Source organism: Haemaphysalis longicornis, unplaced genomic scaffold (assembly GCF_048455015.1).
Source record: "Haemaphysalis longicornis isolate Haplotype H1 unplaced genomic scaffold, Haemaphysalis longicornis Haplotype H1 scaffold_10, whole genome shotgun sequence".
Classification (NCBI taxonomy): domain Eukaryota; kingdom Metazoa; phylum Arthropoda; class Arachnida; order Ixodida; family Ixodidae; genus Haemaphysalis; species Haemaphysalis longicornis.
Genome location: NW_027526204.1, coordinates 99,832,522 through 99,976,700, shown reverse-complemented (window position 1 = coordinate 99,976,700; position 144,179 = coordinate 99,832,522). Strand labels below are relative to the sequence as shown.

The window sequence follows — 144,179 nt, the reverse complement described above, 5'->3', positions numbered from 1 at the left end:
TTCCAGGTTCACTTCACTTCACTTTATTTCCTTAAAGACCCCCGAGGGGGTATTACATAAGGGGTGGGTTAACAAATGAAGTTTTTTTATTGACACAGGTTTTCATTGCGAAAGATGTGCAGACAGTAGGTCGGAAAAAGCTATCTTTCCATTTGAAAAATTTAAATTCTTGGTCTACCCACAGTTATATTTTTGTAAGTACCCACGCTCGAGGCTAGCTTATCAGTTTGGGCGTTGCTCCTGAGCATTGTTTTCACTCTTCTACAACCCTGTAATTGCACTCCTTCACTATCCCACTGGCGGATTTAAAACTTTAATGTACACAGACTGTCGTTCTCTAGCCAATATTCTTGATCAAGCCTCTAAGTTGACGTAACGAACTTCCTGATTTCACACAATAAAAGACCGATGGTGGAAAATTGGAATTCGCTACTTGAACAGGTTTATCAATGGATCTTCAGGTACTCTGAAATTAAACTCAACGCATCTTTTATGCACGAAGCGTGAAAATAAGGAATGAGAAACCTATGCACCGAGTTCCATTGCTTTCCTGCGAGAAATATTGCTGTGATATGTACTCTCCTGGATATGCACGTGTATGGCTCACTGTGGACGCGTTCAATAGTAAGTTGGTTGTTAAAATTCTGGGGTTATTAGCAATTACAAAGACAAGTCTGAAGTGCCGGGCTACAAATACAAATGGACGTCTGTGCAGTATTATTCGGTGTCGTAGGCTTTTCCGGGTTGTAGTCAAGCAGCTAAGGTATTCATGTCTGCCCAGAGTCCACAGGTACTATTCTGATGGTCTTTTTTTTGCTTAAGTGGCGTTGTGACGTCTGATATTGGATAATTCAAAAAAGAGCAGAAACAGAAGTAGGAAAACTGTGCAAACATCCAGTAGGTCAAGATATGGTTGCCAGGCAGCTGAAGCGTTGCGTCACTGGTCACATGGAAAGAAAAGTTTTTGTGGGGTTGAAGATGACGTCACGCTAGTTGTGCTGCCGACTGACACTATGGCATGGTCACTTGAGGTTTCCTAGTTTCGAAGTCGTCTCCCTAATTGTAGAAGTAACGAATTGTAAAATTATTTTGCATTTATGTTCTTAAATAAATGGAGGGTCAAGCAGATAAAATTGCAAAAGGCCATTTTGTTAGAGGCCCATTTTCTCAAAGAGGTGAAATGTAGAGTAAAAGCTATGGAACCGGTTTATTTCTTAGCAATCTTACTAAACTCCTTTCCCGCGAAAGGCATTGCCACCATGCCATGCCTTTTAGAGCAAGTGCAGTTCAAGAGCACCGTCCCAAGGCCTGAAGGGAGTCCTAGCAGGATGGTTTCCACTTAATTTGGTGAAAACGTTCTTCTTCTGCAGATTTTCTATGTTTATGGCGAAGTGGAATGGCAGAAAGAAGGAAGGGGCCACATCAGAATCACCATATTAGAATGTTTAACGAGGCATGTCAAATGTGCGTATACATTTGTATTGAGTTGATCTTGATTGTATGAGCTTGGGTGTGTAACTCAATTTTTTGATTTTCAGCTGCCTACCTGTTCGAAGATAGTCTCCATATTTGATATTTCATAATAATATATTCAAAGTTAAAACAAATTTGTTTTGTGTAATATTTTAGGCACCCCAGCACACACGTCTAAACCCCAATAAAATGCTTGATAAATTTTCAGAGCATTGGGGCAGGATAGCAGAAAAATTATCACGACATAAATAGACAGAGCAAAACCAAGTCACCCAAGCTTACTTATTTTCTGCAAATCTTGTTTTATAAATTTATTGGCAAGAAATGAAATCAGGTTTTAATTAGCATTGCTTAGCAACTTTGCTTTTTATGTCGTCATCATTTTTGTGCAATTTCTCGTATACCTGCCGTCATACCGTCACCCAACCTGCCAGCATCGACGCTATCACTATCAGCATGCCGTCAGCTACCGACGCGCCGACGTCTACCAGCATGCCGACATCCATCACCTTGCCATCGTGCCAGCGTGCTGTCACCACTACCACAATCCACCATATTGGTGTTTGATGGATTCCATCAACTCCACATTTTAAATAGGGTATCTGCCTCCTTTAAACTACTGCGCTCAAGGCCCAAGATTGTAATGTCAATCTTGGCATAATAACGCCTTCTTTTCTGGAACCAAAATCTCACTAGGTCGTCGAAGGATCAAGAAGTGAAGCCGCCTCTCCAGCCGTTGGCAGGATCGTAGAGACTCACCCCCGGAAACTCCGCAAAGTCTACCATTCCTTTCTAAACAAAGTTTAGAGGAGTGCGACAGCTTTCTGGCATCAAAACTGCGTCAAAAGGGCATCAGAACCTTCTAGAAACGTGCGTCCAACCTTAGCTAGAACTGCGTCCAGGCAATCGTCATACATTAAAAGACCCAAACAGTAAACGAAGAGCGAACCCACGCGATGATTTTTCGTGCACTAAGTAAACGCATCTACGGTCGATCTAAACGTATACCGATACGTGGTTTAAGAGAGAAATGTATACCATTGTACTCCTTCTGCGTTATCGATGCGTATATTGTCTGATTTAAACCATCTTCGTTTTTAGCAACTTTCAAGTAGCGGTTTCGACACAATAGAAACAAGGTTTCAGGCTCGCGCCGTGTATTCTGAATTATTATCAGAGCTTTTCTCTCGGTAAACTGGTCTACGGGGAAATGCATCAGTTTATCAGAGCTCTTTATTAAGCGCCTTAAGCAATGCCCTAAATCACTCAGCGCCGGCTGGACTGGTTGTGCGCGCCCTTTCGCGAAAGCGAAGGGGTGAATAGATTTATGCAGCCGATATACTAGATGGCAGGCTCTGAAATCTCGATTGATTGATTGATTGATTGATTGATTGATTGATTGATTGATTGATTGATTGATTGATTGATTGATTGATTGATTGTGAGGTTGCACGCGCCAACACTACACATGCGATGAGGCGCGCCGTAGTGGAGGGCTCCGGAATAATTTCGACCACCTGGGGATCTTAAGTGTGCCAAAGTCTCAAACACGCGGGAGTTTTCGCTTTTCGCCTCCATCAGAAAAGCAGCCACCACGGCCGGGGATGCAGCCCATGTCCTTGGGCTCAGCTGCGCAGCGCCTTAGCCACTGATCCACTGGAGCGGGTGGCTGAAATCGCAAGCAAAGGCAAACTTTCACGAAACACTCAGTCCGTAATCTTTTATTTCGCTGGTGACAACTTGGTTGAGTGAATTTGAGCCATTTTTCCTTTACAAAAGCCACCTGTGTGGATGCACATTACAGGTATGTCGTTTTTTTTTTTCAACAGAATGTTCTATAAAACGTCAATTGCGAAATTGAGGATGTTCATAAGCAAACAACAAAACGCTGTAGAAGAGTCAGGTCGTTCCCACAGGTGGCCGGGCTGAGCGTGTACTTATCACTTCACAGCGTAGGTATGAAAGCCCGTAATGGGACGGAGAGGGGCGGAAACAAGTGCGCTTTGTAGGGCCGTGCGGACTCTGTACGCTACTCTGAACGGGGAACGAGGCCTCACAACCACCGCTCCGAGCACATGGAGAATTCAGGGTACAAGCAGCGACAAACACGGAAACGGTTCGAGTTATATCCTTTAACTGTTCATTTATAGCCTTGTCTGTGTGCGGTGATACGTAATACCAAAGAGACAAATTGCGTCGTACCTCGGACACCCCTAACACTAACTTCTTTACAATGACCGTTACTACAACAAAATTGCAGTCTCTTTTGCTTGTATTTTGTTTCCTAATAATATTCAGTCCACCAAAAAAAATATTTATTTTTGGTATGCATAAATTGTTTACGTATAGTTGTTTCTATAAAAACCTTGTACATACCGCTTCCGTTCCAATTTACAATACATTAACCGGCAAGCCCTTATATGCAGATAAATACTGCGTTTCTGTCCCCTTCGGCTTTATACTTTACGGGTGCGATCATCGAGGCCGTGCCAAAATATCGAATAGATGAAGCTCTCAACAAAATCCCGAAAACATTTCGTCTGGAGTTTCTCTTGTACTTTAAGAGAATACTGCTTACTATCAATACTCAATCGAAGCATGCAATTCTAAGAAGGTACGGTCCCTGCCTTCGCCTTAAGCAATAAGTCCGTGAAAGAGCTTCTTGTGAGTTAACGCAAAGGTTTAATTTGTGTGTTCAGATCGATGTTTACTTCCACCAGCCAAAATTGACATCAACCTTAATCGTAACGTTAAAATCTTTATGAAGTCAACATGATGATCGGTGTTCAATACGAATTGAAATGTAATTTCTATTCCTCTTGCTATAAACAATATTTTGATGAACTGTTTCTAAAAAAACATTAATTTTACAGGCACAATTGAGCTGGAAACCTCGTAGAAGTAGATTGACGAACTCATCATGCACGAAATCAGCTCACTCATTGGCCCACCTCGAAGGTATCACTTCATCGTCTGGTCTCTTGTCTTCGTGCGTGCATTTCCTTCTGCCTGGAACACGTTCGCGGCGCTCTTCATTGCGTCAGATGTGCAACACTGGTGTTCCGAACCTAATCACTCATTGGTCACCAACTGGACGGTAAACCAGCGGAAGACTGAATCCCTTGCTGCTGCGAACGTCTCGAAGCTTGTAACGACGTTCGAGCACAATTCCTGCCTGATGTACCCTATCCAATCTGTGCTCGTAAACAGTTCCGATGTGTCCTTCAACAACTTCGCACCAGTGCTGTGCAAGGCGTGGATCTACAACGAATCCGCACCAGGATCGTCGGTTGTTCCAGAGGTACTAATGTCATTATCTTTATATTTGTACTGATAACGAGTTAGAAACAGTTAACTTAAGTGTTCAGCAATGAGGAATTACCGTGGCTGGCGAAAAAACAACGTGGATGTCATCCATGTACCAAAGAGGATAACCTTAGCGACTTCGTTTGTGCCGTTACAGCGAAGCATGCCTTTAAGCGAACCACGTATGGCCCATATAGTCATGTAAAACCGCTCACAGCACATCAGATCAACGCATGCCGAAGGGAATTTGTGTAATGTATGGCCCCATATATTGTCGATCTGTATTTTTTTTCTATCGCAATTTCTTTTCAACAGAAAGGCATTGAGGGGTGCCCCCTTGCTTTTTATATTTTCTGTTTGCGCGGAAGTGCACTTTTGCCGCTGTGGGCTGCAACGGCCGTCACGCGACGCCGTTCCGACCTGGTACACCTGGGCCCCATATGGTGCCTCTCTTGATACCTATTGTAGTGTGTGAAGCAAGTGTAACCGAGCAACTGTGAACTTTGGGTAGCCTGATGTGCCTATCGGTGTCAAGGCCAAGCACATATGAATATAGCACACGGTGTGAGAGCCGGCTTGCTGCTCCTTTTATTCTTTTCTTATTTCATTGTTGATCGCATTTAAATCGTTTCCTGTGTAGGCGTCATTAGAGGGAAGCAAGTTAGACGGACTCCTAGTCAGTACTTATCTTCGTGTTTCCTATGAGTTTGTTCTGAACGCCAAACCTGCATGAGCACCATTATTTCGATCTTTCTACGGAATTGTCTACAGCCCATCAGCGAAGGCGCTCAATTTTAGGTGCTCAAACTTTTATTTTGCAGAAAATACAACTAATTTGCACCAGAAATTCGGTTGCACGGGAGCGAAAACCGACAGTTTAACAGCGACGAGGCCATCTAACTTTTAAAAGAACCATGGTCAAGTTGAGTAGGGTTTCAGCTTAGGGATTCGACCTATTTTAATGCAATACGTTTTATAACTATAAGCTTTCCATTACCGCCCGACATAAAAAAATAGAAACACACATTAAACAATTACTGTGCTCGCGAAAATGTGTTTCGAGTTGAAAGTCGCGCGTTCAGAGCGCTGTTAAACGCCTGACGCAGATGAGCCACTCACAGTCGTCATTTCACGAATTTTTATGCGACAACGGAAGTCTCAACTAAATAATGATTTAGCACTCTCACGCCTTTGTTGTTGGTACTGCTCAGTGCTAAGCGGCAGCGAGAGACTACCGTGTGAAATACGTTATTGTATCCCTAATCTAGACCAGCCAACAACTCCAGAAATCGGGTAATGTACGAAAGAAGCTGCAGTGATGGTTTAGCATCCTTGTATTTCGCTCACTTAGCCAAATTTGCCACTTTATGACGTCTAGCTTATGGTCAGATGCATTATTCCACCCTGCTGTCTTAAAAAAACTCAAAGAAATTTTGTTACCCGATAGCTGGTACCAACTACTCAGTCAAAATGACGAATTTCTGTTCTATTCACCTTACAATATTCCCCTTTTTAACATTCACGGCTGAACCCTGCCCTCTTCCACGGCGCTACTTCAAATGCCGTTTGGCCACTCGATTTCCATGCCCTCCATTTTTCCGCAGTGAAACAAGAAAAAGAGCTTGTTCTTTACGCTTCAACGGAATGAGTAAGAGCCTATTTTTATCCTGAATTTACAAGCTATCCAGAAATTCGTCCCTTAAATGCCTTAATGTTTGTCTATTAACTGACGATTGGGAAATTCCCAAAGTAGTTTCATTCGTCAAATCCGGTGATGCACATAACCCTTTAATTATCGTCCCATTTCACTGACTAGCATCCTTGCAAGCTGTTTGAACATATCCCTTACTCAAGCTTGGTTACATTCCTCGAAAATAACTCCATTTTTTTACCATGCCAACACGAATTTAGAAGATCATTTACCTGCGAAACTCGATTAATTTCTTTCACAAATGACCTTTTCTGCGCTCCTAATGCTGGACATTTTATTGTTTGTATCTTTTTTCCAAAGAGTTTCATTCTTCACCACGGCTTTCATTCTTGATAGCGTTTCGTTCTTGACAGCGTTTCATTGTTGACCGCGGCTCAAGCGCAGATTGCCTTTCCTTGATTTCTGGAAAGCTTTCGATACATTAGGTCCTAAATACCTTCTCTTTAAACTTAGCCAACTTAACACAGACCGTAAGACGTTTTTCTGGATAGAGCAATTTCTTCTGAGCTGCTCGCAGTATGTAACATGTAATTACCAAGAATCGTCTCCTAGCCCTGTTCACTCTGGAGTGCTGCAAAGCTCGCCCCGTCTCTTTGTGGTTTGTAAAAATTATCTTCCTGATTGTGTTTCTTCTAGTATTAACCTGTTTGCTGATGATTGCCCTATTTTCGCAAATTAATTGACGATAAGTACACTAGCATGCTTCAGAATGATATTGACGCAGTATACGGATGCTGTAGGAAGTAGCACATGGAACAAAACGCTACTAAATGTAAAGCTATGCGTATCTCACGGTTATCATCTTCTCCCGCCCTTTATTATACCAAAAATGTAAGGCTCGAAGCCGTAACGTCGCACCGCTACGTAGAGGTTCACATAACTTCGTCATTTTCATGGTCACTGCAAATTGAACAAATGCTTAACAACGCCAACCGCATGCTTGGATATCTTCGTCGTAACTTTTCCTCTACTTCTACTCCTATTTCCCTGAAGACACTTTTGTAGACAACTTTGGTAAGGTCTACATCAGAGTACCCTGCATCAGTATGGAACCCAGGCACTGAAATTTTAATCAAATCTCTCGAACTCGTTCAAAACAACGTTGCACGATGTATTACGGGCAGAACAGTAGAGAACCCAGCGTAACATCCATAAAAAATACTCATCCATCGTCGTCAGTATTTTGTACTTTGTTTGTATCCTGGAATATATTATCACAATCTCTACTTGCATTCCATCTTGATTTTTGCGACCTCAAATGCTTCTTCCCGCATTGATTATCGACATTAAGTTTCAATCATCTCCCGTCGAACAGTCTTGTTTTCAGTCTTTAGTTCATCGCCCAACATATGTCTGGAACCACCGTCCCGGGCCATTCGCCGCCATTGAACCACATAGACCTGTTATGCACTACCTTTTTGCTGAAACGCATCTTCTGTTTTTTTTTTGTAACCCACTTCCCTCTGTTACTTTGTTAGCCTTGAGGGTAAAATAAATGAAATGAAATGATGTGAAATGAAATAGCGTTTCCCATCACCTGCCTTGTCAGAACTATGTTACTTAGACATGAACCCCGCATTCTACCCTGAACTGAAAACTCTTTAAAGGACAGATCACAGGGGCTCTTCGATTAACACTCTCGGACTCACCGCGGACTCCCGAGAAGCAGTCCGGTATTTGATTTTCCCATGTATCCCTATGGCTCTGTGGAATCCTCGGACTACCCGCGGACTATCCGTGATGAGTCGGAGACTGTATATCAAGGAGCCCCAGAGTTTGTCATAACTTCCGGCGTACCCCAAGATTCTGTGCTGGGCTCGCTTCTGTTTTTCACTTACATCAATGACCTGCCCAACACCATTACATCTTGTATAAGGTTATTTGCACACTACTGCGTCTTGTACCGAGTGACCCGTTCTACGGCGGATTCATCTGCACTCTAGTCTGGGGTTAATAAATTATCAAATTGGTGTTGCATTATCAAATGTGCTTAAATACTAATAAATGTAAAATGACAGGAATTTCGCCATGGAATAATCTCGCCGAAACGTTACCGCCGTTATACACTATTCAGGACCAACAACAAGAAATAACAGCTACTTACAAAAATTTAAGAGTACAGATGACTAACAATTCATTTTGGGAGACATGTTATTTCTATTATTACAAAACACTACGATATCTCCGATGTAATTTCCTTTTGGCTCCTTCTAACCCAAAACTTTTCGTTTGCAAGACACTAACCTGTTTTAAACTCCTGTGCGCGTTCTGTGTGGGAACAACCGCAGGACTACCTTTTCAACGCATTAAAATCTGTACGAAACAACACCGCAATGCTTATTTTATCCTATCTACCTACGCTCACAAGTCCACTACAACTACTTTCAAACGAACGCTCAATCGGGCTCGTTTTGCCCTTCACAGAAAACTGTCACTGCTTAACCACTCCAGAAAAACTACGACTTTACAATCAGCTAAAAAATAATTTTTTTAGGCCCGTATAACGTCCCGCATAGATCACCCTTTTGAAGTAAATGTCCCTCATGGGCGCACTAATCTCCTTTATCATTCCTTCCTACCTAAAATATCAGATGATTGGAATCGCTTGCCAGCCTCGATAGCCACCATTACCGATGCGCACGCATTTCGCTCAACAGCTGAGCTGCATTAATTCGCGATATAGATAGTGTGCTTTCGTCTGTATACTGCTTTGTGCGCTTTTTTATATTCAGAGCACTTCTTTAACTCACGATGTCACCCGCTCTAGTTGTCCGTAGTAGTCCGCACCCCTCACCCTACACTATATAAAAAAATAATACCTACCGGCGCCTGGTTTCGAACCCACGACCCTGCGGGCGTAACGCAAGGTATATGGTGCTCTACCCACTGCGCCACAAAGCCGACACAAAATGGAGGGCTACGAACGCGACTTATATCCTTGACTCATTCAAACTACGTCAAGAAGCTGCTGATACGACGCATTCACTACCTGTGGGCGGAACGCGAGGTACATGGTGCTCTTCCCACTGCGCCACAAAGCCGACACAGAATGGGAGGCTACGAACGCGCCTTATATCCTTGACTCATTCAAACTACGTCAAGAAGCTGCTGATACGACGCATTCACTACCACCAACTCCCCAAACACTAAACGTTAACGCAATACACCCACCCCCTATGCGACGCATTTACTCGAGTCCCTCTCGCGGGGAGATGGGCCCAACTTTTTTATTTTTCCTGGCAATGAATATTTAATTTGCTATTTTGCACAAGTGTCGTCCTGCGTTGTCCCCTTGCTTGGGGCATTTTCCCAATTGCATTTCAGTGCTAATTTTTTAGTGCCCAGCAATTGGGCATCTGCTTCTGTGGTTTGGCGGCTTTGTCGGCCTCGGAACCAAGCGAAAGAAGGAAACACCGGAGACAGAAGGAAAACGTAGAACGAAAGTGTGGAGAAAGTTTGTGGGGGAGGTCGGTAAGCCGAGGCGGCGCTACAAAGCCCAGAACGCGTTGCGTGATGCACGTGCATAGGCCCTTCGGCGTCGTCTTCGTTGCTCTTTTTACTGTCAATAAAGCAACTCTCTCTCTTTCTCTCCTCGTAGCATGGCTCACCCGAACAACGTGACATTTGCGCGGGTGGTTGAAACACTATTTACGACGTGCTGCGAGAAAACGGCGCAGTAGTGCGTGCCGCCGTGCATTCGCTGATCACGTGATTACTTCCTGAGGCGCCGCAGCTATGCGCAGTGACCGAGAAGACTGCAGTTCGTGCTACACAAAGAGTGTATAGTAATCGTCAGACATTTTTATGCCAACAAAATCAAACTAGTCCACCAAACACTTTCTATTCTGAAAGCCAAGCCGATGTTGTGTCGCAGCCCGGTGTATTTACCCTGTTAACGCATTTAAAAACCAATGCCACACCGGGTCCTGATAACATATCAGTCAATTTCTTGCACCGCTATGCTGAGATGCTTTCTCACTTCCTTCTTGCCATTTTTCGTTCTTCAATAAATTCAGGCGTTCTACCATTTGAATGAGAAATAGGGCGCGTAGTACCGGTCTTGAAGAAAGGTGATGTTGCGTAATCCAGTAATCATCGTCTCACATTACTAACTTCATCGGGCTGCGAGATGCTAGAGCACGTTATAGCTAGTTGCATAACCGCGTTCCTGAATGTTGAGGCTATACTTTTTTCTTCAAGCGTGTAGTTAGCAAAGGGGTTTCTACGGTCACTCAGCTAACATCATTCTTTCAGGTGTTCTTGAGCGCAGGTTCTTGATAAGTCAGATCATTGACGTCATTTTTGTCAATGTTCGTAAAGTATTCGATCTCTTCCCATAGTACCGACGTCTGTATGTGCTCGAATCTATTGGCCGTTCATCTTTGCTTATTAAATGAGTTTTGCGAATTTATCTAACCGCGTTCAATTTGTTAGCATTGAGGGGCATACTTCTGATAAACTCTCCATCACCTCCACCGTTTCTTGTGGAAACGTTTTAGGTCTCCTACTTTTTTTAGTTTAATGAGATCAATGATCTTCGTAAGGTTATTACGAACTCTGGACAAATTACGATATTTGCTAATGACATCGTTTTGTTTAAAGAAATTACTAACCATGATGACCAACCACTGCTTAACTCCTCCCTGCATAAAATTATTGTATGCTCTAAGGGGTCATCAATGCAGCTTAATCCAGATAAAACTTATTTTGTTCTTCAAAACACTAACATAAGAAATAGCCTATCCTTCCAATACCACCTTCCTTCCCGTCCACTTTCTTAACTTCCTGAATAGAAATACCTAGGTGTAACTTCACCTAATAACCTCAGTTGAAAAAAACGCGTTAAAAATATTTGCTTGTACGCCTTCTGTAAATTCTGTTTTTGAAACATAAACTGCGCCGTGCTCCTGTTAACGTTAGGTTTCTTACTTATACTTCAATAATAAGGCCAGAATTAGAATAGGCGTGTTCGGTATGGGACCCTTACGCAAACATTAATGTCGATGCCCTTGAGATGATCCAAAGAAAAGATATCCCGTTATACGTATATAAAATAAGTATCGTGAAAGTGACTCTCCTATCCCCCAGATGAACAACATTGAATTCCTACGGTGCAGATTTGAAGAAAAATGTTAAATTTAAATATCCTCATATTTCTTAAAAACAACAAACAATCCCTGCAACATGACCTAAATCTCAAGCCATCCACCTTGACGCCGATGAACAAATTGTTTGTTAATATGTGTTTTATGTACACCTTGATGCTATGCCCCTCCTGGCCATGCCCTTAAAATGAGCTTGCAGTACATAATCAAACAAATCAAATAAAAACTATTCAAATGCACTTAAGCACCTTTGTACGTAAACGTACACAAATTGGGCTTGTCGTTATCCAAAAGTGGCAGCGCTAACCATTCGATATTTGAGTTTTAACGCACCAACAGACGCATAGGTCCCGAGATGAGAAGCCAAGGAGAGACTTCCAAACTGGTTATAACGGAGTGAAAACCTTTGAGCCCAGCAGCAGGCATCGTTTATAGGCTCACCGCGGAAAAATTTCTCATAAAGTTTCAAACTGCTTACGTGCATTGAAGGCGAAGGCCTAACGCACTGACGGGTATTTTATATACTTGTGCAACGTCAACCCTGCAGCCATTCTCTTTTTTACCATCCTTACGCAATCTTAATCCATCCTAATCCACCATAATCCACATTAGTTTCACCTTAGTCCATCCTAATTCATCCTAGTCTACCCTGATCCCACCTGTATCAATCTTAATTCACTGTAATCTCACCTTAAACATTCTTTTTACAACCTTAATAATCATTACAATCAACTACAAATTAATAATTACCCTATTTTAATTCATCTTATTTCACCTCAATTTGTCTTAATTCATGGTAAATCACCCCAATACATCTTAATTCATATTTCCAACGAATCATTAAATTTGGTATCAACACAACTGGCATGCTTAAACACGACTTGCTTAAACACGATTGGCATGCTTTGGTTCACTTCTGGCCTTCCTATAGTTTTCGTAGCGATCGTGTCAACGCCGTGGTCTTCGATATAAATCTTCTAATCAGACACATATGCCGAAAGGGAGATGTGTCAGAGGCGACGCTTTCCTTGTCAGTTACTTCCCAACCGATACTACCCTCTGTAGGCTATCGACGCCAAGTTTCAGAGATGTTCTTTCAGTTACCGTTTTTGAGTTCCATTTTATTTTCTACATGGGCGTTGCATGTACTTCACGCGAATAGGGGCCCAAACAAACATGGTGCATGTTTTCAGCCATACTAACGGTACAGTGATTAAATGTAACAAGTTAGAGCTCTTAATTAACGTATAGGACATTGAGACACAACAGAGACAAAAGTTGTGCAAAACTTTTTGTGTGCACGTTCGCTTGTCACCGCTCTATAACTCGAGAATTAAAATTATGGACTTGGTGGAGGCATAACAGTCGTAGTTAACATGAATAAGTGAGAAAATTAAGCAGAGCCTCGGTTGCAAACCCCCTTCAAATGTATGTCAAAAGATTTCAAGCTTACTTAACTTACTCAAGGCATGGCTTTGCATATTGGAATAATTCATTTCATTTCGGTAAAGAGTACAACATCTAAGATAAACTTTCATTGTATTAGCAATAGGCCCGCCGTACAGAATTTCATGGGAGAAATCTTTTCCGGATGTATATGACGGCGCCCAAGTGTCAAGAGTCCGCTCTAACAGCAGCCACAACAGAAACTAGAGCAAGAAAGATGCCGGCTGCTGCGGGAAAAATAGACGTTGCCTTTTCGGTGCTACTTTCTTTTTTTTTCGTTTCAATCCCACCAAATTAGAAATAGGCGAGCCGAGATAAGCGTCGTCAGGGAGCTACGCTGCATGAGTTGCGCCCTAACAACGACGAACTGTTTTGGTCTGTTTTAAATAGCAGAATAATATTAACAAACAGAAGCTCAAGTTGAGGACTTGGACACTTTGCTGATCAAGGCATGAAACATAAAAATACCCGACATAGGGTCGATCACACGTTGATATGTGGTAGGATATAAACTATATCCCTCCAATGGCGCGCGCTTTACAACCGACAGCATTGTCAGGCAAACCCCCAAATTTGAATTTTGCGATGACAAGCGCACATGAAAGATCGCGGATATAAAGAATGAAAGCAACGAAGCGGCATCCTCGTCATGCAATTAAAAGTGACCATTAGGAGTAAAGGAGGAAAAAACATGGAAGCTTACTTCCGGAAAAATTCGTCATCAACAGGCGCTGATATGTCGAGCATCGAATGCTTCGGACCAAACAACATTCCTTTACTGAAGCCAATCAAACGAAACCCGCCAAGAGAAACGCTTAAAACCTGCTCGTGTAAGAGCAGAAGAACAGCAACTGAAAACGGAAGCAACTGAGCACACGAAATGATAAGGAAGTATTGGAGCACTTGGACAAAGTGCAATGTCCCTAAGCTAAGTGGGGTCAGCTGTACATGTGTAGGAGAATAATAACTCGTGAAGGTAGATTCTTATGTTCGAATGCAATGCGGTTTTTTCTGACAACCGTATCCTTTCAACTCGAAATACCAAGCTTATTTCTGTCTTGTGTATTTGAATACACTTTCCGTGAAAGTGCATTTGCTTTTGCCTTTATGGCTTCGCATTTATGTCTTGGTTCTTGCATTTTTATTTTTCTGTAATTTCTTTTTTCGGCTGATTTGTTCAGAAAACTCACACTTTTTTTAACGCCCCCTAGACATTGAAAGAAACTGCAAAAATATAAAAAAGTCGCCGTTGTCACCGCATCTAAAGATTACTAAACGTACGCACCCGTATGCCATGCATTCCGTATTTTTGCCAAAAAAGTGTGTTGAGAGACAGAAAAGAGCTGATCTTTGTGGTATAAATAAGCATCATCTGTCCTGCGGGCACCGAAGCTTATGCCTCATTAGAGCACGTTCTAATGTTGACCCAGACACCAACAACGTACCAGCACATCCGACACCGAATTCGACAATTACAGGCGTAGCATTTTATAGGCAGATATTCCGCAGTTTTTCGTCCCATTTCCCTTATTTTGTCTGTCTAAATTGCGTTTGGATGTTCCCCTCATTTAACGTAAATCCGTAAATTTATGTCACCAGAATTATACCATAAAAATACGCACCCCATCAATCCGCCGCTGACATCCGCCGCTGGCTTCTTGTAGCAGCTGATGTCTCACGTACGCAGTGATATACAAGCATCACTCGAAAAAAATTCTTTGATTGAGTTCTACAAGAAAACAGGGACTTTTTATGCGCAGACCACGGTCTAATAAGTTCCACCTTTGTACATATTCGCGAAAAATTTTGGCTCCATGAAGGCCACTGCGAGATCCAATCTTTCAGCTCTGCTCACTCACGCGTCTGCACTTCCGTAAAGACTGCGCGGGCCTCAGCAGGACGCAGCGTTCGTGCGGTGTGTGGATAAAGAGACCACCCTTGATGAAGTGCACTGTGACACGTGTTCGGCTGCTCTTACAATACGTCATGCTCGGTGCACTGAAAGCCGGTCGTGGCTCGCTGCTGTCTCTATTAGTTGTTCTCACCAAAAATAGAGCATTTCAACGACCAAGGTGAGCGCATTGTGTCCATGCTAGTTCGAGCCCGGGCCCTTTTCGTTCATTGAAATATAGGTTATATACTGTGTCGGCAGTGCACGCTGTGCTGTCCGCTTCCGTGTATTTCATCGCCAGCAGCCGCTGCCTCTATTTCACCTATATTTTGGGTCCACAGCAAGGTCTGACGTTTTTGAACTGTTCTGCGAGCTACTGAAAAAAAGAAGTCATTTCACTCTGTCAAAGTGGATGACTAGAGAACTTTTTCAGCACACAACATAGAGGTGGGACAGAATTCCGTGCAAGCTTTGATTAAATTTTATTTCTGTTTTTCTCGGCTGTCATTTCTCTGAAGGACACGTGCATACACGTACACATTTTTCCTTTGATTCTACTGGTCTTAAAAATGGCGCCTTATTAGCAACTAATCTACGCGAACTGCATACCCAAGTGATGAGACGAGATTGATTAGCTTGAGAGGTAACTCATGTTTTGATCACGAAAAGGAGGACATTTAAATCTAACCTACAGGAGATTCTGTTACAAGGGATGACACCTGTAAGCTTCAGGTCCAAGTAATGGTTTGGACATGTGCTGCTTTCGTGGTGACGGCATACACAGTCACCAGGCCAATTCTTTTTCAGCGCATCGTGCTTCAAAGCCACGTGAAGTATCTCAAGTGTTTGTTGAAGGACATAAAAGATTTGCTTAAAACGAGGTCTGCAAGCACCCAGCAAATACCACGCGACATTTACGCACGAGGTCGCTGGCTGTAAGAACGGTCGTTTTAGCATTGTCATTCAGTTGCCCGCTTTGTGTTTTTTGCACCTGAATGCTACATAGTTCAAGTTGGATGCTGCATCTTCAGGGACGGCAGGATAAGATACCGCGGCGCCTACTAGAAAAGCCAATTTTTTGTATATTTAAGGAAAGCGTCATGCGTGGGTGAACCCATGTGACGCTTTGTATTACTATTGTACGGAAGACTATAGCCTCTGTTCTCTTGCTGACTTCGTAGAAAAGAGCACTCCAGGAATCGCGCGCAACTACCTCGACAACTACCGATAGAACAATAAGTCATTTAACATTAACAAGTAAAAGAGTTACTTAAAAGTAACTTGTCATTGTGGCCCTATAATGAGTGTTTTGACCTTGTCTTGTTTGATCCGGGGCGTTTTCTCCTGTTTAATTGGACACGTTCTGGAGCTACGTCCCTAATGTGCCTTACATTTATTTCAGTGGAACCTGGTGTGCCAGCACGAGTGGCAACGTTCAATGATGACGAGCGTGGCCTTCGCGGGCTTCCTCCTGGGAGCGTTGGTTATGGGCCACGTGTCCGACAGGTAGGCATCGCCCGGATGTGCATCTGGTAGACGTCTGACGGGTGAGCAATGCACGTTCACCTCTCCGACCGTGAGACCCAAGGTTATGTCTCAAACGCCCAGGCAAACTAAGCAACGCGAATACTAATGAACTCCGTCTCATTTCCCCGCCCATTTTTTTCCGTTTCGGGGGTGTGTTCGGTTAGTGGTGTACATGAAGACCGTCTTCTCAGTTCATGAACGATGGAGCGTTACACTCAAATTAGCTAGTCACCGTTGTTTTACAGTAAAGCTGTATACCTCTACCACCCATCCACCAGTTTCGTCGCCGTGAGCAAAAATTATGTCCGTGGGCTAAAACGCCAAGGCGCCAAAGCCTAAGGCGCAGAGTAGATGCGTCAGGTTAATGAGGCATACAGCCTAGAGCCCAGAATTCGTATAAGAAAACTACAAAAAGGCGTCAAAACCGTATTATGGATGATAAGGCGCTGGTGAACAATGGGACCCTCCTACCATGTGTTCCTGGTAACGGTTGTTTGCAGATTACCTTTGAACGCTAGGTAGGACTAGTGTCGCTAAATAGAAAGTTAATAGACTTCTTGCCCAAAACGCCGAGGGCGTAGGTCAGGCTAGGCAGGACCACGCATTTGCCGCCAGATAAGTTGAGCGTAGTGTCAGTAGATAAGGTATTAGGCCGGGTTCAGACTGTTGCCGCAACCGTCGTAATAATTTTAAAGAATGACGTCATTTTACGTCTCAGTCAACCGAACTGCGTGACAGGCCGTTTGTTTACGTCCATAGATGACGATATGGCTTTTGCGTCAATGGTCCGAACATAGCCTGAGAGTACCGCCACTGAGGCATGCAAGTCAGCAACGGCGGCCATTTTGGTGTTTATCAGTGGTGCGACGAGATTGCCGCATCTACGGCCTGGCCGTTAACTTCGACCGGGTCGTTTGTTAACAACACCACAAAATATGTAGCAAAATGGCATCTTTGAACAGGCTTCTGGTGCTGCAATCCTGTACCACGCGTCATCTTTGATACGCATTGGGGACGACGTCAGTCGCGCGCAGCCGCAGAGCTAGGAGGACAATCTAAGTCTACCAGAGTTCGAGTGCATATATTCACAGTGAATTCGGTATGTTTCTTTTTTTCGTAAGCGAAACGTAGACAGTCACGGAGGACGTGATGCACGACATGCAGTGTAATTTGACGCTTCACTCATGAAGGCCAAGACCAAGGTATCAGATATTGCCCATAAAAGATATAAAAACACTTGGCGTGTATTCCTGTATGTTCCCGACAACTATTTAAATTACGTCACGTCTTCTCAGCTAATCACAGATAGCGTGTGCCATACAAGCCGTATTGTTGTTGAACAGCAAAGTCAGGCGTACGTTGTCATGTCCGCTGCATTTCGTCTAGTTTTCCATTTCCCGTCAATAACTATGCGCGTTCAGTAGACAGAAAGAAGAAAAACTTTAAATCTGGGGCTAGTAAACGCCATGAAACGTGAAAATGACGAAGGCACACGCAACCAATTTGTCAACCGGAAGCATGTAACCGAAGTTGAAAGCCAGTCAGAAAGTACTTCCCACGAATCCACAGTTAACTGTGAATTTAGCGCGCTGAGAATGGGGCGCTAAAACTCATAAACAACGAAATAGCAGCGCCCATGAATCGTCGCAGTGTCAACAAATGTCACGTAATGCGAACTGACCAACGATAATGGCGGCGGCACGAAACAATACCAGAAAAAAGTGCGGATACTCCGTACCCTTATTTAGTCACACTAGCCGAGCACAACCACTTGGCCCGCCGAGACAAAAATAAACTTCCCATACCCTAATACATCACCATTTGTAGTGATTTACAATAGCTTTGCTGGACATATACTTTTTCAGGGAGGAATGGCGACTAATTTTTAATTGAAGATCAATGGCGAAATTTTGCACTTGGTGAGCATCGGTCGTAAGTGGGCTGAAAATTTCAGAACAGCCGATGGCTTGGGGCATTCGTTATATTTTTGTTCGTTAATGTTTGAACGCGTTGGTACGGCTGCAACCAAACGAGCCGACATTTAAACGGCGCCCGTGAAAGACACAGCGTGTGTCAGGATTTTGTCTAACAACGTCAATGACTCTCACCACCAGGTTTGGTCGTCGAACCGCATTCTTTGGCTCAGTCCTAGGAGCCGCACTCTTCGGAGCTTCGAGCGCTGCATCGCCGACCGTGATGTGGTACAATGCTCTGCGGTTCTTCACTTGCGTCGCCATTGCTGGAATTCAGACGAGCTCGGCAGCTCTGCGTGAGTAATAGCTCGCCAAGTTTATCTGAGAATATGATGCCAGAACGAAAATGTTTCCATACGTAGGTGCATGCGTACATTCATGAACAAATGGAACGCGATCACATAAATTTACACCATAGCACACAAATAGGGCGATTTCTTTCCACGCAGGTCGACCTGACGCGTGGGTTAATTACATTAACGAACTTGAGAAGTTTGGTTTTCAAAATAAACTCATCCCGCTCCCTTATCTGACCTCGCCGATCACTACGTTTCAATTTTGCGTGTTCTGGTTCACATTCTCGCGTTTGTATTTCATTTGTCCATGACTGTACATGAGCTTGTCAAAGCACGAGCATTGTGTGGCGGCTGCTCAAGCTGAAGACGTTGGGGAAGGTGGTGCAGCCGACATTGCCCAAGCAACCTGGTCATCAACAACAGCATTGTCCTAGAAAAAAGCCCAAGGGAGTCTTCCTGCAGTCAACATTTGACAGGGAAGGTTCCTGCATTTGCACCCTTTTTGCACTGCCCCTTGGTCGGGTTTACAGTTCGATGCTCCATAGCTATATACGAGCAGGGTTGGGGCTTTGTAGACCCGCAAGAGGGCACTACTGAATAGCACCGTAGCGGTGAGACCTATGTGGGGAACGGAGATAAGATGCCCCGATCTTCTCGTCATCCTTGTCCTACTGCATGTTGAAGCCCGTTCTCATGGACGTCCGCGAGATAGATAGGGAGAGAGAGATAAAGAGAGAGAGAGAAATATTAAATGAAACTGGCAATGTCATCTGAGCTAAGTTCCTTTGGTTGCTACGCCAAATCAATGCGATTACGATGAGGATTATAATAATGATGAGGTGCACATGTGCTTTCCGACTGTTCCCATTAGACTTTATCTGAATAAATACTTTTTGTCTTATGTAGTCATTGATTTGTGGGCCTGCTATTATTATTATTAGGTTGTAGCCATTCTTGCACTGGAAAACATCGCGACAGTAGTGCTTGGAAGTCTCTGTCAGGGACCTTCATTCTGGAGAGGGCGCGAATGGCCTGTTGATGATGATGGTGATGGCGGTGGTGGTGGTGCTAATTATAACGATAATATTGATGATAATGATGACGTTGCTTTTCGACACAAGGATGGTTCACCGGTTTCTACCCTTCCACATTACATTCCTGCCCATCCCACTCTTTCCCTCAATTTGAGCTAAGGCGTCTCCTACCCGACAATCATCCCTTATAAGTAAGGCTCGCTTACTAATCCTGATCGTAACCCTTACACCCTTAATTATTTTCGTTTTTGGTTGGATTGGCCAAATTTTTCTTTCGAGGTTTTTGGCGGATCGTTGAGTTTCTGCGCCGAAGTCATCACCGGAATTACGTATTGGTAGTATGTTACCTGTGTAAAACAGTCCGACACCTACAAAGTATACGTGTGATGTGTTTCTTGTGCGATGATGTTTTTTCGCGTTAGAGCGTGCCTGTCTTGTTCTATGGGCCCTGGAATAATTTTGATAATTCCACCTTAACTGAACAACTACTGTACAGCTAAATTACATTGTGCATGCTTGAAGGACACATACACACGGCCCTTCAATTTTATGCTTAAACAGGTCGCTCGCTATTTTGCAGAATTTGGAACGCGCGCGAAAATTTCGCGCACCTCATTTCTGAATAGGCGACGCATGCAGCGCCAACGATATACCTCAGGGGCAATTTGGGCCATCCAACTTATCTAAGACTAAAACTGCCGGATCTATCAAGTTCCTGGGCCTTCCCTTGGCATATATCCTCTACTGCGAAAGCTCTGCTCACGTGACAACAAATCACGGTACCTGGCCAAAGTTACTGAACTATTTTATGCGCGCGAGTCTATCATCATCATTACACAGCGGCTACCACCTCCCTGCCTGCCTGCTATGTCTGTCTGTCTGTCTGTCTGTCTGTCTGTCTGTCTGTCTGTCTGTCTGTCTGTCTGTCTGTCTGTCTGTCTGTCTGTCTGTCTGGCTGGCTGGCTAGCTGGCTGGCTGGCTGGCTGGCTGGCTGGCTGGCTGGCTGTCCTCTGCTACCTGTATATGAGGCTTTTCATCTCCCCAAGATTTATATAATTCGCGCAAGCGGTAAAAAAAAGGAGCCGAGTGGTTTGCGACAGGAAAGCGCGTCCGAGCGCTACCACCAAGTTAAATAGCATGGGGACAAAAACAATTCCGTCATGCCGACTGTTCTTCGCCAAGTCGGTGTGACCCACTGTTGAGACTTCAATTTTAAGTTCGCGGTTCTTGAAATGCGTTCAGATAAATGCCTGCCTCAAGGTGCCCAGAATGAAAATCTGTTTTTCGTATCCATGCTACAAGGCTGCAAGAAAATTTTGAAGAAGTTACTCCATGAAATTCTCCCTTAGCAAGATGAGTCTGTTCTGGGATCAAGTTTCCCCTTTGTACATTTTCCTGAAACTTTCTGTCCAAAGAGCTGCGGACATACGATGAGTTTGGCTAAGAAAAAGGTCAGATTCAAACTGCCGTAAATGCTGCCTGGCTGTGCAGTAAACGACCAGAAAACCGACTTTTGTGGATTGCATGCCCTCTAGATCATATGAAAGCCAGCGTGTTATACCTTAGGCTAACCGCCAGGAATTTTTAATTAAGCAGGTGGAAACGATTTCAATTTGGCAATAAACTTTGTGTCATCTGTAGGAAGGCGTCATGTATCGTCTAAACGGGACACTACCGTACGTATACAAACAGCCACGTAGGTTTTAATGAGTGATTCAAAAACTGCGAAAAGTAATAGGAAAGACTGTACTTCATTATTGTTTCAACTGCGGACAAGTTTTTAAATACGTTTTTTAACTAACGTAAAATTAAAAGTATGCTGCCACGTTGCTGGAAGATCTAAAACTCCCGCTTTCAAGCGGACTAGGGCCCTATCAGGAAAATAGTTTCGGTTAAGGGTGCTTTATTTGATGCTCTGTCATTTCAGATAGACACCGCATGCTACACAAAAATCAGTTGTCTGTCCCTTTGTGTGGCTAGAGCCAGCATGCTTACCAAATTATCTGGGAGAAACGATTAGCCTTGCTCAAGTGTAGTATCAAATGTGCAGCTGTTTTGACTCCATGCCACGCCGTGCGCTGTAACCAGAATCAAAACCGACAGTATGTTTTAGCGAAAATGAAGTTATAAAGAAGATGCGAGAGCAGTATAAATAATGAGTTCAGACATTGTTTATGAAGCTAAAAACGAGAGGGTACGCTACGAGGGGAGTACAGCTGTATCCACGTTTTGAATCGACCGATGCCGGTGCAGCTGTTTCCACCTAGCTCCAGTGTTGACAGGAAGTTTGGAGTTGTTCTAAATCGGTCTGCAGTGCACTACGTGAAAAACAACTGAATTGCAAACTCTCAGCGAATATAACGCCCCACCACCACCCACCAGTAAGACTTGGCCCCTGGGATTGTTCTTTGTACAGTTCTCGGGATAGCCAAGAAATACTCGGTTTCAGGGTCATGCTTCGTGCCTGGGCAGCCAATTCTGGGGGTAGTTCGACTCTTATGTCCCTAGTTAAGGACCTACACTTATTACAAATTCAGAAAAAATGGCACAGAAAGGGTAGTTCGTGCAATTATCCCTATGCAAATATCACTATTTCGCACTACGCAGGATGCAGGGAGCCATGACGGCGAATTCGTACAGTTTATTTCCAGTGACGTCATATCGCAATAGGCTTCCCATTTGTGCAACCCGTAAAAGCCGAGCTGTAGAAGTAGGTGGAAAAAGAATAAATGTTAGGAGCAGTGGCTAAGCAGGATTTAACGTTATTTTATATGGGGGAGACGAAACAGGAAATTTCTCCACATTAACAATGTTTCGGGGTGATGCCAGAATTGAATAACTTTCCGCCTGTTACTCATTTTCTTGCCCGCGAAATTTCAAAATTGCTGATCGTCATGGTAAGAGCATACATCGAAGCCGCACATGACTGATTTGTGGCGAGCGCCATAAAAATATTTATCTGTAGTCATAATTTGATATAAAGCAACGTTAGTGGCCCCATTCATTTTCTCTTCGACTGCCCCCCGCCCGAGGGGAGAAAAATTTCGGGGGTGGAGGCCGTGGGGTCTCCGCCCCTTCGTCACGTCCATAAGTCGTAGGGAGAACTACAAAACGGATTACGGGCAGGTCGGCACTTTGAATATTTAGTGTTAAAGTAATGTACCGAAATTTCGGCAGTCAGAAGAGAACAATATGGGTGACAATTATGGACATAAATATGAAGCTTGTGACAACTTTGACACAGACTTGCTGTGACAGATTTTGGAGGAAGAGTGCATTGAACCATAATTGGCAGGGCTGCTCAAGACAAAGTATGAATATAGTAATGTGCATATTGCACTGAACGAAGCAGAGGCACGGAGCCTCTTTACATTATTCAAGGATAAGTTACTAATTACAAAGGATGCCCCCTTTCACCACTGTTCTTTCACTGTTACGTTAAACATAGAAAGACGGTAGCCACAGAGTAATATGGGGTTTGACATTATTCCGAAACAATGGAACGCTGGTGGCGAAACACATCCCGGGAATACTGTAAATAGACGACATGGTGTAATTAGCACATAATGCCCAAGACTTACGGGACCTGAATGACATTTGTAGGCAGGAAGAAACGAGCCTCTGCCTAATTTTAGGTTAAAAAAAGTATGGCTCAATTTGTTCAACGATAAAGCGAATAACGAGCCAGGAAGGTGTTAAAAAAAAGTCATGCCACTAGCAAAGCACCATAAATATTTGCGGATCTGGCAAAGCGAAGACAAGTACAGGCTAAATACTAATGAAGAACACCCCAGGGGAAAGGCAGGTTAAACGCGGCTCATAATGAAGGTATAGATACTTGATTGATTGATTGACTTATTGATTGATTGTCGGGTTTAACGCGCCGACGCAACGGAGGCAATGAGGCGCGCCGTAGTGGAGGGCTCCGGTTTAATTTCGACCACCTCGAGATCTTTAACGTGCTCCCAAATCTCGTACACAGAGGCGTTTTTGCTTTTCGCCTTCATCAGAAAGCGGCCGCCGCGGCCGGGAATCGAACCCGCGACCTCGCGCTCAGCAGCACAACGCCTTAGCCACTGAGCCACCGCGGCGGGAAAAGTATAAGATACTACGAGGAATATGGAAAGGACGGAGGGTGCCAACGGTAGCATTTTCGGATGCCATATTATGCTTCAAGTCGGACATGCTGTCGGGATTGGAAATAAAGAAGAAGGCAGTCGGCCGATTGCAAAAGGGACACTATCGGACCTCGTGACAAAGAACGATGCAGTATGGCGCTATATTAGCTGCACCTGAGTTAACCAGGGAAGCACGAAGTAAAAGACGTTTTCTGAAGATACTTAGAAACTTGGATGAAAAGGTATTAAGCAAAGAGAGTGCACAGGTACCTGCGCCTGTCCAAGTGCGGAAGAGGACGATAAATCTGACTACAAAATACAAGATTAACTAGGCAAGCAGACAATCAGGGTACTTGAAAATAATTAAGCCGAGTTCCGCCCAGTGTGAAATCTACTGAAACAGCGGATCTGTGGTTCTCTTGGTGTGGCTCGAACGTAAACCGGTCCTCGCCCAAAAAACGGCAGTGCCATTGCCGCGCAAACTCTAGGGTTAGCGCAAAAGTATCGGTTGTTAAACGACAGCGACGGGAGGCTCGCTCCCCTCTATATTCCCAAGGGGAAGGGAGGGAAACCCGCCCCTGCGATACCATAGCGCCCTCTAACGGTGGGTCTGAGGACCGGCTTCTGCACGGCAGCCGGCGGGATGCACGGCCGGAAGTAGACTTACAGAAAGGCGCTACGTACGACAGCTGCGCTATTAAAAAGAAAGTAACTAAGCAGATATAGGTAGGTGGGCGTAAAGGATGCAAACCTAGAAAAAATCAGTGCCCTTTCCCTCAGTGAAGAAGGACGATTAATGAAGCTGGGCGCAGTGCAAGGACTGCCCGAAAAAAAAAAACTCTTCCTTGTAATTTGCGACTAAGCGTATTTTGTAGAAAATTGGTTGAATGGAACCTGGAAGGAGTAGAGTTTTATAATAGCGGACAAACATAGCGCTATCCAATTCCCTTCTATAGAGGCCCATGTATTGACAGAACACTGGAATGTTCATTCCACTCTTAATTCTAGGCAATTACGAAAAGTAAATGAAAGGGGTGCACCGTTAAAGTCGACTTGGGGGGCAACGGTCACATGGTTTGTTTCGGGATAGTTTCGATAAAACAAGACTTACAGCTGTTTTCTGTGCCCACACCTCCTCCGTAGACGGCTATGTGTTCACAGCAGACGGGAATTCTGTAACGTTTACAACTTCACTGTGAACTTACGGCGTATTCGGTTGAGCGTTTTGCGAGCGCTCTGGAGTGCTCTAAAAAGCGGCCGCGCCATCTGCTGGTAGAATTCGAGCACTCGAACTACCTTCAATTGGTTCTTTTGGAGCGTCAGCCTCCGACTCGGAGCGCCCCCGACCGCTCTAACTTCGAAGTGAGAGCGTAGCGCGATCTGGCCGGGAGGACGGGTCACGTGACACAAAACGCTGCGGACCCGGCGGCTTCCCGCGCTGGCTGCACCGTGGCGCTACAGGCACTACAGGCGCGCTGTTGCATTTGGTTGGTACGCTGCCTCTCTAGGTCTGATTGCGAACCGCCTTGGCATCCGGCGACTCCGAGCCAGAGGACCGGAGCGGCCAACCGAATACGCCATTGCTATGACTGCAGTTTTTCGCGTTAGGTATCAGACAATACACCAGAATTATGCGCGCCTTTTGGGGCGTATTATCAGCTAAATTATACACAAAACATCTTAGACGTGTTCTGTATACAGCGGGGATGTTATAGGCTTTGTTCTGACGGAAAGTTCAGGCGGTGACAGGGTAAGTAGAAAAAAGCCGCGTAAACTATATTTAACCGTGTGGCACAGCCAACTTTTTGGTTGATGCTCTCTAGCTCTCAATCTAATGTCGGTATCTTGAAGAATATCATGCTGAAATTGGCCGCTAGGACGACTCTATCTATGTGTGTAGTTTCATTTATTTGACACAATTATTTAGTTCACAGTGAAGTGGTAAAGGTTACCAAATTCCCGGCTGCTGTCACTGCATGGCAGTCTACGGAAGGACTATGGTTAAAATTTTAACTCTTTTTTACTCAAAACTATCCGGAAACAATTTAGGCGGGCTTTTTTCGAAATGAGCCAGATCTAGAAACCAAAACTCAGTAGGATGAAACTGCAGTGACAAGAAATGCTCGGCCACTTTTTCCTAAAAAAACAGGTTTCAAGAAAATAGTTCAGATGATGCCCTAAACACGCGTACGCAAATCGTAGTTCGTATCGAAAATGAGCCACATCCTGCTGTTTCACGGATCAAAATGAGCCATGTCCATTTGCCCAATGGGCGTTTGCTTTTGGCTTGACTGTGCAAAATGTTTCGTAGGTGTTTTCGGAAGGTTTCCTTTTGCTTTTCGTAGCTGCGTTATATTTTTAGCTGACCGTTTCTGACGGTCCGCTCCGCTCCGATAGCAAGCGGGAGCGCCATTGCGCATGCGTGGCACGCTAGCCCGCTACCGGCGATACCGGAGCGGGGCCCCGCTCCGCTAACCGGGGCCTCTTAGCGGACCGTCGCGGCAGCTTCCGCTACCGTGCGGAATAACAACATGGCTGCCCCCGCGATGCGAGCGCGCTACGGCGAACTTCGTTTCTTCAATTGAAACACGACCGACGAAGCCGCGAAAGCGCTTCCGAATAAGCAATTGTGCCACACACCTCACAGATCTTTAAAACGGAAGCGAAAAACGTCGACCGAAGTGCGGGGCTGCTTCTATGCAGCGCCGTATGGTCCCTAGAAATATGTGCTAGTCTGCCGTCCGCCGGCCGCGAAGGGGGCTCCTCCGTAATGCATGCAGCGGCGGCGCTGCAGTCAATCGGAGCGCGGTGGCCGGCCGGCGCGATGGGCAGCGGCGGACGGCGCTCTGCCGTGCCGCTGCTGCCTTCGTAGTTCTGCCCTATTTCTGGGCGGGTTCAGCCCATTTTAACTGCCCCTTTTCGAACCCTATCCGTTTCTGTCGACAAACCAGATTAGCCAAATAAGTTGGTTCTTACCAGCACGAATAGTTTTAACCGAAGCGGGAAGTGACAAGGAGTACGTTTTTCGCGTATTATGAAGGATCGAGCCTTGTAAAAACCGCGGAATCGTGTCGCTACGCTAGCCCCTGAGTATGTGTCGAACCGACTTCGACACATACTCGGGGGCTTCGGGAACACTGCCGGCACGGCATCGTTTTCCAGCTTGGAAACATCATGCGGGACTTCAGCTACATTACCAAGCAAACAACCGTTCTTTGTGAATACCCCCGCCGTTGTTAACTGATGGATTAGTCAGCGCGTGAAAATGTGTGTGTGGTGTGTCGGCGCTCCTCTTTTTTGTATGGCTCTTTGGAACCATCTTTCTTTGCAAGTTTCCCAAGATGTCCCCTGTACGTGTATGTAAATAAAGCAGCTCGAACCGGTGCCTTCTGACCTTTCGCATCGTTGACCTGGAGGCCCTTAAGCGGACGTCTTCGCGGCCCCCTCAGTTACGTCCAGTCAACTGGGAATCTGTTAAATGTAAATGCCGAATAAAAAAACAAGACGTGTGCACATGCATACGAAATTTTATCACCTTCAGTCATCAGATACAGTGATTTCACCATAACTCGAACTCGGATATCTCGAAATATCGGTTAAGTCGAAACATTTTTTTTGCCGTGCGTATACCTGCCATAGGCGACATTTTCCATCCTTTGTCTCGAAACGTCTTTTCGGGGATCACGGATATCTCGAAATTTTGACAAAGAGGACACAATACAACATCCGGTGCAGGCAGCTGATAAGCTCTCAGATAAAGCTTAGCTCCCATAACGCGCCGAACACCGTCGCGAACGGCAAATTTGCGCGGGGTACGCACTGTGCGCGGCCGATGTCCCGTTAGCGGAGTGCTGTCCGACGCCTACATCGTTGATATAGCTGGGGAAGACGCTTCTGATCATGTGGACGACGACGTGCCTCAAGAAGTGGCAAAAACGGCAGGAACAAGAAAAACATATGCTTTGCCTGCTTCACAGCAATATAGAATATAGCGTTTGCGACCAACAGTTGACGCGGCATTGAGAAGCTCGAGAACACTTTTTTGGGACCAGATGCGAAGGCGAAACAGGCGACCATCACGCAGTTCTTTTTCCGCAATACCTAAAAAAATTGTTTTTTTCTGCAAATTATTTTGCCTGTATTCCGGAAGCGTCCCTGTGCATTGGAGCGTTTGTTACAAGCACTAGCTCTTATTCCAGTGGTCTGGCCATACATTTTTCGCATTTCGCTTAACCCAACACTCCGCTTACCTCAAACTATCAAACCTCTTTTGCGTGCCTGTAATTTTCGTGAATACCACGAATTGAAACATTCGCCAGCATTGGGTACGTGAAACTGATTTTTAATAACACCCGGCTGCAAATCAGTAACTTCGCTTGCATTCCTCAATGCACAGGTTCTTTTTGATCACCCACACACTCGGAGTGAATTGCGAGACGCACGCGGGGAAAGCGAAACGGGAGAATATTTGTGTTATGGCCAATCATTATAATCGCGGCTGTTTGAAACCAAGGAGTAAAAATATTGAGGTTTATTTATACTGTCATGACTATATATACCTTCCTTTATCCCCCCTCCCCCCGCACTCTGACCAAAGTATATAGGAACAAGTTTTTGCTGGCACGACATTTTACTCCAGCTTTCGCTTTTCTTGTCAGCCTACCAACCGGCTGCGTACTTATTGTCATCGTCAATGACGTTCGGGAATGACCCGGTAGTTTCGATGTGGAACAAAAGCAGCTTCTGGTGCCGCAGGGAGCTCTTTTTGAACGGGATCTCACTGTCTGAACATTGATGGTTGATCGCGAAGCTTTCTTGTGAGCGATTCCTTGTCGTCTGAGTTTTGACTTTGACTCATTGAGCTTTAACTTTGACACGCACGCATTTTGGACTTATGATCGCGCCGGATTTGACATCGACCCTTTGCCGTTTGATTTCACGCGAAGAAAGCTTCGTGTTCAACCATCGTTGCGGAGTGGTGGAGTGGATCATTTTTCTGACTTATTGCATGTGCACGTCCATGCACTCCTCTCCAAATCCAAACTGATTTGACCATGTTGGAATTGCGCAATGAGATAGACGTCGGCTTCATAACGCGATGGAGCCAGCTTCGATTCTGACCACGGGAAGCGTTTTTTTCCCTCTCAGTTTACTCACAAACATCACCGTCATCAGAGACAGTTGGCTTTCCTGCAGTGCTTTTTCGAGGCGACATAGGCCATCAGTGAGACGTAGAAAGCTTCACTTTAATAATGGTTCAAGCGGTGGTAGTGAAACGGCTACGCTGGTTGCTGCGGTTTCATCCTTCGGTCTCACTCGCGAAATTCAGCGTCCGCAAAGAGGCTCCGTAGCCCAATACGCGAAAAACTCGGGGCGTGAAACTAAGAGGTCTTATAGTACTATCGTACCTTCAATTGTGAGCTGATGTACCTCGTACCATTCGATTTCACCGCTCTAAGTGGCCGACAAACCCCGATGCGCGCTAGCGCTCCGCGGCAGTAGCGCGCGGCACAGTCCGGCCGGCGGCCGCTCTCGCTCCGGCCGCTCGGGCGCTCCGATTGCTCGCAGCGCCCTCTGCGCAGCGCTGTGCGTGCATCACCGGCGCGGACACGCCTTCCCATAGAGAAAGCGCGCGGACGGCAGACTAGCACTATAGTGCAGGCACTATACTAGCACATATTTCTAGGGACCATAAGCGCCGAGAAAGACAGCCTTGGCTTGGCTATTACAAAATTTATCGGCTAGTTTATTGATATTTAGAAAAATTATACCATGTCAGCGACTACATTATACAAAAAAAAGGTTCAATGAGGCCAAGAAACACGGTATTTTGCTTTGTTTGGGCGACCAAATACAAATTCTTATGTTTCCTTTAGGATGAAGTTTCGGTTTGCACGCGCGCGCGAAACGACCAGTCACGCGAATCATTCCCCGTCGAGGGAGATACGGTTATCGCTTAGCTAAAAGCCTTTCGGCTGCTGACGCTCCGGTTGTACTGAGAGGCACGTCGGGAGCATAGCGGAGCGTCAAAAACGGTAAGCTAAAACTCTCGATTATGAATTCAGACGGCTATTGGGAGATTGGCGAAAGATCCGTCCCCAGACGTCAAAGACGAAGTTAACGGAAGTAGAAGTGAACAAAATGAAACGAGAAACAAAATAATGATTTCAATTTCCTCTCACCCTACCCTACGAAATAACTCTGGTTATATCTCTTTACCCCCATATTTACCATTTTAGTACTTAACTGAATAGCCGCCGCGTACAAGCCGTGACAATTCTCCCCATCCCTCCTTCTGAGCGTACGGACCACTTCATTAGGGTGAAGAAGATATGATCAGCCTTCTTGTGAACTGTCTTAGAAATTCATGACAGAGCAATAAAGACCTTGCTTACATGGTGCCTTCAGGCATGCCAAGAAAATTATCCCAGCGAAGACTTTCAAAAGAGCTGCTAATGGTGCCAAGGGTACTCACGGGCTCTCTGTGTATAGTTCTACTGTTCTTAAGCCCGATCGCATATTTTTAATGCCTTTTCCACCAAACCTCAATCGTCCCTTGCTTGAAAGTCAATTTAAATAAAGTTTTTCATTAGAATGCCTCATCAATTTGAGTCTTTTAATTAAATATTAGCCGTATTCAAACTTATCACCGTAATATTGCTCAGATTCACGACATAATTCTTCATTTATTGTGGCCATAAACGTTCCCTAGCTGACATGTAAAATATATCTAGTAGTAGCTTTTACGGCGTTGCATTCATGTCTGGTAACAAAACTTCCGCTTGACCCGCCGCGGTTGCTCAGTGGCTAAGGCAAGGCGTTGCGCTGCTGAGCATAAGGTCGCGGGTTCGATTTTCGGCCGCGGCGGCCGCTTTTGTGATTGAGGCGATAAGCAAGAACCCCCGTGTGTACGAGATTTCGGCGCACGTTAAAAATCCCCAGGTGGTCAAAATTAATCCGGAGCCCTCCACTACGGTGCGCCTCATCGCCTGCGTTGCGTCGGTGCGTTAAACCCTACAATCACTCAATCAAAAGTTCCGCTTGTTTCTCAGTATCGCGTTAGGTGAATCTGGCACATTTCGAAAAGAAACGCCTTAATTTACAGTACAATTAGCCGCTAATTAAGGCGACACTAGTATTACGCCGGATTTCATCTACTTTTCTTATTAACCTTGCTCATAATGAAGTTGTAGTGTGGAATTTTAGTCTGCAATCAACATATGGGCTTCTCCAGAAGGGAAGCAGGCGGCCGAATGTATGTTTGTTACAATAAAGCTCGAGACCTTCTAAGTTTTGTTAATATAATTGTATTGGGAGTATACTCGGTTGCAAACTACAGACAAATGTGTTCTGTTTCGCGCACTCCTTAAACTGCACTCAACTTCGCTGGTTATCCTTCTTCACTCAGCAGAAGGGCACTGAAGTTCTGTGTTTTGAAACGGCAATGCGTTGCCCCCGTGATAAACGTCACGCGTTCGGTCGCAACTTATTGGTAATGGTACGATGAGTTTTGTTTCTATTTTTGTCACCCTTAGGTGTCACTCTGTGGTATACAGCGCCCAAATAACACCACGAGAGATCCAAAAAACTAAACCCAGTTTCACTCAGTGTGGAAACTGCTGAAACACAGGAGCTGTGGTTTTCTTGTGCCGGCTCGAACGTCGGCGCCGTCGCTGAGCAAATTCTGCGGTTCGCGCAAATAAATCGGCAGCTAAACGACCCCAGCGAGAGGTTCCTTCCAATCTTCCTGCCCTTGCGGGAGGGAGAGAAACTTGCCCTTGCGAGACCACCGCGCCCTCTATTGGCGGGTCTGAGAACCGCCTCGCAGAAAACGGTTCCCAGGTCCACCGATAGAGGCCACCGCTGGGTCTCTGACGCGCGTGACGCGCCACCTTCAGCAGACGGACAAAAAGTCTCGACCTACAACGGCTCCACTGTTGAACAACAGCACTTTAAGAACAGTTGGAAGGACGGTCGCTGAAGGCAACAAGCAAGATCTATATGGGCCCCTGTATGGACGCAAATGTGCAAAATTAAGCACGCCTGAACGCCAGAACTAATCCTGCATCACGTCTTCCCCCAACTTTTGTACCCCTTAAATCACCTCACTTGGGTTGAGTTTGTTTGCTGCCAAGTTGAATCCTGTATATCTGGTTTTGTCCCGAAGCTGTGCTGATGTGTGTCTTGTCCCGTTCTGGAATATGCCTTTGTATGTCACTTGCAAGTCGCAACAGTGCAGCTCTTGATGAAAATCCAAATAGGTAATCGACAATCCTAAGCCATCGCTTTCATTTTGAGCCTCACCCCCTTAAACTTACTATCGCTTTACGCGGAATTGCGGCCTACCAAAAGCAGCGGCGCGATAAGATTTACCTATATTTGTTTTAATGCAAACCATGGCCAAGTAATCAGGGCGCCTCACTTCAATCCAAAATAAAAATTCCGCCCCATCACACTTCCAGATCCCGCAACAGAGTGTGCGTTTGCAAGGAACCGTAATTTTGTGTGCAGATGACGATATGTTCAGGAGCTTATTCCATCCCAAATTACAATCTTTGGTTAATTTTCCCCCTATAAAATTATACGTTATACATTTATTTCAGTCTTTCGTCATTAGTTGGACTATTGTTTTATTGCAAGCATTGTGTGCTGTGTTTCTCTTTCTGTAGTAGGCTTTGCGTGGTAACAATTGCTGCAAGATTTACACTTTTGAATGTAGCGACTGTATGCTTTCATTGAAATTAATGGAAAAAAAATATGCTTTTTTGTTGTGTCACACAGCTTTTAACGTTTTGAATTACGTACGTAAAAGTTTTGTTTCAGTTGTTTTATTCATATGCCGATACGCAGGCTTACGCGCGGCCCCCGGGCACGATACTGAAGTGATTATTAATAAATAAATAATTACACAATTATAGGTAATAATAAGTGATTGATTGATTGATTGATTGATTGATTGATTGATTGATTGATTGATTGATTGATTGATTGATTGATTGATTGATTGATTGATTGATTGATTGATTGAAGTGTAGGTGATGATGCTAATGATCAACGATGGCCGGCATTACTTGAAAAGAATACAGAAAAAATGCAACTCCTTAAAGGTGCCATGAAGACAGCACACATTTTTGTCTTATTTAAATAGTTACTTTGATCATTCGCTTCATTCTACCTGCCCCCGAAGGATGCTCTTATCCCGAAGAAAGAGAGAGAAAATATTTATTTGCGCTGTGATTCTTACTGATGAGTAAAGATGGTAGGGCCCTCTAGTCAGGGGCTTCATTGGCCGACATGTAGCTCTAACTGTACGGTTCACAAGCCATTTCTGGCAATCTTATTGCAAATATTGGCACCTTTTCATATTTACTCATGCCCAGGATGAGTGGGGACGTTCCTGATGACATAGCAGAAACAGATCAATCACTCTTACATTCATGCTAGCACTCAAACGGCGCCATAAAACGTAACCACAGAGGCCCGATTGCCCGAAGCGCTTGTCGCTATAGCCCCAAATCACGGAAACCATTCGTCGCGAAGTCACAGGAGCACTGGGGGACAGGGGCTGGTAAGACGCCCCTCCTGCATTTTTTTTCTTTATTACCTTCCATAACCTCTGATGGTATTATTTACTGTGCATAAAACTTTTAATTCAACACCCTTGCACGTTTCACTCTTACTAGGAATCGGTGTGTGATCATGTCTATCCACGCAGTCGTCGAGATCTTGGACCCCCGTTACCGGACGTTTTTCAACCTGCCGTATACTGCGGGCTTCGCACTACCTTCTCTCTTGCTCCCTGGACTGGCCTACTTGCTTGGAAGCTGGCGGCGTCTTCAGCTCGTCATTGGACTTAGCGCCTTGGCCTGCCTGCCTTACATATTGTGAGCTCATACAGCGCTTCCTGCAAGACAGCTTCTACGTTCTGCGTAAACAGATTTGAAAGCGTCCTAGTTACGCGACTTGACCGCAAAAAAAACTCATTAGACGTGCTTTCTGCGGGACGTTTTCATGCGCGAGCCTCACGATGCCGTCATCTTTCGATGTCTACCTGGAAACCTCTCGCCAGCGAGACTCCTCAATCTTGCCATGGCAGAATTCATAGATTGGTGCAGCTTAAGTGGCTTCATTTCCACAGTTTGACGGAACAGTACGTCTGGTATGGTGCTGTTGGTAGGAATTGTCCAAAGCATTTTGTTTAAATTAGGTCATCAAACTAGTGCAAAGATAATAAATGCACAAGACGCGAATAGGTCCGGGCAATCGTCGTCGCTGAAAACTAACCCAGACTATCCCTTGGATGTTTGTTACCTGTTTTATACCTCCTTATTTGTTTATGATCACTAAATGCAGAAGAAGGTCCATTGATTCCGCTACTTATTACTGAAGAAGTCGCTTATACAGTCAAACCCGGCTATAACGAAACCGGATAGAGCGAATTCTGCAATATATCGAACAAACATATTTCAGTTACGGAAATACATAGGAAACATATTCCTTATAACGAAGTTCACATCCGATATATCGAACTCTGGGCGCCTAGAATGGCCGCCGAAATGCATGATCTCGGAGCGGCGATTGAGATGTGGATTGGCCGCGACCACGGAGCAAGAGCGGCGACTGAGACATTGCGCCTCGCATGGAGCGACGTGACGCCTAATACTTTCCGTAACTGTTTCCGATGCGCGGGACTCGCGACGGAACCCGCCCAGTCAGTGAGTCCGGACCAAGACAGCAGCATCGGTGAACGGTGGGAAGAGCTCGCCAACATTCCCGATGATGTCGCGAGTGAAATCCGTCCGACGCTTATAATGAAGCGCTTTCGGCAGTCGATGTGCTCCGCCAATGCTTCTTAGATTTTTGAGGACGGGGACTCCAACTGGTGCAAACAATGTTTCGTGTAGAGAATGCTACGCTAGTTGAAGCCGCCAAAACGAAAGTGAAAACGCAAATCACCGTTTTTTTTTTTGCAACGTGGGCAGTTAAGGCGGAAAGTAGCTTTGATACTTGCAATAAATGGATTATTTTGGTATGGTAATGGCTACTGTACTGTGTTCGTTTCTGCCTACGCGGATGGCGGAGTTGGGGAGGCGGCGGGGGGCTCCAGCGGATTGCGAACTCGTAACAATAAGCTCGTTATAGGCGGGTTCGGCTATATCGAACTATTGGATATATCGAACTAATCGCGGTGCATATTGAAGTTCGCTATAAACGGGTTTGACTGTAGTAACTCGCAGAACACGCGGCGGTGGCACCCTGTATTTGGACAAACATAGCTAGTTAAGACACGATATTACAAATTCCGCATATTGAACTTAGTTTTTCTGGACACATTTCTCGTACCTTTTCTTCAAATCCGTCTTGCTTCAAGAAGAAGGCACTGTGACCGCATGGTCGCAACTGGAGAGCAGTGATGCTGCCTAGTAGTGGTGAAAGAACCAGAAATGAAGTACAAGATTCGCCTTCCGTAGATAGACGACGAATCAGGGCAGCACAAAAACCCGCCAAAGCCTCATGTTATGCTTCCATTCCTGAAGAGCAAGGTATTGCTCAGAAATATGCGAAGGTTGAGTAAATGTATTTGCATGTTTCCTCGCGAGACATGCAGCATCAACTGTCATGCCCCTACTTGCAGTCAAATTCTGCCACAGCTTGTGTATCATCGCTGAATGTAAAGAAAAATTTGCTAGTACGCTTCTACCTAAGGTCCCTATATTTATATCTTACTAACAACCATTATAACGAAGATCTCAGAAATACGTCATCTGTCAGAGGTCAATTTTCGGAGAATACTATTCCCCGGGGCTCCATACGACACCTGTGTTGCACCTTATCATTTGAAATCCTCAAGCTACCAGCAGGGCTGGGTTCGGTGGAATAGCCGGATAAGAAATATTCCTCACTAGTAGAGCATAAGTCAAATTGTGGCATGAAATAGGATAGATGAATCGTAAGGGAACCTACCCCGTGCCTAAATTTCTTGCGGGGCCCAGCTTGCTTTGCAAAAAAACACACAAGTCACGCATTATCCTGAGGGTTTTTCGGGAGTCTTCGTGAAGCGTTCGTACCGCGATGTGTCGGTGGTAGCCTTGCTTGAATTTCATTTCATTTATTCATCATCGTTTGAAGCTCTAAAGCATTCCTTAAGGGGGAGGTGAGAGGGGGCGCACATCAAAGTTGCAACAGCTTCATAAAAAGGCAACATTGGTGTCACAAATTGCAACAAGCAAGAACAACAAATAAAATAAACACAGAAAGAAATGAACAAAGAAGTGATAGCCGCAAGTCCATGAATTAATTTTGCAGCACTGTAATAATAGGACGAAAAAAGAGCAAGGAAACACCGAAGGCAAGCGTAGAACCCAGTTGGCATCGCTTTGGTTACTGACATCGGTAAGCTTATCACGAAATTTTTTGTGCTAGCTGCATGAAATCAAAATTCATATCTATATTATGGATACGGATTTCAACGGGAAATATAGCGATAGGTGTCTTGATTGCAGTTAATAGCTTGCGCTGCCTCAGCTTCACCCGCACTCTGACAATAAAAAGAGTATTTTCGAGTATTTTCGATATTTTCCATTTGTCATCGATGTAGTGACACCGTTTTAGGCAGACATAGCAAAAATTATGTACTTTACTTTTCACAGCTTTGTCCACGAGTCTCCACGATGGCTCATCACGACAGGAAAGGAAGGACGCGCTGAAGACGTCATTGCCAAGATACTGAGGATGAACCGTATGACCGTCCCCGACTGCAACTCTACCGTGCGGAATCTCGTGAGGAAAATACAAGAGTCTTCAGCCACCGCTATAGGACCTTTAGAGATTCTGAAGCACAGCGCGATCAGGAAGCACACCATCATGCTCTTCCTGCTCTGGTGAGTTATACACCCCGAAAGATGTTTTGTCATTGCCTCAAGATAATATCAAGGTCTAGTTGAATGCGATAAACCTTTCGAATCACGCAGGTTCTGCGACAACCTCCTCATGTACACCTTCGTGATTGGATCGGCGTACATTAAAGGCAGTCACCTGGTCAACTTCGCTGTGTCAACGGCTGCCGAAATGCCTGCTTCTTTTCTGGGCCTCGCCCTGGTCTACTATTGTCGCCGTAGGCCTTCGCAGGTTTCCACCCTCCTGTTGGCGGCAGCAGTTGCTGTGGCAGCGCAGTTAACTCCACCCGGTGCGTAGATTGACAAACTCCATCACTGGCATTTATACAAAGAATAAAGTTCAAAGTGGTATTAATAAGTTGAGCTAAGCTGGAATTTTTTTAGTAAGTTTGGTCGGGTGGCGCTATCATATGGTGGTTTTCCAAGTGGCCTCTTTGTCGACCCATGTCGCTTCATATGCAATGGTATATGAATGGAGAGTTTTTAATGACAGTCATCTTGTTATGAGAGTTTGGATAAACTGTTACGACGAAACTGTCACTAATGATAGTTGGATGATCAGGCATAAAAAGGGACTGGCATACGATGAATGCAAATACACGATCTGCCACGTTTAGCAGCTTTCATGTGTTAGTACAGGTGTGTACTTCCTCTTCGAGGTCACAGTTCCAGTGCCAATATTTTCAAGTATATTTATGGAGGTCACTCGGGGCCGCTAGTTGAACAGATTAAGTGAAGGGGTAGGAAGAGTCTGGACGGATTACCTACGAACAGGCCCAAAACTACGCGAACTGATTCTATATAAGTAAAATGCAACTTGACTGAACGTCATTTAAACAAAGTATTCAGTTGTATGAACTATTTTTAAATCCCCCGGTGAACCTCCATTCAACCTAATGCAAACGCCCTTCAGTTGAACGAAATTCAGCGCAGGGCGCATTTCATTTTACGAGCATATTTCATGACACCAACCTATGTCTCCCACATCATAGTTATTACTTCAACAAGCAGAACCTGCACTTTTTGTAGCACGTTTTTTGTTGAGCACCGCGTTTCATTACCGCGCGACAAACATAGGGCCCCATTTTAACTTTGAACTGGATTGGCTACCTAGATAATCTCTCACCCAGCCGAAGCGATAGCCACAGCCACGGCTACAGCTTTAGCCCTACAACCGCTATAAAAACAAAGAAAAGGCATTGGCGTGCTGAATAATCATAAGCACCAAAAGAAAGCGCCTGTGTGTAAACGAAAAATTGGATGCTTTGCATAGGATGGACTCCGGGCAGGGTGAAGGCGACGTTGTGAAGGTATCTGGGATCCCGCCGTCACCATTGTCTACGATTAAGAGCCAGCGCGAAGCAATCGCAGCCGCATCGGAAAGTTCACAGCTCTGTCCCGTGCGCAAAACACTATGCGCTGGGCATTTTACTAAAGTTGACGAAGCCGTTGCCACATGGCTAGTGGATATACGATCCAGAAACATACTTCCGATGTTTTCTTTAGCTTTCAGTTGAGTGAACTTTCATTGTAACAAACTTTTTCCTGTGGTCCGTTACGTTCGTTCAAGTGAAGTTTCACTGTATATGACATGGAAACATTTAACACGATTGCAAACATTGTACCACTCCCTGGCGACGGCGACTGTAGGCCAGAGACATTCTTTATCTAAATAGGCGAGAAAATGTGCAGAGGCGTAAAAGCTGACGGTTCCTAGCAAAAAAGAACTGAAGCAGATACGGCAACGCTCAGGGTGATAATTGTAGCTCTAGAAACGAACGTCATCAGAAGTCGTTCAGTTTGCAGGTGTGCTTTGAAAAGTCTTGAAAGAATCCGGGAAAATATCGAAATTACCCTTTGAAGATGTGGACTCCTTCGGGCCCTTTCCTATCATTACAGTTGTGGCGGGCGCTGTAATGACCGATATGCTCTCACATAGACGCGTACGGATAACTAGTTTTGAGTCAGGAACATAACATATCGCATAATAAAACTTTCTTCTAAACCCGTAGGCTAGGAGAACGTATCCACACCTCTGCGTTCCTTTACACCTCACCCCTACTGAACAGCTGACACGATGGTCTCAAGTAAAGTATGCTCTCACGCTATACTTGTCAGCCTTCGAAGAAGCGAGCAGACGTCGAGCTCTTCACACTGACGCCCCGCAGACCGCGGCAAAATCATTTTAGGACATTCTCTGGGCTTCCCTACCAGCTGGTTTCGGCCAGGAGCCGATCGGCGAGACTTAGGATGGGTGAGCATCAGGACCAGGATGTCGATCATAGAGCATAATGGGAGCTTACGTTACGTTATCACTCATTACGTTACGTTATCACTCTTACGTTATCACTCATCATCACATTTTCTTCTTACCAAATTCTTAAAAAGAGGAAACTACTCTGTCTAATATAGAATTAGCCGTTATACGAAAACTGTTGTCTTCCTCACTGCCGCAGCAATGACACAATCTAAAGCTGACTGTAAAGGCTCCTCCCCAGTACAACAGTTATGCTGCGGTGAAGGCAGCAAAAGAGGCGTCACATTGCGATGGAAGAAATAACCCATCTTCCCGGAACCAAAGACGCTGGTTCTGCTACTCTGGTTCTGCTACGCTACTCTGCTCCTGCCCCCACTACGCGGGGCCGAGAGCAGAGCTCCAACGAGCGCTCCAGCATCGAGGCCTTCCCAGCGCCGGCATGGAGGACCTTCTGTTCCCGAAGGGGCCTGGGCGGCAACCCAACGGGAAGTCTTCACCCATCTGCCCCATTACCTGGAGACGACCGGCCTCACGAAGCGGCTATAGCCCGGAGTGCAGTAACTTACTGATGTGCCCTGAATGACAGCTTTCTAGGACTGACAAGCCTTCTTATTCCTTTCTCTCTCTTTCTCTGTATAGCTCTGCTTTATCATGTCCACCCCCTCTACTTCTCTTCCCCTGCACAGGGTTGTACGCAGGTGAGCTCCCTGCCGAGAGCAAAAGATCCCCAGTGCATTTCCTTTCCTTTGCCTCTTCCGCAAACCACAACCCCCACCCCCATTGGCTAATGCTCATAAGGCTTTTTATTATTATTGACAAGTTATGATGAATTTCTTGAAGGTGACACAAGCCGCAAGTGAAGCCGATTCTGCGTAATGGCATTATGTCACACGCCAGTTGTTTTCTTTCTGTGTTGTTAGCAAATTCACCGCCTTCTTCGCAGCGTTTTCCTACGTTGGCCTCTCCTTGTCCATGGTCGGTCGCTTCGTCCTCATTCTGTCGGCGTGCGTCAAGTGGGTGTGGACCATGGAGCTGTATCCGACAGCAGCCCGCGGCTTTGGCTTCGCCGCCTGCTTCACAATCGGCCGCATAGGCGGCATTGTGGCACCCTTTATGACTTTGCTGGTGAGTTGCCGTGCAACCACCCTGAAACACTGTTCAGGTTTTCGGCATTTTTCTTCCGCCAAACACAGTTGGCCCTTAATTTAGCCGTGTAAAATGTGCCTATTCGTATATAATTAGGTAGCTACACCTTGCAAACGTGTATGAAAGAACGTATAAAAGTGCTAGGACCGAACGTAAACGCGGAAGTTATAAATGAAACGTAAAAACATCTCGAGCAATAACATATTCATAGAGAAGTACAAGAATTAGAAGCACCGCGACTCGCCGCCGTTGTGCTGCTGAGCCAATGGACCTGGTTCGATCCCAGCCATGCTGATTGCTTTTGAGATGGATGGTAAATACGAAAACGTCCGTAAGCCGACCTTTCGGCGGACTTCAAATATTCCCATGTGCTCAAAATTAAACCGGATCCTTCTACTCTGGTACGCATCATAGCCTAAAATTGGCTTCGGTGCGTAGAAGCCCACGGATTTGAATTTAAACTTTTCAATACACTCTATTTTTGTGCAGTGTCTCGGGGCCTAGCACGCAGAGTATTAATAAGCTGCCCGTTTTTTGCAATCCCAGCATTCCATCGGTGTCTGCAACGTTAGGCTGGTCGAACGCCACTAACTTTGATACTACAGTCCTCCGTTATTTCCTTCCTTACAAAAACGCATGCGATAAGCGGTAAGCCCCACAACGCCCGCCATGTTCCCATGTTTAAACTTCTGTGGTCCATACATTGATTGATTGATTGATTGATTGATTGATTGATTGATTGATTGATTGATTGATTGATTGATTGATTGATTGATTGATTGATTGATTGATTGATTGTTAAGTTTAACGCGCCTACGCTACACAGGAGATGAGGCGCGCTGTAGTGGAGGGCTCCGGATCAGTTTTGAACACCTCGGGATCTGTAACGTGCGCCGAAATCTCGAACACACGTGCGTTTTTTGCTTTTGGCTACCATCAGAAAAGCGGCCACACCTCAGTTAGCAATTAACAAAGTTTCTTGCAGCAACTCTATGCAAGCACTCGTAGTTGTTGAGACAATCAAGTGTCTATGTCCGAATATTGCATCTATATTGTCGCGAACCATACATTGGGTTTGTTTATTTGTGTTTTGCTTTTACCGCCGGCTGCGCCGGTCTGTGTTATCTCTGCGCCAAGGGAAGCGCGTGTTCCATTCTTTCTTTCTGTGCCGCATGTGTTATCTGTTGTGATAGGGAGAGCATTCCGATCTAACGTGAACAGCCCAGAATAATCTTCTTGGATCTACTATGTTCTCGATGCGAATCGACGTTTCGAGAACCACGCGCGCCAAAAGATAAAAAGCCTGCAGTGCGGACGCCGGGGCATTCGATTCTGCGACGCTCTCCGACGCACGTAACGTCACTTTGTTGACCACTGCTTCGCCGCCTCTGTATTCTTTTCAGTTGTTAGGGGAGCACAAGTTCGCTCCAATAAACTTGTTTCTTTTCCAAACAACTGCTTCGTCCTTGGCTACGTGACATCTGGTGGAGGTGCTGGTTACGCACCCTTCATGCCCACTACAACCTCTGGAAGCCGCCAAGCCAGTCCAACAAGAGCCAGCCTCCGCGTGCAAGATTTACCACCCGAGTTCGGTCTACTGCCGGAGAAGACGAAGAAGAAAAACGTCGTAACCAGCACCATGCTCAACCAAGCCAATCCTCCTGTCGTTCTGCAGCAGCCACGGGAACCGCCATCATTCCGAGGAGCCCCCGCAGAAGACCCAGAAGAATGGTTGGAGAAACTGGAGCGCGTCCGGAAGTTCAACAGGTGGGACGACGCAGAAACGTTCCGGCACGTTTTCTTTTACTTGGAAGATTCGGCTCGCACTTGGTTGGAGAACCACGAGAGCTCCTTGACAAACTGGGCTCAGTTCAAAAGCGAGTTCACTAAGACCTTCACTACCGTCGTGCGGAAAGAAAGAGCCGCCCTTTTGTTGGAAACGCGCACGCAACACCCCAATGAAGGCGTCTTGATCTTCGTTGAGGAGATGAAGCAGCTATTTCGCCGCGCGGATCCCGAAATGACGGAAGAAAAGAAGTTGCGCTTCTTAATGCGCGGAGTGAAGGAGGAACTGTTTGCCGGACTTGTCCGAAATCCGCCCAAAACCGTCGCCGAATTCGTGACCGAAGCCAGCACCATTGAGAAAGCCCTCGAAATGCATGCTAAGCAGTATGACCGCAACTTTGTTGGCGCGGCCAATGCGAACGACTTTGGCAGCACGCGGATCCCGGCCGACAGCCTACGCGAGACTATCCGCGCAATAGTGAGAGAGGAGCTGCGGAAACTTCTCCCAACGCCGCCGCAGGCCCAAGTCGCTTCTCTCACCGACGTCATTAGAGAAGAAGTGCAACAAGCGTTGGGAACCTCTACGCCATCCGAGGTACCCCAAGAGCTACAAGCTATGACATACTCCGCGGCTGTTCGTCGACCCCGCCCTGCTCCAACACGCCGTCAAGAGGCCCCGCCGTACCACCGCCCACTGTCACCCGCCCGACCCCCGGTAGCCCGAAACCAGACGCCGAGGAAGACGGACGTATGGCGAACTCCCGATAACCGTCCTCTGTGCTACCACTGCGGAGAGGCCGACCACATTTACCGTCGCTGCCCATACAAGAGGCTCGGTTTGCGAGGGTTCTCCGTCGACGCCCCACGCCCCCGATACGGCCAGCGCCCTGCTGAGATCGAAGAATACCTCTCCAACACCAACCGAGGACCAGCCCGCTTCAACCGTTCACCGTCGCCCTACCCGTATCAGTCACCGAACCGCCGCAGCACTGCTGACTTCTCACGTGGAAGGTCCCCCAGCCCACGCGGGGGAAACTAAAAGCAGCAACTTCGGGAGGTAAAGTTGCACAACGGCGGAAAAATGAAAACCCTCCAACGACGCAAGGACTCGCCGAAGACAGTGATTCACGACATGCCTTCATCCCGACGACCCGACCTAACCCTGACGAGACTCCCGAACACGACGACAGCTATACGCCGCGACGCTTACCCGACCTGACCGAGACGTCCGCTGAGAAGACGTGGACAACGACGACGCACAGTGCACGACCGTCAACACGCACAAGCCGAGATGCGACGCCCCGACGCACCCGGAACTCGAGGAAGGCGGCATCCGACGTCAAGGTGTCCATCGACGGTTTTGATGTAGTCGCCCTCGTAGACACGGGAGCCGACTACTCCGTAATGAGCGGACCATTTGCGTCTAAGCTGAAGAAAGTTATGACCAGATGGGACGGTCCGCACATACGTACAGCAGGAGGCCACCTCGTGACGCCAAGTGGAACGTGCACATCGCGCGTCACCATAGACGGCACAACGTACCCTGCGGCGTTCGTCGTTCTGCCTAACTGCTCCCGCGACGTGATTCTCGGAATGGACTTTTTGACGGACAACGGCGTAATAATTGATCTGCAGACCAAGTCGATAACATTTTCCTCCAATCACTCCACGACGCCGCAGCCGAACCCCGATCACCGTGCTGCTGTCAGGATCGCCGACGATCACATCACCCTGCCACCCCGCGCAAGCTTGATGATCGCCGTCTACTGTGAGGATGCTGCTTCTGACATCGACGCTATCGTAGAGAGTGATCGAAGGTTGCTTCTCGACCGCGGTGTCTCCGTCGCAAGAGGCATTGTGCACTTTAAGCAACGCCAATCTCACGTTTTGGTCACTAATTTCACCGAAGAGTACCAGCATTTAAACAAAAGAGCTGCAATTGCGTTCCTCGAAGAAACGCAAGAAGCAAGTGATGTGATCGCAGTCGCCGACTTTGAACGCACACCCGTAGAAACATTCAAGCTCCCGCAGCCATTCGACGTGAATCCGGCGCTACCGCAAGAACAACGGAAAAAATTATTGGCTTTGCTGCGTCGCTATAGCGAATGTTTTTCGTCGAGCGCAAAACTACGGCAGACCCCTCTAGCGAAGCACCGAATAATAACCGAAGATGGAGCCCGACCTACCCGACAGTCACCGTACCGCGTCTCTTCACACGAACGGGAAGCCATCCGGACTCAAGTCGACGACATGCTCAGCGACGACATTATACAGCCATCGAAAAGCCCCTGGGCTGCGCCCGTCGTACTCGTAAAGAAAAAAGACGGCACATTAAGGTTTTGTGTTGACTACCGGCGACTCAACAAAATCACGAAAAAGGACGTGTACCCCCTCCCCCGAATCGACGACGCCCTCGACCACCTCTGCCACGCGAAGTACTTCTCATCGATGGACCTGAAGACCGGCTACTGGCAAATTGAAGTGGACGAGAGAGACCGAGAGAAGACTGCATTTATAACCCCAGACGGCCTATACGAGTTCAAGGTGATGCCGTTTGGGCTGTGCACAGCACCAGCGACGTTTCAAAGAGTCATGGACACTGTGCTAGCTGGCCTTAAGTGGCACACCTGCCTCGTATACCTCGACGACGTAGTGGTATTCGCCCGGACTTTCGACGAACACCTTGCAAGGTTGGAGTCTGTACTCGAGGCCATTCGTACGTCGGGGTTGACGCTGAAGCCTGAAAAGTGCCGTTTCGCATACGGGGAACTCAAGTTCTTGGGCCACGTCGTCAACGCCGCGGGAGTCCTACCTGACCCGGAAAAACATCAGCCATTGCGAACTTCCCAAGGCCGAAAGACAAGAAGGGCGTGCGAAGATTTCTCGGGCTGTGCGCATACTACCGGCGCTTCGTCGCAAACTTCGCACGAATTGCAGAGCCACTCACGCGCTTGACGAAAGATAGCACCCCTTTCAGCTGGGAAAACGACCAAGAAAAAGCATTCGGCGAGCTGCAAAAACGCCTGCAAAGACCACCCGTGCTCGCTCATTTCGACGAAAATTCCGAAACGGAAATGCACACCGACGCCAGTGATATAGGCTTGGGTGCCGTCCTTGTCCAAAAGCAAAGCGGCTGCGAAAGGGTAATCGCCTATGCCAGCCGTGGTCTGTCGAAGGAGGAGAAAAACTATTCTGCGTCTGAGAAAGAGTGCCTGGCTATTATATGGGCGATTTCAAAATTTCGCCCATACGTGTATGGAAGGCCATTCAAGGTTGTAACAGACCACCATGCGCTGTGTTGGCTCGCCAATTTGAAGGACCCCTCTGGCCGTCTTGGGCGGTGGAGCTTGCGCCTGCAGGAGTTCGACGTTACAGTCGTTTATAAATCCGGCAGGAAACACTCCGACGCCGACTGCCTGTCCCGCGCCCCCGTCGACCCACCACCACAAGACTCTGATGAAGACAGCGCGTTCTTCGGGATTGTAACGGAGAGCGACCTAGCCGCCCAGCAGCGTGCTGACCCCGACTTACGCGTCATAATCGAGTACCTCGAGGGATGCAACGTTGCCGTTCCTAGGACCTTCAAACGCAGCTTACCAGCATTCAGCCTGAGAAACTCCGTCCTTGTGAAGAAGAATTTCAGCCCCGGAACAAGAGCGAATTACCTTCTCGTCATCCCCGCGGACCTTCGTGACGAAATTTTGGAAGCGTGCCACGACGACCCGTCTTCCGGACATCTGGGCACAGCCCGCACTATTGGAAAAATCAAGGCGAGGTACTACTGGCCCGGCCTTACCTCTGACGTCACCCACTACGTCCGGAGCTGCCGTGACTGCCAGCGACGAAAAACGCCGCCGACAAGACCCGCCGGACTTCTGCAACCGATCGCCGTCCCATCGAGACCATTTCAACAGATTGGAATGGACCTTTTAGGCCCGTTCCCTACGTCACGATCACAGAACAAGTGGATTGTCGTAGCGACAGACTACATGACGCGCTACGCAGAGACCGCCGCTCTTCCGAGGGGGACTGCACAAGAAGTGGCGAAGTTCTTTGTAAGCCAAGTTGTGCTGCGGCATGGAGCCCCGGAAGTCCTAATCACAGACCGTGGAACGGCATTTACTGCGGAGCTGATGCAAGGAGTATTACGCTACAGCAACACGGATCACCGAAGAACGACGGCGTACCACCCCCAAACGAACGGACTAACAGAACGTCTGAACAAGACAATCGCAGATATGCTGTCAATGTACGTTGACGTTGAACATAAGACTTGGGACGAAGTGCTCCCGTATGTCACGTTTGCGTACAACACGGCTATCCAAGAGACGACGCAGCTGACGCCGTTCGAGCTTGTCTACGGTAGAATGCCGACTACGATGCTCGACGCCATGCTTCCGCACGTAGAAGACGACGACCTCAACGCCGACGTCCACGGATATCTTCAACGTGCGGAGGAGGCCCGCCAGCTCGCTCGAGTTCGTATAACGAACCAGCAGCTGGTGGATGCGGGCCGCTACAACCTCCGACGCCGAGACGCCGAGTACCAACCAGGGGATCGTGTGTGGGTTTGGACTCCCATCCGACGACGCGGACTCAGTGAGAAGCTCTTGCGACGGTATTTCGGACCCTACCAGATTCTACGACGTGTTGGCCAACTTTCCTACGAAGTGATCCCCGATGGTGACTCCGGCACATCACGACAACGCACGCGGCCTGAAGTCGTCCACGTGGTTCGCTTAAAACCTTTCTACGGACGATGACGAACTTTTATTTTCATTTGTTCGGACTGTCGCTTATGTTAGCATCGGGTCGATGCACTCTTAGAGGGGGGGTAATGTCGCGAACCATACATTGGGTTTGTTTATTTGTGTTTTGCTTTTACCGCCGGCTGCGCCGGTCTGTGTTATCTCTGCGCCAAGGGAAGCGCGTGTTCCATTCTTTCTTTCTGTGCCGCATGTGTTATCTGTTGTGATAGGGAGAGCATTCCGATCTAAAGTGAACAGCCCAGAATAATCTTCTTGGATCTACTATGTTCTCGATGCGAATCGACGTTTCGAGAACCACGCGCGCCAAAAGATAAAAAGCCTGCAGTGCGGACGCCGGGGCATTCGATTCTGCGACGCTCTCCGACGCACGTAACGTCACTTTGTTGACCACTGCTTCGCCGCCTCTGTATTCTTTTCAGTTGTTAGGGGAGCACAAGTTCGCTCCAATAAACTTGTTTCTTTTCCAAACAACTGCTTCGTCCTTGGATACGTGACAATATTATAGCGACTTAAAAGCACTTGAATAAAGGCGGCACGGAACCGGTAACTAGTCATACTTTAGGCACAAAGACGTTCACTCAGCGAATCACCCTCATCAAACCAGTTTAAGAGCAACAAGCTTGACGAATTTATAAAATCCCTGCAGTCGCAATAACTACGGAGAGTCCTATGTTACTCGCGGTGAATATATGCGTAGCCTTATTCATATGCGAGCCTTGAGATACGCTTTACTATGGGTTGATTTACCCGCTTAAAAGTGGAGCCATAGGCTGACGCTATCTCCTCGCGACACTTCGGCATGCGCCCGAAAAAAATACTGTTGAGTAATTTGAGAGAATGCCGTTGTTTGAGATTCCGGCGCACGTTAAACATCCCCAGATCGCCAAAATTAATCCAGAGCCCTCCCCTACAGCGCACCTCATCGCCTGTGTAGCGTCGGCGCGTTAAACCTAATAATCAAATCAAGAGGAGACCGTGATCAAAACACAATGAATGCTTGTTGTAGTCTATTTGATATAGTCTATTTGACTTTGAAATCTCTTATAATTGGCATGAGTGCCATGTGACCAGGTTTTATTTGCAGTGGTGCGAAGCTGTGGAAGGTTGAACAACTTTCACAAGCTTTTCCCTGTCAGTATCTGCCTGTTTTCTAGTTACATTATTACGAAGGTAGTGTTTGCCCTTTTGCAGAACAAGTATGCTCCCGGATATGCTGTTGCAGCGCTGCTTGGGGCTGCCGGGATCTTGGGCGCCACGATGGCGGCTCTGCTGCCGGAGACTCGAGGTGTAGAATTGCCCGATACGTTCGAGGATGCCGAAGAAATAGCAAAGAAGCCAGCTAGATGAGGAAACCACGAGTGACTGACTATCACACATGGGGAGGCAAGCTCCAAAAAAATGCGCAGCGTGCCCCTCTTGCTACGTTGGCAAGTCATAAATCCAAGCCTTGCAAGGGGCTCTGCTTGGCCGTTTTATATGTACGTAAGTAACCCCTTCGGTCCGGCGGGCAGTTACCTTATGGCCTGCAATGACGTCACATAAGCCAGCAGTTCTGTTGATGACTACCTCAATGAAGTATTTGAAGTTGTGGTAATGTCCATACCTGGCCAGGAAATCCAGATAGTATCTGACCACTATGGTGTACTATTGGCCGATAACACGCAATGATTTTACAACTTAGCACCAGTATACCCAGTTTCCAGCAGCTCTCTAGAACTTGCTCAAGGAGCTGCACAGGACACCGTTACAGCAGACGGCACTAGCAATCCGCGAGTTCAGACCGCTCACAACTAGAATGTATAACTGCTGAGTTAAGGCAGCTTAGCTGTTCTTTCACAGGAAACTGCTGGGATTGATTCTGACGTAATAGGACTTGACCAGCATACTGACTTAAACAATTGCATAATGGGCGCCTCCTCTGCTTTCGAGGGCATGACGAAAAAAAGGAGTTGGTTTTCCATGCCTAAAAAAGCAGATGATGCAGACACACTTTTAGTAGTACCAAAAGAGCCCCGCAGTTGTCGGTCAAACTGATTGATTGATTGATTGATTGATTGATTGATTGATTGATTGATTGATTGATTGATTGATTGATTGATTGATTGATTGATTGATTGATTGATTGATTGATTGATTGATTGATTGATTGATTGTAGAGTTTAACGCACCGACGCAACGAAGGCGATCAGGCGTGCCGTACGGGAGGGCTCCGGATTAATTTTGACCTCTTGAAAATCTTTAACGTGCGCCGAAATCTGGTACGCACGGGAGTTTTTGCTTTTCGCCTCCATCAGAAAAGCAGTCGTCGTCAAACTGAACGAAAAATACAGGTTGGAGGGGATACAAGGTTGAGCACTTATATCCGGTGTGTCTCTTGATGGAAAAAGCGCGCAAAGCACGGACAAAGAAAGAGGCATACAACACGGTTCTAACTTCGTCCGTCTTTGGAGAGCCTTCTTTCATCAAGATTAATCGATACAAACTAGCCAAACTTAACTTTCTTACCTAGCTAGGAAAATGAAATTTTTGCGGCTGTCTCCAGGATAATAAATTACACATGAATACCACGTAAAACTCTTATATACAATAGTAATGCGCGACATTATTGTGAAAATTAAAGCGAAACGGGCAGGTGACCATGCAATATTTACCCTTTTGTTTGTGGTCGGGCAACACAAAAGGATAAATTGAGCGAAGCTGCCATTACAAATGACTTAAACAGAACAAATACGTCTTTTTGTAGACAAAAAAGCAGAAAATAGGTATAGAAAAGCCCAATATTGTAATTCTTACTGCCAATTGAGGGATTACCCACAGTAGTGAGGTGCTAATCCTACTCAAGCGCAGTGATCATACAATGGTGAGCAGCGCATTAAGACTGGGTCTGAATAAATATTTAGAAACCAACAAAAAAAAGTCCTATCGTCAACAGTCATTCAGACATCGCGGAATCAGGGTGTGGACGAGCACTACGTAAGAATACTAGAGGATATATCTACACTGGGTCCACTGCTACCATCGTCCACACATACGAAGAGCAGTAAAATACCTATAGGGAAGGGTGTCAGGCAAGGAGACACAATTTCAGCAATGTTATTCACATCAAGTTTGCAAAAGGTATTCAGAACATTGGACTTGGATTACGTGGGCGTAAGGGTGAATGGAGAATACCTCAGTAACCTTAGATTTGCTGAAGATGTTGCCTTCCTGAGTAACTCGGGGGACAAATTGAAAAGCATGCTTACCGCACTCGACAAACAGAGTAGAACCAGGGGGCAGAAAATAATAGGCAGATAACCAAAGTAATGATCAATAACCTCGGTACAGCACAGCGGTTTGAGATAGGTGGCGAGGCAGTGGAAGTGGTAAGCGAATATATCTACTTAGGCAAAGTTTGAACCCCGGATCCCAACATTGAGGGAGAGATAATTAGAAGGATAAGAATGGGGTGGAGTGCATACGGCAGACATTCTCAGATAATTAATAGCAGCCTACCATTGTCCCTGAAGACAAAAGTGTATGACAACTCCATCTTACCAGTACTCACCTACGGGGCAGAAACTTGGAGGCTCACTAAGAATGTTGAACTTAAGTTGAGACAGCTCAGCGAGCAATGGAACTGAAGATGATAGGTGCAACTTTAAGGGAGAAGAATACAGCGGAGTGGGTCAGGGAACAAACGCGTGTTATGGACATATTAGTAAAAATTGAGATGAAGAAATGGGTGTGGGCAGGGCATGTAATGGGAAGGCAAGATAACAGTAGATCATTATTAGGGGTAACCAAGCTGATCCCTAGAGAGGCAAGCATGGCAGGGGGCGGTAGAAAGTTAGATGGGCAGATGAGATCAACACGTTTGCGAGGATAAATTTGTTTCAGTTAGCACAAGATCGGGATAATTGGAGGTTTAAAGGAGATGCCTTTGCCCTGCAGTGGGCGTAGACCGGCGGATGATAATGATGATGATGATGAGCCCAACCATCTAATGAACCATCTAATGAACCATCAACCATCTTACGAGCTCAACCATCTAATTAAAAAAATGTGCAAATTACTTGGCGCAGGTAGATTATGAAAAAACATTTGAATCATTACCAACTACTGCACTGGTGAAATCCTCGAAAGATCACAGAGTACAGGAACCACAGATAGCGCTGTTTGGGGTGTCTACAAAAGGACAAACAGGTGCGATCCTTTTCCCGCAATAAAACTTCTTACTAATCAGAACGATGTCAGACAAAGCGACACAATCTTTTTCATAGCATTCTCAGACTTTAGGAGGGGGGGGTGTTTAGGAAACTCAACCGAAAAAAAATTGTCGTTCGTAGTAGATGAGGATTATGTCCCGTAATACAAAATGTCACTTACTACAAAAACATCGGTGCATAGAATACATTTGTAAAGCCTATGAAATTATCGGTTGGAAATCTAGGGGATAGGTCTTCGTTCTGCAGTGCACGCAAGTGGGCTGTGGATTAAGATGATGAACGTACATGCTACCTGGCGGCGAGAGCAAGCACAGACAAGAGTCACTGGCCTGGCCATGCCAGTAATGTGTAAAACAACTGTTTGGGTTGCTTGCATATGTTATGTCAGTGTTGTTATAAACTAATATAAACCAGTTATAATTTTTTAACTTTTTCAACCCTGCCCTGAATCAATAGATTATAGCAATACAAAGTTTAGACACCTATGCGGGTGGAATCGGAAGTTAAGAGAAGTTTGAGGGACTGACTGACTGACTGACTGACTGACTGACTGACTGACTGACTGACTGACTGACTGACTGACTGACTGACTGACTGACTGACCAAACCGACCAACCAACCGAGCGACCGACCGACCGACCGACCGACCGAATGACCGAGGGACAGACAGACAGACAGACAGACAGACAGACAGACAGACGGACAGACGGACAGACAGACAGACAGACAGACAGAGAGACAGACAGAGAGACAGACAGACAGAGCCACACGAATAAAAACCACGGTGTGCAAACAATGCGTACTTCCGGTGATGATTTATAGGGCAGAAGCTCAGGGGCTTACAAAACACTTTGAACAAAATACTAGCGAGAATGTTAGCACTTGAGCACTTGGACCGGTCGTACAGAGATTGTGTTCATGTGTTTACAGACGGATCTGTCGACAGAGAAGCAGATACCAGTGCAGCGGCCTTTGTGATTCCCGGCATGAACGTTTCCTTGGCGGCTCGCATTGACCAGTTGACGTCATCAACAACGGCAGAGTGCATAGCGATCGAGGCGGCCTTGAAAAAGATCAAATCGCTTCGGGTGCAGCATGCGGTAATTCTAACGGATTCCAAGTCGGCCCTACAACTCTCGAAGCTTGGATTTCCCGCAGATAAAATTTGCCAATGCTCCCTGCGTCTTCTTCAGCAGATAAAGAAAAACGGATTTAGCGTTCGCTTCCAGTGGGTCCCTTCCCACGTAGGAGTACTAGGAAACGAGGCTGCGGACCAGTTGGCTCGTGAAGCGACATCGTGCATTCGTCTTCTGAAGGTGGCCCCAGATGAAGGGCGCATTTTAAAAACAATCATACAAGATCATTTCCGCTCTCTTTGGCGACCACAACATCCACCTTGTGTCACCAAAGGAATGAAGAGGACAGAGGCAACCTTACTGTTCCGCATCCGGACCAACTCAGCGCGGACACCGGCGTGGCTCCATAAGCTGAACATTATCTCTTCACCTCGGTGTGGAACGTGTGGTGCTACAGGTGACATCGGTCATTTTATGAGGGACTGCCGAGAGCATGCGGAGGAGCGGTTAGCTTTGTTTAAAGAACTGCGAAGGATAGCCGCTCCGCATGCCTCTTTGAACGATTTAATTTTCCCGGAATGCCATTGGATCACGCGGAGGGACATCTTTCGTTTGATCCTGCCATTTTTACGTGTCACAAGCCTCAGCGACTTATGGTGAATTACCGCGCATAGCGGTAAAAAGGTGCTGATCGGGTGAGAAATTGCCGGAATACCACGCAAGGCTAGGTCCACCCGTCAATAAACATCACCACCGCCACCACCATTGGCCAAACCAACATTCGATGAAAATGAGAATGGCAGGAACAATGCATAGGCGTAGGAGGAAGTGTTCTAGCTCAAATTCTGAGTAGGAAGTTGGTTTCAATAGGCGATGAGGGCTGCTTAAAGCAGTTTCGCCATCTGAGTACCAGAATGGCTACCAGATATTCGCGTTAGAAACGGAGGAAAACTGAAAACTGGGTGCAGTGATGACGTTTAAAAATCACAGACAAAAATGACTTTAGATTGCGCGTGAATGGATTTAAAGGAATTTGAAGATTGCGTGTGAACGGATTTGATAGGCCTTCGTCCAGTAGCTGCCGTAAATAGGATGAAAATGGTGGTGGTACTAGTGGTACTAGTGGTGGTGGTGGTGGTGGTGGTGGTTGTGCGCAGTAATGATGCAAGGATTTATTAATGAATTATTCCAAAGATACGTTCGTATGTCCCGCCGTATCCTCATTGCCATCATTTTGATCTCGTCCTCACTAACGCAAAGCTGTCGAATCATAGGCCGTGTCAAAACCTCATGTGTGACAGAGGTGGTCGTCCCACTCCTGATTAACGTCGTGAAGGAATAATGGGAACAAGCGCAATCCATCTGCTCAAGAGAAACTGCGACGGATGAGTTACTGTGTGGAAGGACACGTCGCAGAGGAGGCAAGGAGTCCGCCTGTGGTCATATACAGGTAGATAGTATAGCACCGTCAACAGCGAATAATAAAATCCCCTCCGTCTAACGATGACTATGGTTGAAGCACGCATGCGAATATAAAATGGCGAAGTTTCAAAGTTAAAGCCGCTTGAATCAAAGGCCAAGCGCCAACGATCAAAATGTAAACTGCTTGCTAGTCAAAGTACAAACTGCCACAAAAACAAATGAGTCCCCACGCGAAAGCTGGGTGCCTCTCCAACCATCGTCGACCATGTGGGAATGGCTCAATCGTGCAGACGACCGCTCCATAATGCTAGAGACCCAAGTTGTATTTAAACTACAGGAAGCGTTTCTTGTGTCAGCACATCACGATAATACTCATGCGCCCTCCAACTGTATAAAGTTGACTTTCCTGCAGTGAGCTTTGGTTCCGACACCGTTATCAGTGAGACCAAGAAAGTGTCGCCTTAAACCTTTCACTGCCGGGTTTTTTCCCGACTTCTCCTCACCCCCTGCCGGATATTTTTTTTATGTTGGTTATGTGGAAATTGCATGCTTGTAATGCACTATGATACTCCTTCAAGTGAGTCAGAATTCATCAGCAGTTTTTGAATTTCTTCGTCCGTCAAAGCGCGGGCGCACGTAGTGCGCTGACTCACCATGGCCGTTGCGCTGCTGAGCACGAGGTCGCGGGTTCGATTCCCGGCCGCGGCGGCCGCTTTTCTGATGGAGGCGAAAAGCAAAAACGCCGTGTGTACGAGATTTCGGCGCACGTTAAAGATCCCCAGGTGGTCAAAATTAATCCGGAGCCCTCCACTACGGCGCGCCTAATCGCCTGCGTTGCGTCGGCGCGTTAAACCCTACAATCAATCAATCAATCACCATGGCCGCTGCGCCCTGCCGAAACCAGAGTTACTGGATCGAAGAGCTCTGGCCGAAACGAAGCGACGTGGGTGTAAAAACATGCGCTCCATCGGTTGACTAAAATTTATTTTTCAAGTTCCATGTGTTTAGGTGACCACTCCATAGATGGCGGGACATGAACGCAATTTTTTGTCGCACGAGGTGTCGCGGGAGTAGTGGGGAGTGAGTTTAAAAAGCAACGCGAGTATAATCGGGAGTAGCAAAGGGTGCGCGAGGAGTTATCTCGGTAGTGGCAGTTAAAGGGTTAAAACAGAAACTTCTGCACAGCACCAATGCTTCACATTGGGGAAGTAAACAGTGTATAGACAGGTTCGATTGGGATCCTTTAGCCCCGCAACTCAACGGCGTATCCCAATTCAGTACGAGGAGGGACTACCCAAGGAGATTAAAAAAATTGCTGGAGTGGAAGTTGCCTATACCAACCAATGGGCTCGGCTGAAGCCGCCGGCGGCCATCTTGCTGGGGGAAAGAAACCACATGTCGAGTGCTTTGCAGCGGTCTTTGCCGACTTTCTCAGCGGTTTTAAATTACGTAAAGAATTTTCATGCTCTAATTGAACACTGTACTATGAGACGAGCCATGTCCGACGTTTCCGTATTGATTTCTACCACAGAAATTTCGTTAAAACTCAGATCTCCGAGTACAGGACATTGTATTTTTCACCTTATGGCTCGGATATGGTGCTGCCACAAAGTAAAAAAATACATAAGAACTCGTTTATCTTCTTTATTCCAAACTGTTCAAATGCAAAAATTTATCGTGAAAGTTCTAAGAACAAAAAACAAAAAGCAATTCAGAGTTACAACTGCAATGTGAAAAACAGCAGTCATGAAACAAACTAAGTGCCCAGAAAATGCAGCATTTTCCGAAAAACAACTGGAAACACCAAGAATTATTGTGATAATAGACATAATAGAGGGACAAAAAACCGACACAGAAAACTTTCATGAGTGTATGATAGCAACCAATGCTTTTACGTTCATTGCATTGCTGTCCAACCTAACACACAAATAAACTGCAAGAAAAGAACCAACAATCTTTCTGGTAAATTACACCATGATGTTACATTGCCAGTGACATGAACTACCGAAAAAAAATGAACCAATTTGTATTTTGGGAAACAAAGTGTTTATTTTTTGAAAGAAGACAGACTCCTGATACAAGACGTCAATTAAACTGCTAAAACATACTATGAAATGGCAAACAAAAGACACTGACAAAGGACAGTGACTCAACATCTTTCGGAAGCCTAGCAGCAAAGAAATTAAACGTTGAAGGCGCATGACCGCAGTTTGGAATCAACTTGCACGCGCGCAAGTTACGTGTGCAATGTGACTCCCGGGGTCGCCTTCACACTGTTTGTACAACCGTAAGCCACACACGAACCAACCATACTTGCTTTGATCGCGTTACATGGCGCGCATACGAATCAACAACACGTTTTCGTGCACGCAAGGAACGCGCGGTCCAACAACTGCGCGTTTTCTCCCCTAGCAAGATGGCGTCGCGGCGGCTTCACTTTACAGGTGTCCCTTCACTCCAGCAGTTCTTTTAACCTCCTTGGGACTGCCACTAGGTAAATCGATAGGTACTATTTACAACATGGTGCGGAAGTGTGATTTCACCATGGAGCACCTACCACTAATCTCCACTTACCCGCTTTTATCTCTACACTTTTACCAGGTGACAGATTAGAGACTTCGTTGTCCAGCCCGACCCTGCAGGTTCAGCCTCGCCTGCTCTCGAGGGCAAGGTGGAGGAAGACGCTTGCGGGTCTTGGAAAGTTATTGGGCGTGTTCAGGCACTTTGTCATACTTAAGGAAAAAGCTAGTTTTCTTTTTACCCTATAAGCAGTCAGATGAGATCCCTCTTCTTTGGAGGTAGAGTGACATAAAAGCCCACAAAAAAGGAAGCATACGATACCTCAGCGCAAGAAAGGGAATCCCCGTGGCATCCGCACCTCAGTCACTTGAGGTTCTCAAAAGGGAGCAAGAGCATGTGTTTATCATATTATTTCAATCACTTTGTGCATTCTTGCGGATTCCTATAAATATGACTTTGACCATGAGTGTAATTTTTGTATTTGTATATGTGCTATTACACGCAGATCCGAAGAAAGCGCCCTGACGAGCTTCAACACTTCAGAAGAGAGAAGGGCATTCGTGGACACCTGATAATTGTTAAATTAGTGTTAAGCGCGCCACGCCCATGAAAGCTTGTCGATACCCTGCAAGCTGTAAACAAAAACTACGCTGCCACAATTTAAAGCCACCAACTTGGTGGTAGAAGTTCTGCGCCAACGTAAGCGTCTGTTTGCACCCCCCTTTTGCACATAAAACGTTAGTGTCGGTGGTAGAGGGTGGAGTGACATTTGTTTTCCGGACCATGCTTGACATTATGCTTATTAAAAAGCAATAAATGAGGCTAAAACATGTGTGCGTCGAAATGTTTAGCTTTTTACAAGAAACAGCGTTGCCACAGTGGGGTGACAAAGTATTCAGGATGAAGAGTTGGCAAGATAGATGTCGTGTTAGTGTTAGCATTGTAAATGTGTTTTATGTATATGTATGTCCAGATTTTGCGTGCTGTTTTGTTCATTCTGTTGTTGTGTGTTTACGCATACGGTAACTAAATATGTATGCTGCTCGTTGCGCTACTTTAAAACTTGGCCTCTTTTTGTAATCGAGTACTCTCCTGTGAGAGTTTAGAACTGTTAATAAAGCAAGGCCTAATGGGATATGTGTATCAAGTACACGTATGTACAGTGTAAATAAAGCGGTTAGAAAAAATCAGTGTGTAACAACAGATGCGGGAAGCAAGGCACAAAGCAAGTGGAACAAATTGAAACTTAGCACGTCACACAGCGGGATCATGTAAACATACACTGTAAAAAACTGAAGATATTGCTTCCAGAAAAAATAGGGTACAACAGATTTCTACCCAATCAAAACCAATTGTTCTGTAAAAGCTTTATTCGTTTTCAGACATACGATGTTATATGTCATCGGTATCACATACTAAAAAAGTGGACTCGTCACATTTACACAGAACAGTTTCGAAATCGAGGGGTTTTATTGAGCAGTCGGAAACCTGCGTCACACATCTTTCGGTTCGGCATGAAATATTCCAGAAACTTGACGTTTTTTACTGGGTGACGCTTCCGCTACAAGAAAAAAGGACAAAAAAGAAATTAAATCTAACAACAACGGTGCGGGTCGTCTTCATGGTCTCCAAATGGTTTGCTTTGCCCCTCCTGGAAGGGTCAGCTGAGCCGGTACGGCTCCATGTGCGGCCCTGCAACCTTGGCACAGCGAGTCGCCGGGAACTTCTATGACATCTTGAGGTTTACGTTCTCATCGGTCATTAATCAGCTCTCAGAACGGAAGAGGGTGGAAGGGCAGACATTGTTGCAGCCGGAATCGCTGTGAAGATTCGAGGGGCCTCAGTAAAGACAATCAGATGTAGAGTTTCAGTTTTTGTAAGGCAACTTTATTGAGCGCGTCTGGGAAATAATGCAACAAACATTTGGACCTATAGCCAAAGGCTTGCGTATGGAAGTCGTGAAGTGATTTCGACGGAAACGAGGTTTGAGGATGTATGGGGCTTGTGGTACAATGAAGTGTTCATCTCCACTGCGCAATGCTTTGGGGTGCCGGGAATATTTGTCAGAGTGGTCTCGTGAATGTTTGGCAATAGGTGTATACGTTGTTTGTCAGCATTGCCTAAAACCCAGGAATTTAATTCGTTTGATCATGCATTGCCACGCACGTTATCATGGCCAGACGCCCACACCAGAGGATTGTTAAACATGTATGTTACTACACAGCCAATTGGGTAAGCTCCATGGTGCGCAGGTGTGCAGAGTGGTTGAGATGTTACGCGCCGTAACCCGAGGGTCAGTCCGTGGACTGAGTGCTCTGTTGCAAACATGGCGTGTTCGACGACGATGGCTATGGGGAATTCCTTCAACGCTATGCTAGCGGGCCCATCCTTATGGGTTGTGTAGCTGTATTGAACACAGTTCTATCATCCTGATGGCATGGAGTACGGTTGGTTTGCTGAAGCCTGCAATCAGGGCTTCTGAATTTAATAGTGCATCTCTCTTCTCCAGAGAAAAGGCCCGCATCGCTCGTACAGACGGGTTGTGTTTTAGTACCTAGGTAGCCTGAAAGGTATCGTACGTAGGTAAAGGTGTCGGTATCTCGATATGTAACTTTGATGCAACGATGACTGCCCGCTCACCGTAAAGCTGACCCGGCAGTTATGCCACCACTCTGGCCACGATATTACGATCATGAACGTTTTAAATTTGTACCGTTACACGCAACCGAGCAAAACATCGAACAGTGGCGGATGAGAGGTGCTGGCACACATAAAAATCGCGCCACCTTACCGCCAAATCAACGCACTGAAGACCAAAGAAACAGTAAAATCAGAAACGCTTCTGAAGGAAAGCACATTCATAAGTACGATCGCCCTCCATAGCCAGATATTCCATGTACAAGCTGCCAACAAGCACATCCCCCCAAACCGGTTGCTGAGGGCCTTGCTTCAAGAATATATGGTGGGGCATAAAGCTGGTCAGGTAGGTTTATCATTGCCAAATTAAAAAAATTAATGGCGAGATGACCGAGCCCTGTGCAGTGCCCTTTGCACTTACGTAAAATTTATAACTCCGTAGTTTGCCAAGCCGCACTGTTGCCATGCGATGATCAAAGAGCGGTAACACCTCGTCCAAAATAGGAACGTGGTGACACCGCGTTCCTATCTTGGGATTCCTATTCCGCGTTCCCATTTCGAAAAGCTGCTGCTAATGGCAGCTTTTTCCTGAAAAGGAAACACCTGCCGTTAACGGCGGCCGGGCGTGACGTAGGGGATGGAACGGAAGCGGGCCAGCCGGTGCCTGCTGCCCCTCACAGCAGCCTCGTCAGCCTCCAAATGCGCGTGCAATGTGTTTCAATTTTTCGTTCCCCCACAAGGAGTTCCGCCAATATTTTGCTGTGGGTTGTGAAGTTATGCATACCGTGAAAAGCGCGACATCGTGTTGTTGGCAACTTGTTGCTAACCGAGACAGTGCATTTCATGCAGCCGTCATGTTTGCATTCGTCTATCGCCGGCGTCGGAATTCCTTGTGTTGCAAGTTAAAAAATAGTGGCATAATTACCAAAGTTTTTATCTAACAGGAGCTTTTATTACCCTACGCCCTATTTATCCTCTCGCTTTTATAGGTGAACAAACCGTGTACGAGCAGTGAGAAACGGCAAATCACAAACCGAGCTTACTGTGTCTTACGTGCGAAAAGTTCTTCAATGTCTGATTAATAACTTTAACCTCGCCGCACGTTCAGAGTCTAGTTATAAAATCAGACTGAAACCGTACGTCAGCTTACAAAGCTGGACGATGCGGTAAGATTAAAGCGGCAGAAAATTACCTTTCTAGCAGCCTTTGCGGATTTGTATCTTTTTTTGCACTTGGAACACGTTCGCTGTATACCTGCTTTTGATATAACTTTTCTTTCGTGGAAACTAAATGATACATTCTGCCCATGTAAACGCCTAATTCCGCAATATGATAATAAAAGTCAGTTACGCTTTAGTAGACAGGCTATTTTGTTCGCGTTTTTACAGATCATGAAGGTGACGGCCGATCTCTATGCAGTTATATTGACGACACAACCAAGGCTCCATTTTGTTCGTCTAATGAGAGAGTATAAAGTCACTGAAGTGTTTATACCCACGCGTAGAAAAATTTTAGTTAGTAGGTTAAGCTTTGGGAAGGTACAGACATTTCCTTACAAAACAAAACAAATATTGAATGCTAGCGTGTGAGTGATTTAAGCGCAATATTTTTAATTGTGGGTCATTCCGTTTTCACTTTTGCGACTCATCATTATTACGACATGGTATGCAGCTGGATTAATTTTTGTTTTTGCAGTTTCTTTGCCTGCACTGTCTTTAGGAGCGCACGCAGGGCCTGATCTGTTATCTTTAGACTAATTCGGCGATATGCTTATCCTAAGCGCTATAGTAAATTGACCATGCTTTAGCTGAGGTGTAAAAATGCTCATATTCGAAAATTCCTCATTTAATGACACTTTAACCAATGCGATTGTTTTACTGCAAGGATTCTACATACCATCACCACGATGCGAATGCTTTCGTACCTAAGTGCTTTCGAGTACTGTCGCGTGGTTGTCCGTCGCTAACTTTTGATATGTCGACCAAAAAGGTCGAACCGACCAGATTTAGGGGAAATCCCCGAGGTGGAGTAAGTTTCTGTGAAAGTAAATTGCACATCCACCTAAATTCAGCCATACGGCTACAAAGGAAAGCTATACAGCTTTCTCAGAAACTTCGCAGTCGAAGAAAAATTCGTCCTGATCCAGGATTGGAACCCGGGACCACTGCTTAACCGGAGCAGTCGCTCTACCAACTGAGACCAGGACGAATTTTTCTTCAACTGCGAAGTTTCTGAGAAAGCTGTATAGCTTTCTTTGTACCCGTATGGCTGCATTTAGGTGGATGTCCAATTTTCTTTCACAGAATTTTACTCCACCTTGGGGATTTCCCCTAAATCTGGTCGATTAACACCTGTCCCTCACTTCGAGTTGTTGATCAATTCGCTTTCGCGCTACTAACGACTAGCCTCCTGGCTAGCTCAGTTGATAGAGCGACTGCTGCGGTTAAGCAGTGGTCCCGGGTTCGAATCCTAGACCAGGACAAATTTTTCTTCAACTGGGGAAGTTTCTGAGAAAGCTATAGCTTTCCTTTGTAGCCGTATGGGTGCATTTAGGTGGATGTCCAATTTTCCTTCACAAAAAGGTCGAACAAACAATGCTGCGCTTACTGTACATCATCGCCACTCAATGAAACAGGGCTACCTACATCTAATGGTAATGAATACTTACCTCATGCCCTTGCAAAACCCAGATATTTCGTTGCTTTTAAGGCAATGGCGGAAAATACCAAGTAGGGCATGCATGCACACACCAACACTGGTAAACCATGGCATCGTAGAACAGAAATGTTCTGCGCGCGGCAACTATAGCCAGGCTGTCACCCCGCCAGGCCCGTCGCCGGAGAAAAGTGCGAAAAAGGTGGTATCCTCTTTTCCGTCGCTGCCGCGCGGGACTTGTTTCGGTGACTCTCCGCCATGCGCAAACGTGGCCTTCTCCAGAGCTACTTTGAGCGCTTCCAATTTATGTGCTATAAGATTACAACTTCGCTGTGTTGATTTTTTAGAGCATCAACAGCTTATTTAGATGAAACTTGAAAAAATACAAATTTGATTGAAGTGGACCTTTGAATGTTTATTAACAATTAAAAGCGCCTCCGTGATGTACAGGTGCCGTCATAAGTAATTTGAACACGGGAGCTGTGCCCAAACCGCAAAGGAGCGCCCTGTAGCTGCATCGGCGGTAAACGAAAGAAGCGGAACACGCATGCGCGCCTGCCTACAGTTATATAACCAATCTATAAATGTGAAACCAGTTCTTTTAACGTGTCCAAGAGCATTCTTCGCAGTACACTGGCCTCAATGATGGTGCTGATAGCAGAGACAGATCTGGCAGCATTTATCGCAAATCTTCAGCGCGCGCGAGCTGCTGGAGAGGCGTCACAATCACAGATATCTTAAATGACAATTTTCCCTTTCACATATATTTAGGTCTGTCTGCTGTCAGCGCCATCGCCAAAACCAGTATGCTGCGAAGTATACTCTGGGCATAGTTAAAAGAAGTAGTTTTAGACGTATAGATGGGCTAGCACAGTCGGCAGGCGCGCATAAGTGTTCTCCTCCTTTTGTTTACGGCTGGTGCAGCTAAAAGGCACTCCTATGCGGTTCGACCACAGCTCCCGAGTTCCCGTTAGTACTGACGGCCACCGTACAATAACTTTGACCGTGCTTGGAACGTGGTTAGGCTTGGTGTTATGGATATATGTAACGTTAAGCGTAACACGCACCATAACACATACTTGCAAAGTTGTATTCCGCGGCGCAAACAGCAGGGATTTCCAGTTTCGTGCAAGTCCCAGAAAAGCGCATATAGTGTTACATACTCACAGAGCAGCCCAGACCCATGGAGCTGTAATGGCCGATCACTTTATTTGGGATTTTCCACTTTGTGCGAGTCTGCAAGCTCATTCAGTGCTGCCAACATAGCACTTAGCATGCACATTCGCTGATGCATGTACATTCGCTGATTCTGATGCGCGCCGCTGACTGTTGAGATGTCTGGGGAGTAAACACCAGTGACGGCATGACAGAAATCCAGAAAAAACATGGACTCGTCCATGCATAAGCCGGTTCATGGCTGAGACAAGAACGATACACACCGGTGATTATCGCCGGCTACTTTATTATGGCCATTGTAAAACACGTCGAGAAGGAACTCTCCATGGCTTTTGTCTTAAACAACTTTGGATACGTGTACTACAATGACCACAATCCTACAGTCACATGCTATAAAACGTGTTTGGATTTCGTCTTGGCCACAAGGCTATTTTCACTACCAGGGCTCTAAAGCAATAAAGTGCTGCGTACCGAAGCAAAAGCACAAGCTTTACTTACAGGACAAGATTCTGCAGGACAATGATGCACAAGCTTTTATTGTCGTGGGACATTTAACAAAAAATTCGTAATAATCAGGCGTCCATACATGCTCTTCTTTCTTGGACAGGGCTGAAGTCTGTCATTCCGTTTTCTTCGGACCTGAGTGAGAGAGCACACGCATGGGAACATACAAAACTTGCACTCACGGCAAAGTCATCTTCCTAGGAATTGGAACCCCCATACCATGATGAAAACACATAACTTGATGCTTCATTAACTACACTCTACCTCAGTCTACTCTTCAGGAAAGTCAGGGGCCGGGGACATGGGATTCCCTCTCGTGCCGTCAGATGTGGCGATTCCGTTCCTGAATTACTGGGCTATCTCGCGATTCTCCGTCCTGAGAAGAGGGATCGCATTGGGCTTAGTTACTCATGGGGGGCGATAGTGTTCACTTCTGCTCTATGCTCTCTAATCATTCGTTACTATCCCTTGAGCATCGGGATGGAACTCGCTCCCATACTTACTTCACCGCGTTAATGCAGACAGGGATAACCACCATTGCTTCTTATGAGAGATTTTAACCACACTTCATACCAAACGTTCACGTGCAGAGGAGCGGGGCATCTCCAGGGTAATAAAGATATTACGATAATGGCGAAAACGATGAATGGCTACATTTGTGTGCAACGGGAGAAAACTACTTCGTCGAATCGTGCGCCGTAACCTTCGTCATCGCCACCGCCACCACCACCACCAGTATCATCATCATGCTGTTGATGTTCCCTGTAGGACAAACGCCTCTCCGTAGACTTCCAAACCACTTCTATACTGCGCTCTTCGTATTCATTTGTTCACTCGGATTTCTATATCTCATCATTTCGGCCACTTTCTGCCTCCTGTACTTCCGGCGCCGACCATTGATAACCTTTCCGGCACTCGAAGGTCCACTTTCTCATACTCGATGTTGTCAGCAGTTCTCGTCATTACATGCGCAGCCCCACGACTTTTTTTCTTAATTTGAGCTAGAAAATCTTCCCCCCTGTTTCTTCCCCAATCCACGGCGCTGGTTTCTCTCGGCGTTACTCCTATGACCCTTCTTTCCGAGGAACCTTCGGTTGGCATAATTTTTCTTTCGAAGTATGTTGCAAGTCCCCAGGCTTCTTCTGCCCCAGATGCCGCCAACGGAAGTACACATTGCTTACACACTCTTGTTTTCAGCCATGCATACATATCCGCAGAAAAATAAAGACAAATTAACATGACCATCCGGCCGACCGACCTAAAGATCGACCGACCTACTTACTCGCCATAGGTTTTCTTCACGAAGCCCGAACTGGTTGTGGTACTGACGTGACCTTTGCAGAGTACATTGTTTTTCTGACGTAGAGGCACTCAAAGTCACGATTTTTTGAAATTTAATCCCCTAAGGTCCGAACTGGTTGTGGTACTGACGTGACCTTTGCAGAGTACATTGTTTTTCTGACGTAGAGGCACTCAAAGTCACGATTTTTTGAAATTTAATCCCCTAAGGTATCAGAAAAAGCTTAAACGTATTTTTAAAAAATCACTTCCTTCTTTATTTCAATTTCACGTTGGCCAGTGAAATTACCGCATTGCCTGTGCCTACAAAAATAGCCTTTGCAGATGCAGGATACCAATTATCCTCCCCTATAACAAGGATTAACTACTAACAGGCCTCTAAAGCGTGTAGTAAAGACTATAGCACACTGTTAGAGTCAATAATTTGTTTTGGCAACTAAAAATTATACAGATGTGTGAAAACAAGTCGACAGATATTTCTGAACTGTCATCTTTAGCGAAATACAAAAAGTAGCACCTGGCCTAAACATTTTATCGCCACTCCTACGATGCCCTACTGTGCCTGAAAATAATATCGCATTAAGTTTTGCTTTTTCATGGGATATGGGCACCACAGAGGGAACTCTAATTTTAGTATAAAAGTCCTCCAGATTATAACGCATTTATAGTGGCTAAGCGGGTTCCATAAAAAGTTAGGGCTACTTACTAAAATTAAACAGACCTTTTTATGACGTTAGTCGTTACGCTACTGAAGATTGTGCAACCAGTTGCTTAACGTTATCGTGCAGGGACTTCCTAAAGCACAATATTTGTGGTAATTCCCTCGCCATGCCCAAGGATAATTTAGTATACAAGCATACCTTTCGGGTGAGAATGGGATATTTTATGCCAGAGAGCTCGTGAAAGCGCATTTCTTTCTTACTGTCACACAATAAGTCAGTCTCACGTGCTCGATATATGTAATTGCCTAATAAGTTCTGGCAAAACTTTACATAATGAATAATTTTTCGCTGGATGTAAGTATACATAACTCTAGCAGTGCGCCAGGCCTCGTACGTCCGATTTAAAGAGCAAAACACGTCAAAGAACTCGTAACATCGGCTTGTAACCGCTTCATGCTTAGGACATCTCGAATCACGATGCTCTTGAGTGAGCGATCTCGGTTGGAGTAAGCGTAGACCTGTCGATATGAACGAGAAGGTGAGGTAGCTCGACTGGATTCGTAATTCAAAGCGCAAAAAGACGAAACACTAGGGATTGCACAACAAGACCGCTACGTCAGCAGTTCTCGCCCGTCAATTCTATCTCTGCCATGTTGTGGTGTTTATGTAAACAAAGATCCAATGTGGAGGCATTTTTACTATACATATAAGACACAGAAGACCAATTCAACGAAGCTTTAAAAATTGAGTAATATATTAAAATTGGTTTACTTTCCTTTATACCTTAATACTTCTTTAAATTGATACCTATCCTGGATTTCATTTATAGAGTAATTTTTAGATAACGAACTCAGTTATATAAGGCTAACTGAAGTTTAGATAGATTGAGGAATGTATGAAATTGGTTTAATCCTTTTTTATTGTTACTAATGAAGTTTACAAATTGTGTAATTTTTATGCATACTGTTTGTATGAGCAACCTTACTGTATTTTTATACGGGTTTGCATTAGTACACTAATTCGGCAACCTTACGAACGTTATATACGTCGAGGGATCTTGATAATACATCTGGGAAAGTACTATTTCTCTTGACCAGATTAATGAAGAACGTTCCTAAAAATCTTGAGCTGCGTTTACAGGCATATGTTGTTCAGATATAAATAAGTAAGTTATCATACCGACATGAAACAATACCAAAGAAATGAATTTTTTGAGTGCTACAATAACAAATCGGAAATGGTGTTGTGATGGTTGGCAACAACATTTTGATCCCAAAACCTCTTTGTTTTTCGGGCCTAACCAACATTGCAGCATTTGTAAAAACCGTTTTACGTCGTACGTTATTAGTTTTACTTCGTGCAGGGTAAAAATTGTCACAAACAGTAATGTTCACTTCCGCACATTTGCAGAGTAGTCTTTAGACAAAGATTCCATTTCGATAAACTTACGGACCCGGGATATAATGTAAGCGTTGTGCAAACGCCTTTTAATAAGAACTGCCACGACATTTTTTGTGTTACGTTTATTTCGCTGCTATAGGTGCCTAGCATGCAGCCCTGTAACCATAAAATGGCACAGTAAAGGGTCAAATGCAGTGTCAATATTTATTTACGGCGTCGTTTAGTCGTGGCACTTTCAGTTTCGGAATACCTAGGCGGCCGCCATGACAGTAAGGTGCTCTTGACGTCACTGTTCTCGTCGCATCCCAGCCGGCTGCACGCGCACGACTGAGCTAGCAAGAGTACATTCTGACCGGTCATGGTCCACGCGACCGAGCAGCATAACGTCAGTCCACAAAAAAAAAATTAAAGCCATTCCACTCAATGTGAAAGCTGTCGGGACTTGGAAGTGCAGAGCAGTGATTCGCCATAATGAGCTGTATACCGCCGTTATCCTCTTACTGCCACCACCCCATGCGATTCAAATTTCCCACCTTCGCAGTGCTCGCGCGCCCCCTGCCTGAAACTGCGCCAGCGGGAGTTCTGTTTTCTTTTTGCTTTGTGCCAAGAAAGACGGGCGCAATCTTGCACGTTTGCCCCGTGTTTTTCCTCGTCTCTGTAACTACTCAGTGCAGTCAGGGAGGATTCACTAGCCGCCATCTATTCAATGGTGATATTCCATCATTTGTATCAGTTTTATTTACACGAAAAGACCCTAGTTGCGATTTTTAAAGTCTAGGATAATTGTGATAATTGTTAAAGAAGCGTTTTTGGTACTGAGAAAACGTCATTTGACAACATACTATTCATCTATACTTTTACCGAGCCACATTTCAAAAAAATACGGACATTTGTTTCTATATATTCGGATGGATAATTTTCAGACGCAAAAATCAAATCGATAGTTGACATTGTAGGAACCATAAATATTGAGGAATCACTGAAATAATGTTTCAGACAGACTTATATAATTATGTTTAACATTTGAAAAATCTTGTCGTTTTTACCTCTACATCAGGGTAATGAGACGGTGCAAAAGTTCCATAAGTTCGGTGAAATTATTTGCTGGAAAACCTTCTTCCGAACCCTCCGATTATGACACGTTTGCATTTCCGCAGCTTATCGTCGCACTTGAAATTTACAGTCGCACGCCGCATTCTCACCTGTGTGGCACCCTTGCGATTTCTTCGGCATCGTCGAAGGTATCGGGCAGTTCCAAGCCTCGAGTCTCCGGCAGCAGAGCCGCCATTGCAGCGCCCAGGACCCCGGCCGCACCAAGCACTGTCGCAGCAGCGTAGACAGAAGACTGCCTCTTCTGCGAGAAGGCACCACCTTTTTTACCATGAAACGGACGTGGATATTTTGATTGATTGATTGATTGATTGATTGATTGATTGATTGATTGATTGATTGATTGATTGATTGATTGATTGATTTATTTATTTATTTATTTATTTATTTATTTATTTATTTATTTATTTATTTATTGATTTATTGATTTATTGATTGATTTATTGATTTATTGATTGATTTTTTGATTGATCGTAGGGTTTAACGCGCCGACGCAGCGCAGGCGATGAGGCGCGCCCTAGTGGAGGGCTTTGTATTAATTTTGACCACCTGGGTATCTTTAACGTGCTCCGAAATCTCGAACACACTGGCGTTTTTGCTTTTCGCCTCCATCAGAAAAGCAGCCGCCGCGGCCGGGAATCGAACCCGCGACCTTGTGCTCAGCAGCGCAACGCTTTAGCCACTGAGCCACCGCGGCGGTTCGCGCGGAAATTTTCCCGGAAATTGTTGTTCCACACGCAGATTCTCTGCACTCGTATTATACCCTCGTCAGAATAACATTCGTCCTAATTTTAGCGCGCAGTTTAATCAAAGAAGGTGTATAATAAAGGTGCACCGCGCGGGGGTGAGTGACTCACCAGCTCCTTTTCGCGACTTGTGACGCATAATACCAGCGCCAATGAATGAGGCTTTAAAAAACCAACCGCTGATCAATCGAAAAAAGTTCATGAGCATAAAATAGCGAGCTTAGGATGTGTTATATGACCAATAAATTCTGGACAATATTTTCAGCGAAACTGCCTGCATCTCACAAGCTTTGGCGCGCACAAAGCCCGAAAAAAAAAAACGAATATCTTCATTTCGCCCTATTGTCACGTACCTAAGAACACCGCAGAGCTTTTTTAGTAAACAATGTCTATTGGCTTCAACTTGCACTTTCTAATAACCAGAAGAAAACACAAGCGACAAAGAACGAGTAAACAAAGTTATGTGCACAGTCGGACGTCGGCGAATGGAACATCACGCGTTTTTCTCTGCATATATGTATCTGGGTGCACTCTCCTTTTCAGAACCATCCAATTGACCCAGAAACATTGTAGATCAACAAAGAACAGTCTGAGATAGGGAAGACAAGGCAAAACTTTTTCCTTATCAAAGAAAAAAGCCCGGCGTGTCAGAGCAAATGGACGTTTCGGTAGAAACGCAGGGTGAGATAACGGGGTGCCGCTACGCGCTGGTATCAAAACATCGACAAAACGAATTCCGAGGCATAGTCTGTGGCAATATGAAGTTGCCGGTCGAATCCCGCAAGATCTACGTGACTGACAGCCTTACAAAAAATTTCGATTAGAGCATACCTAATGCCCCAGACTGAACGGTCGCTTGATTTATAGCGTGTTTCTTCTCTATTCCCGGAGATGATTTTCCCCGAAAGGCTTTTCTATTCCCCCAGAGACTCATTCGGTAGACCGCGCGACCAAAAGACACGCATTCATGCGTCACAAAGCACACTCACCAGCTTTGTAAAGTTTTGCCAAACTTTGTGTCTTAAGAATTGATTTTGGTGTCGTAGTCAATGTCATGGGATGGCCAAAGATGGACAATCGCCCATGCGGGGGTATGTGCCATAAAGACTGTTCGAGCAAGTTAACCGTCAAAATAGCCGAAGCAACAAAAAAGTGACGTCGGAAGAAGAGGAAGAGGAGGGGCACGAGATTGAGTGAGGAAGCAGAGGGAGAAGAAGAGGAAGAGGAAGAATTCGAACGAACAAGGTTCCTGAAGGCTGCCTTCAAGTCTCCCGCTCCCGCTATGCAGTAGCCGGGACCTCCCGAGGCCATTGGGACGAGGCTGGGAACTTCATCCATGGCTGCCGTGCCTGCGAGCTGACCTAGTATCGGTACAGTGAACAAGAATTATCGGCAGCCCGAAGTGGTGCACCCCGGGCCACTACCGAGAGGGCGCCGACAACCCTAGCGAAACTTTGCGTGTTTAGGGAGAATTAGTTTATCACGTTCTTGTTCCCCTTGTCACGCCATTTCGGCTATCTCGTCCCGTCTCAGTAAATGTTCGTGTTCATCTCCTACTTCCGTCTCAAGCGCTTGTATCAGTTGTGTAACGCGAGTTCTGAGGACTAGCGAACACCAATAACATCACAAGTGGCGTCCGCGACAGGACCCTCTTTGCTGACATCTAGAAGAGGGAAAAGTAGAACTCGGGATCAACAGAACGCAATCTAGACATGGATAATGAGAGGTTAATGGCAGTGGGTAGTCATACAGTGCGAGACTAGTTCGTTTTATATGCCGCTATACCCCACTATGAACACAGCAACATTAGCAGTGCTTGGAAAGTGCTTAAGCTTAAAGAAGACATGAAGAGAAAACAGAAGTTTGGTTCATTCGAAAGATTGCCTCGTTAGAACCATAACGACACCACTTATAACGCAAACTTCGCTCAAATAGGCTACATAATTAGGAAAAAAGGAAATGACCATGCGACCCACCAGCTCATTTTCCGCAAGAGAACCTATGATGTCACTCGAGAATGCTCTGCGATTGGCGGAGGCCGGCAAAAGCAAACGCATGTTAGGCAGGGCTTACAGTTTGCATAGCGATCGAAATGCCCGAGAAACATACTGCACATTCTTTTTATGGCAAAGAACGGTGGAGTAAACGGTTGAAGTTCCGAACGAACACGCAAGCGTGTGCGCCAATGTGTACGAAACTACCGCCCGCTGAACTCGACATCTAGCTGTCGCGCAGACGAATTTTCGGGTTCGAGGCTCTTCGGGGCCAACGAACCGTTCCAGCACGCACAGCCGCGACCTTGCTTCGTATCGTAATCCCTTCACAGGAGGTTGGCCGTCATATCGCCAACCAGCAAAGGTAAAAATAGAAACGAGGGGAGTAAGGAACAGCAAGAAGCGACGAGATAGCGCAGAAGTTTCGAATGGTGTTGGCTTGCTGTTGTCGTTACGAGCTCGTTTCCAGTTTACAACCACTGAAAACTTCAGTTTGTTCGAGTACTTTACAATGAAATTTCGTTGCTGCGTTTTGAAATGCCCATGTAGTACGGGCAAATCGTCGAGGAAGTGCGGCATCCCCGCCGGTGAGGAGATCTCCTTTCATGTGCTGCCCAACGACGAACCTCGGCGAAGCAAGTGGCTACGTTTTGTGAACTTTACAAACGGAGGAGAAAGAGAGCTAAAGGAAGTACGAGTGTGCTCGCTTCATTTCCGAGGAAGTGATTACGGCAGGGACCCTTACGTTAGCTCACTCCTGGGACATGCTGGCGCCCGTCGCCGACTTCGTCAAATCGCCATCAAAGTGCTCTGACCTTGGGGAAAAAAATGCCGTAAACACCGCGCATTGACGCTCGTATCTTTCTGGTCGAAGCAGAGAGCTCGCGCGAACGGCTGTCCATACACGACACCGACCAACTGACATAAGCGATACTGCTACTGAAATTGAACTATTATTAACCGTAATAAAAATACGGCACATACGTACCAGTCTGTATTCGTCTGTCGCGACGGAGCTGACGAGGCAGCGGTGCCGACGGCAGGGCGTTCGTGTGTTGTGGCTATCGCGTAATGGTCGCTTTCCCGTCCACCGCGTATCCCACAACTCTTGCCGCTCGTGCACTTAGAAGCATTGAGCGTTCAAGTGGTGTGAGGTTGTTAAATGCAAGCCCGAGCTCCTCGGCGAGAGTTTTGTTTTCCGGATCAGGCGATTCCATGACTAGGGCTGCGGGTGCACTAGGTTTTACTAGTATTTTTAAAATGGCCGCCGTCTCGGTCGACTCCCGCGTGTGGGTGCTATATGGAGTCGACATACTAAGTATCTGTTTCATGCACCAGCTCGTATGACGCCATTGTTCACGTCACGGAATGTGCAATTTTAGCGGGAGATTTAAAATTTTGGCTTAAATTGCCTTATTTCTCAGTGAATAAAGCATCATTTGCTTCCGGGAAAGCGCTTGGGGTACTATGAAACACCTAATCTTTCGAATAAAACAAACTTTTGTTTTCTCTTCATGGCTCCTTTAAGCGGCGATGAGCTTTCAGAATGGGTGCGGAGGCAACCGGAAGAGCGGCGGAGGCAACTGGATGGCCGTCGTGGGGCGTCTCCTGTGCTGGTGGGGGGCGGCCGTGCCTGCACCCTTCCTTCGCGTCCATGGTGACCCCTTCTTCGCCTGTGGGGTCGGCGGGGTCGGCGGCCGGTTCCGCGTACGCTCCAGTATTGGGGGTTCCGCAGCATTCCCTGCAGCTCCGTCTGGCGACGCCCTCCGCAACACAAAGGAAAAATATCGCAACGCTCAAGTGTAAATAAAATTTACGATCAGGTAAATAAAAATAAATAAATAAAAATAAAAGTCCACATTCAACCCATCTGAAATAGGGCTGGGTCCCGTCACATTGATTGATTACAGTTATTGTTTTTAACTACCATTGTTATTTAACTACCAAATAAGGCTACCATTGAAACTCTGGTGGCCATGGTTAAGCATATTAATTTTTGTATGCCGGCCACGGATTAATCTTGCTGTGTTTTTCACACCTGGCCTGTTGGTGGCAGCCCTATGTCTCCTCACTCCGTGTGACGCAATGGGTTCCCCCATTGTAGGGAGTCTTCTGACCACCGTCTGCCACTAGGTAGCGGTTTCGTGCACGGAGGGGGGATGCATGAAGTAGGTTTCGTTGCGTTACCGCGACTGCGTCTCCTTGGGTCTTGTCACACAAGGCCCCGCACCTGCACGCAATACTTGGATCGGTAGGTCCTCGGCTGTTGCTGTGACCATGATCCCGCATACTATAGTGTGGCGCAGTTTTTGGTGCTACTTGGACAACACGTGGCGGCAAGCTTCGGCTTGAGAGGAGCAAATGCTGCCTCCCTGGGATGCTCTCAGGGAACTTCCAGGACTGCGCGTGTCTTACACGTGACTGCGCATGAATGATGGGCCGCTTGGGGGCCAACTACGGGGTTCACCCGTTGGCAGTCCGTGCATCAGGTTGGTACGTGGCGCACGTACGCCCGACTTTTCAGCACAACCATCAGAGTTCTTTTCGAGGAAATGGCGGATCTCCACTTTGACGGTTCGAATTCCTCCTGCCGGATAGCAACATTTATCACATTTTATTTATTGTTTGTTTTTTAACTGCACTTCATAACTCTTATTATTTCTTTATTTTAGTTTTCATTTTGTTTTTTAGTTCTTTTCTGTTTTCGTTTTCCCTTTATTTTTTGTTCCGTACCTCCTCACTCCCTCGCTCCTTCATCTCTTTCTCTTTTTTTCATTCTTTCTTTCTGTGCTGGTGAAGCAGCGGGGTAAATCGGACCAAAAACTCCCCCCACCTGCCCGAAGGGGATCGTGCGGAAATGCGAATGCGTTGGGTGCACCGATGAGTGCACCGATGAGTGAGATCAGCCGGCGAGTCGACGCTGAGCAGACGACTCATCTCTTTGCCGGAAGTGCGTGAAAAAGCCGCCCAATAGCAGGATGTCTAGCTCATGACGAACATGTGGGAATCGATGATGTAGACATGTGAAGATGGCGGCGTCCAAAAACACGAAGGAAAGGGTGAGAAAAAAACGACAAACTTTGCAACAAAAGTGTGAGCTTTCCGCTGCGCGTAAAAGAGTAATACTTGGCACAGATGACATTGAAGACCCACTCTAACGATTGCGCTAGTTCATTTAGTGTGCTCAAAATGCATTTCAGGGCCCCTTTAAGTGACGGACCATCATAGCTGCAATTTCAACAGCTGGTATACACTCTTAAAGATAGTTTGTGGCAACAACTAGCACCAAGGTTTGTATTGCTACCAACATTAAAAGTGGTCGCAATGGCTGATTTAGGTTCCTATGCGGATTTGGGGAAGCTCGGGGGGTTGCTTTGGTTTTGTTTTCGTTTATATACCCCAGGTGTGGCCACAGTCACTGGTTGCCATGAAACCTGAAAACACCGTTTCCGAAATCTGTGGAACTGAGGTTCCTTGCGGCACTTCCGTGAAACCTATGCAGCCGTTGGCTTGGCCCTCTATCCGCTGGTTACTCCTGCCGGGATGCCCTGCCTCGTGTGCTGGGGGGGGGGGGGTGGGGGGCAGCTGTTGAGGGCCGGTGGTTGTTCAGCGCCTGGCACCAAAGAGGCGTGTCGGGCAGTTCGTCTCAAACAACGGCTTCTCCTTCCCAATGGAACTGAATCAATAACGGCTGCCAGATGGGTGCTTGATGGAAGAAGCTTTTACGTCACCCGGGACGATGACGACCTTATTCACTTCAGTAACACAAGACAGCAAACACTGGTGCTTGTGGCTCTTCGAAGTGCGAGGTCTTTCTTTTACTTTGCGTGGACTAACCGGGCTGGGGTGGCCCGATGCTTTTGCGGATGCTTTTGATGGATGTGGTATGAGGCACCGGAGTTCCTTTCGCTGTTGAGTGGGGTGCGTGCCGGTTTTCGGTAGTGCTATTCTCCGCCGACCGAAGCAAGAGCCTCCTTTTTTGTAACTTATTAGCTTTACTTCTAAAATAATTTGGAGTCTCGGCTTCCTGTTTATTTTTCATTGGCATTATCCTGCTCAATCTTAGGTGGTGCAGGTTTGTTCCCATTTTTATTTAGTTTCTTTCTTATTTTTAGGGAACGTTTATTTTTTAGTCCTTAGTTCTTACGTATTCTTAAATATCGCCTTGCTTCCCCTAGCTTGGCGTTTGGCAGGGGTACCGTACGCGTATCACATCATGTATGCTGACGACATTTTTATGTGGTCCGTACATTCTGGCATCTCTATCCAAGAAAACGCCCTAAAACGCCCTAAAACGCCCTAAAACTAGCGCTAGTATTGTGTGGTCTCTACTTTTGTCCCGTCCTTACCACGCTACTTAACCATGTTTCACAGTTCGAACCAACTAGCCCACATTTACGGATTGCCAAATATCAGTTTTTTCACATCAGCTTGCCTAACATGCTGAAGACTAATCCAAGAGTTCTTGCGAACCATAATTCCGTCCACTTCTTCAATAATTTTATGCGGCAACTCAGACGAAATGCTAGGCGATAAAGATTGTGCAAATGTACCTAATGGCGTATTCTGTCCCGTGTTTACGAAAGAGCGAACCATTACCTTCCCAGCAGACCGTACTGTCATGTTGAATAGTATGCCCTCAATTACAATTGAAGTCAGCGGAATCGCCTGCCTAATCAAAAACTTGAAGAATTCTTACGCTGCGGGGCCCGATAAAATTGTATGAAAAATGCTTATATGTACAACGGATGTGACAAGCGCAATATTGGCAATGCTGTTCTCCCAATCACTGTGTTCTGGCCATATACATCTCGGAATGAAAACTCAGAACAATCGTCCCAATCTTTAAAAGTGGTAACAAATCATCGCAATCTAACTATCGTCCAATATCACTAACGAGCATTGTCCAAAGATTATGGAACTTATCATTTTCACAAATGTCATAATGATCTGGACAACAACAACTTCACATATCAGTCACAGCAAAGGCTTCCGGAAAGGGTTGTCCTGTGAAACGCAGCCCGCTACATACCTTCACAATTTGCACACCAACCTTGATAATAACACTCAAACCGACGCAATAGCTCTTGACTTCGAAAAGGCATTCGATGAAGCCCCTCATCGTCGTTTAATGCATTAATTAGAACAGCTTAACCTCGATTCATTTCTATTAGCCTGGATATGTAACTTCCTTACCAATAGAAAACCATATCTAGTCGTACGCAACACTGCTTCCAATACTATCCAACTTCACTCTGGAGTACCACAAGGCACTGTACTCGGACCGCTTCTGTTCCTCATATATATTAATAACCTGCCTTCCCGAGTAACGAACCCAATTCGGCTTTTTGCGCACGATTGTGTCATATATAATAAAATAATAGCCACGACGATCAGTTAACCTTACGGGCAGAACTTTTGGCTATTGAAAATTTAGCTATTGAAAATTAGCCACGTAGCGAGTTCAAACTTCAATTAATGAACTCAAATGTAAAACCATATCATTCCATAGACGTGCAAACCCACTTAATTACAGTTACTCCCTCCATGGTTTGTTACTCCAACCTACGAACTCGTACAAATACCTAAGTGTACATCCAACAAATGATCTTGACTGACTTGGTCCGTTCATGTTAACTTGGTTGTTTCTATAGCAACCAAAACTCTCGGTATTCTCCAACGCAATGTAAAACTGGCCCTTCCAGAACTAGAATTACTAGCCTACAGAACAGTGGTACGCGCGAAATTAGAATATGCAGCCCCTGTCTGGGATACCCATCAAAAGTACCTTGTTCAGGCATTGGAAGCTGTACAAAATCTAGCAGTAAGGTTTTCAATTTCACATTATTCATCTTTAACGCCGTAACTGAGCTAAAACAGCGTGCTTCTCCTCCCCTTCTAATTAACTGCCGAAAGCTTGCCCGCGTAGCACTCTTTCGTAAATATTATTACACACCGTCACTCAACAAAGACGTCATAAGTCGTGCAAGTTTTCGAGCAGAAGCAAAAACACATTTTAAGTATCGTATACCCGGCCCAAAACAGTTACATTTGCACACTCTGTTTTCCTTCGCACAGCCAAAGATTGGAACGATCTTCCGCAGGAACTGACGCAGGTTAGAGATTCGGTACAGTTCAGGCAATCGCTGTTTGCGTGCTTAGTTTGTGTGCATTGCTTTCTCCCCGATGGCACTTTTTCCATCATTTGCATATCTTTAAAGTCGATCTGATGCTTTTTTTGGTGTTTTAAACTTTTTTTTCATTCTTTCGTCTGGTGACCCGCCATACCACTTTTCCAAATCAATTGCTTGTGAAGTTCGTTCATATATCGCGTAATTTTTTACCTGTGAATTTTTTTCTTCTGTGTGTGTGTCTTAAACTTTTGACATTTCTTCTGCTATCTTCTGACCAACCCTCCCCTGCAGTTTTTCAAATCAATTGTTTGTGAAGTTCTTTGTTATTATCTTGCGTGGTTTTTACCAGTGATATTTCGTTTGAGCTCACCCCTCGTGTAATGCCTGTTGTCCAGGCCTTTGAAGTATTAAAATAAATAAATAAATAAACTCTTGCACTTAATACAAGAAGTCAACTTGTTCCTGTACCTGCGAACTCGTGTATAGTTATGCCACAGGGCACACTTTCTAAATAAAAAAAGAAAAAGTTATGAGAAAATTTGAGACTACGGATTTATCACGACGCTGCCTCCTCTTGCATGAACAAAAAGACAGTAAGTCAAGGAGTGTGATTAGAGCGTTGTGCCTTTATGGTTGTGCGCATAAATACGTCTGTGTGACGCATTTTCCACTGATACTGTAACAGTGCCCACAAGTGTTCCGACTTGGGCCACATTGAATAACTGTAAACATGCGCTTTTAGCAACAGGTTGAGCGACAGTTGTTTGATTACTTTTGGTGTGTAAGGCTTCATGTCATCACCCGCCGCGGTGGCTCAGTGGCTAAGGTGTTGGGCTGCTGAGCACGAGGACCCGGGTTCGATTCCCTGCCATGGCGGCCGCTTTTCTGACGGAGGCTAAAGGCAAAAACGCCCGTGTACGAGATTTCGGCGCACGTTAGAGATCCCCAGGTGGACAAACGGCGCGCCTCACCGCCTGCGTTGCTTCAGGCCGTTAAACCCTACAACCAATCAAATACTCCCATGATTCGTGCAGTCTTCAGACCAGCGCTGTAAGGTTCCGGAAACTATTACTGGCATTCGGACATCCAAACCTGATTGACACTATCTGCTGCGGTGCACAGACTGGCTGCGGGACACACTGGTAATTGTGAACTGAGCCGTGGAGCACAGAAAGGTGTTCTAACATGCGCAGTGGCGGCGTGACCGTTGTGCTGCTTACACAATTTTTTCGAGGGGAAAATGAGTACTGTGGATTCAAAGTTACTGTTGTTGCCCCATCGTATAATTACACATGACAAATGCACATTCCGGAATGAGAACTTCTCATCTCAACATTTCTTTTCGTGCTAGGTCTTATGGCGCTGCTTCGAAACGACATAAGTGCAAGGGCAGAAAAAGGTGAGAAAGAAGGTGAAAATTACTAAAACCACTGGGGTGTGAGAGAGGAAAGATTCAAGTCGATAAAATTGGTTCGGGCTACAACAAATACGAAGAAACACAGGGCAAAAAAGATCGGACAAAGAAAGGAACGACAAACCACAGGCGCTGCGACTGTGATGTGTGGTTCGTTTCTTCGTCCTGTCTCTTGCACTGTTTTTCTTCGTATTACAATATACCAACTGGCCCATCAGCAAACCCTAGAACAAATAATTTGAATAAAACAGGCAAATTCGTCGTTCAAAACAGATGTCCTGATACAAAGAGATATATTCTCTAATCTTCATCACTATCATCATCATCATCATGATCATCATCAAATAGGGGTTCTGCTGCTCGCACTATTTCTCAGTGCATGTGCTATTGCTTAAAATGCATACAAATTTTTCGGTGCTTTCTGGGTTGTTTTTGTGTGTTAATACTTGTTTTCCTTCATTAATAGCCATTTCCAATTTATGTCTTTCTAATAAGCACACATTTGCACTTCTTACGGAGCTAAAGGTGGGTTCAGGTGTAGTTTGATGGACCAAAATCTGCTGAGAGTTTCAACAGTATTTCCCTACGGAGGCTTCGCAACTCACCAGCAGGGTCACGAAGGGTGCCAGAATACCACCTACGCGCCCGACTGTGAAGCAGACAGAGAATCCGAAGCCGCGGGCTGCTGTCGGGTACAGCTCCAAGGTCCAGACCCACTTGAAGGCCGCTGACAGGGTCATCATGAAGCGGCCCACCATGGACAGGGAGAGGCCAACGTAGTAAAATTCTGCGAGACGGAGGTTAAACTTACCTTTCAAGAACACAGCAAAAAAGGAGCGGCAAATTATTAGGCAAACGTAGTGCCATTGGGCCTTGTGGACTCGGCTTGTGCCTTTTCCGGCATAAATTATCCAAAATCATAACAATCACAAATCGTGAGGCAGCGCTCCAACAGTCCTTATGGCTGGGATATCTTAACCGAACCAAACCGGATATCTTAACAAAAAGACATCTTAACCGAACGCAAAACTCCGGGTTGAAGATAATGTGCTTCGACAGTGGGGGGTTCAGGTTCAATAAGGTGGCTGCAGTGCACACGTAGCGACTGCTGCGGCATCAGTACCCCTAGAGGAAATCATCACGCTTCAGCGTAAGTCACTGCGCTCGAGGAACCTGTCCCTAATTCAAGACAAATGCGCAAACTATTCTGCCGCACTGCGCTAAACTTCACCTTGTCGGTAGACGATTGACGATGCAATGCAGAAAGGCTGCAGCGTATCAAACCGTCAATGTAGGCTTTGAGGTGCAGATGCGTTGAACAACATCCACGGCCCCAAATGGAATAGGCGAGGTATTCATAACGTGAGACATTGCCGATATTCGGCCACATAACCTTCTTAGCTAAGCTGACAAAGAGAACTTTCGGTCCATGACAACTCCAATTAAGATACCTGTAAGTCCGGACGTAAGGAAGGGAGTGACTACTCAGCAGGAGTGGGTAACTATCCGTGCTTTTTCACGTAAACGCTGGCGTCGAACAAGTTAATCCTTTATTCATGCATGCACAGAAACCACGTTCTGCTAGAAAGAAAAGGTACGTGATCTCAGCTAGTGCCACACCTCCGCGGTGAAGTTTGTTCCCCGCAGTTAGTCTTCGCACCATGATTTGCAGTACGATCACCAGCGCAGCCGGCCTAGAAATGGCAGCGCTAAAATAAAGCGCAAGTTCCACCGTGACTCATGGCATTGACAATATTGCCTCAGCTAAATACGAAATGGGACCAAACTTTACATACGTAAACGCCGTATTACGGAGACAAAAAGACTCCTTTTTAGCAGTTGCATTTCTGCTTAATGACAATTTTTCATTGCCAAGAAAATCGTTTTGTTTACTGGTTAGGCTTAAATATTTGGCTGCGTAATCTTATAAACAGTGCAAATCTTACCGCCTCTCAATAAAACTGCATGGCGGAAGGTATTTCCAGTACCCAACTTTGTTCGATTCATCAAGCACCTCGATTTCTTTTTCTCCAAATTATTAACACCTCTCCAATAATACCTCTATATGCAGCGACATTCCCCAAGGCAGACAGCGTTGAAAACCACCAAATCCTAAGCGACACCACCCAGCATTGCCTAATATTACCGCCATGCTACCGTGCCTATAAACGGCCGAATGAACACGGAAACGTGGGCCTGTTGGTTAACATTCATGACAGTAACTTGGCGCTCACTAAACGGGGACACAACGAAGAAGAGACACAAAGGCCAGAGCTCATTAACAGCAAGTTGGCGCTGGTCTTCGCGTCTATTTCCGTTGTGTCGCCTTTAATTGCGCGTAAAGTGATCGTCATGAACGCCAGAATGTACTTCATCGGTCTACGCACCTGTAGGAGTTAACTGCTCTGCGACCGCCACGGCCGCTCCTATAAGGAGAGAAGAAACTTGCGAAGGCCTACGACGACAATAGTACACCAAAGCCAGTGCCAGAAACGAAGCGGGCATTTCGGCTGCTGTAGAGGCGGCAAAGTTGACCATGTAGTTGCCTTTGATGTGCACCGAGTTGGTTACGAAGGTGTAGTACAGGATGCCGTCGGCGAACCTGCGCAAATTGACTAGTTCGTCCCATTAGATTATCTATTGGCAAAATCAACCGTAAACTTACCACGACGCAAAGAGCTTCATGGTGTTATTCCTGATCACTCTGTTCCTGAGGATCTCTAAAGGTCCCACTGAGGTTGCCGACGCTTCTCGTATTTTTACCACGATATTGCGCATGTGGGCGTGCCAGTCGGGAACCGTCCTACGGTTCATCCTCAGTATCTTGGCAATGGCGCGTTGGGCGCGTTTTTCTTGTCCGGTCGTGATAAGCCAGCGGGGCGACTCCTGGACAACGCTGCGGAAAGAGGAAATAATTGTTTTTAACATATTAGTTGCACCGTTTGATTATGAATGAATCTGGCTACCTGGCAGACATTCTTCTGAATCGGTAGACCGAGGATCGGGCTGTTTGCGCGTGTGACATTCAGCGCGGTGACATACTGTATGCACTATTCTGAAACCCCAAACCAAACTTATAGGCAAGAGTACGTACAATTTTAGTCTCTACCTTCTTGCAGACTTAGCCCCAATTTACTGTACCATAGACGAAAAATCTCCGCCTGAATTTTCCACCAAACCCACCGAAAATTTGAAATCCCTTCCAAAAGAAAGTTGAAAGAAGCGGGAAAACTCCGTCCAAATCAACTAGAATTCTTCAAATGAATCGTCAAACCATCAATGACCCGAATCGCAAATAAAGAACGAAACCATGCGACGATTTTCCGCGAGCTGAGTAAACACATCTGCGAACGATTTCAATGTATACAGATACGTGTTTTATGAGATAAAGGCATATGTGCTATGGTACTGCTTCGTCATGATCGACGCGTGTAGAGTCTTATCTATAAGCCGTTTTTTTTCTCGAGATTTTCAAGTAACCCTTGTGAAAGAATGCAAGCCTGGTTTCACGCACGCGCCATGTGTCCAGAGAACTTATCAGAGCTTTTTGATTGACGAACCGGTCAATGGGGAAATGCATTATTTTTCTATCGGACGCTATCGGTAGCACTGAGAGAGCTTTCGCTTTAAAAGTTTAGACTGTACTGCAACATTGAAACCCGGACGTGCAACCACTAACGTTGGGCCAATTTTCCTAATGCTTCACGGCGTATTTGTTGACAGTTTGGCTGCCGTGAAGTTTCTAGCATCACATGCCGATGGCGTCTTAATTAAAACACACCGAACCTGACTATTCCTCTAATCACAAATATTTTGAGTGGTGACAAGTTCTGAACACTCTTCTACAATTATAAGGGCTAGATTACGGAAAACTTGTCCAGAAAGCATGACTAGACATTTTTAATTGCTCTTATTTCCGCATCATGTCACGTAAGCTTAAAGCGTATATTTACACCAAAATTACTCAATATCACCAACTGCGAAAAAACCACTCAAGTACTGCAGCAAGACAAATGGAGAAATCAAACCACCACGCCGGAGCGCACGCCGATCAACGAACGCCCGCGCAGCTCCCTGCCATGGTTTGAACCGTGGCGACACCTACCGGAGCGGGCGGAAACTATAATAGCAAACTGTTCGCATGGCGACGCAGTGAAACATTCCCCTCGCGAGGGGCACGATCAAATGCAGAGCATTTCCGGGGCGCACGACGTTAAGTAGTTTGCGTTACGTTAATGTTGTTGCACTTGTGGCAACTGCTGACGAGAGAGCGCTCGTCAGCAGTAATTTGAATGAGTCAACGATATAAGGCGCGTTCGTAGCGCCCCTTTCTGTGTCGGCTTTGTGGCGCAGTGGGTAGACCACCATGTACATTGCGCTCCGCCCGCAGGGTCGAGGGATCGAAACCTGGCGCCGGATAGTATTTTCTTTTATATAGTGTAGGGGGAGGGGTGCGGACTACGACTACGGACGCCTACGGACGTCATCGCGGGTGACATCGTGAGTTACTGAAATGCTCTGCATTTAAAACAGCACGCCAGAGGCAGGAAGATGGTGAAACGTGCCGCGGACCCCCTGCCGCGGCTATGACGCAACGTGGAGCGGCTATGACGCAACGTGGCGCGGCTATGACGCAACACAATCCCACACAATCCACTTTAATCCAATCCAATCCAAATCCAATCCAATCCAATCCAAGCCAAGCCAAGCCAAGCCAATCCAATCGAATCCAATCCAATGTCAGACCGACGGGGAGCGATGCGGACTACGACTACGGACGTCAACGCGGGTGACATCATGAGTTACTGAAATGCTCTGCATTTAAAACCCCGCAGGCGCAACGTATAAAAACCGATCCACGGTTGGCCCCCTACGCTGAGGCCAAACAAGGGAAGAAAGGGAGCAAGTTGACTAACCTGCCACCTATCAACAGAAAGTTGAAGCAGTACTCGGATGCTTGCGGCTGCTGCCGTAAGTCACCAGAGACCGCAGAAACATAAACAAACGTTGCTTAACCTAATGCTTCATAATTTTAAAAGCAAGCTTATTTCTTTTAAACTGTGTTGTTAAAGCTAAGTTCACTTTTCGTCCCCTAGGTGCCGGGCCAATACACTTGCCCCAAAGTTTTTACAAAGCAAGGGTGCTCACACGGCGCGGATTCTGCAGCGGAGTTTCAAAACTACTTTATGCGTAATAACTCTGGTTTACACAGGTAATGGAAGTCTTCTGGTACAAGACGCAGTACTCACAGCATAAAAGGCACGCAGGCCAATGCGCTAAGTCCTATGACGAGCTGAAGGAGTCGCCAGCTTCCGAGAAGGTGGGCCACTCCAGGGAGCGCCAGCCCCGAGAGGGTGAAGCCCGCAGTGTAGGGTAAGTTAAACAGAGTCCGGTAACGGGGGTCCAAGATCTCGACAACTGCGGGGAGAGGCGTCACCGAGTACTTGTTCGTAGAATGTTTTATGGTACTAGGCCAGAAAGAGATAAAAGAGGTCGAACTAAAGGTGCGATGCAGACAAAATACAGACAAGGCTTGTATTTTGTCCGTATGGTAACTTTCATTCAACTACTTTATCTCTTGTGTTGTTTAGCGGAGGCATTGCTACGCAGAACACCAATCACAGAAAAATTTAACGCAAACAACAAGGCATTACGCTAGATGAAGGTCAAAAGAGTGGCGACTCACCAGCGAGTTTCCCGCACTGCCACGTTGACGTCACAAGGACTACCTTTATGCGATTCGGTACCAGTATACCACCGACAAACGTTACAGTTGATAAACATGATTGCGCGATAATGGTTGCGTGGCATGATCACGCACACATTCGTAGAGTGCGTCTTGTGGTTGAATCAAACAAACCATTGTAAGTTTGGCTCATTTAAAAGGTTTCTTGGTGAAAATACGCATCAATTCAATGTTAACGCCAATTTTAAACGTTTAAGCTGGAAAAGGCTCGAACTAGAGCGAACTTTGGTGCCTTATCGGAACTTTCTGGCACTGCCATGGCACTGTGACTGGAAAGAGCTACGGCTAGCAAACATTTTTGTACAATAGGAGTGGTGCATCGGCTTGCGTTTGACTGCACCGTGCGAATGACGGAGTGGAGTTCACACACTGCTTACTATTTGTGATGCGTCCCCAGTGACGTCTCGGCTGACCTTTTGTGCCGGGAAACTTCAAAGTTTGTAAATGTTTGTGCACTTTTTTTCTGTGAAAACGGCGTTTTCGGGCCTGAATGAAATGAAACGAGTTTTAAAAGGCTAGCTGTTTCAAAAGTACCGTGTTACCTTCGCGGTACCTTTAAGAAGGTACTGTACCTGACTTACCTTTGTTAAGTCAGGTGCAGTATTTCTTCGAGTGCGGGTGATTCCTAACGCGGCGTATCATCACTCTATCCACCCCTACTATAAGGAATAAATCAATCAGGAGTTCCTTATTAAATCGCCAGGGCCTTTACACCGCGCAACGAAAAAAAAACGAAAAAGCCAACTACAAACAAAAGTTTAACCGTGGCCAACTTTTCACCCATAATGAAACCTCAAGGAAATTGTCATGATGCAACAAAAAGGCGCAATTTTTTCATACAGATCAATGTGGCTATAATGCAGACGAGCATGTAGAGTGAAAACAACAAACTTTAACATGAACTCCATACGATGTTAGCTAGCATACAATGCCAACAGCAGAACGGCAGACCAACTTCTGCTACAGAGAAATAAAATACAACCGACCGAGCAATCAAAGAAATGTACCATTCAGTTCGTGCGAGGCGATAAGATTACGTTGTGCAAATGTCTACGCTGAACAAATAAAATGAGCTGTCCAGAGAAAACGTTGAGTGCTGCACGGCCTGAAGTCGAACTTGTTCCTATTACAGGAACCGAAAGCACGAAAAGGGTGGCCTTTTAACAACGGAGCTGTCTAAGCTTGCGCTTGGGCCTGTGGCGTTAGCAAAAAAATACCAAGAAAGAAACTGCGCTTCCTGTTAAGGGTGCTACACCGCAGATATGCCATTATAACACTGAAGCTGGCTTTTGTGCCTGCTCGAATGTAGGCACTTTGGCCTCTGCGCATGCGCACCCCTTAGTATACTTTTTTAAATTTGATAATCTTTATTGCGCTTCTAAAACGCAAAAACAAAATTGGCGCAGCTTGCAGCAGTGCTGCAAGGCTGGAGAAACAGCGAATCTGCGGGTCGACCTGGCTCCTTCCTCCCTTGGATCCGCTGTCGGTGTGGGAGACCGATTGGAACGGCCGTGTAAAATCAGCCTGAACTTGTCCTCACCCATCAACATTTAGCCTAGCCTGGCAAGAATATCGAAAAACCAAAACCTTGGAAAGTCCCAGCAAATGTGGGCAAAACCGGAAGAACATCGGTAGTGCCCCAACTCCACCGTCTAGCCAGCCTTGCACCACCAGTACAACCCACGCCGATTCATCTTGGGAAGGAGTTCGGCATGGGGAAAACTCTCGTGGGTTAGCTTAAAGGGAAACTACGGGACACCTAAGCTTTCACTTATGGGGTGCAGGCGTGAGCATCGCTTGTGGTTGAGCAACGTCGCTCAATTCAGTCGCTGAGTTTAGCGCAGCTAAGTTGTACTGCACCTCACTTTATTGTGGCTGAGTCTGTTACGTCGCTAGAACCGAAGGACCCAATGTTTCTTCGTGCGTAGGCTTCGCTGCACCCCCAAATGTGGAGAAGCGACCTTTACAAAAACCAAGCTTCACGCCGAGCTTATTCAAAGTCGGATACATAACATTTCTCAAATACAGTTTTGGGATAAGGGATACATATTTTGACGCGGAATCATACGCAGCCTTATATCAAGATGTGAAGGTCCTATGACCTTTTAGTTTTTTTTTTTGAAGGTCCGTTCGCCCCCAATGAACCTTTCTTGTTTTTACTTGACGCTTCGATCGCATTCAATCCTCACTTCACTCCGGGATTACGCGAATCTGGGGACAGCGCAAGTGGTGAAAATCTGGGTTACCATAACGTTTATTCACCGCTCAAGGCAGCCTAAGTAGGCTGGCGTGCTTTGATGCGAAAACATCACGGAATAGGGACTCGGGATCGGCCCAGCTCAAAGCCCTGATTCAGAGAGCTGCATCAATCCGAAATGGTATCATCGTTTGATCAGTTTTCAAAAACACGCATCGTCATTTCACACTTGAAGGCTGATTCGTCAAGCCACGATACACTAGATAAAAAATTTCCCCTCCCCCAGCGATCCTCTCTGTTGCTACCACATAAAATCGGCAAAAAGAGGCATTCGCCATTGCTGTAACTCACCCCTCATCATCTCCTCTTCATGACACCCTCACCCTTCCCGCCCATAACCCGCATGTCATGGGAGAGGCAGCAATCGCACTGGCACTTATCCCAAAGGACTCGAAAATGGCCGTAAAACTTTTTTTGCAAAGGGCTCATTTCCATCCCGGCCCAAAAAATCCATTGTATAAATTCGCCATGCGACCCGGCCAAACTCCAATGGTTCCCGGCTCACACGTTCATTGCAGAGATAGAGACAGCCCGTGCACACGGCAGCCCGAGCACTTGTCACCCGGGCGTATGATGTTAACTCTTACCTCCATGGAGCCAGATCGACCAGGGACTGTCTCTTCACATTCAGACAAGTCACACAGCTTTACCGCCTCTCCCGCCGCAATCTTCCCCCGCCCACTCATCCTTCACTCTGGAGGAGGAACGCCTCCGGCGTAAACTCCAAACGGAATCTTAACCTGCAAGGCCGTCCTCCATCCAGTCCACCCCTCCTTCTACCCATCCTCACCCTTCCCCCACCGCGGGGAAAGGGCCACGGTCCAACACCAAATGTGGGCTTGTGTGGTGGATCCATTCCCTCCCATTAATTCCGCTGACCAGTGGATGGAGGCGTTGGGCCGCTCATACCCCCAGCTCCAGAAGGAGCTCGTGACACGAGCGGCTAAGTCGTCGCGACCCTCAGCGCGGCGCCCGCCGCGCCCTAATCCTTTATGTGAATAAAAGTTATTTCTCCCTCCCTCGCTACTACTATCACTATAGCGGCATCCCCTCGTTATACTATACTTTAATGCTACATTGCGTGTGTGTCATGATGATTTTTCCCCACGTTATATAGAGTAGTAATGCGATTCGGCGTCAGGCAGTGCTTCGTGCCTAATCAACGTGCGCTTATGTTTCATATAAAATGAACCATTTTCAGCGATGGTGCACAGTCTAGGCTAACTTCTGCCAACTCGGCTATGATCAGCGAAGTCGTCCACTTCTTAAAAATATGTTGTACCACCGCACGGAACTCTACTCGCTATATTATCGTGACAATTAAGTGCCGACACGGCCGCCTCAAACATATATTAGGCGTGAACAAAGCCACACCTCCTGATGATATCTGGCCTAAGCTTGATAGAAGTATGATATTTTACAACCATGGCGTCACCCCATGGACTATGGTGCCACCTCACTGCAATTTAGCAATTTTATACAAATGACTTTAGTATCTCTTGTCTCGTAAAATGGCATACGGAGGAGGATGGTAAATGAACGTTTACTGCCCCCACATAATAGAAATAAAGGAGCGGGGCAGCAAATATATATATGTAGATATATATATATATATATATATATATATATATATATATATATATATATATATATATATATATATATATATATATATATATATATATATATATATATATATATATATATATATATATATATTGAAATGGGGTTTATTGGCAAGGGTTGCTGTGTAGGCGAAAGACAAGGAGGGCACAGGCCGAGCACAGTCCGAGCTCAGTCGACGCTTGGAGGAAGCAGAGCGAGAGAGAACCCCGTCGCTCCAGGCGATGGCGGTGCGGCTTCCATATTCGGCTTCTGCTACCGACGACGATAAAGTGGCGCACATCTCCCGCAGGGGATTGGTGACGGTCTTGATTCTTCCGGTCAACGTTGCCAATCTTCTCCTTTACCACATGAAATGGGCGGCCGTACAGATATGGTCGAAACTTAGCAAGCGCCCAGATGATGGCCAAGCACTCCTTTTTGGTTACCGAATAATTCGCTTCAGCTTTCGTCAACGTGCGGCTCGCATAGGCAACGACATATTCGTCAACACCAGGTCTTCGTTGGCAAAGCACGGCCCCAAGGCCAACTCCACTGGCGTCAGTGTGAACTTCAGTAGGCGCTGTAGGATCGAAGTGGCGGAGTACAGGTGGAGAGGTCAGTAGATAACGCTGAGTCTCAAACGCGTGGTCGCAAGCTGGGGACCAGTCAGGTAAGTCGCTGGCACCACCAAGTGGTTTCGTCAATGGCGCAATGATAGAGGCAAAGTTGCGGATGAAACGTCGGAAGTATGAGCAAAGGCCTATGAAGCTCCGAAGAGATTTTATATTAGTGGGCTTCGGGAACTCGGCCACTGCACGGAGCTTCGCTGGGTCGGGTAGAACGCCGTCCTTGGTGACGACGTGGCCCAAGATGGTTAGCTTCCTCGCGGCGAAGTGGCACTTTTTTAGGTTCAGTTGGAGTCTAGCTCGAGAAAGACAGGTTAAAACCTGTTCTAGGCGCTGAAGGTGCGTCCGAAAATCGGCAGAAAAAATGACAATGTCGTCTAAGTAGCACAAGCAAATTTTCCACTTGAGTCCCCTCAGAATATTGTCCATCATGCGTTCGAATGTTGCCGGGGCGTTACACAGCCCGAACGGCATAACATTGAATTCATATAATCCATCAGGGGTGACAAATGCCGTCTTCGAGCGATCAGCGTCGGCCATAGGTACCTGCCAATATCCGGATCGCAAGTCAAGAGACGAGAAAAACTCTGCCCCCTGCAAGCTGTCCCGAGCGTCATCAATGCGTGGAAGCGGATAGACGTCTTTGCGCGTGATATTGTTGAGGCGACGGTAGTCCACGCAGAAGCGAATGGATCCATCCTTTTTTTTGACGAGCACGACAGGAGATGCCCACGGGCTGCTCGAGGGTCGAACAACTCCACGCTGAAGCATGTCGTCCACATGCTGCTCGATGGTGCGGCGCTCAGCTGGGGAAACGCGATAAGGCCGCTGCCGGAGGGGGGCATGGGTACCAGTGTCGATGGAGTGCTCGACTCTAGATGTGCGGCCAAGTTCGCTTTGGGCCAAGTCGAATGACGATTGAAATCGTTGAAGCAGCGCCAAAAGTTGGACTTGCTGGGTAGGGTCTAGACCGTCGTAAACAGAGGCAAGAAAAACATCAGTCGAAGGCTCCGCCCCAGGCGGACATGGGTCAAGTCCGGCAACCTGAACCTGAGAAGTGCGGTCCGGAATGGCTATCACGCGACCAGGATCTATGTATTCCAAGCTGCCAAGTGTTTCACCCTCCAGAAGGGCGCACGGCGCCGAAGACACGTTAGTGACAAACATGTTGCCCGTTCCGGCGCTGAGAGTAAGGAGGGCAGACGGCAGGGGAAAACATTTGCGGCGGAGAAAAACGTCAGAGGGCGTAAACAGCGCCGTGGCGTCAGTCGTGGATGCGCAGCGCACGGGCACACAAACAGAAGAATAGGGCGGGACGTCGGTGTCGGTTGCCATGACAAGTTTGGTTGTGGCGGCACTTTTGCTGTCATCAAATAGTGCGTCACAGAAAGAAAACTCAACTTCTGCGCGCGCACAGTCGATCACTGCGTTATGACGCGAAAGGAAGTCCCACCCTAATATGACGTCGTGGGAACACGCCGGTAGCACAATGAGTTCAATGAAGTACAGCACGTCCTGAATAACGACTCTAGCCGTGCAAACGGCCATTGGTTCAATGTTGTGCGCGCTTGCGGTTCGGAGCGACAGTCCTTGAAGAGGCGTCGTGACTTTGTGCAATAAACGGCATACATCGGCTTTGATGACGGAAACAGCAGCTCCCGTGTCTACCAGGGCGACAGTGCGAAAACCTGCTATGGTAACGTCGATAACATTAGTAGGGGACGAAGGAGGGTGAGGCCTTGTACTTTTCGACGTCAGCGCAGTTCTTGCCTCGGGAACTGCGGCGACTAGTTTTCCGTGTCTTCGTTACCAGGACGACGTCGCATCGGAGAAAGCGAGCGACGGCGCGGGGAAGATGGACGACGGTCAGTAAATGTGGTGCGATCCGAAGAGCGAGGTTCATTCGGGGAGCGAAGTGGCACCTGGGCTTGAGCCGACGGCGGAAAACCGGCATGTGTAGCGTCCCATAATGACGGCGGACGGCGGCGGCAGTAGCGTGCGACGTGCCCAGGTACTCCACAAGCAAAGCAAATAGGACGATTATCCGGAGTACGCCACGGACCACCGGCCTGGGAATTAAACCGTGGAGGCGGAGGCACAGTTGGGACAGCTCGAGGTTGCACCGGAAACGTCGGCTGGTACGTCAGGGTTGACTGCGGCAATGGTCTTGCGGTGACGTTGGCGTATGTGACTGGCGCGGCAATCGGCACGTATTGCGGACCAGGCGGAAGTGCTTCGGCAACTTGATCTCGGATCACAAGCTCGAGAGAAGGTCCTAGCGTCGACACAGGCTTTGCCGCGGCAGGTAGAAGAGACAACTGACGGGCCACCTCCTCCCGCACGAAGTCTTTGATTTGCGAAAGCAACGAAGGATCTGCGTGCATCGCTGACAAACTTGACAAACAGTCATTCTGTACAAGAGATCGTCGAGTGAGGGCCCGTTGCCTCCGTAACTCATCGAACCTTCGGCACATGTTAATGACTTCGGTCACGGTGCGTAAGTCCCTCGACAAAAGCATTTGGAAGGCGTCGTCATCTATTCCTTTCAAGATGTGCTTGATCTTTTCAGCTTCTTGCATAGAGGGGTCGACGCGCCGACACAGGTCGAGGACGTCTTCAATGTAACTCGTGAAGTTTTCACCGACCTGCTGGGCTCGTAAGTGCAAGCGCTGCTCTGCTTGAAGCTTGCGCACAGCTGGACGGCCGAAAACCGCAAGGAATTTGTCCTTAAACTCAGCCCATGTCTTAAGGCGGCTCTTGTTATTCTTGAACCACACCTCAGCGACGCCGGTCAGGGGGAAGCTCACGTAAGTGAGTTTGAAAACATCGTCCCACCGGTTGTACGCGCTCACCCGCTCAAAGGTTTCGAGCCAATCTTCCGCGTCGTTTTCGTCAGTGCCGTTGAAGTCTGGCGGGTCTCGCTCACGCACAGCAACAGAGCACATCACAGGCCGAGGCGAGGGCGTAGCGGTTTGGTTGGCTTCGCTGGTCATCCTTTTGGGCAGCTTTCGGCTCCGGAGTTCCAGGACTGGATCGTGACCCCGGCTCCTCCACCACTTGAAATGGGGTTTATTGGCAAGGGTTGCTGTGTAGGCGAAAGACAAGGAGGGCACAGGCCGAGCACAGTCCGAGCACAGTCGACGCTTGGAGGAAGCAGAGCGAGAGAGAACCCCGTCGCTCCAGGCGATGGCGGTGCGGCTTCCATATTCGGCTTCTGCTACCGACGACGATAAAGTGGCGCACATCTCCCGCAGGGGATTGGTGCGTTGCCAATCTTCTGCATTACAATATATATATATATATATATATATATATATATATATATATATATATATATATATATATATATATATATATATATATATATGTATATGTATATATATTCCACACGTTCTTTCTCACTCGACAAATTCTTGATCTGGTTTTATAACCCACCACAACCTCCCCTTTGCTTTCCGAGGTTTCCTTGACTGCCAACCCTTATTTTCTGTCATATATATATGTATATATATAGTCGAGAAAATGGTAGACGCACGATTAAAAACAAAAACAGTGGCTTACTGAAGTTTCGACAGGAGGACCAGTCTCCACGAAGACTGGTCCTTTTTGTTACTCAAGATGAAGACTGGTCCTCCAGTCGAAACGTTAGTAAACCACTGTTTTTGTTTTTAATCGTGCGTCTAATATTTTCTCAACTATTTCTTCTGGCTCCTCGAGAAGTTTCTTCAACTGCCTATATATATATATATAAAGAAAAAGGTGTAGGAACTAAATTTGAAGAAATATGAATTTTTAACAAAAACAGCGGATGACATGACGAAGGTACTATTTTTTGAATGCCATAAAATTTAGGCTACCAAATGAAATTTTCACAGCCCTGCGCTGAACAAGTAAAGATAATCTGCATAACCGGAATCATGATCTCGTTAACCAAAAGGCACAATATGAAATTATTTTTGATGTACTGAGGAACTCGAATATTCTCTACGGCAAGCTCACATTCACAACAACCGGGAAAAATGTAGAGGTACTCGAAGCACCTGCAAAATGCGAACTGATATGAGAGCAGGAAAAAATATAGCCTTTCAACAACATCCACCTCGTGCTACTCCGTTGGGCACACAAATGCACCAGGCAGTAGGCACCTGTGTGCCTCTTTAAATACAGGTCAGAGATATTCAGGTTAGTTCCGTGAAGCGCCAAGGACAAAATAATTGCTAGCATTTATTTTGTAGATAGACCTATTTAGCAGACAGCGACCTGTCCACGCGTTGCTAGCTTGGGGTTTTATGGTTCTATCCGACTCCACAGCACTCAAGGCGATCTGGACGCTTTTCTGACTGGTTTATTGTTATGCCAGCTACCGTTGATGTAGTTTGCAACGTTAGTGCTGCCTTCGTTGGCAAAAAAACATGTTTTTGTGCAGAAGTGACAAGGCTGTCGCGCACAAAATTGCCCTGCTGAAAATTCCCGCGCAAGAGTTCTCGAGGATCTTTCTGGCAATCTATTTACATAGTATAGTATCTCGCAAAGATGAAAATTCCGCAAAAGAAAGAAAGTCGACGAAGATTCTTAAAGTTTGAATGAGCGGACATCCTCAACAAAAAAATTCAATGCCATTCCACTGTGGAAAGATGGTTGGCCAGCAAAGTTGAATATATACCGTAGTCAAAAACTCATGTGAGAAGAGCTTTATTGAACCATTTGTCCCTTGTTAATTAGTGATGGTCACAAGGGCTGTGTGGCCACTATAATCACACATAGTGGTGCAGTAACAACCGGTTGATAATTTTTGGCAATGTCAGGTCTGAATAAATGGCCGGTTTGGATGAGCGAGGTTTCGCAAACCAAAACCCTCCAACACCAGCTCCGTGAACCATCCCGTCTTTGGATACTAAATATCCGCATTCAAACCATCCAAAACAAAAGAAGTGGTGTCGTCCAGAGCGACCCAGCCAAATGATCCAGTCATCAACATCACCTTACGACGTTCCTGGTGAGGTGTTGTACACGTAGGAAATCACCATTCCACCATGGGTCGGCCGGCTACATATATCGCCTAAGTGAACGTCAATGTCCACCTTTGTCAGCAGCTGCTAGGCCATGCCAAAGTCATCAGGCAACGAAGAACGTAGAAACAAACATAGAAAGCGTTACTAAACTTTCAAAAGCGAAAATGCTGGCGAATGCTCTCGTTATTCCTTGTTTCACCGAATCATTCGGCCACACTTGAACTCTAAGGTTTTTTTTTTTTCTTTTGGCTTTGAATTCTTTCTGGACCATTAACTCTTGGCATAGCATATGCCCTTTCGACAAATAGTGTACGCACGCGCGTGTGGTCGCCCGCACACATCCCGTTCTGAAAGAATTTACTCACGTAAAGCTGCTGAGCTCGTCTGAATGCCGGCGATGGCAATGCAAGTGAAGAAGCGCAGCGAATTGTACCACATCACGGACGGCGACGCAGCACCCGTGGCTCCGAACAGCGCAGCCAAGAAGACGGAGCCGAAGAATGCGGTACGACGACCAAACCTGCCGGAAAGACAAGTGAGGGATAAAGCCCTGACATAGGTTTCCTTCTCATGGGAGCAGCGCAACTCGAGCTCAATGCCGGCGTAAGTCTCCCATCAAGTTACTTTTAACGACCAAGAACTATCACGTAGGCCTCAAGCCATCCCTCCCGATACGCTTTAACAAACAACCTATTTTGCCCATTAACGGCAGTCAGTATACGGAGTTGTTGCTGCATTAACTGAAAGCAACCTCGCGAAGGGAAAAACAGGTTGGCCTAAAATGAACTGCGAATCAGTAAACGCTGTGCACAGAAAACTGAATGCATGCCAACGTACACATACTACACTACATGCTATTAAACTCCGGCCAACATCGGATGGTGCATTCCCTTCGCTTAGATTTTTGGTGCTTTCGGAGTATAACCTTTCACCTCTGGACCAAACAGGCACATCCGTCCTATGCCTACCTGTCGGACACGTGGCCCATGACCAACGCTCCCAGGAGGAAACCCGCGAAGGCCACGCTCGTCATCATTGAACGTTGCCACTCGTGTTGGCACACTAGGTTCCACTGAAACAAACGAAACTCCGATTGGTCCCCTTCCCGAAAGATGGTGTCCGATTAAACAGGTGGAAAGTCCGTGCTGTGTGTGTGTGTGTGTGTGTGTGTGTGTGTGTGTGTGTGTGTGTGCGCGCGCGTGCGTGCGTGCGTGCGTGCGTGCGTGCGTTCGTGCGTGTGTGTGTGTGTGTGTGTGTGTGTGTGTGTGTGTGTGCGTGCGTGCGTGCGTGCGTGCGTGCGTGCGTGCGTGCGTGTGTGTGTGTGTGTGTGTGTGTGTGTGTGTGTGTGTGTGTGTGTGTGTGTGTGTGTGTGTGTGTGTGTGTGTGTGTGTGTGTGTGTGTGTGTGTGTGTGTTCGAGTGAGAGAGACAGAGGGAAAGAGAGAGATGTTCATTGTTGTTTTCACTGTTTGGCTTACTTTTACCTGTAAGCACCTAGCACGAACCTTGCAAGCGTGCACACCCGCCTTGAGTAAAGAAAGACCTGGCTTTTGAAGGTTTCTGTTTACTTTTGGTACAAGGAATAAATTACCGAGCGTCTTTTCAACAATCTCAATATTCTTTCATTGCTGAACGCTACTTCACCCAACAAGTGGTAACCGGTTATGAATACTAATACAAAAGTACAAGCACTGGTACCTCAGGCACGACCGACGATCCCTCCAACGACTCGCGGTACGTCCAGGCTTCGCACGGTGCTGCTACGTACTTGCTCAAGGGTTCCTCAGAGCTGTTTACGAGCAAAGATCGGATGGGGATCACCAGGCAGGAACTGCGCTCGAACATCGTTACATGTTCTGAGTCGTTCACGTTGTTCCAGTCCCCCTCCGACCAATCGGTGAGGTTCGGTTGCGAACACCAGTGTTCCACGTCTGGCGCGATGAACAACGCCGCCATTGTGTTCCAGGACGATGGAATGGCGCGAACGAAGACGAGAGACAAGACGATGATGTGGTACCATCGGGGTGGACCAATGAGCGAGCTGATTTCGTGCATGATGAGTTTGTCAATGCACTTGGACCAGGTTTCCAACGGATAGGGCCCAGTGAAAGCACTGTGCACTGTTTTCTTTTCTGAAAGAGCTGAGCAAAAGATTATTTATAACGACTGCTAGACAAATGACTTTCAGGTCACCTCTATCTGAGAACAGCTGTCTGACCTCCCTGAGAGTTCATCCTGACATTACCGCGTTAACATGACCGTTTTGCGGCGGCATGAAGTGAACACCAATAATACAGCCGAGTTCAACTTTCTTGCACATACATATGTGGTGTGAAACTTAGTTCAAAGACTTAATGCGACTTGCAGCGGTGGATCTGGGGGCCCCACCACGACTCCTTTCATGCATTCCTCCAAGAGAGTAATGCGAACCTGTACCTCTAGGAATACGTTCGTTTATGCCAAAAGGGACACTATGGCATCAAAAATAGGAGGCATGAGACTCAGACGTGCAATCTGCTTAACATTACGTGCAAACATGCTATATACAGAAAATTACAAGCCTTCTGCCATATTTATTGCCATAAACTTTTTCTGGGCCAATTTATTGCCAGACAATTTTTTCCTGCGTTTTGTTGAGACCTCTGTCGGTAGGGTCCTATATCATGGTCCCGACGGTTGGGTGTCTAATTCATGCAGGCGAAGGAAGCAATAACACGATATCTTTCAGCAAATTAGTTCCTACCTAGCAAAGTCTGCCAAATGAAAACTGAAGCGATATCTACGGGCTATGTATAAAATGAGTAAATGCTTTCTGCATACGAACAAAGTTGGATGGGTATTACTCAGACACAAAGGACTTTACCGAGCAACAATGTGGACAAGGTAAATAGCGAAGAATAACGTGGGAGAGCGCGAATGACGCACTTCGTACCTTTCGTTCGTCCCTTTCGTCCCTTTCAGTGTCCTTTTCGTTTGTCGTGACGGCTACAACTTTTGTGGCCTGTACGTTTGTAGCGCACACGCTGAAGGGGCTGCTTGTGGTGCAGAGTTGGAAAACAATTTTTGAACATACGGCTGTAGAGGTGTACGAACGAGAGTACTAACGAAGGCGGCGAATATGTTCAAGTGAATATCCTAAAATTGAAATAAAAATGCGCTGCGTTACCATTTTCGATAGATTACTTATAATTATCGCGCTTTGCGATCCATCGGCGTCCAAAAAAGGCCCTAGACTACAACTGCCTGGAAGCGTACTCAACATTGACGGATAACCTCAAAGCACATAATAGTTTTCGATCTTGGATGACGAATTCCTTTGACACCACCAGGGAATTTAGGTAACCAAGAAAGGAAAAAAGGCTGTGCACAGAGGTTCAATTCGACTGCAGTTTCAATGGGCTCGCTGGCACGGTACTGCAACTATTCAGGAAAAAGCCAGTGAAAATACGCTACACAAGACGAGAGGCAAGGCAAGGACAGTCACTGAACTTAAAAAAAAAATGTTACTGAGAGAACTCCCATAAATATTCTCCAGAACGACGCACGCGCTGATGGGTCACCCCTCACACCTTCAAAAACTCAACATCGCCGCAGAACTCTCTCTGACACAGTTGTCAGCTTAGGCTGCATTAATAAACGCTACCTCCTTATCAGTTAACGCCACCGAAGGTTCTCCTCCTTTCTTGACCAAGAAAAGGGCTCTACCAGTTCTCGCTCAATCTTCGAAGCACCCCGCCGCACAATGGACACATTTTTAAAATACAGAGTGCATTGCAATCCCGCACGTGCTGCAATAACGCGCGTGCTTCACGTGCGTGATTGCAAGTGCACTCTGGATTTGAAAAAATGTGCCCATTGCGTGGCGGGGTGCTTCGAAGAATGAGCGAGAACTGGCAGAGGCCTTCTTGGTCAAGAAAGGAGGAGAGAAATGCATCAGTGAGCCTTCAGTGGCGTTAACTGATAAGGATGTAGCGTTGCTTAATGCAGCCTAAGATGACAACTGTGAGAGACAGAGTTCTATGGCGATCTTGGGTTTTGAAGGTGTGAGGGGTGACCAATCTGCGTGTGCGTCGTTCTGGTGAATAAGTATTTATAGGAGTTCTTTCAATAAAATTTTGTCCTAAGTTTAGTGACTGTCCTTGTCTTGCCTCTCTTCGTGTGTAACGTATTTTCCCTGGCTTTTTTCTGAACATCATGAACCAACAGTCCCAGACTACCACTTTACTGCAGCTACCATACATAATATAAGCGTTTGAAAAATTCCGCAAATTATACTTATTTTATTGGACTGATTGAATGGTTGAATTCTAGCTCGAGGTACCCCAGTCTACTAAAAGCAGCGGTACAATTTTCATTTTGATGTGGAGCTCGACATTACAGGTGTCTATTGCTGACATTGACAAATTAATAAGACGTAATAAACTCTCTTGTCAGATGGGTATGATTACCTTTGCTGTAGACACAGCAGCATGGGTTCGGACGAATAAATGTGCCACATAAGTGTGCCTATATATAGGCTAAAGTGCACGGCTGCCGCAGATGCATACTATTGGTTTCCAAATGTTCTGCAAATACAAGAGCGGATTTGGGTTGTCTCTGTCATCAAATTTATTTATTTATTTATTTATTTATTTATTTATTTATTTATTTATTTATTTATTTATTTATTTACCCTCAGGGCCAGACGGAACTACAGAGGGGAGGGGTTACAATTTTACAGTACAAACAAAATAAAAAGCAGTCAGTTACAATTGAAACGCAAAGAAAGCAATCAGTTTGTTATATAAAGATAAACTCAGTCGGATAAATTGAAGTAAATATATATTTCAGATAAATAACAAGAGCAGTCAGGTATAATACGAACGCTAATAAAGCAATCACTTTGTTTATAAAGATAAAGATTCACCTTTGTACACAGTTAGGAAGGGCATCGCGAAAAAAAATGGTTATCAGTAATGGATACAACTTCTTCACGGAGGTGGTTCCAATCTCGTGATATACGAGGTATAAATGATTGCGCGAATGTTCTGGTAAGACATCAATTGAGACCTACTTTATGAGTGTGACCATTGCAATGGGAAATATATGATGAAGAGGGAATTAATTTATCGCGTAATCCATTATGATGGTAAAGTTTGTGGAATAAGCTCAGGCGAGAATTTTACGACGAGCCTGCAATAACGGCAGGTAAAGACTGGGCTTCACTGTAGTTATGGTTTAAATTTAAAAGAATGAAGCGTGCATAGTTATTCTGGATCATTTCAAGACCGTAAATTAGTTTATAATCACTCGGGTTCTATATTGATGAGGCATTTTGTAATTTAGAGCGCACTAATGTTTTATACAGCAGTAGTTTTAATGAATAGGGTGCGTTATGGAAGTTCCGACGCAAGTACCCAAGCATTCTGTTAGCGTTATTGGGAACGTATTTCATGTGAGCATCCCACGCTAAATTAGACGTAATATGGACACCTAAATATTTGTGAGAGTCAACGGATTGCAAGTATACGTTATTGAGGTAGTAGGAACATCTAGTTGCGTTTAACCTAGAAACATGCATGACTTTACATTTATTTGCATTTAGTTCCCTTAGCCCGGTATTACACCAGTTATTAACAGCAGAGGGATTAGACTGAGGTATTCGATTATTGTTTTCACTGGTTATTTCCTGAGCACAGTAATCAGCGAAAATGTGAAAATTAGAAGTTACGGCACGATGGAGGTCGTTAATATAGATAAGAAATAAAAGCGGACCAACGAGGGATCCTTGGGGTACACCAGAATCAGCAGTACTTAGTTGGGTGTTATGGCTGCTAGCTGAAATAAATTGGGTACGATTAGTTAAAATAATAAATACATATGAAAACACTCCGATCTATGTTGAGTTTTCCTAGTTTATGGTGTAGTAGTTTATGTGATACCTTATCGAATGCTTCTGAAAAATCCAGAAAAATACAGTCGGCGTGCGACGAGTCATCTAGAATTTAATGCAGTTTATGAGCAAGCAGTGCAAGTTGAGTTTCACATGAGTATGATTTGCGAAATGCATGTTTAGCCGATGTGAAAAATGAGTTTGATTCCAGGAATTTTACCTAGTAGGAGTAAATAACGTGTTCTAAAAGCTTGCAACAAGTACTTGTAAGAGAGATAGGACGGCAGTTAGCTGAATTATATCTGTTCTCCGATTTGTAAACTAAAACCTCCTTTCCCATCTTCCATGATGTGGGTAGACTGGACCTATCTAACGATTGTTGAAAGATGGCACTGTAGGTGGACGTGCTTTTTAGAAATTTTGTGGTGATGTCGTCGTAACCACGCGAGGAATGATTAGAAAGACAATTCATTAGTTTATATATACCAGCTATGTCGTAAGATATTTGAGGCTGGATGGTGTAGTAATAGTGATTTGTCGCTGGTAGGTAGTTGTGTTTTGCATCCGAAAAAATGTTAACAAATACCTCTTCAGAACAGCAGCCCTTTGATTTTCAGGAGTCAGGTCATTTGACTGGTCAACCAAGCTAATTTTGTGAGAACATGTCGGAATAATTGTTCGCCAGAACTGTCTGGGGTTGTTTTGTAGCATGGCTGGTAGTGCATTGGTTAAAAACTAAAATTTGGCATTTTTTAAGAGCAGCCACATAAGCATTTGAAGCAATATTATAAGCAAACCAGCGCGTGTTAGTTGGATTTCGTTTGCCCTATCGATAGAGGCGCTTCATTTTGTGACCTAAACGTTTTGTATGAATATTGTACCAAGGCGCATGCGAGTTAGTGGTTATAGTACGTGGTGGAAAATGCTTACAACTTAGTTCATAAACTTAACGCGCAAAAATGTCCGCCGAGTTTTCTTCAACCGAACGATCATAAAAAATTAAAAAAATACTTCAGTGAATGGTGACAAGGCATTATTAATGGAAATGTGCAAATAGTAAATCAGGAAACCACTGAAAGGCCAATGTTTCCTTGCTGTATTCACTAAAACATACATTGTTTTTTGTCTTGAGATAGCTAGCCCGTCTGGCTGTGAGGAAATAAATGTACATTTTTCATTAGACATAATCCCGTTACAAATGGTGTAAGGCTTCAAATAATAAAACCATCGAAATAACTTCGAAAATTGCGTGCTTATTTTCTTTTGGTCATTATTACTCCCTGCATTTTTTAATTCCTAAACATTTGTTTAACTTTGACGCTTTGAGTGGCAAGCGCGTTGGTACTTTTATACAAACCGCGCACAAAAAAAAAACCAGTGCGGCTGTTATAAATGAATGCCGAACGAGAAAAATACGAACCTATGCAGTGTTGTTCGCTGCTTTTTACGCCGGATTCTGCATGCGATCGGACCGGCGGTTTGGAGACCTCGTTGTTTTCATTCCTCTAGCGTACACATTGCGCGCCGCTACGAAACGCACGCTCGCTGCCCCCTTCCCTCCCTTTTCCCCTCACGCAATTTTATGTCTATTCTCTGATGTGGTGTTCCCATGAGCATCGCTCCGCCTCGGCCACCTGTTCTAACCAACCACCTGATTCTGCTGCAGTTTTCAGTTGCTAGTGTAGGGAATTTTTCGTCTGCCTCCACCGCTATCTATCAGCACCCCGTGCATCACAGGTATCAGCTAAAAGAAGCACTCTTCGTGGTGTAGTGTGTGCGAAAGCCTTAGTGTTAAATTGCCGAGCAAATAAAGCGGTGTGGCTGCATAACTTCTCTTCGGCGCCGCATTGGCTTGGGCGACGATGAGAAGAGGGAACAGCGTCAACCGGGACACGACGCCCGATCTCACGTGGCTGAAGGGTAACCTGAACGCGACGTGGCGGGACGAAGGCACGGACCTCGAATCCGACCACACCATAATCGGCATGGAAATGAAAGGACCGCGGTTTCGGGCTACGCCCGGCAGAGCCCGAATCACGGACTGGGACAAGCTCCGCAAGTACACAGACGAGAAACCCCTCGACGAGGAAAACGAAGGGGAGCCCAAAGAAGATAAGCAGACGTACGCGGAATGGGCGCACGATCAGAAGATGGCACTCGCCAAATTTACACAAGACGTCACAACGACGGTGCACCGTGCAGACGCCCTTCGTCGACGCGAGGCTGGCCCACATGTGGGAGGCTCGGCACTCGCTCACGAGGCGGTGGAAGCGCCAGCGGAGAAACAAGAAGCTAGCTTGGCGTATTGCAGTCCTCAACAGAGAGGTTGCCGAGTACGCCACCAAGCTTAGCAGAGAGAACTGGTTGAGTATGTGCGACGGACTGCACGGCAAGCTGTCTACGCGCAAGACCTGGGGCCTCCTGAGGCACCTGATCGACCCGCTGGGCAGCAAGACGGCAACGCATTGCAACCTCACTAAGGTTCTGAATACCTACGACGGAGACGGCCGCAAGCTCGTCGCAGACCTGACGGCGCGTTACCTCAAGACCGATAGGGGTAAGTTCTAGATCCCCGAGACGTACGACGGCCCGGCGAACGACAAACTCGACGAGCCGTTCACGCTGGTGGAACTCTGGAATGCCATCGATGATAGCAACAGACGCAGTGCTCCTGGCGGAGACACGATCACTTACACGTTGCTCGCCAATATGAGCGAAGGGGCGGCCAAGAGGCTCCTGGGCCGCATCAACAGGACCTGGGAGACCTCGCTGCTGCCCATGGAATGGAAAGAGGCGCAAGTGCGGTTCATTCTTAAGCCGGGCAAAGCCCTCACAATCGAGAACATGCGACCCATCACCCTTACGTCGTGCGTAGGGAAGTTAATGGAGCGCATGGTGCTCCGTAGACTCCAAACCTACCTAGAAGAGACCAACCAAATGTCCGAAACGATGTACGGCTTCCGGCAGCACCTCGGCACGCATGACGTCCTGGTGCAACTGCAGGAGCTCGTGATGAAGAAATCCACTCGTTCACCGCGCGGGATACTGGCCCTCGACTTAAAGGGGGCATTTGACAACGTGTCCCACGCGAGCGTTCTCGGTAACCTCAAGAAGACAGAATGTGGCCAACGCACGTTCGGCTACGTTAAGGATTTCCTGAGAAAGCGCATAGCGGTCATACAGATTGGAGGAGAGAAGTCGAACCCGATAGAACTGGGAGACTGCGGCACCCACAGGGTTCCGTCCTGTCGCCCCTGCTATTCAACCTGGCCCTCCTCCCGCTTCCAAATCTACTCAAACAGATCGACGGCGTGGACCACGCGTTCTACGCCGACGACATTACGGTGTGGATGAGTCGCGCGGGATCCGAAGCCTGGGCGGAGGAGGTCCTGCAGAGGGCGGCAACGACGGTCCACGAATACGCCAAGACCTGCGGGTTGTGCTGCGCACCCCAGAAGTCGGAGCTCCTCATCGTGCAGCCCAGAATACGCAAGAACGATGCCGAGCCGAATGTGGTCGTTACCATCGACGGCATAGACGTCAAGCCCACGCAGCAGCTGCGCATCCTCGGTCTCTTGATACAACGAGACGGCAAGGCGGCAGCGGCCATTGCTAAGATCAAGATGGCCTCCGAACAGGTCACCGGAATGATCCGACGCGTTGCGAACCGGTACAGAGGACTTAAGGAAGACGACGCCTTAAGCCTGGTCAGGGCGTTCATCGTGTCTCGCATCACCTACTCGGCCCCGTATCTCCAGCTAACGAAGGCAAACAGGAACACGCTAGACACGATCGTAAGGAAAGCCACCAAGACGGCTATCGGCCTGCCCCAGTACTTGTCTACGCAGAAGCTGCTGGACATGGGGGTACATAATACGGTAGACTAGCTCATAGAGGGTCATCGTTCCAACCAGAGAGTGCGACTGAGCCAGACTGTGTACGGCCGAGCAGTCCTCTGGAAGATTGGTTGGCCCATCGAACCACAGAACCCAAGCACCCTCTACCTCCGCCGTGGAGGGAAGCGCTCAAGACCAAGCCCCTGCCGCGCAATATGCAGGCCGGCAAGAACGACGAGAGGCATGCCGCGCGGGCACAGGCACTCGCCCGACAGCTGGAAGCAGAACCCCTAGACCTCTACGTAGACGCCTCACTTCCCCAGCACAGCAGCAAAGCAGTGGCCGCCGTCACGACCATCGACAAGCTGGTGACCAGCGCGTCGCTACGGACGACAGATGCCAGCCAAGCAGAAGAGGTGGACATCGCTCTCGCCCTCACGCACGGAGACGTGCATACGATCGTCACAGATTCCAAGACGGCCTACGGCAAATACCGCAAGGGGATTGTCTCCCACGCGGCCCTAGCAATTCTCGCAAAGCGCAGCCCACCGGGACGAGACGTAGAGCTCGTGTGGGTTCCGGCACACTCGACAGTGAAAGGCAACGCCCTCGCCGACCACTACGCCCGTGAACTAGCAGACCGGGCCGAGGACGAGTCGGAGCTACCGCACCCAGTTACGAGCTACCGTGAGATTACCACGCCGTACAGGAGCGCCAGGTGCAGGCTTCCCGTGCTGCACCAACAACTCGACCGCAAGCAACAAACAATAGTGCGCCGCACACAAGCGGGGTCACTGGAGCACCCAGCTTTATTGAACAAGATGTTCCCGGCAGAACACGACCCCATCTGCCCATTCTGCAAAAAGACGGAAGACACCCTGCCGCACATACTGGCGGAGTGTACTGAGCTCAAGAATCCCCTACCTTCCCTCCCCCTTCCCTTCCCCCCCTACCCGAGCGATGGGAGATCTTGATGTCCATCCCCGACCTGTCGACGCAGTAAGAGCTCGCGTCCAGGGGCCAGGAGCTATTGGACTCATATGGGACTCGTAAATAGGGTTCCACTCCGTCTGACGCTTGTGAGCGTCACCTGAAATGGGCTCAGCGAAAGTTGTTTCTCTCTCTCTCTCACCATGAGAGGGTAGAAGGTTCGTAGTCCATCGCCGTCCACACCGCAGCGATCCGATAGGAACAACGAGACATACTGACCGCGTATCTGCTTGCTTCACTGCAGATCCCAGCACACGGCAACGTTTGCGGCGGCCTGTCACGTGACCACAGCATCTGGAGCGAAAGCCCTAATGCGCCATGTCTGGCTAGGTCATTCATCGCCTCCCATTCACCATGAACCGCCGGAGCGCAAGTGCGGCAGGAGTGACTTTATGCCGCGTGACCCGCCGCGGAGAGGCGTCGCAGCATCGCTCGCTAGCAGCCTCGCCGCTGCGGTACCACGAGACCAGGCGAAAATTCAACCGAATACTTCGCCGGCGCTTGGTCGCTCAGTCCCGCCACGAATGATGCGCCGCCGCCGGAGTGCAAGGGTGGTAGGTGTGTCCTAACTTTCATGCAACACTGCGTGCATAGTCTTACAAAACCAGGCCGAACAGGCATTTCGCAAGTGGTAACTAGGTTTACATGGGTTAAAGACCAACAGCGCTTAAATAGCCCACCTCTTGAAAACGTTATTTCCGAATAGGCTTTCTAAAGAGGCAGCAAGAAACAAAATACGGCAACAAAAATACGGTTATGCATAACGCAAACGACCGTCAAAAATTAGCGATTTTGAAATTAAAATTGAGAAGACAGTGGCCATTACGACCAGGCTGAAGTGACGTTACGGCCGTCAAGTGAGCGGCTGGCCGGCCGGAGCAAACCTGCTCGTAGCCGCTTCGCGCTTGCAGCCGTCACCCCTAGGGGCAGCGCGCCCAGCGCGGAACTCGACCAGTAGCCCTGGAATTTGAATCACGTGATATTTGCGCCACAGGTTTAAACACGCACCACAGCGCCCGTACCGACAAACGAACTTACTGCCAGTGGCGTCGAAGACGACGGGAAAGACGCTCAAGACGAATCTTCGGCTCTACAAACGTCGAGAGCGACTGCCTGAGCCCGTGAAAGAAGTGGAGACACTGGGATGGCCGATACAGGTGGGAAACATCTCAGTAGACATCTTCCTATCCTCAAGCCGTTCAATAACGAATTGTCAAACCGCGAGGAGGCATGAACCTGTGTGAAGTGGAGGGGGAGGTGAGTCGCAGCGTTCGAGCAGCCTGCCTAACTCCCTTACAAGAGTGCCCGCTTATCCGTGTGCACGACCGCCAAAACGTCGCCCTGATCTCCAAAAACAACCTCGTTGACACAAAGGAACTACTGAAGATAGCACTCCTGCGCATACAAGAGAAAGACCTCCAAGTCAGCACGTACTCAGCGAAGCAAGAAGTATGCCGAGGAGTCATTCACAGGGTGTACGACGGAGCGACCGACGCGGAAATCGATCATGAACTTGTGGCGCCAGGTTACGAGATTCAGGGCACCAGACGACTGGGTAAATCTAGTTCGGCCGTGACCGGGTTTTCCAGCGAGCGAGTTCCGTACACGGTGCGCTATGCATGGCTGGAGAAGCGGTGTTTTATCTACAGGGAGACGCGAGCCACATGTTTCAATGCGAAGAGGGGGGACACAGAACGGACGTATGCCCGGAACCAAAGGTATTTGCCTGCGAAGACTGCGGACAACGCAACGCCATGCAAGACCATTTGTGCACTCTCACGTGCGCACTATGAAGGGTACCGGACAAGACACACACCAGTGAATGCAAGTAGAAATTCTTCAGACTCGTAAAACCAGGAAAAAACAAAAGCGAAATGCAAAATCCGGATCATGTTAGCGCTCGATAACAGGGATCCCAGCAACAACTGGCGCGGGAACAGAAGAATACACCTCCAGCAACGGGAGCGGTTACCACCGGTGGTGAAGATAACAAAGGGCGACCTCATGTGGCCGCACCCACGAGCGGGCGATAGCAGTTACCGAAGTGATAACCTGGGGCAGGGCCTGGGTCAGTTCCCTGCCGGCAACCCTCAACTGCCGCAGCAGCACACGAAAACAAATTACACCATCTTCCCACGTGGGAACCCTGAGTGGATGCAAAGCCGTGGAGTAGTAGCGTGTTAATAGGTTGTTAGAGTAAAGATACCTGTAATAGCGTATTAAATGTATTCTTTATTTATGGAGTAGTGGGGAACGTTTTCTGGCTCCTCGTTCTCGAAGCGAAGAATCCGCTGTTCGACGCTGGCGTTTCATAGCGTTGTCACGTTGCCGAACGCCATCTGGATCAGCTACTCGCCGCTGGCGTTTCAAAGCGGCTTCTCGTTCTCGAAGCGAGGAATCGCTGCTCGACGCTGCCGTATACGTTCGGCGTCGCGAGCTCTCCTCTGTGCAGCCTTGTCTACGGAAGTGCTCGCGGTTCTGACAGTTTGCTGGCTGGCGCTAGTTGGAGGCACGGAGCTCCGTGGTTGGAGGTGTGCCAGCCAGTTCGCTGACGGAATCGTTGGCGTCCATTTCCAGTCATCGGACGGCGCAGAACCGAAGAAGCATCTGAGCGGAGCGCGGACCGGGTTTATTTGCAGAGCAGAGGGAGTGGAGAGGAGCAGCGCGCATGTGCGTGATTGGACAGCTGATGTGGAGAGGGGAGAGGAGGAGCAGCGCGCGTAGAGCACAGGTGGTGTGGAGAGGGGTAGCGAGTGCTAGCGCACAGGTGGTGTGCAGAGGAGAAGGGGAGAGAGTGGTGTTATCACAGGTGGTGTGGAGAGGAGGAGAGGTGCGGTCGCCGGACGCCGACGGACGACGGAGGGTCGACTAAGAGATTGCATCTAAAAGACAGACGTCAATGCGCAAACAGCAGTCTCTTCAAGACCAGGATCAAGCCAAAGCACAGAACAGTAAGGTGAGCAGGTACTGGCCTCCATGGCCTGTTCTGGCGTACTTCGCGTCTATTGCAGTTTTCCTTCGCACGGCTTGATTAGCTTGTTCGACAGCACCTCCTGGGTAACCCGGACTCGATGGAATTAAATGGACGTACGGCAAAGATACGTTAAGGATTGGTTTGCAGGGCGGAAAAACAAAATGTGGAGACCACATAAAGACATCTGGCTGCTAGAGAAACGCTACCTTTTGCGCAATGCTTGCCACGAATCGGACTCCGTTTTCTGAATTGGCTAATACTAATTCAGTTGTGTTTTAACAAGTATTACAAAAAGCGAAATGAGCAACTGGTTCTGATCAACAGCGATTATAAAAATTTCCTCAGCTTTCTCGCGATTCTCAACCTTACTGAACTATCTAGTTTAAATTGGTATAAATGGGAATCATTAAGTTCACATGCCGAATCGTTTCCGTGTCTGCGCTTGTGTCGCGCGGTGTTGTAGCCCCAAGCTGGCACACAGGATGGCTAGGATCCGCTGTCTCACCCTTCGAAAGACGCTCCTCTCGGTTTTCTCTCGCTTCCGACTCACGGCCGAGTCGGAAGGCCGAGTCGGTGCGATTCTACATGTTAGGATCGTCTTTTGTCGACATTTGCAACGAAAAGAGCAGATACGCGTCCAGTTTTTCTTCTGTCTTCGAAGACCCCTTCGTTAGCTCACGAAGACCCCTTCGTTAGACGACGCCGGCGACGCCGTCAAACCACAGTAGCGGGGGCTTAAGCGCTGCGTGCTAAACCTACTATTTTTTCATTGGCTGGATGAAACTATACGTGCGAATTTGTAACTTTGTTGTGATAGAAGGTGCTACTAAAATGTTCGCGCTTGTGCTTTTTTTGTCTATTCGGTGTTTCTGTTCACATTCTGTCTCGCGATTGTAAACAGATTTGTAGAAAATTGTAATCCTGCCGCTTTGCAACAATATTTGCTAATGCGCATGCCTTTTTTGCTCCTCGCACTTTCATTGTTTTTCCGCAACGTCTGCTGCTAAGGGTGGCATGGCATCAGTCAGGCAACTGCCTTCAGGCGTGACTCTCAAGGCAACGTTTTTTACGTTGTCTTCAATAAACTTGTAAAGAAAGAAAGAATATCCGTTGCACAATTTAACTATAATGCTTTGGCATTCCCTAGGTCAAAAGCAGTGCTTAGGTGTCCTAGCATTTCCACCTGAACGTGCGTCCCTGTTTTCTTGGTTCAAGAAATGCTTAGACGTAGTCTGATGCATGTGGATCTTTGTACTAGTCGTGTCACTTTTCTCAGTAACTTGCAACTGTAACTCGTTACTTTTAAGTTAGACGAAATTTTAACTCTAATACTGTTGCTCGTTTGCACAGTAACTGTAACAGGATATCCCATTACGTTTACTTTATATTTATGAAAAAATTATTCAAAGCAACACTCGTGAAAGCTTGCCCTCTCAAGATCGCGCATTGCACTTCTCCTGACTTCCTTCTTTTCCACATCCTGTCCAGCTTTCATTTTTCTACAACCAGGCCGCCCTCGTAGTTTAGGAGAACTCGCCGAGGTGGCTCAGTGGCTAAGGCGTTGTGCTGCTGAGCACGATGTCGGGGGTTCGATTCCCGGTTGCGGGGGCCGCTTTTCTGATAGAGGCGAAAAGCAAGATCGCAAGCAAGAAAAGCAAGAAACTAGGTCCTTTCGAGTACTGTCGCGCGGTCGCCCGTCGCTAACTTTGATATGTTTACCAAAAAGGTCGATCAAACAATCCGGCGCTTCCTGTACTTCATGGCCGCTCAATGAGACAGGACTACTTACATCTAATGGTAATGAATACTTACCTCATGGCTTTGCAAAACCCAAACATTTCGTTGCTTTTTAGGCAATGGAGGAAAATACAAAGTAGGGCATGCATGTACACACCAACAGCGGCAAACCGTGGCATCGTAGCACAGACATTTCCTGCGCCCGGCAACTATAGCTAGGCTGTCACCCCGCCAGGCCCGTCGCCGGAGAAAAGTGCAAAAAAGGGGGTGTCGTCTTTGCCGTCACTGGCGCGCGGGACTTGTTTCGGCGACTCTCCGCCAGGCACAAACGTTGCCTTCTACACGGCTACTTTGAGAGCGTCCAATTTATGTTCTATGAGGGTTTCAAGATTAGAACTTCGCTATGGTAAATTTTTAGAACATCAACAGCTTATTTAGATCAAACTTGAACAAAGACAAATTTGATTGGAGTTTACCTTTGAAGGTTTATAACAATTAAAAGCGCCTGTCTGATGTACAGGTGTCGTCAGAAGTAATTGGAACACGGGAGCTGTGGCCGAACTGCCTAGGAGCGCCGTGTAGCTGCACCGGCGGTAAACGAAAGGAGCGGAACACGCATGCGCGCCTGCCTACAGTTATATAACCCATCTATTAATGTGAAACCACTTCTATTAACGTGTCCAATAGGATTCTTCGCCGTACACTGGCCTCAACGATGGCACTGATAGCAGAGACACATCTGGCAGCGTCTATCACACACCTTCAGCGCACGCGAACTGCTGGAGAAGCGTCGCAATCACAGAGAACTTAAATGACAATTTTTCCTTTCAAATATATTTAAGTCTGTCTGCTGTCACGGCCATCGCCAAAACCAGTCTGCTGCGAAGAATGCTCTTGGCCACGTTAAAAGAAGTGGTTTGAGACGTATAGATGGGCTATCACCGTGCATACAGCCGGGATTTTAGGTTTCGTGCAGGTCCCAGCAAAACGCATGCAGTACTCACAGAGCAGCCCAGACCCACGGAGCTGCAAACGCCGATCACTTTATTTGGGATTTTCCACTTAGTGCGAGTCTCCAAACTCATTCAGTGTTGCCAACATAGCACTTATCATGCACATTCGCTTGTACATTCGCTGATTCTGATGCACGCCGCTGACTGTTGAGATGTCTGGGGAGTAAACACCAGTGACGGCATGGTAAAAATCCGAAAAAGACATGAACTCCTCCATGCATAAGCCGGTGCATGGCTGAGACAAGAACCATACACACCTTGGATTATCGTCGGCTACTTTATTATTGCCATTGTAAAACACAATGAGAAGGAATGCTTCATGGCTTTTGTCTTAAACAACTTTGGACACGTGTACTACAACGACCACAATCCTACAGTCACATGTTATAAAACGTGTTTGAATTTCGGCTGGCCACAAGGCTATTTTCACTACCAATGCTCTGAAGCAATAAAGTGCTGCATACCCAAGCAAGAGCACAAGCTTTACTTACAGGACAAGATTCTACAGGACAATGATGCACAAGCTTTTATTGTCGTGGGACATTTAACAAACATTTCGTAATAATCAGGCTTCCATAGATGCTCTTCTTTCTTGGAAAGGGCTCAAGACTGTCATTCCGTTTTCTTCGGACCTGAGTGAGAGAGCACACGCACGGGCACATACAAAAATTGCACTCATGGCAAAGTCATCTTCCTAGGAATTGGAATCCATATCGTGATGAAAACACACAACTTGATACTTCATTAACTACACTCTAGCTCAGTATACTCTTCAGGAAAGTAAGGGCCGGGGACATGGAATTCCCTCTCTTGACGTCAGATGTGGTGATTCTGTTCCTCAATCTCCGGGCTATCTCGCGACTCTCCGTCCTGATAAGAAAGATCGCATCAGGTTTACTTGCTCATGGGGGGCGATAGTGTTCTCTTCTGCTCTATGCTCTCTAATCATTAATCACTATCCCTTGAGCATCTGGATGGCACTCGCTCCCATACTTACTTCATCACCATTGCCACCACCACTGCTTTTTATGACGGAGATTTTAACCACACTTTATGCCAAACTTTCGCGTGCAGAGGAGTGGATCATCTCCAGGATAATAGGGAGACCGCGATAATGTCGATGACAATGAATGGGGACATTTGTGCGCAAACGGGAAAAAACTACTTCGTCGAACCGTGTGCCGTAATCTTCATCACCACCACCACCCCCACCACTATCATGTTCATGCTTTTGATGTCACTGTAGGACAAAGGACTCTCCGTAGACTTCCAAACCGCTCCTGTACTGCGCTCTTCGAAGTCATTAGTTCACTCTGGTTTCTCAATCTCATCATTCGCCAACTTTCTCCCTCCTCTTCGTACGGCGCCGACCATTGGTAAACTTTCTGGTTCGAGGGTTCACCTGTTGCCAACAGACCACCTTATTATATGCGGCGCCCCACCAGTTTTTTTCTTAAATTTTAGCTAGAAAATATTCAATACTAGTTTGTTCCCCTATCAACGGCGCTCGTTTCTTTCAGAGTTGCTTCTGTGATCCTTCTTTCCAATGACCGTTCGGTTGACAAACTTTTTCTGTCAAAGTCTCTCGTAAGTTCGAATCTTCATCTGCCAAAGGTGTCACCACCGGAAGTACACATTGCTTACTCACTTTCATTTTCAGCCATGCATACATATCCACACAAAAATAAAGGCAAATTAGCATGAAGGCCCGGCCGACCGACCGACCGACCGACCGACCGACCTACTTACTCACTGAATTTACTTTACGTAGCCCGAACTGCTTGTGGTACACACTTGAACTTTGCAGAAGGTATTGTTTTTGATGTAGAAGCACTCGAAATGTTGATTTTTTGGAAATTTAATCTCCAAATGTATCAAAAAAGCTAAAATATCTTTTTTTTAATATTCACTTCTTTCTTTTACAGTTTTTCTTGGGCCACTGAATTCCTCGCATTGCCTGTTCCTACAAAAATCACCTTTACAAATTCAGCACACCGATTATCCCCTCCATAACAAGGATGAATTACTAACATGTTTCTAAAGCGTGTTGTAAGTACTATCGCACACTGTTAAAGCCAAATAATTTGTTTTTGCATCTAGAAATTGCCCACACAGGTGGGCAAAAACAAGTCTCAGAATTTTTTGAACTGTCATTTTAACAAAATACAAAGGCTAGCACCTGGCCTAAACATGTTTTCGCAACTCCCTTAATACCCTACTATGCCCGAAAAAATATCGCATTAAGCCTTGCTCCTAAAGAAAATAGTTGAGCCACAGCGGGAAGTCATATTTTAATACAAAAATCCTCCAGATTATAACGCATGTATAGTGGTTAAGCGGGTCCCACAAAACGCTCGTGCTACTTACAAAAATTAAAAAGTCCCTTCTCTGATGTTAGTCGTTACGCGACCAATGATTGTGCAACCAATTGCTTAAGGGACTTTTTAACGTACAGTATTTGCCGTATGTTCCCAAGCCATGCCAAAGGTTAATTGTCCGTGGACAATAGGTGACCGGTAAAAAGCGCAAAGGCTCATGGGTACGTCGTCTGCTACCGCCACTTCCGGTTCGAGATCTCTCCTGCCCTCCTGCTCTCCTGCCCTGTGTGCACCGGCGGCTGTCAGGCACGTGTGTGCGTGTTGTTTATTTGTCACAGGATGCCTACATGTAAGATAAACCCCTAGTAGGGTCAATCGTTGTTATTTATGGAATTCCCGATGCATGAGCGTTTTTTTTTTCCTGGTGGAAATAGATAAACAACAAGCGCACACGCGCGTGAAAGCCGACGGTGTAAGGGAGGCCAGCAGAGCTCCCGAACCGGAAGTGCCGGCTCTCCGCGGGAGAAAACAATGCACCCATGAGCCTTTTTACTGGTCACCTATTCAGAATACAAGCATACCTCTCGGGTGAGACTGGGATCTTTTATGCCAAAGAACTCGTGAAAGCGCGTTTCTTTCTTACCGTCATACAATAATTCAGTCCCACGAGCTGCATAATGCCGCGAACCATGTATGGGCTTGCTTATTTATTTTGTTTTTACTGCCGGGCCACGCCCGGCTGTGTTATCAGCGTTCCAAGCAAAGCGCGTCTTCCATTCTTTGTTTTTATACCGCACGGACTATCACATTCAGATAAGCAAACTGTTTCACCCTAACGTCGCTAGCCCAGAATACTCGTGTGTGATCTACAATGTTCTGGATGTTAATCTTCGGTTCCAGAAACACTCGCGCCTAAAGATAAAAGGCCTGCAGGGCAGACGCCTCGGCATTCGATTCTGCGACGCTCGCCGACGCAAGTCACTTTGTTGACCGCTGCTTCGCCGCCTCTGTATTCTTTTGAGTTGGGAGCACAAGTTCGCTCCAATAAACTTGTTTCTCCTTCAAGACAACTGCGTCGTCCTTGGCTTCGTGAGAATACATTTTTTTAATTTTTTGTGGCCCAGAGGCTTCTAGTGTGGCCTTAAAAGTTCTGACAAAACTGCACATAATTTTTTCGTTGGATGCAGGTATACATACATCACTCTGGCGGTGCGCCAGGCCTCGTACGCCCGAGTTAAAAAGCAGAACACGTAAAAAATCTCGTAATAACGCCACACAAACGCGTTGTAAGAAATTGTATCCATCCGTTTGTAACCATTTCGTGGTTATGACACCACGAATCACGAGGCTCCTGAGTGAGTGACCCCGGTAGGAGTAGACGTAGAGCTGCCTATATGAAAGAAAAGCTGAGGTAGTTGGACTGGGTTTATACCTCAAAGCGCAAAAAGACAAAACACTAGGGATTACACAACAAGTCCGCTCTCTGTACACTTCTCGCCCGTCAATTCTATTTCTGCCACGTATTGGTGTTTATGTAAAAATGTCCAATGTGTAGGCATTTCTACTAGACATATTAGAAGCAAAAAACAATTCACCAGTTTTCAAAATATTGACGTATATATTAAAACTCGCTTGCCTTCTTTAAAACATTTATACCTGTTTAGAATTGACGCCACTCCTGGATTTGGTTTATAGTGCAATGTTTAGACGAGAAACTCCGTTATATAAGGTAGACAGACTTAGACCAACTAGCACCCATCTTTTTAATGGTGATATTCATTCATTTGTATATATTTACATAAAAAGACCCTATCTGCGATTTTCAGCCTAGGATAGTTGTGATAATTGTGAAATGAGAACTTTTGGTACGGCGAAAACACCCTTTTACCACCATATTTTTCATCTACGCTTTTACAGAGCCACATTTCCAAAAAATACAGACATTTTTTCTAGATATTCGGATAATTTTCAGGCGCGAAAATCAAACCAATATTAAACATTACGGGAATGATTAATGCTGAGGGATCTCTAAAGGAACGTTTTATACAGACTGATATAGTTATATTTAAAATTTGAAAATTCCTGCCTCTTTTACCTCTACATCAGAGTACAACGTATTCTGGATCAAGTGGTCTGGCTTGACTATAATGAATCAGTCAGCCAGTAACGCTAACTTGTATTTATTACAATAGGTAATTTTATAAAAACTAGCCGCTATGTTAGGAAGCTGTCCTGAAGAATCATTTTCTACCTTACTTTGATTCTTATTTATTTGGATGCTTTACTTGTCCAAGTGACTCTTGCAAGTCGCGCACTCGCACCGTTTATCCAGTAGGAAGCAGACCAAAAGACGTCACTGGGGACGTAATCACCTGAATGGACGTCCTCATCGACGTCATTAGAGGACGTAACTTCCTGCTTCGCGAAAGGGTTCCTACTTCCTACTAATGCAACTGTGCAAACGTTTCATAAGTTCAGTGAAATTATTTGCTGGTAAACCCTCTTCCGAACCCTGCGATTATGACACGTCAGCATTTCCGCAGCTTATCGTCGCACTTGAAATTTACCGTCACTCGCCGCCTTCTCACCTGTCTGGCTTCCTCGCGATTTCTTCGGCATCGTCGAAGGTATCGGGCAGTTCCAAGCCTCGAGTCTCCGGCAGCAGGGCCGCCATTGCAGCGCCCAGGACCCCGGCCGCACCAAGCACTGTCGCAGCAGCGTAGACAGAAGACTGTCTCTTCTGCGAGAAGGCGCCACCTTTGTAACCACGAAACAGACGCGGACATTTTGGCAGCAATTATTGTTACACGCAGCGTCTCTACGTAATATATCCTAGTCATAACAACACTCGTGCCAATTTTTTCGCAAAGTTTTGTTAAAACTGATGTATAATGAAGGAAGTTGACGAGATAGCATTTATTACATTAGCCCCGCCGGTAGTGTAGTGGCCATCGCACCAGGCGCGTATAATGAAGGTAACCGAGAGAAGGGCAATGACCCACCAGCTCCTTTATGCGGCTTGTGACGTCGTAAGACCAGTGCCATTGACTGACGCTTTAAAAAAACAACCGTTGATCGATTGACAAAAATTAAGGAGCATAAAATAGCAAGCCTATTGTGTTTTAAATGAACAATAGATTCGGGACAATATTTTCAGCGAAACGGCCTGCATTTCACAAGTTTTCGCGCACACAAAGCTAGTGCCCGAAAATAAACGAATGTCTTCATTTCGCCCTATTGTCACGGACCTAAGAACACCGCAGGGCTTTTTTTAGTAAATTATGTTTATTGGCTGGAACTTGCGCTTTCAATTACACTAGAAGAAAACACAAGCGACAAAGAACGAGCAAACAAAGTTATGTGCACAGTCGGACGTCGGCGAATGGAACGTCACTCATTTTTTCTCTGCATACATGTATACGGGTACACTCTCCTTTTCGGAACCATCCAATAGACCCGGAAACATTGTAGATCAACAAACAACAGTCTGATATAAGGAAGACAAGGTCAATTATATTCGCAATAGATTCAACCTGTAATAACGTATGCTTCTCCAGCGTGGTACGTGGTGGCCTGATTCACCCTCTGTGTGAATTCCTTCGGCTATTTTTCCCCTTGTGACCCACCCTCCCCTGCAGTTTTTCAAATCAATTGTTCGTCAAGTTCTTTGTTAATACCTTGCGCAGTTTTTACCAGTGATTTTTCTTCTGAGCTCACCTTTCATGTAATGCGTGTTGCCCAGGCCTTTGAAGTATAAATTAAATAAATATATAAATAAACTCTTGGAATTAATACATGAAGTCAACTTGTTCGTGTACCTGCGAAGTCGTGTATCGTTATGCCACAGGGCAAACTTTCTAAATAAAAAGAAATCATTGACGTTGAGTCTACGGATTTCTCACTACGCTGCCTCCTCTTTTTTGAACAACAATTGTGCCCACCTCCCCGCGAGGGGAAACGTGTAGATGCGACGCATCGTGGGGTTCACTTGGTGTTTCCGTTGGATTGATTCTGAAATCGAGTGAAACGTGTCGGGAACGCGTATGATTCTTATATTTTATGATTATTATTATGCTTTATTGGCCAATCTTGGTCAATCAATCTGAGTGGTATGCTTGGGGGCTTCGCTGTCGCAACGACCTTTACTCCATCATTGTTGCTGTAAGTGGGAGCTTTGCTTTTATTGCAAGTGTTAATCATTGCCCCATCATGCGTTGTATCAGTAGCATCTTGACGTAGTTTGAATGAGTCAAGGATATAAGGCGCGTTCGTAGCATTTTATTCTGTCTCGGTTTTGTGGCGCAGTTGGAAGAGCACCATGTACCTCGCGATCCGCCCACAGGGTCGTGGGATCGAAACCGGGCGCCGCTAACTATTTTTTTTTAGTGTAGGGGGAGGGGTGTGGACGAACAACGCCGTATGGAGGGACAAGGCGAGTGAATGAGATGCAGTCGCCTCTAAAAAGACAGTAAGTCAAGGGGTGTGATTAGAGCGCTGTGCCTTTATGGTTGTGCGCATAAATACGTCTGTATGACGCATTGTCCACTAATACTGTAACAGTGCCCACATGTGTTCCGACTTGGGCCACATTGAATAATTGTAAACATGTGGTTTTAGCAGCAGGTTGAGTGACAGTTGTTTGATTAGGTTTAAGTTGTTCTTATGGTGTGTAAGGGTTAATGTCATCACCCGCCGCGGTGGCTCAGTGGCTAAGGCGTTGTGCTGCTGAGCACGAGGACCCGGGTTCGATTCCCGGCCATGGCGGTCGCTTTTCTGACGGAGACTGAAGGCAAAAACGCCCGTGTACGAGATTTCGGCGCACGTTAGAGATCCCCAGGTGGTCAAACGGCGCGCCTCACCGCCTGCGTTGCTTCAAGGCGTTAAACCCTACAATCAATCAAATAATCCCATGATTCCTGCAGTCTTCAGACAAGCGCTGTAAGGTTGCGGTAACTATTACTGGCATACGGACATGCAGACCTGATTGGCACTATCTGCTGCGCTGCACAGACTGCCTGCGGGACACACTGGTAATTGCGAACTGAGCTGTGTAGCCCAGAAGAGAAGTTCTAACATGCGCAATGGCAGCGTGACCATTGTGCTGCTTACACACATTTTTGGATGGGAAAAATGAGTACTGCGGATTCAAAGTTACTGTTGTTGCCCCATCTTATAATTACACATGACAAATGCACATTCCGGATTGAGAACTTCTCATCTCAACATTTTTTTTTCGTGCTAGTTCCGGAGCCGCTGCTTCGAAAAGACACAAGTGCAAGGGCAGAAAAAAGTGCGAGGGAAGGGGAAAATTAATAAAACCACTGGGGTGTGAGAGAGGAAAGATTCAAGTCGATAAAATTTGTTCGGGCTAGAACAAATACGAAAAGAACAGTGCAAAAGACAAGACGAAGAAAGGAAAAACAAACCACAGGTGCTGCGACTGTGATTTGTGGTTCTGTTCTTCGTTTTGCCTTTTGCACTGTTTTTCTTCGTATTACAATTTACCAACTGCCCCATCAGCAAATCCGAGACCAATTAATTTGAATAAAACAGGCAAATTGGTCGTTCAAAACAGATGCACATATACAAACAGGTAATATTCTCTCACCTTTATCATCATAATCATCATCACATAGAGGTTGTACTGCTCGCATTTCTCAGTGCATGTTCATGTTCTCATGCATGTTCAGTGCAGTGCATGTTCATTGTACTGCTCGCATTTCTCAGTGCATTGCTCAAAATGCTAACAATTTTTTCAGTGCTTTCTAGATTGTTTTTTGTGTGTTAATACTTGTCTTCGTTCATTATAAGCCATTTCCAAATTATGCGTTCCTAATTATACACATTTGGACTTCTTAGGTTGCTGAAGGTGGGTTCAGGTGTAGTTTGATGGACCAAAATTTGCTGAGAGTTTCAACGGTATTTTCCTACGGGGGCTCCGCTACTCACCAGTAAGGTCACGAAGGGTGCCAGAATACCGCCTACGCGCCCGACTGTGAAGCAAACAGAGAATCCGAAGCCGCGGGCTGCTGTCGGATACAGCTCCAAGGTCCAGACCCACTTGAAGGCCGCTGACACAGTCAGCATGAAGCGGCCGACCATGGACAGGAAGAGGCCCACGTAGTAAAATTCTGCGAGACAGAGGTTAAACTTACCTTTCAAGAACACAGCAAAAAAGGAGCGGCAAATTATTAGGCAAACGTAGTGCCATTGGGCATTGTGGGCTCGACTTGTACCTTTTCCGGCATAAATTATCAAAAATAATAACGATCACAAATCGTGAGGCAGCGCTCCAACAGTCCTTATGGCTGGGATATCTAACCGGGTATCTTGACCGAACCAAACCGGATATCTTAACAAAAGGATATCTACCTGCCGCGGTGGCTCAGTGGCTAAGTGGCGTTGCGCTGCTGAGCACGAGGTCGCGGGTTCGATTCCCGGTCGCGGCGGCCGCTTTTCTGATGGAGGCGAAAAGCCAAAACGCCCGTGTGTTCGAGATTTCGCCGCACGATAAATATCCCCAGGTGGTCAAAATTAATCCGGAGCCCTCCACTACGGCGCGCCTCATCGTCTGCGCTGCGTCGGCGCGTTAAACCCTACAAATCAATCAATCAACGAAAGGATATCTTAGCCGCACACAAAACTCCGGATTGCAGTTATTCTCCTTGGACAGTGGGGGTTCATGTTGAAGAAGGTGGCTGCAATGCACACGTAGCGACTGCTGCGGCACCAGTACCCCTAGAGGAAATCATCACGCTTCAGCGTAAGTCACTGCGCTCGAGGAACCTGTCCCTAATTCAAGACTAATGAGCAAACTATTCTGCCGCACAGCGCTAAACTTCACATTGTCGGTATACGATTGACGATGCAATGCAGAAAGGCTGCAGCTTATCAAACCGTCAATGTAGGCTTTGGGCAGAAGAAGCGTTGAGCAACAGACACGGCCCCAAATGGAATAGGCGAGCTATCCAGAACGTCAGACATCGCAGATATTCGGCCACAAAACCTTCTTATCTCAACTCACAAAGAGAACTTTCTGTCCATGACTACTCCAATTAAGATACCTATAAGTCTGGACGTACGGAAGGGCGCGACTACTCAACAGAAGTGGGTACCTATCCTTGCGTTTTTATGTAAACGCTGGCGTCTAACAAGTCAATCCTTGATTCATGCATGCACAGAAACCACGTCCTCCTTGAAAGACAAGGTACGTGATCTCAGCTAGTGCCACGGCTCCGCGGTGAAGTGTGCTCCCTGCCGTTAGTCTTCGCACGGTGATTTACACCACGATCACCAGCTCAGCTGGCCTGGAAATGGAACCCCTAAAATAAAGCGCCAGTCCCACCGTGACTCATGGCATTGACAATACTGCCTCAGCTAAATACAAAACTGACCAAACTCTACGTACATAAACGCTGTAATACAGAGACAAAAAAACTCCTTTTTAGCAGTTGCATTTCTGCTTAATGACAATTTTGCATCGCCAAAACTTCCTTCCATGTACTGGTTAGGCCATATTTGGCGTACGTAATCTTATAAACAGTGCACCTCCAACCGCCTTTCAATAAAATTGCATGGCAGAATGTATTTCCAGTACCGAGCTTTCTTCGATTCGTCAAGCACCTCGATTTCTTTTTCTCCAAATTATTAACCCTTTGATGCCCAAAACTTTATTTTTCAATCTAGGAAGCCAGAATGTGTAGCATAGTTTGAATAGACAGAAATAAGCATGAAACAGGGGAACGAAAAAAATTAGCTTTATTTAATCATGCGTAATGAATTGTTGCTCCTGGGCAACATCCGGCATTTGAGGCACTATTTTGTGTGGAAGGAGTGGAAGCAGTTCCGGCTTGGCAGAAGGCACAAGTGCATTTGGCATTTCTCGCAGTAGAGGAATGTGTAGCCTGCTTTGCAGAACTTGCACCTGGTTTTCTTGCCGCCGTACTGAGGCCAGTGGTGTGTGCCGTCGTACCGGACATCTACAACAGGCCGTGGAGTGAGAGGCCTTAAAATTTTTCGTGCAGGAGCTTGATGACTTCGCGCTGCAGTGGTGGAATTTCTTTTCTGTGGTTTCGCGTTTACTAGGGCCAGAGCTTGCGCAATTTGTGCACGAAAGGTTAGAAGAGGCAATTTCTTCTTGATGCCCAGTTGCAAGCAGTGCCGCTTATACAGCAGCCATCCATTCACGATGTAGACGTCGATGAACCAGAAAAATATGCGCATGTACCATTTTTTCTAGGGGTGTGCGAATATTCGAAACTTCGAATATTCGATTTGAATTTTTTGGTATTCGATTCGATTCGAACGACACTTTTATTGTTCGCAATATTCGAACCACCAAAACTAAAAAAAAAAATTCAGAGCGTGTCTGTATCGGTGTTTATTTACAGTGTACTCTCGATGATACGATTCTGGGGGTGCGAATTTCGGGATGATACGAATTTCCGAAAAGTCCCGGCGAAATTGCATCGTTTGCAATGAGAAAAATTTCGGCTGTTACGAACGGACCTGCGCGGCCCGGCGGAAGATACGAACGAGCCGGCGAGGCACCCGACTGCCGAACGAGCAAATGACGGCTCTCGCTCCCCTGTTTGTCACTCTTTCTCCAGAAACGGCCGGGCTGTTGTTTTCTGCTCGCGCAAACGCTCTGCGCACGCCCAACGCGCTGACACCGCCGCGAAACCACCCCCACGCTGCGCGCGGCGCGGCCGGCGGCGTCAACATGGCGTCGGCTCCAGCCGCGAAGTGGCGCGGGCGCTCGAGCAACCACTTCTAACCGCTCTTTAAAATGCGGCTCAAGGGAGACACGAAGTTGCTTGTGCGGTAAAGGAGCTGATAATGCATGCGAAAACGGTACTATAAAACATCATCCGCGCCGCTAGTGAAAGCGCCCATTAAATATTTGCCGGGGTGCTAAGCCTAACCATCTCGGGCGGAGCCAAGCCGGCTGTCTCGATCTCATCGCAAGTAGTCAGGCTCCTCCATTCTGCCGCGCGCGTCGTGCGTCATTTTCTGACCGAGGTAGGCGCTACCGCTGGCGCGAAATCATCGATGTGGGCGTGAAAATACAGCGCTCGCAGAGCCGAGGCGAGAGAATCGCGTGCAAAAACGCACCATGCGGTTCACGCTTGTCTGTTGCGGCGTGTCGCGAGCTTGGGCACAGCGAGTGAGGAGACGAGCGCGAAGCTTTACGTGCTCCAGAAAGGACTGCTTTGCGACACGGGGGTTAAAAAAAGCAGAAAAAATCACGAATTTCTTCACGCGAAAGTAGGAAAAGAAATAAACGAAAACTTTTTTCAGCGCTAAATTTTTTGGTCTGTGCTGGTTCATACGAATTTCGGATGACACGACTGTTTTTCGCAGTCCCGCGAGATTAGTATTATCAAGATTTTACTGTATCAGCGCGCGGCAATGTGCACGGGCGCGGGCATGCCAGCTACTAGTGTCTCAAGTGAGTGGCTGTTTTCGGTATCTGGTGAAGTGGTGACGAGCAGGAGGTTGTCACTGCTCCCCGAACATGTCGAGCAGTTAACCTTTCTCCATGTTAACATTTAAGTGAGTGCAGACCTTAACCTGTTGAGTGCAATGGTATTGTGTAATTCCTAATTTTACTTTGTGTGATTTGTTGTGCAATAAAGTTGCAGTTTTTGTGTCTATAGATGGTGAAAACATCGATTTTACAAAAAACAATAAGTATTCGTATTCGAAAAATATTCGATTCGATTCGAACTTTGTTTTTATTATTCGAATTCGCTTCGAAATTAAAAAAATTGATATTCGCACACCCCTAATTTTTTCGACTTGTGGTCAGTGCGGTACAGCTCAATAAGCATATCGGCGAGGTCTACGCCGCCCATAAAAGTGTTATATTCTTTTACAGCGAATGGCCGAGAAACGTCAATGGTTCGTTGCTCTTTAGTGCTCCACCGCTTGCAGGTGTCCGTCGGCTGAACTCCAGCATAGCTTGATACTAGGACGACGCAACTGTTGTCGTACCGCTTGATCACTTCAATCCCTGATTTTTCGTCCGTCCGGAAATCTACTGAGCTTCTACCCTGACTTTTCAAAGTTGCTTCGGTGGCGAGATGACATTTCTCGGTCCGGTCAACTTTTACCGTCCCTACGGAGTGAAACCCTCTGGCCTTCAACTCGTCCACAAGTCGTAGGCTGGTGAACCAATTGTCAAAATATAACTTGTGGTTGACGTGCGGCTGCAAGTACTGTACGAGGTCAATGACGACATCCCCAGAGATGCCAAATTCATGCTCGCTGGTTGTCCCTTTGCCTTCATATATGACAAAGTCGTGTATTATTCCAGAGGAGCTTGTTGTTGTTGCGAAGGTTCGTGACGAATTCAAGAGGGCAACGGTCAAGCAAGTTGTCTTGCCTTGGGTCATATTCGGGGTCATCCGGGTCGCTGTCGATATCTACGTCGGATATTTCACCATCCAGCAAGAAAATTATTTCCTGGATCTCCTCGTCTGTTAGAGGCCTCCGAGATCTTGACCTGTCCATCTGCATAGAAACACGAAAGCAAAAGCTGTGTCACCGAATGTAATCCTTACTATGTAAGCTTTTCATCATTCCGGAAACCGGCAAATGGAATGAAATTGTGCAGTGTGTATACAGCATTTCAACTGTGAGAGCTCCCTGCCTTCAGCGCACCTATTGTCGCATTGCACCCACAAGTGCCCGACGTTGCTCCTGAGCAACATCATATTTTGCACGCTTTGCGTCATGAGACTGTAAACTGTTTTTTCAATGCTCCTGTACACGAGTGTTGTCTACCTCATAAATGAAGAGTTGCATGCAGCACTGATGTCGACAACAGTGCATAGCTTGGAATAAGAGGCAAAATATCTCACCTTGTGCAGAGGCACGCGCGGCACTTCTGGAACGCCAGTGTGTGACCTCCTCGTGAGCATGAACGGATAAGTGCTGCCATCTGTTGTTTTTTTGTAATGGTAAGAGACTCACTACGTTAACACGAGGTGGCGCTACCTGGTTAAAAGCGCGATATGTGCAATATGTGTCTCCGAAAAAAACCGTTTGCGAGTTGTTGCTCCAGAGCGACGTTGGGCATCAAAGGGTTAACACCTCTCCATTAATACCTCTATGCAGCGACATTCCCCAACAGAGACCGCGTTGAAAACCACCACATCCTAAGTGACACCGCTCAGCATTGCCTAATATTACCACCATGCTACCTTGCCTATAAACGACCGAATGCGCGTGGAAACGTGGGAGTATTGGTTAACATTCATGACAGTAACTTGGCGCGCACTAAACGGGGACACAAAGAAAAAGAGACACAAAGCCCAGACCACATTAACAACAAGTGTGCGCTGGTCTTCGCGTCTCTTTCCGTTGTGTCTCCCTTAAGTGCGCGCAAAGTGACCGTCATAACCGCCAGAATTTAGTTCGTTCGTCTACGCACCTGGAGGAGTTAACTGCTCTGCGACCGCCACGGCCGCTCCTATGAGGAGAGAAGAAACTTGCGAAGGCCTGCGACGAAAATAGTACACCAGAGCCAGTGCGAGAAGAGCAGCGGGCATTTCGGCTGCTGTAGAGACGGCGAAGTTGACCATGTAGTTGCCTTTGATGTGCACCGAGTTGGTTACGAAGGTGTAGTACAGGATACCATCGGCAAACCTGCGCAAATTTACTGGTTCTTCACATCAGATTAGCCATTGGCAAAATCAACTGTAAACTTACCACACCACGCAGAGCTTCACGGTGTTATTCCTGATCACTCTGTTCCTGAGGATCTCTAAAGGTCCCACTGAGGTTGCCGACGCTTCTCGTATTTTTACCACGATATTGCGCATGTGGGCGTGCCAGTCGGGAACCGTCCTACGGTTCATCCTCAGTATCTTGGCAATGGCGCGTTCGGCGCGTTTTTCTTGTCCTGTCGTGATGAGCCAGCGGGGCGACTCCTGGACAACGCTGCGGAAAGAGGAAATAGTTGTTTTTAACATATTAGTTGCAGCTTTCGATGATGAATGAATCTGGCTACCTGGAAGACATTCTTCTGAATCGGTAGACTGGGGAGCGGGCTGTGTGCGAGTGTGATATTCAGCGTGCTGACTTACTGTATGCACTATTCTAAAACCCCAAACCAAACTTATAGGCAAGAGGAAGCATAATTTTTATTTCTACACTCTTACACACCTCAACCCCACTTTACTGTACCCGGGACGAAACATTTCCCCTGGTTTTTCCACCAAACCAACCGAAAATATCACATCCCTTCCAAGAGAAAGTTGAAAGACGCGCGAAAGCTCCGTCCAATCCATGGAAAGTTCGTCAAATCGTTCGTCAAACCATCAAGAACACGAATGGCAAATAAAGAAGGAAACCACGCGACGATTTTTCGTGAGCTCAGTAAACACATCTACGAACGACCTAAACGTGTATCGCGACATTGTTTATGAGATAGAGGCATATGTGCCAATGTACTGCTTCGCCATCATCGATGCGCGGATAGTCTTATCTATAAACGGTTTCTTTTCCGAGATTATTTTTCTATCGGACGCCATCGGTAGCACTAAGAGAGCTTTCACTTTAAAAGTTTAGAGTGTACTACCACGTTGAAACCCGGATGTGCAACCACTAAAGTTGCGCCAATTTTACTAATGCTTCATGGGGTATTTGTTGGCAGTTTGGCTGCCGTGAAGTTCCTAGCATCACATGCCGATGGCCTCTCACGTAAAACTCATGGAACCTGACTATTCCTCTAATCACACGTATTTTGAGTGGTGACAATTGTCCCGAATGTGCGTCTGCAACCATAAGGGCTAGATTACGGAAACCTGGCACAGGAAACATGGGTAGACATTTTTGAGCGTTTTTATTTCCGCAACACGTAAGCCTAAAGCTTCTGTTTACACCACAATCACTCAATATCACCAATTGCGAAACACTCCGTAGGCCCCATGTATCAAAAACCAATCCGCAGTTGGCCACCTCCGCTGAGACCAAACAGGAGCCAGAACGCGGGCAAGTTGACTAACCTGCCACCTGTCGACAGGAAGTTGAAGAAGTACTTAGATGCTTGCGGCTGCTGTCTTAAGCTAATGCTTCATTATTTTAAAGGCAAGCTTCATTTTTGAAATATTTGTGCTATTAGAGCTAACTTCACTTTTCGTCCCCTAGGTGCCGGGTCAATACACTTGCCCCAAAGTTTCTACAAAGCAAGGGTGCTCACACGGCGCGGATTCTGCAGCGGAGTTTCACAACTTTATGCTTAATAACTCTGGTTTACACAGGTAATGGAAGTCTTCTGGTACAAGACGCAGTACTCACAGCATAAAAGGCACGCAGGCCAACGCGCTGAGTCCTATGACGAGCTGAAGGAGTCGCCAGCTTCCGAGAAGGTGGGCGACTCCAGGGAGTGCCAGCCCCGAGAGGGGAAAGCCCGCAGTGTAGGGCAAGTTAAAGAGAGTCCGGTAACGGGGGTCCAAGATCTCGACAACTGCAGGGAGAGGCGCGACCAAGTACTTGTTCGTAGAATGTTTTATGGTGCCAAGAAGAGATAAAGTGGTCGAACTAAAGGTACGATGCAGATGAAATACAGACTAGGCTTGTATTATGTCGGCATGATACCTTTTTCAACCACGTTATCTCTTGTCTATTTTATCGGAAACATTGATATGCAGAACACCAATCCCATGAAATTTAACGCAAACAACAAACCATTACTCTATATGAAGGTGAAAAGTGTAGCTACTCACCAGCGACTTCCCCGCACGGCCACGTTGACGTCATAAGGACTACCTTTCGCGATTCGGTACAAACGTTACTGTAAATAAACATGATTGCGTGATAATGGTTGCGTGACGTGATCCCGCACATATTCGTTGAGTGCGTCTTGTGGTTGGATCAAATGAACCATTGCAAAATTGGTTCATTCAAAATATTTCTTCGTAAAAATACAAATCAATTCAATGTTAGTGTCAATTTTAAACTTTTAAGCTGGAAAATACTCGAAACAGAGCGAGATTTGGTGGATTATCGGTCGTTTCTGGCACTGCCACTGTGACTGGAAAGAGCTACAGCTAGCACACATTTTTGTACAATAGGAGTGTTGCCTCGGGTTGCGTTTGAGTGCACCCTTCGAATGACAGAGTGGAGTTCACACACGTACTGCTTATTATTTCTGATGCGTCCCCAGTGACGTCCCGGCCCACCTGGTGTGCTGGGAACTTTCAAAGTTTGTAAATGTTTGTGAACTTTTTTTCAGTGAACACGGCTATTTCGGGCCTGAATGAAATGAAACCAGCTGTAAAAGGCTAGCTGTTTCAAAAGTACCTTGTTACCTTCGCGGTACCTTTAAGGAGGTTATGTTAGGTGCAGTATTGCTTCGAGTGCGTGTGATTCCTAACGCGGCGTATCATCATTCTATCCACCACTACTATAAGGAATGAATCAATCAGGAGTTCCTTAAAGCGCCAGGGCCTTTACACCGCGCCACGAAAAAAAGACGAAAAAGCCCACTACAAACAAAACTTTAACCATGGCCAACTTTTCTACCCATAATGAAACCTTAACGAAATTGTCATGATTCAACCAACAGGCGCAATTTGTACCCACAGATCAATGCGATTATAATGTCGAATATCGTGTAGAGTGAAAACAACAAACCGTAACATGAGCGGCACACGATGTTAGCAGTAAGACAGCATACAATGCCAACAGCAGAACGACAGCCCCACTACTGCTGCAGAGAAATAAAATACAACCGACCAAGCAATAAAAAAATGTACCATAGAGCTCGTGTGAGGCAATGAGATCATGTTGTGAAAATCTCTACACTTCTGCACTGAACAAATAAAATGAGCTGTACCGAGAAAAAGTTGAGTGCTCCGTGGCCTGAAGTGTAACCGGTTCATATTACAGGAACCGAAACCATGAAAAGGGTGGCTTTTTAACAACGGAGCTGTTTAAGCTTGAGCTTGGGCCTGTGGCGTTAGCAAAAAAATACCAAGAAAGAAGCTCCGCTTCCTGTAAAGGGTGCTACACCGCAGATATAGCATTATAACACTGAAGCCAGCTTTTTTGCGCCTGCTCGAGTGTGGGCACTTTGGCGTATGCGCATGCGCAACTCTTACTATACTTTTTAAATGTGATAGTCTTTATTGCGCTTCTAAAACGCAAAAACAAAATTGGCGCAGCTTGCAGCAGTGCTGCAAGGCTGGAGAAACAGCGAAGCGGTGGGTCGGCCCAGCTTCTTCCTCCCCGGGATCCGCTGTCCGTGTGGGAGACGGACCTGAACGGCCGTGTAAAATCAGTCTAAACTTGTTCTCACGTCCCTCAACATTTAGCCCAGACCAGCAAGAACATAGCAAAACCAAAAACTTGGAAAAGCCTAGCAAATCTGGGCAAAACCGAAGAACCTAGGCAGTGCCCCAGCTCTGCCTCTCCAGCATTGCACCACTTGTACAAGCTACACCAATACTTTTGTGTGTGTGTGGTTTTGTAGCGTAAGCTACACTGGCCGAGGACGAGCAGTTTCGCGTGGGCCGTGAAGGGCCGTTCTGCGCAAGCGCGAGGAGCATTGGATTGGATTTGGATTGGATTGAATTGGTTTATATTGGATTGTGTTCGATTGAAATCCAATCCAATAGGAGTACGGGTGTGTAGAGAATTGAGTCTGCACATTCGCTGGTCTGCGCATTCCAGAGGAGTGAGGTCATAGCCGCGGCAGACGCACTGACGCAGGCGCGTGCCTAGCTGTGCGCCTCCGTTGCGCAGTAGACAAGTCTGACGCTGCGCCGGAGCGCCGGGGCCGCGTGATAGCTGTTTCGCATGGCTACAGGAGAGCCGTGTTGCGGGAGGAGCCATGGGCGAAGAGCAGTGATGGGACTGGACTGGACTGAACTGGACTGGATTGGATTAGGTTGGATTGGATTGATTTGGAAATCGTTTAAGCAACAGTAAGCATGATAATCAAGCTAATCCTAGACAACCAGGAAACCTAAGAATAACCAGCTGAATCTTAGCTCACGCTACGTATATCCTGGCATACCCGAGCTAAGCGACTGCTAATTTTTAAGAGGGACTCTGGTGAATCTTGGGAAGAAGTTCGGCATATGGAAAACTCTCGTGGATTAGCTTAAAGGGAATGTACGCGACACCTAAGCTTTCACTTATGGTGTGCAGGCGTAAGCACCGCTTGTGGTTGGGCAATGTCGCTAAATTAAGTCGCTGAGTTTAGTGCAGCTGAGTTTATTGTGGCCGGGTCTGTTACGCCGCTAAAACGCAAGAACCAAATATTTCTTCCTCTGTAGGCTTTGCTGCACCCCCTAATGTGGAAAAGCGACCTTTACAAAAACCAAGCTCCTCACCGAGCTTATTCAAAGTCGGCTTCATAGCATTTTTCAAATGCAGTTCTAAGGATACATATTTTGACACGGCATCACACGCAACCTTATATCAATATGCGAGAGTCCTATTACCTTTTTTTTGTTTTGATTTGAAGGTCCATTCGCAGTCAATGAACTCTATTTATTTTTATTTGAACCTCCAATCGCACCTAATCCTCACTTCACTCCGCGGTGACGCGAATTTGGGGGACAGCTAAATGGGGAAAATTTGGGTTGCCATATAAAGTTTGTTACCCTCTCTCGGGACGTTTAAGTAGGCTGGCGTGCTTTGATGCGAAAACACCACGGCATAGAGGGTCGGGATCGGTACAGCTCAAAGCCCTGAGTCATTGTACTGCATCACATCATTAATCAGAAATCATATGATCGCTTTACCGCTCCCAAAAAACATGATTGATTGATTGTGGGGTTTAACGCGCTGACGCAACGGAGGTGATGAGGCGCGCCGTAGTGGAGGGCTCCTGATTAATTTTGACCACCTGAAGATCTTTAACGTGCGCCAAAATCTCGAACGCACGGGCGTTTTTGCTTTTCGCCTTCATCATAAAAGCGGCCGCCGAGGCCGGCAATCGAACCCATGACCTCGTGCTCAACCGCGCGACGCCTTAGCCACTGAGCCACCGTGGCGGCTCCCCAAAAACATGCACCCAACACATCATACTTAAAAGGTGGATTGATCGAGCCACGATACTAGACAAAAAAGTTCCCCCTTCTCGAGCAACACTCTATGTCGATGCCTCAGAATATCGGCAAAAAAAGCATTCGCCATTGCTGTAACTCACCCCTCATCATCTCCTCTTCTTGCCACCGTCACCCTTCCCACCCATCACCCGCATGTCATGGAAGAGGCGGCAATCGCACTGGCATTTATCCCAAAGGACCACCCCTGACATTTTATTCTCGTAATCCAAAACGGCTGTACAAAATTTGCCAAAGAGCTAATTTCCACCCCGGCCAACAACATTCCTTGCCTAAACTCGCCATACGACCAGGTCGAACTCGAAAGGTTCCCGGCTCACACGGGCATTCGAGGGATAGAGACGGCCCACGCGGAAGCCCAAGCACTTGTCACCCGGGCGTGTGATGTGGACTCTTCCCTTCATGGAGCCAGATCGACCAGGGACCGTCTCCTCACATTCAGAGAAATCGCACATCTTTACCGCATCTCCAACCGCAAGCTTCCCACACCCACTCATCCCTCACTTTGGAAGAGGAACGTGTCTTGCTTCAACTCCAAACGGAATCTTAGCCTGCAGAGCCATCCTTCATCGTGTCCACCCCACCCTCTACCCATCCTCACCTCATCGCCGCTGCGGTGAAAGGGCCACGGTTCAACACCAAATATCGGCTTGTGCAGAGGACCCATTCCCTCCCATTAATTCCACTGACCGGTGGATGGAGGCGTTAAACTGCTCGGACCCCCAGCTCCAGAAGGAGCTCGTGACTCGAGCAGCTCAGTCTTCGCGACTCTCAGCGCGGCGCCCACCGTGCCCTAATCCTTTATGTGAATAAAATTAATTTCTCCCCCTCCCCCCTTTGCTATTACTATCAGTATTGCGGCATCCCCTCGCTATATTATCCTTTCATGCTACATTGCGTGGGTGTCATGGCGATTTTTTCCCACTATATAGAGAGTAGTGATGCGATTACGCGTCAGGCAGTGCTTCGTGCTTAATCAACCTGCGCTCACGTTTCATACAAAATGAAGCATTTTCAGCGATGGTGCACAGTCAAGCCTAACTTCTCCCAACTCCGCTATGATCAGCGCAGTCGTCGACTCCTTAGAAATATGTTGTACCACAGTACGGAACTCTACTAACTACAATTACGTGACAATTAGGTACCGACCCGGTCGCCTCAAACATATCAGGCATGAACCAAGCCGCACCTCCCGATGATATTTGGCCTAAGCTTGATAGAAGTAGGATATTTTCCAACCATGACGTCACCCCATAAGCTGTGGTTCCACCTCACTGCAATTTAGCAATTTTATACCAAGACTGTCGTATTTCTTGTCTCGTAAAATGGCATTAAGGAGGAGGATGCGAAATGAACGTTTACTGCCCCCACAGAATGGAAAGACAGGAGAAGGCAGTATATATATATATATATATATATATATATATATATATATATATATATATATATATATACTCTTTCTGAAACGTCAGTAAACTTATTTCTATTTTCTACGTCTTTCTCGTTTGTCTATGTCTCTGCTACCCTTATATATATTGTTATGACTCACTGGCGCCATGTTTGCGCGGGTCAGTCGCCCGCCGGTCGACCACCCCACCGCTTGTCGACGGAAACGAAAGGAGGCCGACACGACGCCGCGGCGTCCACTGATTGACAGCGGCTTTTGAGCGGCGTTGAGTGTTGTTGCCCCAAAAGGGATTAAGGAGCCGCCGGTCTTCCCCTGGCCTAAGCAACTGAACGCGTGTGCGCGTGAAAGCCCAGACGGCGACGACCGGACAATGGGACGCAGTGGCGGCGGCAGCATAGCGAAGAAGGCAGTGGCAATGGTCAAGCCATTAACCCTTCCCGGAGTGATTCCACGAACCTTGTTAATCTGTGCTGTTAGGCTCCCTGGGAACGCAGCGCGCGGCAGACACCAAAAGGATACGCGGCGCCCGCGCGTCTTCCGTTCTTCCCCTCTACTACAGGCTCCTGACGAGTGGCAAGGGTGTGTGTGTGTGCGTGTGCTGTGCATCTGCCGACATACCTGAAAGGCGTGTCCCTACCCGAGGGCGGTGCTTCACAGCGAGGAACGTACACATCACCATTGGTCCGCATTGTTTTGTATGGGGATCCCTAACCTAGGGAACTAGGGATCGGAGGTCAACAAAAAGGGCGTGCTGCGGCCCGCCAGGATCTGTCTTCTGTCTTCATCTCTACAACTCACGGTAAAAATGTAAATAAACCCGTTGAGTTTGCTCTAAGCTCTCCCCTAGTCCTGGCTCGACGAAGCGAAGGCGACCGGCCCCGCTACCAGCAGACTGCGGTCGCTACAACTGGCAACCAGACGCAACAACTGGATGGCAAGCGGGTGGATCTGAGCCTGGAGGACGGAGAATGATCAACACGCCGAGATCACGGAGACTGACAGCTGTGAACTGGTGAGTGCTGGCTTTGGTTTTTTTGGTTGCCAGGCTGATAAGATAGAAGTGCAATCTTTTCGCTGGTAGAGGCTACCAAAGAAGCAGTTGTTTCCGGAACTTCTGGGTAGAGAGTGAGCCGCACCACACTAGTTCTCTGTCATGGATTGGAAGCGTTTGTTGAATAATCAGCTGCTGATTCTGGGGGAGGAGCTGGGAGCAGAAGTAGATTCGGGGATGAAGAAGGACGAAATTGTTCGCGCTATCGGGGGCTTGAACCTTACCAGTGAAGATATTACAGAAACGTGGAATGAGATTCAAAAGCAACAGGAACAGGAGCGCGAGCAAAAGCGGGAGCAACAGGAGTGCCAACTAAAGCAACAGGAGTGCCAGCTAAAGCAAAAAGAACTGGAAGTAGAACAGCTGCGCCTGGAAGTGGAAGTGAGGAAGATGGCTGAGGTTCAAGGAGTAGAGGTAGCAGGAAGACAAAATCTTTGTGATTTATCTAAGCTAATGCAACCCTTCAAAGTAGGGCAAGATGTGGGCCTCTTTCTTGTGAACTTCGAGAGAACCTGTGAAAAAGCGAAGCTTGGCCGTAGCACATGGGCTCGAAATTTGTTAAGTTTGCTGCCATGTGAAGCAGCGGATGTGATCGCGCGGCTTCCGGTGGAGGATGCGGACAATTACGACAAAGTGAAGGATAGCCTTCTAAAGAGGTTCCGACTTTCGTCAGATGCGTTCCGGCAGCGGTTTCGCAATGTGACAAAGAAGCAGGGCAGCACGTATTCTGAGTTTGCCTATGAGTTGAAGGTAAACTTGGTAGAATGGATGAAGGGAGCCAGCGCTTTTGGGAACTTCGAAAAGGCTCTTGAAGTAGTGGCTCTCGAACAGTTCTTTTCTAAGCTTTCCGAGCCAATGAAGCTCTGGATCCAAGACAGGGCCGGAGTAGTAACAGTGCAGGCAGCTGCCGACTTGGCTGATGAGTACGCGTCACGCCGGGGAGAAAGGGACGAGGTTCCTCCAGCAAAAGCGGGAGATAGAGGAAAACCTTGGACGGGAAAGCAGGGGGCTGGCGCAGGTATGACGGCACAGAAAAAGGCGGACTTCACTGCAAGTAGTCAAGGATCACAAAACAAACAGGAGGGAAAGGCTTCGGAGAGTTCTTCCAAAAACAGTCCTTTTGACGCTAGGCAACCACCTACCTGCTACAAATGCAAGGAGGTCGGTCACATTGCCATAGGCTGTCGTAGGCCCAGGCCAGCCCTTTCGTACACTTTTGACTCGGCTACTAGCGATGAGCTACTTAGTCCTTACCTTTTTAACCTAACAGTGAATGGGAAGCCATGCCGTGTCTTACAAGACAGTGGGGCAACCATTGATCTGGTGCACCCGGACTATGTGGCACAAGCAGATTACAACGGCAAGTGCGCATGGAATAAACCGGTTTTGCAAGAGGGAAGCATTTGTCTCCCGGTAGCTCGAGTAGTCATCATTGGGCCGTTCGGAGAAGTAGAGACGGAAGCGGCGGTGTCAGACAAGCTGCCCTCGCAGTACTCCTACTTGTTCTCGAATCAGACCTACCGTCTGCTTAGAGAACAAGGGAAAAGTTTTCAGGAGGGAACAGTCCAAGCCTTGACTAGAGCTAAAGCACGCACGCCAGCAGCCGAACTAGAGCGGGAAGAACCGAGTTTCACAGGAAGTACAGCAACACCAGCTGGAGTCAGCACAGCGGAGTCTACTATCCCGTCGCCTACTGAAAAAAAGAGAGAGGGTCAGAGGAGGAGACTAGCGCTGATATAGCTGAAGGGGAATCGGAAGAGGGGCTGCTCGTGTTGCCTGTATCCAAATCACTAGACAATGTACGGGAGAAAGTGACAAGAGACGAGCTCATCGAGCAGCCGAAAAGCGATCCCAGCCTTAAGGAGATTTGGAACACCGTCAGGGAAGGGGTGGCGAGGAAGACTGTCAGTTTTCCCGTCAAAAATGGCATCTTGTACCGCCACTACCAGGATGCAAAAGGTCGCGCATTTGACCAGATTGTAGTTCCGACTAAGTATCGGCATTACATTGTTGATCTCTGTCACGGAGTTGGTCGGTTGGGGCATTTAGGAGCTCGGAAGAGCAAAGTTAGGCTCCTAACGGAGTTTTATTGGCTAGGATGCTTCACCGAGGTTGAGAACCACGTAAGAGCGTGTGAAACCTGTCAGAGAGTGGGAAAACCGCACGAGAAGGGAAAGGCTCCACTTGAGCTTCTTCCGCTCATTTCAGGGCCCTTTCAGCGGCTGGTAATAGACGTTGTGGGACCACTCCCAGCGACAAAATCAGGCTACCGGTATTTGCTTACCGCTGATTTTCTAGCAACCAAATTTCCAGAGGCAATCCCAATAAAGGAGCAAAGCTCAGTAGAAGTAGTTAACGCACTACTGTCTGTTTTTTCGAGAGTGGGCTTTCCTCAGGAGATACTGTGCGGCCCGGGCTCAGTGTTCACCAGCGTACTGACCGCGGGCTTCCTGGATAAGTACGGGATAAGGCTGATGAGCCGAGTTCTGCAGGGGGCTGAAGAATACCCTGTTCTCTACTTAGTCGACCTTGATATGTACTACAATACTTGAGAAGACCACCTGTACCATCTTAGCGATGTCCTTAGACGTTTGACACACGCTGGACTGACAGCGAAGCCGGCTAAGTGCCAGCTAGCTCGCGCCGAAGTACGGAACCTAGGGCATGTGGTAGGGCAGGGCAGGAGGCGACCTGACGAGTTGAAAGTAGAGGCGGTTAGCGAATTCCCGCAACCAGAAATGGAGGATGCTTTCCAAGGCCTCAAAACGGCTCTTGTAAACTTGCCCGTACGGCATGCACCGAACTATGATCGTCCCTTTACTGTGCAATGCGATGCCCGCAACAGAGGCTTAGGAGTAGTACTCTGCCAGGAGGATGAGAACGGGAACGAGAACCCTGTGCTGTACGCCAGCAGGAAACTCTCGGTTCGCGAGGAGGCCTACAGTGCGTCAGAAAAAGAACGTACCTGCAATGTGTGGGCCACCCAAAAATTGGCCTGCTACCTCTATGGAACTTCTTTTGTCTTCGTCACTGACCACAGCCCACTGACGTGGCTGTCGCAAATGTCGGGAAAGAATCCGCGACTACTACACTTAGCCTTGCGCTTCAGGAGCTTAACTTCACTGTGAAGTATAAGAAGGGTTCCGCCAACGCCAATGTTGACACATTGAGCAGAGCCTTTTAGCTTTTTCGCTTTTGCTTAATTTGGTTTTCAGTTGAGGAACGTTTTTCAGTAGTGATTTTGAGTAGTGTTTTAAGTAATTCAGTCTAAGTTTTTAGCTGTGAGCAAGAGTATTAGTGTGGTTGCCATATGCAAAAAAAAGCGTAGGTGCATGGTAGCACCTTTGAAAGGTCAGCCTGGTTGCCGAAAACTCATTGCCGGCGCTTGCTGGTTCGGGGAGGTTGGTCTTTGTGGTTTCAACGGTGCTGGAAGAATGCTGCTACTGTGATCTCTCCCGTCGAGCAGCTGATACTACACGACGTCCGAGATCTTCCCGTCGGCGGAGGAGCTGTTTGACTCACTGGCGCCATGTTTGCGCGGGTCAGTCGCCCGTCGGTCGACCACCCCACCGCTTGTCGACGGAAACGAAAGGAGGCCGACACGACGCCGCGGCGTCCACTGATTGACAGCGGCTTTTGAGCGGCGTTGAGTGTTGTTGCCCCAAAAGGGATTAAGGAGCCGCCGGTCTTCCCCCGGCCTAAGCAACTGAACGCGTGTGCGCGTGAAAGCCCAGACGGCGACGACCGGACAATGGGACCCAGTGGCGGCGGCAGCACAGCGAAGAAGGCAGTGGCAATGGTCAAGCCATTAACCCTTCCCGGAGTGATTCCACGAACCTTGTTAATCTGTGCTGTTAGGCTCCCTGGGAACGCAGCGTGCGGCAGACACCAAAAGGATACGCGGCGCCCGCGCGTCTTCCGTTCTTCCCCTCTACTACAGGCTCCTGACGAGTGGCAAGGGTGTGTGTGTGTGCGTGTGCTGTGCATCTGCCGACATACCTGAAAGGCGTGTCCCTACCCGAGGGCGGTGCTTCACAGCGAGGAACGTACACATCACCATTGGTCCGCATTGTTTTGTATGGGGATCCCTAACCTAAGGAACTAGGGATCGGGGGTCAACAAAAAGGGCGTGCTGCGGCCCGCCAGGATCTGTCTTCTGTCTTCATCTCTACAACTCACGGTAAAAATGTAAATAAACCCGTTGAGTTTGCTCTAAGCTCTCCCCTAGTCCTGGCTCGACGAAGCGAAGGCGACCGGCCCCGCTACCAGCAGACTGCGGTCGCTACAACTCGCAACAAGACGCAACAATATATATATATATATATATATACATATATATATATATATATACTATATTCTTTATCTGTACGACCAACCATATCCTCCCCTGTGCTTTCCGAGGTTTTCTTTACTGCCAACCCTTATTTCAATATATATAAGGGTTGGCAGTAAAGAAAACCTCGGAAAGCACAGGGGAGGATATGGCTGGTCGTACAGATAAAGAATTTGGAAAGAAAGAAAATGGAGAAAAAATGCCCACCAGGTGGGATCCGAACCCACACCAGATTGGTATTCTGGTGGCCGTGGGTTCGGATCCCACCTGGCGGGAATTTTTCCTCCACTTTCGTTCTTTCCAAATTCTTTATCTCTTTCTATGACCAACCATATCATCCGCTTTGCTTTCCGAGGTTTTCTTGACTGCCAGCCTTTATTTCTCTCTCTCTCTCTCTCTCTCTCTCTATATATCTATATATATATATATATATATATATATATATATATATAGTAAGGAAATGAGGGGCTCGTTGAGGAAATACAGAAAGATAGGTCAGCAGTCTACAACGCCAAAGGAGGCATAGGGGTGCGGTTAGGCTCTTTTCTTTTCCACTACGGTTAATGAGGTAAACATTCTTTTTAATATACAGAAGAAAGAAAGAAAAACACGCGCCCATAGTGGGGACCGGTCCCGTGGGTTCGGTCCCCACCCTGGGCGCGTGTTTTTCTTTCTTTCTTCTGTATATTAAAAAAAATGTTTACCTCATTAACCGTAGTGGAAAAGAAAAGAGCCTAACCGCACCCCTATGCCTCCTTTGGCGTTGTAGACTGCTGACCTATCTTTCTGTATATATATATATATATATATATATATATATATATATATATATATATATATGCTAAACGGTGCAAAGCTCCTGGAACGAGCCCTACGGCTAGTTTTACCTTCCGCCGTAGCAGGGGATAAACAACTGTGTTATGCTGCGGCAAACAGGGCCTACAAACAAGCAGCGGCGCCAAAAAGAAGTGTTTTACTAGGCTCTGCAGAAACTGTCAGAGAATAAAAAAAACAGTGTAGGGACTAAATTTGAAGAAATACGAATATGTAACAAAAACAGCGGATGAAATGACGAAGCTAGCCATTTTTTGAATGCGACAATTTAGGCTACCAAATGGAACTTGCACAGCCCTGCGCGGAACAAGAAATTATTATCTGCATAACCGGAATCATGAGCTCGTTAACTAAAAGGGACAATGTGAAATTACTTCTGATATGCTGAGGAACTTCAGTATTCTCTACAGCAAGCCCTAATTCACACTAACCGGGAGAAATGTACAGGTACTCGAAGCACCTGCAAAATGCGAACTCTGATGTCAAAGCAGGAAAAAAATACAGCCATCCAACAACATCCACCTCATGCTACTCCGTGATGCACACAGATGCATCAGGCAGTATGCACCTGTGTATTAGGTTAGTTCCGTGAAGCGCAAACGACAAAATAATTGCTAGTGTTTATTTTGTAGATAGTCTGATTTTGTAGACAGCGACCTGTCCACGCTTTGCTAGCTTGGCGTTTTATGGTTCTATCCGACTCCACAGCAGTCGAGGCGATATGGGCGTTTTATGACTGGTTTATTGTTATGCCTGCTACCTTTGGTGTAGTTTGCAACTTTGGTGCTGCCTTCGCTGGCAAAAGGCAATTTTTTGTGCAGAAATGACAAGGCTGTCGCGCAAAAATTTGCCCTGCTGAAATTTCTGCGCACGAGTTCTCGGGGATGTTTCTGACAATCTGTTTACATAGTATGGTAGAGCATCGCGCAAAGATGAAAGTTCCCAAAAGAAAAAAAGTCGACGAAGGTTCTTAAAGCTTGAATGGGCGGACATCCTCAGCAAAAAAATTTAATAACATTCCACTACGCGAAGATGGTTGGCCAGCAAAGTTGAATAAATATCGTGGTCACAAACTGATGTTAGAAGAGCTTTATTGAACCATTTGTTCCTTGTTAACTAGTGATGGTCACAACGGCTGCGTGGTCACTGTGATCAAACATAGTGGTGTGCTCACAACCGGTTGCCCATTTTTGACAACGTCAGGTCTGGATAAATGGCCGGTTCGGATGTGAGAGGGTTCGCAAACCAAAATCCTCCGTCACCAGCACCGTGAACCATCCTGTCTTTGGATCCTAAATATCCGCATTCAAACCTTCCACAACAAAAGGGGTGGTGTCGTCCAGAGCGGCCCAGGCAAATGGCGGAGTCATTAACATCACCTCACGACGTCCCTGGTGAGGTGTTGTACACCCCGGAAATCACCATTCCACCATTGGTCGCTGGCTACATATATCTCCTAAGTGAACGTCAATGTCCAGTCTTTGCCAGCAGTTGCTAGGACATGCCAAAAGTGATCAGACAACGAAGAACGTAGACACAAACTTCTATAGCATGAATTAACTTTCTCAAGCGAAAAGGCTGGCGAATGCTCTCGTCATTCTTTGCTTCACCGAATCATTCGGCCACACTTCAACGCTAAGTTTTTTTTTATTTTGGCTTTGAATTGTTTGTGGACCAGGAACTCTTGGCGTACCATATGCCCTTTCGACAAATACTGTTTGCACGCACGTGTGGTTGCACGAACACATGCTGTTCTGAAAGAACTTACTCACGTAAAGCTGCTGAGCTCGTCTGAATGCCGGCGATGGCAATGCAAGTGAAGAAGCGCAGCGCATTGTACCACATCACGGACGGCGACGCAGCACCCGTGGCTCCGAACAGCGCAGCCAAGAAGACGGAGCCAAAGAATGCGGTACGACGACCAAACCTGCCGGAAAGACAAGTTGTGGGATAAAGCAGTGACATACGTTGCCTTCTCATGGCAGTAGCGCAACTGGAGCTCAATGCCAGCGTACGTCTCCCGTCAAATTACTTTTAACGACCAAGAACTATCACGTAGGCCTCAAGCCATCCCTCCCGATACGTTTTAACAAACAACCTCTTTTACCCATTAACGGCAGTCAGAATACGGAGTTATTGCTGCATTATAACTGAACGCTACTTCGGAAAGGGAAAAACATGTTGGCCTATAGCGAACTGCGACTCTGTAAACGCTACACACAGAAAACTGACTGCATGCCAACGTACACATACTGCGCTACATGTCATTAAGCTCCGGCCAACATCTGATGATGTATACCCTTCGCTTAGATTTTTGGGGCTTTTGAAGTATAACCTTTGACCTCAGGGCCAAACAGGCGCATCCGTCCTATGCCTACCTGTCGGACAAGTGGCCCATGACCAACGAACCCAGGAGGTAACCCGCAAAGGCCACACTCGTCATCATTGAGCGCTTCCATTCATGCTGACACACTAGGTTCCACTGAAACAAACGAAACTCCGATTAGTGCCCTTCCCGAAGGTGTCCGATTAAACAGGTGGAAACGCCGTGCTGTGTGCGTGTGGGTGGGTGCGTGCGTGCGTGCGTGAGTGCGCGCGCGCGAGTGAGAGAGACAGAGAGAGAAGGAGACAGAGATGTTCATTGTTATTTTCACTTTGTCGCTTACTTTTACCTGTACGCACCTAGCACGAACCTTGCAAGCGTTCACACCCACCTTGAGTAAAGACCTGGGTTTTGAAGGTTTCCGTTTGCTTTTGGTAGAAGGAATAAATTACCGAGCTTCTTTTCAACAATCTCAATATTCTTTCATTGTCGAACGCTACTTCAACCAACAAGTGATAACCGTTTATGAATATTAATACAGAAGTAAAAGCACTGGTACCTCAGGCACGACCGACGACCCCTCCAAGGACTCGTTGTACGTCCAGGCTTCGCACGGCGCTGCTGCGTACTTGCTGAAGGGCTCCTCAGAGCTATTTACGAGCAAAGATTGGATGGGGATCACCAGGCAGGAACTGCGCCCGAACATCGTTACGAGCTCCGAGTCGTTCACGTTGTTCCAGTCCCCCTCCGACCAATAGGTGAGGTTCGGTTGTGAACACCAGTGCTCCACGTCTGGCGCGATGAACAACGCCGCCATTGTGTTCCAGGACGATGGAATGGCGCGAACGAAGATGAGGGACAAGACGATGATGTGGTAGCATCGGGGTGGACCAATGAGCGAGCTGATTTCGTGCATGATTAGTTTGTCAATGCACTTCGACCAGGTTTCCAACGGATAGGTCCCAGTGAAAGCACTGTGCACTGTTTTCTCTTCTGAAAGAGTTAAGCAAAAGATCATTTATAACGACTGATAGACAAATGACTTTCAGGTCACCTCTATCTGAGAACAGCTGTCTGACCTCCCTGAGAGTTCATCCTGACATTACCGCGTTAAGATGACTGTGTTGCGGCGGCATGAAGTGAACACCAACAATACAGCCGAGCTCAACTTCGTGCACATACATCTGTGGTGTGAAACTTCGTTCAAAGACTTAATGCGACTTGCAGCGGTGGATCTGGGGGCCCCACCACGACTCCTTTCATGCATTCCTCCAAGAGAGTAATGCCAACCTGTACCTCTAAGAATACGCTCATTTATGCCAAAAGGGATACTATGGCATCACAAATAAGAGGCATGGGACTCGGACGCGCCATCTGCTTCACATTACGTGCAAAGATGCTATATACAGAAAATTGCAAGCCTTCTGCCATATTTATTGCCAGAAACTTTTTCCGGGACAATCTATTGCCTGACAATTTTTTTCCGCCGTTTTGTTAGGACTTCTGTCAGTAGGGTCCTACAGTAAAATCTCGTTAAGTCGAACTCGAAGGGGACCATAAAAATGTTCGAATTAAGCGGAGTTCGAATTAGCGGCTGGGCGCTGGAGCGAATGGCCATCGTGCCACAATGCTCCGGCAGAACCCAAAAAAGCCACCTCTGGACTCGTTATCGCGAATCTACCGCCACGACACCTTTGTGGCAAGCGGTTTCGTAAATAATGTTGGCGGAGCTCGAACAGCGAAGAAAACTAATTGATCTAAGCTCGATATAATGACACTGTTTATGCTTGACAACACGTTTATCCTCATGGCAGTGCCGAGGCAATCAAAATTTCAAATACTCGGTCGATTACTTCTATTTTGGGCCTTCCCTGGGCCGACTACTTCTGCGAGAAGCAATGGAAATCAGAGGATCAGAGTTCGAATCAGCCGTTCTGGATACCGATTCGTTCGAATTATCGGGAGTTTTTCCCCATTGAAATATATAGGGCTGCGCCGGGACCAGGGTGTCAGTTTGAATTACCTGTAAGTTCGAATTAACCGAGTTCGAATTAATGAGCTTTTACTGTATATCATGGTCCCGATGGTTGGGTGTCTAATTCACGCAGCTGAAGGCAGCAATAACACGATATCTTTCAGCACATTATTTCCTACCTAGAAAACTCTGCCAAATCAAAACTGAAGCGATATCTACGGGGTATGTATAAAATGAGTAAATGTTTTCTGCATACGAACAAAGTTGGATGAGTATTACTCAGACACAAAGGGCTTTAACGAGCAACAATGTGGCCAAAGTAAATAGCGAAGAATAACGTGGGAAAGCGCGAATGACGCACTTCGTTCATTGCCAGTGACGCGATTGCTTAAACGCCCTTGACATGGTTTAGAGTTGTGTCCTTTTCGTTTGTCGTGACAGCTACAACTTTTGTGGCCTGTACTTTTATAGTGCGCACGCTGAAGGAGCTGCTTGTGGTGCAGAGCTGGAAAAACATTTTTGAACATACGGCTGTAGAGATGTCCGAACGAGGGAGTACTAAAGAAGGCGGCAAATATGTTCGAGCGAATATCCTAAAATTGAAATAAAATTGCGATAGATTACTTAGAATTATCCCACTTCACGATGCATCGGCGTCAAAAAAAAATGCCCTAAACTGCAACTGTTTGGAAGCGTACTCAACATTTGACGGATTACCTCAAAGCACATAATAGTTTTCGATCTTGGATGACGAATTCCTTTGACACAACCAGGGAATTTAGATAACCAAGAAATGAAAACAAGGCTTTGAACAGAGGTTCAATTTGGCTGCAGCTTCAACGGGCTCGCTGGTAATGTACTGCAGCTATTCAGGGAAAAGCCAGTGAAAACACGCTACAAAAGAGAGGCAAGACGAGGACACTCACTGGACTTAGAACAAAATTTCATTGAAAGAACTACCATAAATACTTATTCACCAGAACAACGCACGCGCAGAAGGGTCACCCCTCACCCCTTCAAAAACCCAAGGTTGCCACATAACTCTCTCTCACACAGTTGTTATCCTAGGCTGCGTTAAGAAACGCTACCTCCTTATCAGTTAACGCCACCGAAGGCTCACTGATGCATTTCTCTCCTCCTTTCTTGACCAAGAAGGCCTCTACCATTTCTCGCTCATTCTTCGAAGCACCCCGCTGCACAATGGACACAGTTTTTAAATCCAGACTGCAATCCCGTTGCAAATGATGCAAGGCTTCAAATAATAAAACCATCGTAATAACTTCGAAAATTACGTGCTTACTTTCTTTGGTCATTATTGCTCTCTACATTCCTAAATTCTTAAACATTTGTTTAACTTTGACGCTGTGAGTGGCAAGCGCGTTGGTGCTTTTATACAAAGCGCGCAGAAAAAAAAAACACCAGTGCAGCTGTTATAAATGAACGCTCAACGAGAAAAATACGAACCTATGCAGTGTTGTTCGCTGGTTTTTACGCCAGATTCTTCATGCGCTCGGACCGGCGGTTTGGAGAGCTCGCTCTTTTGATTCCTCAAGCGTACACAGTGCGCGCCGCTACTAAACGCACGCGTGCTGCCCCTTCCCTTTCCCTTTCCCCACAGGTAATTTTATGTCTATTCTCAGATATGGTGTTGCCATGAGCATCGCTCTGCCTCGGCCACCTGTTCTAACGAACCACCTGATTCTGCTGCAGTTTTCAGTTGTTAATGTGGGGAATTCTTTGTCTGCCTCCACCGCTATCCATCAGCACCCCGTTCATCACAGGAATGAGCTAAACGATTGTAGGTCACCTAAGCACTCTTCGTGGTGTAGTGTATGCGAAAGCCTTAGCGTTCTTAGTGTTCAATTGCCGAGCAAATAAATAGGTGTGGCTCCACTCACCGCATTCTGCCGCCCCTACTTCTCTTCGTCGCCGCATTGGCGTGCGCGACCATGAGGAGGTTCGTAGTCCATCGCCGTCCACACCGCAGTGATCAGATCGGTACAACGGGACAGATTAACCGCTTATCTGCTTGCTCCATAGCAGATCCCAGAAGACGGCAACGTTTGCGGCGTCCTGTCACGTGACCACAGCATGTAGGGCGAAAGCCCTATTGCGCCATGTCTGGCTAGGTCTGGCTAGGTCATCGCGTCCCAGTCACCATGAACCGCCGGAGCGCAAGTGCAGCAGGAGTGACTTAACGCCGTGTGACCCGCCGCGGAGAAGCGTCGCAGCTTTGCTCGCTCGGAGCCTCGCCTCTGCGGTACCACGTCACTAGGCGAGACGTCAACCGACTACTTCGCCGGCGCTTGGTCGCTCAGTCCCGCCACCAATGATGCGCCGCCGCCGGAGTGCAAGTGTGGTAGGTGTGTCCTAACTTTCATGCAACACTGTGTGCATAGTCTTTCAAAACCAGGCCGAAGAAACATTTCGCGAGTGGTAACTAGGTTTACATAGGTTAAACACCAACAGCGCTTAAATATCCCATCTCTTGAAAACATTATTTCCGAATAGACTTCTTAAAGAGGCAGCAAGGTACAAAATACGGCATCTGAAATACGCGTATGCGTAGCGCAAACGACCGTCAAAAATTAACGATTTTGAAATTAAAATTGAGAAGACAGTGGCCATTACGACCAGGATGAAGTGACGTACGTTACGGCCGGCAAGCGAGCGGCTGGCCGGCCGGAGACAACCAGCCTCTGCGCGCTGGCGCTTTGCGCTTGTAGCCGCCACCGCTAGGGGAAGGGCGCCCAGCGCGGAACTAGACCGGTTGCCCTGGCATTTGAATCAAGTGATATTTGCGCCACAGGTTCAAATACGCACCACAGCGCCCATACCGGCAAACCAACTTACTGCAAGCGGCGTCAAAGACGACGGGAAAGACACCCAAGACGAATCCCAAGGCTCGATAAACGTCGAGAGCGACTGCCTGAGCCCGTGAAAGAAGCGGAGACACTAGGCAAGGCCGATGCAGGTGGGAAACCTCTAAGACAGCTTTCTAGTCAGAAACCGCTCGAATACCGGGTTGTTGTCAAACCGCGAGGAGGCGTAAACGTGTGTGAAGTGGAGGGGGAGGTGAGTCGCAGCGTTCGAGCAGCCTGCCTAACTCCCTTACGAGAGTGCCCGCTTATCCGTGTGCACGCCCGCCAAAACGTCGCCCTGATCTCCAAAAACAACCTCGTTGACACAAAGGAGCTACTGAAGATAGGACTCCTGCGCATACAAGAGAAAGACCTCCAAGTCAGCACGTACTCAGCGAAGCAAGAAGTATGCCGAGGAGTCATTCACGGGGTGTACGACGGAGCGACCGACCCGGAAATCGATCATGAACTTGTGGTGCCAGGTTATGAGATTCAGGGTACCAGACGACTGGGTAAATCTAGTTCGGCCGTGATCGTCGTTTCCAGCGAGCGAGTTCCGTACACGGTGCGCTATGCATGGCTGGAGAAGCGGTGTTTTATCTACAGAAGACGCGTGCCGCATGTTTCAATGCGAA

The 144,179-nt window shown here is 46.8% G+C and overlaps 3 protein-coding genes across 5 annotated transcripts; 1 reads left to right on the top strand and 2 right to left on the bottom strand.

The window, feature by feature from the left end:
- Positions 1–4,351: 4,351 nt before the first annotated feature.
- Positions 4,352–48,080, top strand: LOC144159976 (solute carrier family 22 member 6-A-like). Its single transcript, XM_077691607.1, has 8 exons — positions 4,352–4,774; positions 16,335–16,438; positions 18,574–18,728; positions 33,596–33,764; positions 36,531–36,761; positions 36,852–37,066; positions 39,977–40,158; positions 47,925–48,080. The coding sequence occupies exons 1-8, from the start codon at positions 4,394–4,396 to the stop codon at positions 48,078–48,080; spliced, it is 1,593 nt and encodes a 530-aa protein (XP_077547733.1). The 5' UTR covers positions 4,352–4,393.
- Positions 48,081–62,880: 14,800 nt separating this feature from the next.
- On the bottom strand, positions 62,881–100,330 carry LOC144158952 (solute carrier family 22 member 2-like). Of its 2 annotated transcripts, XM_077690164.1 has the most exons (11): positions 100,228–100,329; positions 97,384–97,500; positions 94,634–95,076; positions 93,906–94,009; positions 93,303–93,457; positions 82,941–83,109; positions 80,357–80,587; positions 80,079–80,293; positions 78,297–78,478; positions 67,496–67,647; positions 62,881–63,066 (listed from the first exon to the last, which is right to left on the bottom strand). In XM_077690164.1, exons 3-11 carry the CDS (start codon positions 94,988–94,990, stop codon positions 63,000–63,002), a joined length of 1,632 nt encoding a protein of 543 aa, XP_077546290.1. In that variant the 5' UTR covers positions 94,991–95,076; positions 97,384–97,500; positions 100,228–100,329; the 3' UTR covers positions 62,881–62,999. The 2 variants fall into 2 exon arrangements, with proteins under 2 accessions (XP_077546290.1, XP_077546291.1); XM_077690165.1 differs by lacking the exon at positions 97,384–97,500 and having other exon boundaries at positions 100,228–100,330.
- Positions 100,331–109,631: 9,301 nt separating this feature from the next.
- Positions 109,632–143,697, bottom strand: LOC144158950 (solute carrier family 22 member 6-A-like). Of its 2 annotated transcripts, none has more exons than XM_077690162.1 (10): positions 143,537–143,697; positions 139,268–139,701; positions 138,764–138,867; positions 138,158–138,312; positions 124,981–125,149; positions 123,391–123,621; positions 123,113–123,327; positions 117,625–117,806; positions 114,264–114,415; positions 109,632–109,989 (listed from the first exon to the last, which is right to left on the bottom strand). In XM_077690162.1, exons 2-10 carry the CDS (start codon positions 139,622–139,624, stop codon positions 109,923–109,925), a joined length of 1,632 nt encoding a protein of 543 aa, XP_077546288.1. In that variant the 5' UTR covers positions 139,625–139,701; positions 143,537–143,697; the 3' UTR covers positions 109,632–109,922. The 2 variants fall into 2 exon arrangements, with proteins under 2 accessions (XP_077546288.1, XP_077546289.1); XM_077690163.1 differs by lacking the exon at positions 143,537–143,697 and adding an exon at positions 142,148–142,243.
- Between the last annotated feature and the right edge of the window lie 482 nt (positions 143,698–144,179).

Coding starts and splice junctions, on each gene's coding strand:
- LOC144159976 (XM_077691607.1), top strand. CDS start 4,394: ATGCACGAAATCAGCTCACTCATTGGCCCACCTCGAAGGTATCACTTC. Junction 33,765..36,530: donor GCCTGCCTGCCTTACATATT/GTGAGCTCATAC, acceptor TACTTTTCACAG/CTTTGTCCACGAGTCTCCAC. Junction 40,159..47,924: donor CACCCTTTATGACTTTGCTG/GTGAGTTGCCGT, acceptor GCCCTTTTGCAG/AACAAGTATGCTCCCGGATA.
- LOC144158952 (XM_077690165.1), bottom strand. CDS start 94,990: ATGCACGAAATCAGCTCGCTCATTGGTCCACCCCGATGGTACCACATC. Junction 93,458..93,905: donor ATGGGCCACGTGTCCGACAG/GTAGGCATAGGA, acceptor TCTTTCCGGCAG/GTTTGGTCGTCGTACCGCAT. Junction 80,294..80,356: donor ATGAAGCTCTTTGCGTCGTG/GTAAGTTTACGG, acceptor CAATTTGCGCAG/GTTCGCCGACGGCATCCTGT.
- LOC144158950 (XM_077690162.1), bottom strand. CDS start 139,624: ATGCACGAAATCAGCTCGCTCATTGGTCCACCCCGATGCTACCACATC. Junction 125,150..138,157: donor GACGAGCTCAGCAGCTTTAC/GTGAGTAAGTTC, acceptor CTCTCCCTGCAG/TTGTCGAGATCTTGGACCCC. Junction 123,622..124,980: donor GCCTGCGTGCCTTTTATGCT/GTGAGTACTGCG, acceptor CTCTTTCCGCAG/CGTTGTCCAGGAGTCGCCCC.